Source organism: Triticum aestivum, chromosome 1B (assembly GCF_018294505.1).
Source record: "Triticum aestivum cultivar Chinese Spring chromosome 1B, IWGSC CS RefSeq v2.1, whole genome shotgun sequence".
Classification (NCBI taxonomy): Eukaryota; Viridiplantae; Streptophyta; class Magnoliopsida; order Poales; family Poaceae; genus Triticum; species Triticum aestivum.
Genome location: NC_057795.1, coordinates 60,403,845 through 60,548,023, shown reverse-complemented (window position 1 = coordinate 60,548,023; position 144,179 = coordinate 60,403,845). Strand labels below are relative to the sequence as shown.

General features: G+C 46.0%; 7 protein-coding genes, 3 long non-coding RNA genes and 1 other non-coding gene across 11 annotated transcripts; 8 read left to right on the top strand and 3 right to left on the bottom strand.

Moving 5' to 3' along the window:
* Positions 1-32,805: 32,805 nt before the first annotated feature.
* On the top strand, positions 32,806-33,769 carry LOC123086675 (putative germin-like protein 2-1). The gene is made up of 2 exons (XM_044508455.1): positions 32,806-33,021; positions 33,121-33,769. The coding sequence occupies exons 1-2, from the start codon at positions 32,913-32,915 to the stop codon at positions 33,654-33,656; spliced, it is 645 nt and encodes a 214-aa protein (XP_044364390.1). The 5' UTR covers positions 32,806-32,912; the 3' UTR covers positions 33,657-33,769.
* A 3,870-nt stretch (positions 33,770-37,639) lies between these two features.
* On the top strand, positions 37,640-38,624 carry LOC123086668 (putative germin-like protein 2-1). Its single transcript, XM_044508447.1, has 2 exons — positions 37,640-37,824; positions 37,939-38,624. Exons 1-2 carry the CDS (start codon positions 37,713-37,715, stop codon positions 38,472-38,474), a joined length of 648 nt encoding a protein of 215 aa, XP_044364382.1. The 5' UTR covers positions 37,640-37,712; the 3' UTR covers positions 38,475-38,624.
* Positions 38,625-42,018: 3,394 nt separating this feature from the next.
* Positions 42,019-42,773, bottom strand: LOC123077103 (CASP-like protein 4D1). Its single transcript, XM_044499316.1, has 3 exons — positions 42,622-42,773; positions 42,379-42,514; positions 42,019-42,267 (listed from the first exon to the last, which is right to left on the bottom strand). Exons 1-3 carry the CDS (start codon positions 42,771-42,773, stop codon positions 42,019-42,021), a joined length of 537 nt encoding a protein of 178 aa, XP_044355251.1.
* A 3,279-nt stretch (positions 42,774-46,052) lies between these two features.
* On the top strand, positions 46,053-48,850 carry LOC123106741 (uncharacterized). Its single transcript, XR_006451457.1, has 2 exons — positions 46,053-47,585; positions 47,673-48,850. It is a non-coding gene; the product is annotated as an uncharacterized lncRNA (long non-coding RNA).
* A 1,934-nt stretch (positions 48,851-50,784) lies between these two features.
* LOC123154133 (5S ribosomal RNA) lies at positions 50,785-50,903 on the top strand. Its single transcript, XR_006476693.1, has one exon. It is a non-coding gene; the product is annotated as a 5S ribosomal RNA (ribosomal RNA).
* A 20,201-nt stretch (positions 50,904-71,104) lies between these two features.
* Positions 71,105-72,060, top strand: LOC123106728 (putative germin-like protein 2-1). The gene is made up of 2 exons (XM_044528816.1): positions 71,105-71,320; positions 71,420-72,060. Exons 1-2 carry the CDS (start codon positions 71,212-71,214, stop codon positions 71,953-71,955), a joined length of 645 nt encoding a protein of 214 aa, XP_044384751.1. The 5' UTR covers positions 71,105-71,211; the 3' UTR covers positions 71,956-72,060.
* A 3,881-nt stretch (positions 72,061-75,941) lies between these two features.
* On the top strand, positions 75,942-76,804 carry LOC123106717 (putative germin-like protein 2-1). The gene is made up of 2 exons (XM_044528810.1): positions 75,942-76,126; positions 76,241-76,804. The coding sequence occupies exons 1-2, from the start codon at positions 76,015-76,017 to the stop codon at positions 76,774-76,776; spliced, it is 648 nt and encodes a 215-aa protein (XP_044384745.1). The 5' UTR covers positions 75,942-76,014; the 3' UTR covers positions 76,777-76,804.
* Positions 76,805-85,076: 8,272 nt separating this feature from the next.
* LOC123077095 (CASP-like protein 4D1) lies at positions 85,077-85,831 on the bottom strand. Its single transcript, XM_044499312.1, has 3 exons — positions 85,680-85,831; positions 85,437-85,572; positions 85,077-85,325 (listed from the first exon to the last, which is right to left on the bottom strand). Exons 1-3 carry the CDS (start codon positions 85,829-85,831, stop codon positions 85,077-85,079), a joined length of 537 nt encoding a protein of 178 aa, XP_044355247.1.
* Positions 85,832-88,727: 2,896 nt separating this feature from the next.
* LOC123077088 (GDSL esterase/lipase LIP-4-like) lies at positions 88,728-98,464 on the top strand. Its single transcript, XM_044499304.1, has 2 exons — positions 88,728-89,081; positions 98,253-98,464. Exons 1-2 carry the CDS (start codon positions 88,814-88,816, stop codon positions 98,462-98,464), a joined length of 480 nt encoding a protein of 159 aa, XP_044355239.1. The 5' UTR covers positions 88,728-88,813.
* Positions 89,100-91,313, top strand: LOC123106750 (uncharacterized). The gene is made up of 3 exons (XR_006451464.1): positions 89,100-90,629; positions 90,718-90,793; positions 90,970-91,313. It is a non-coding gene; the product is annotated as an uncharacterized lncRNA (long non-coding RNA).
* Positions 98,465-135,769: 37,305 nt separating the features above from the next.
* On the bottom strand, positions 135,770-136,196 carry LOC123086663 (uncharacterized). The gene is made up of 3 exons (XR_006441040.1): positions 136,102-136,196; positions 135,938-136,030; positions 135,770-135,848 (listed from the first exon to the last, which is right to left on the bottom strand). It is a non-coding gene; the product is annotated as an uncharacterized lncRNA (long non-coding RNA).
* Between the last annotated feature and the right edge of the window lie 7,983 nt (positions 136,197-144,179).

Genomic DNA, 144,179 nt, shown 5'->3' with positions numbered 1-144,179 from the left:
TATTTTATATAATTGCATGTGATGTTTATTATGTTTTATGCATCTTGTTTACTTAGATCGACGGTAGTAAATAAGGTGATCCCTAATAAATTTCAAGAAAGTGTTCCCCCTAACTGTGCACCGTTGCTAAAGTTCGTCGTTTCGAAGCACCACGTGATGATCGGGTGTGATAGATCCTTACGTTCACATACAACGGGTGTAAGACAGTTTTACATATGCAAAAACACTTAGGGTTAACTTGACGAGCCTAGCATGTACAGACATGGCCTCGGAACACGGAGACCGAAAGGTCGAACACGAGTCGTATGGAAGATACGATCAACATGAGAATGTTCACCGACGATGACTAGTCCGTCTCACGTGATGATCGGCACGGCCTAGTCGACTCGGATCGTGTAACACTTAGATGACTAGAGGGATGTCTAATCTGAGTGGAAGTTCATTCAATAATTTGATTAGATGAACTTAATTATCATGAACTTAGTCTAAAACCTTTTGCAAATATGTCCTGTAGATCAAATGGCCAACGCTCATGTCAACATGAACTTCAACGCGTTCCTAGAGAAAACCAAGCTGAAAGATGATGGCAGCAACTATACGGACTGGGTCCGGAACTTGAGGATCATCCTCATAGCTGCCAGGAAATAATATGTCCTAGAAGGACCGCTAGGTGACGCTCCCGTCCCAGAGAACCAAGACATTATGAATGCTTGGCAGTCTCGTGCTGATGATTACTCCCTCTTTCAGTGCGGCATGCTTTACAGCTTAGAATCGGGGCTCCAAAAGCGTTTTGAGCATCACGGAGCATATGAGATGTTCGAGGAGCTGAAACTAGTTTTCCAAGCTCACGCCCGGGTCGAGAGATATGACATCTCCGACAAGTTCTATAGTTGTAAGATGGAGGAAAATAGTTCTGTCAGTGAGCACATACTCAAGATGTCTGGGTTGCACAACCGTATGACCCAGCTGAATATTAACCTCCCTGATGAGGCGGTCATTGACAGAATTCTCCAGTCGCTCCCACCAAGCTACAAGAGCTTTGTGATGAACTACAATATGCAGGGGATGGTAAAGACCATTCCTGAAGTATTTTCTATGCTGAAGTCAGCAGAGGTTGAAATCAAGAAAGAACATCAAGTGTTGATGGTCAATAAGACCACTAAGTTCAAGAAGGGCAAGGGTAAGAAGAACTTCAATAAGGACGGCAAGGAGGTTGCCGCGCCCGGTAAGCCAGTTGCCGGGAAGAAGTCAAAGAATGGACCCAAGCCTGAGACTGAGTATTTTTATTGCAAGGGGAAGGGTCACTGGAAGCGGAACTGCCCCAAATAGTTAGCGGATAAGAAGGCCCGCAACACTAAAGGTATATTTGATATACATGTAATTGATGTGTACCTTACCAGTACTCGTAGTAACTCCTGGGTATTTGATACCGGTGCCGTTGCTCATATTTGTAACTCACAGCAGGAGCTGCGGAATAAGCGGAGACTGGCGAAGGACGAGGTGACGATGCGCGTCGGGAATGGTTCCAGAGTCGATGTGATCGCCGTCGGCACGCTACCTCTACATTTACCTACGGGATTAGTTTTGAACCTTAATAATTGATATTTGGTGCCAAGTTTGAGCATGAACATTGTATCTGGATCTCGTTTAATACGAGATGGCTACTCATTTAAGTCCGAGAATAATGGTTGTTCCATTTATAAGAGAGATATGTTCTATGGTCATGCTCCGATGGTCAATGGTTTATTATTAATGAATCTCGAACGTAGTGTTACACATATTCATAGCGTGAATACCAAAATATGTAAAGTTGATAACGATAGTCCCACATACTTGTGGCACTCCCGCCTTAGTCACATTGTTGTCAAGCGCATGAAGAAGCTCCATCCTGATGGACTTTTAGAGTCTCTCGATTATGAATCATTTGACACATGCGAACCATGCCTCATGGGAAAGATGACCAAGACTCCGTTCTCCGGAACAATGGAGCGAGCAACCAACTTATTGGAAATCATACATACCGATGTGTGCGGTCCAATGAGTGTTGAGGCTCGCGGAGGATATCGTTATGTTCTCACTCTCACTGATGACTTGAGTAGATATGGGTATGTCTACTTAATGAAACACAAGTCTGAGACCTTTGAAAAGTTCAAGGAATTTCAGAATGAAGTAGAGAATCAACGTGACCGAAAGATAAAATTCTTACGATCAGATCGTGGAGGAGAATACTTAAGTCACGAATTTGGTACACACTTAAGGAAATGTGGAATCATTTCACAACTCACGCCGCCTGGAACACCTCAGCGTAACGGTGTGTTCGAATGTCGTAATCGCACTCTATTAGATATGGTGCGGTCTATGATGTCTCTTACCGATTTACCACTATCATTTTGGGGATACGCTCTAGAGACAGCTACATTCACTTTAAATAGGGCACCGTCTAAATCCGTTGAGACGACACCGTATGAATTATGGTTTGGTAAGAAACCTAAGCTGTCGTTTCTAAAAGTTTGGGGATGCGATGCTTATGTCAAGAAACTTCAACCTGAAAAGCTCGAACCCAAGTCGGAAAAATGCGTCTTCATAGGATACCCTAAGGAAACCATTGGGTATACCTTCTACTTAAGATCCGAGGGCAAGATCTTTGTTGCCAAGAACGGATCCTTTCTGGAAAGGGAGTTTCTCTCGAAAGGAGTAAGTGGGAGGAAAGTAGAACTCGATGAAGTACTACCTCTTGAACTGGAAAGTAGTGCAGCTCAGGAAAATGTTCCTGTGATGCCTACACCAACTGAAGAGGAAAATAATGATGATGATCAAGGTACTTCGGATCAAGTTGCTACTGAACTTCGTAGGTCCACAAGGACACGTTCCGCACCAGAGTGGTACGGCAACCCTGTCCTGGAAATCATGTTGTTAGACAACGGTGAACCTTCGAACTATGAAGAAGCTATGGCGGGTCCAGATTCCAACAAATGGCTAGAAGCCATGAAATCCGAGATAGAATCCATGTATGAAAACAAAGTATGGACTTTGACTGACTTGCCCGATGATCGGCGAGCGATAGAAAACAAATGGATCTTTAAGAAGAAGACGGACGCGGATGGTAATGTCACCATCTATAAAGCTCGACTTGTCGCTAAGGGTTACCGGCAAGTTCAAGGGATTGACTACGATGAGAATTTCTCTCCTGTAGCGAAGCTTAAGTCCGTCCGAATCATGTTAGCAATTGCCGCATACTATGATTATGAGATATGGCAGATGGACGTCAAAACGGCATTCCTTAACGGGCATCTTAAGGAAGAACTGTATATGATGCAGCCGGAAGGTTTTGTCGATCCTAAGAACGCTAACAAAGTATGCAAGCTCCAGCGATCCATTTATGGGCTGGTGCAAGCATCTCGGAGTTGGAACATTCGCTTTGATGAGATGATCAAAGTGTTTGGGTTTATGCAGACTTATGGAGAAGCCTGCGTTTACAAGAAAGTGAGTGGGAACTCTATAGCATTTCTCATATTATATGTAGATGACATACTTTTGATGGGAAATGATATAGAATTCTTGGACAGCATTAAGGCCTACTTGAATAAGTGTTTTTCAATGAAGGACCTTGGAGAAGCTGCTTACATATTAGGCATCAAGATCTATAGAAATAGATCGAGACGGCTCATAGGTCTTTCACAAAGCACATACCTTGATAAAATTTTGAAGAAGTTCAAAATGGATCAGTCCAAGAAGGGGTTCTTGCCTGTACTGCAAGGTGTAAGATTGAGCTCGGCTCAATTCCCGACCACGGCAAAAGATATAGAAGAGATGAGTGTCATCCCCTATGCTTCAGCCATAGGATCTATTATGTATGCCATGCTGTGTACCAGACCTGATGTAAACCTTGCCGTAAGTTTGGTAGGAAGGTACCAAAGTAATCCCGGCAAGGAACACTGGACAGCGGTCAAGAATATCCTGAAGTACCTGAAAAGGACAAAGGACATGTTTCTCGTTTATGGAGGTGATGAAGAGCTCGTCGTAAAGGGTTACGTCGACGCTAGCTTCGACACAGATCTGGATGACTCTAAGTCACAAACCGGATACGTGTATATGTTGAATGGTGGAGCAGTAAGCTGGTGCAGCTCCAAGCAAAGCGTGGTGGCGGGATCTACTTGTGTAGCGGAGTACATGGCAGCCTCGGAGGCAGCGCATGAAGCTATTTGGGTGAAGGAGTTCATCACCGACCTATGAGTCATACCCAATGCGTCGGGGCCGATCAAACTCTTCTGTGACAACACTGGAGCTATTGCCCTTGCCAAGGAGCCCAGGTTTCACAAGAAGACCAGGCACATCAAGCGTCGTTTCAACTCCATCCGTGAAAATGTTCAAGATGGAGACATAGTAATTTGCAAAGTACATACGGATCTGAATGTTGCAGATCCGTTGACTAAACCTCTCTCGCGAGCAAAACATGATCAGCACCAGAACTCTATGGGTGTTTGATTCATCACAATGTAACTAGATTATTGACTCTAGTGCAAGTGGGAGACTGTTGGAAATATGCCCTAGAGGCAATAATAAAAGGATTATTATTATATTTCTTTGTTCATGATAGTTGTCTTTTATTCATGCTATAACTGTATTATCCGGAAATTGTAATACACGTGTGAATACATAGACCACAATATGTCCCTAGTGAGCCTCTAGTTGACTAGCTCGTTGTGATCAACAGATAGTCATGGTTTCCTGGCTATGGACATTGGATGTCGTTGATAACGGGATCACATCATTAGGAGAATGATGTGATGGACAAGACCCAATCCTAAGCATAGCACAAAGGTCGGTTAGTTCGTTTGCTAGAGCTTTTCCAATGTCAAGTATCTCTTCCTTAGACCATGAGATCGTGTAACTCCCGGATAACGTAGGAGTGCTTTGGGTGTACCAAACGTCACAACATAACTGGGTGACTATAAAGGTGCATTACAGGTATCTCCGAAAGTGTCTGTTGGGTTGACACGGATCGAGACTGGGATTTGTCACTCCGTGTTACGGAGAGGTATCACTGGGCCCACTCGGTAGTGCATCATCATAATGAGCTCAAGGTGGCCAAGTGTCTGGTCACGGGATCATGCATTACGGTACGAGTAAAGTGACTTGCCGGTAATGAGACTGAACGAGGTATTGGGATACCGACGATCGAGTCTCGGGCAAGTAACATACCGTCTGATAAAGGGAATAGAATACGGGGTAGCTTGAACCCTTGACATCGTGATTCATCCGATGACAACATCGAGGAGCATGTGGGAGCCAACATGGGTATCCAGATCCCGCTGTTGGTTATTGACCTGAAAGCATCTCGGTCATGTCTGCATGTCTCCCGAACCCGAAGGGTCTACACACTTAAGGTTCGGTGACGCTAGGGTTATTAGGAAGACTTGTATGTGATTACCGAATGTTGTTCGGAGTCCCAGATGAGATCCCGGACGACATGAGGAGTTCCGGAATGGTCCGGAGGTAAAGATTTATATAAGGAAAGTGGTTAAACGGACACCGGAAAGTTTCGGTGGCATACCGGTATTGTACCGGGGCCGCCGGAAGGGTTCCGGGGGTCCACCGGGTGGGGCCACCCCTCCCGGGGGGCCACATGGGCTGTGTGGGAGAGGGTGAAGGATATATGCCCTAGAGGCAATAATAAAGTTATTATTTATTTCCTTATAATCATGATAAATGTTTATTATTCATGCTAGAATTGTATTTACCGGAAACATAATACATGTGTGAATACATAGACAAACAAAGTGTCACTAGTATGCCTCTACTTGACTAGCTCGTTAATCAAAGATGGTTATGTTTCCTAACCATGAACAATGAGTTGTTATTTGATTAACGAGGTCACATCATTAGTAGAATGATCTGATTGACATGACCCATTCCATTAGCTTAGCACCCGATCGTTTAGTATGTTGCTATTGCTTTCTTCATGACTTATACATGTTCCTATGACTATGAGATTATGCAACTCCCGTTTACCGGAGGAACACTTTAAGTACTACCAAACGTCACAACGTAACTGGGTGATTATAAAGGAGTACTACAGGTGTCTCCAATGGTCGATGTTGGGTTGGCGTATTTCGAGATTAGGATTTGTCACTCCGATTGTCGGAGAGGTATCTCTGGGCCCTCTCGGTAATACACATCACATAAGCCTTGCAAGCATTACAACTAATATGTTAGTTGTGAGATGATGTATTACGGAACGAGTAAAGAGACTTGCCGGTAACGAGATTGAACTAGGTATTGGATACCGACGATCGAATCTCGGGCAAGTAACATACCGATGACAAAGGGAACAACGTATGTTGTTATGCGGTCTGACCGATAAAGATCTTCGTAGAATATGTAGGAGCCAATATGGGCATCCAGGTCCCGCTATTGGTTATTGACCGGAGACGTGTCTCGGTCATGTCTACATTGTTCTCGAACCCGTAGGGTCCGCACGCTTAAGGTTACGATGACAGTTATATTATGAGTTTACATGTTTTGATGTACCGAAGGAGTTCGGAGTCCCGGATGAGATCGGGGACATGACGAGGAGTCTCGAAATGGTCGAGACGTAAAGATTCATATATTGGATGATATGGTTAGGCCAAGGGGTCAAGCCCATGAGGCTTTAGGTCGGTGCAAAAGGAGTTTTGCGGAGGCCAGGGGGCCAAACGCCGGAGACCCTGGCGTCTGGCCCTGGGCCAGACGCCGAGGCCCATGGCGTCTGGGCCAGACGCCAAGGATTGTGGCGTTTGGTCCTGGAGTCCGAGTGGGACTCTTGCCTTTCGGGCAAAACCGACTTTGAGGAGGCTTTTGCTCCAAGTTTCGACCCCGGGGCTCAACATATAAATAGAGGGGCAGGGCTAGCACCAAAGGTACAACAAGTTGATCCACGTGATCTATTCCTTAGCCGTGTGCGGCGCCCCCAGCCACCATATTCCTCGATAATACTGTAGCGGAGTTTAGGCGAAGCCCTGCTGCTGTAGTTCATCAAGATCGTCACCACGCCGTCGTGCTGACGGAACTCTTCCCCGACACTTTGCTGGATCGGAGTCCGGGGATCGTCATCGAGCTGAACGTGTGCTCGAACTCGGAGGTGCCGTAGTTTCGGTGCTTGATCGGTTGGATCGGGAAGACGTACGACTACTTCCTCTACGTTGCGTCAACGCTTCCGCAGTCGGTCTGCGTGGGTACGTAGACAACACTCTCTCCTCTCGTTGCTATGCATCACATGATCTTGCGTGTGCGTAGGAAATTTTTTGAAATTACTACGAAACCCAACAGTGGCATCCGAGCCAGGTTATTTATGTTGATGTTATATGCACGAGTAGAACACAAGTGAGTTGTGGACGATACAAGTCATACTGCCTACCAGCATGTCATACTTTGGTTCGGCGGTATTGTTGGACGAGACGACCCGGACCAACCTTACGCGTACGCTTACGCGAGACCGGTTCCCTCGACGTGCTTTGCACAGAGATGGCTTGCGGGCGACTGCCTCTCCAACTTTAGTTGAACCAAGTATGGCTACGCCCGGTCCTTGCGAAGGTTAAAACGGAGTCTATTTGACAAACTATCGTTGTGGTTTTGATGCGTAGGTGAGATTGGTTCTTACTTAAGCCCGTAGCAGCCACGTAAAACATGCAACAACAAAGTAGAGGACGTCTAACTTGTTTTTGCAGGGCATGTTGTGATGTGATATGGTCAAGGCATGATGCTGAATTTTATTGTATGAGATGATCATGTTTTGTAACCGAGTTATCGGCAACTGGCAGGAGCCATATGGTTGTCGCTTTATTGTATGCAATGCAATCGCGATGTAATGCTTTACTTTATTACTAAACGGTAGTGATAGTCGTGAAAGCATAAGATTGGCGAGACGACAACGATGCTACGATGGAGATCAAGGTGTCGCGCCGGTGACGATGGTGATCATGACGGTGCTTCGGAGATGGAGATCACAAGCACAAGATGATGATGGCCATATCATATCACTTATATTGATTGCATGTGATGTTTATCTTTTTATGCATCTTATCTTGCTTTGATTGACGGTAGCATTATAAGATGATCTCTCACTAAATTATCAAGAAGTGTTCTCCCTGAGTATGCACCGTTGCGAAAGTTCTTCGTGCTGAGACACCACGTGATGATCGGGTGTGATAGGCTCTACGTTCAAATACAACGGGTGCAAAACAGTTGCACACGCGGAATACTCAGGTTATACTTGACGAGCCTAGCATATACAGATATGGCCTCGGAACACGGAGACCGAAAGGTCGAGCGTGAATCATATAGTAGATATGATCAACATAGTGATGTTCACCATTGAAACTACTCCATCTCACGTGATGATCGGACATGGTTTAGTTGATTTGGATCACGTGATCACTTAGAGGATTAGAGGGATGTCTGTCTAAGTGGGAGTTCTTAAGTAATATGATTAATTGAACTTAAATTTATCATGAACTTAGTCCTGGTAGTATTTTGCAAATTATAGATCAATAGCTCGCGTTGTTGCTTCCCTGTGTTTATTTTGATATGTTCCTAGAGAAAATTGTGTTGAAAGATGTTAGTAGCAATGATGCGGATTGGATCCGTGATCTGAGGATTATCCTCATTGCTGCACAGAAGAATTATGTCCTTGATGCACCGCTAGGTGACAGACCTATTGCAGGAGCAGATGCAAACGTTATGAACATTTAGCTAGCTCAATATGATGACTACTTGATAGTTTAAGTGCACCATGCTTAACGGCTTAGAATCGGGACTTCAAAGACGTTTTGAACGTCATGGACCATATGAGATGTTCCAGGAGTTGAAGTTAATATTTCAAGCAAATACCCGAGTTGTGAGATATAAAGTCTCCAACAAGTTCTATAGCTAAAAGATGGAGGAGAATCGCTCAACTAGTGAGCATGTGCTCAGATTGTCTGGGTACTACAATCGCTTGAATCAAGTGGGAGTTAATCTTCCAGATAAGATAGTGATTGACAGAATTCTCTAGTCACCATCACCAAGTTAGTAGAACTTCGTGATGAACTATAATATGCAAGGGATAACGGAAACAACTCCCAAGCTCTTCGTGATGATGAAATCAATGAAGGTAGAAATCAAGAAAAACATCAAGTGTTGATGGTTGATAAGACCACTAGTTTCAAGAAAAGGGCAAAGGGAAGAAGGGGAACTTCAAGAAGAACGGCAAGCAAGTTGCTGCTCAAGTGAAGAAGCCCAAGTCTGGTCCTAAGCCTGAGACTAAGTGCTTCTACTGCAAAGGGACTGGTCACCGGAAACGGAATCACCCCAAGTGATTGGCGGATAAGAAGGATGGCAAAGTGAACATAAGTATATTTGATATACATGTTATTGATGTGTACTTTACTAGTGTTTATAGCAAATCCTAAGTATTTGATACTAGTTCAGTTGCTAAGATTAGTAACTCGAAACGGGAGTTGCAGAATAAACAGAGACTAGTTAAGGGTGAAGTGACGATGTGTGTTGGAAGTGGTTCCAAGATTGATATGATCATCATCGCACACTCCCTATAATTTCGGGATTAGTGTTGAAACTAAATAAGTGTTATTTGGTGTTTGCGTTGAGCATGAATATGATTTGATCATGTTTATTGTAATACGGTTATTCATTTAAGTAAAAGAATAAATTGTTGTTCTGTTTACATGAATAAAACTTTATATGGTTACACACCCAATGAAAATAGTTCATTGGATCTCGATCTTAGTGATACACATATTCATAATATTGAAACCAAAAGATGTAAAGTTAATAATGATAGTGCAACTTATTTATGGCACTGCCGTTTAGGTCATATTGGTGTAAAGCGCATGAAGAAACTCCATGCTGATGGGATTTTGGAATCACTTGATTATGAATCACTTGATGCTTGCGAACCATGCCTTATGGGCAAGATGACTAAAACGCCGTTCTCCGGAACAATGAAGCAAGCAACAGATTTGTTGGAAATCATACATACCGATGTATGTGGTCCGATGAAAGGCTTACAGCAGGTATCATTATTTTCTGACCTTCACAAGATGATTTGAGCAGATATGGGGATATCTACTTGATGAAACATAAGTCTGAAATAATTGAAAGGTTCAAAGAATTTCAGAGTGAAGTGGAAAAATCATCGTAACAAGAAAAATAAAGTTTCTGCGATCTGATCACGGAGACGAATATTTGAGTTACGAGTTTGGTCTTCAATTAAAACAATGTGGAATAGTTTCATAGCTCACGCCACCTGGAACACCACAATGTTATGGTGTGTCCGAACGTCGTAACCGCGCTTTATTGGATATGGTGCGATCTATGATGTCTCTTATTGATTTACCATTGTCGTTTTGGGGTTATGCATTAGAGACAGCTGCATTCACGTTAAAAAGGCACCATCTAAATCCGTTGAGACGACACTATATGAACTGTGGTTTAGCAAGAAACCCAAGTTGTCGTTTCTTAAAGTTTGGGGCTGCGATGCTTATGTGGAAAAGTTTCATCCTGATAAGCTCGAACCCAAATCGGAGAAGTGCGTCTTCATAGAATACCCAAAGGAAATTGTTGGGTACACCTTCTATCACAGATCCGGAGGCAAGATATTCGTTGCTAAAAATGGATCCTTTCTGGAGAAGGAGTTTCTCTCGAAAGAAGTGAGTGGGAGGAAAGTAGAACTTGATGAGGTAACTGTACCTGCTCCCTTATTGGAAAGTAGTTCATCACAGAAATCAGTTCCTGTGACAAATACACCAATTAGTGAGGAAGCTAATGATATTGATCATAAAACTTCAGATCAGGTTACTACAGAACCTCGTAGGTCTTCCAGAGTAAGATCTGCACCAGAGTGGTGTAGTAATCATGTTCTGGAAGTCATGTTACTAGACCATGATGAACCTACGAACTATGAGGAAGCGATGATGAGCCCAGATTCCGCGAGATGGCTTGAGGCCATAAAATCTGAGATATGATCCATGTATGACAACAAAGTATGGACTTTGATTGACTTGCTCGATGATCAGCAAAGCCATGTTAAATAAATGGATCTTCAAGAGGAAGACGGACACTGATAGTAGTGTTACTATCTACCAAGCTCGACTTGTTGCAAAAGTTTTTCAACAAGTTCAAGGTGTTGAATACGATGAGGTTTTCTCACTCGTATCGATGCTTAAGTCTATCTGAATCATGTTAGCAATTGCCACATTTTATGAAATCTGGCAAATGGATGTCAAAACTGCATTCCTTAATGGATTTATTAAAGAAGAGTTGTATATGATGCAACCAGAAGGTTTTGTCAATCCTAAAGGTGCTAACAAAATGTGCAAGCTCCAGCGATCCATCTATGGACTGGTGCAAGCATCTCGGAGTTGGAATATACGCTTTGATAAGTTGATCAAAGCATATAGTTTTATATGGACTTACGATGAAGCCTGTATTTACAATAAAGTGAGTGGGAGCACTACAGCCTTTCTGATTAGTATATGTGAGTGACATATTGTTGATCAGAAATGATGTAGAATTTTTCTGCAAAGCATAAAGGAGTGTTTTAAAGGAGTTCTTTAAAAAGAAAAGACCTCAGTAAAAAGCTACTTATATATTGAGCATCAAGATCTATTGAGATAGATCAAGACGCTTGATAAGATTTTCAATGAGTACATACCTTGGCAAGATTTTGAAATAGTTCAAAATGGAACAGTTAAAGAAAGAGTTCTTGCCTGTGTTGCAAAGGTATGAAATTGAGTAAGACTCAAATCCCGACCACAGCAGAAAATAGAAAGAGAATGAAAAGTCATTCCCTATGCCTCAGTCATAGGTTCTATAAAGTATGCTATGCTTTGTACCAGACCTATTGTATACCTTGCTCTGTATTTGGCAAGGGAGTACAATAGTGATCTAGGAGTAGATCACTGGACATTGGTCAAGAATATCCTTAGTAAGGACTAAGGAGATGTTTCTCGATTATGGAGGTGATAAAAGAGTTTGTTGTAAAAGTTACATCAGTGCAAACTTTTACACTAATCCAGATGACTCTAAGACTCAATCTGGATACATATTGAAAGTGGGAGCGATTAGCTAGAGTAGCTCCGTACAGAGCATTGTAGACATAGAATATTTGCAAAATACATACGGCTCTGAATGTGACAGACCCGTTGACTAAGCTTCTCTCACGAGCAAAACATGATCACACCTTAGTACTCTTTGGATGTTAATCACATAGCGATGTGAACTAGATTATTGACTCTAGTAAACCCTTTGGGTGTTGGTCACATGATGATGTGAACTATGGGTGTTAATCATATACAGATATGAATATTGGTGTTAAATCACATGACGATGTGAACTAGATTATTGACTCTAGTGCAAGTGGGAGACTGAAGGAAATATGCCCTAGAGGCAATAATAAAGTTATTATTTATTTCCTTATAATCATGATAAATGTTTATTATTCATGCTAGAATTGTATTTACCGGAAACATAATACATGTGTGAATACATAGACAAACAAAGTGTCACTAGTATGCCTCTACTTGACTAGCTCGTTAATCAAAGATGGTTATGTTTCCTAACCATGAACAATGAGTTGTTATTTGATTAACGAGGTCACATCATTAGTAGAATGATCTGATTGACATGACCCATTCCATTAGCTTAGCACCCGATCGTTTAGTATGTTGCTATTGCTTTCTTCATGACTTATACATGTTCCTATGACTATGAGATTATGCAACTCCCGTTTACCGGAGGAACACTTTGGGTACTACCAAACGTCACAACGTAACTGGGTGATTATAAAGGAGTACTACAGGTGTCTCCAATGGTCGATGTTGGGTTGGCGTATTTCGAGATTAGGATTTGTCACTCCGATTGTCGGAGAGGTATCTCTGGGCCCTCTCGGTAATACACATCACATAAGCCTTGCAAGCATTACAACTAATATGTTAGTTGTGAGATGATGTATTACGGAACGAGTAAAGAGACTTGCCGGTAACGAGATTGAACTAGGTATTGGATACCGACGATCGAATCTCGGGCAAGTAACATACCGATGACAAAGGGAACAACGTATGTTGTTATGCGGTCTGACCGATAAAGATCTTCGTAGAATATGTAGGAGCCAATATGGGCATCCAGGTCCCGCTATTGGTTATTGACCGGAGACGTGTCTCGGTCATGTCTACATTGTTCTCGAACCCGTAGGGTCCGCACGCTTAAGGTTACGATGACAGTTATATTATGAGTTTACATGTTTTGATGTACCGAAGGAGTTCGGAGTCCCGGATGAGATCGGGGACATGACGAGGAGTCTCGAAATGGTCGAGACGTAAAGATTCATATATTGGATGATATGGTTAGGCCAAGGGGTCAAGCCCATGAGGCTTTAGGTCGGTGCAAAAGGAGTTTTGCGGAGGCCAGGGGGCCAAACGCCGGAGACCCTGGCGTCTGGCCCTGGGCCAGACGCCGAGGCCCATGGCGTCTGGGCCAGACGCCAAGGATTGTGGCGTTTGGTCCTGGAGTCCGAGTGGGACTCTTGCCTTTCGGGCAAAACCGACTTTGAGGAGGCTTTTGCTCCAAGTTTCGACCCCGGGGCTCAACATATAAATAGAGGGGCAGGGCTAGCACCAAAGGTACAACAAGTTGATCCACGTGATCTATTCCTTAGCCGTGTGCGGCGCCCCAGCCACCATATTCCTCGATAATACTGTAGCGGAGTTTAGGCGAAGCCCTGCTGCTGTAGTTCATCAAGATCGTCACCACGCCGTCGTGCTGACGGAACTCTTCCCCGACACTTTGCTGGATCGGAGTCCGGGGATCGTCATCGAGCTGAACGTGTGCTCGAACTCGGAGGTGCCGTAGTTTCGGTGCTTGATCGGTTGGATCGGGAAGACGTACGACTACTTCCTCTATGTTGCGTCAACGCTTCCGCAGTCGGTCTGCGTGGGTACGTAGACAACACTCTCTCCTCTCGTTGCTATGCATCACATGATCTTGCGTGTGCGTAGGAAATTTTTTGAAATTACTACGAAACCCAACAGAGGGAGCCAGCCCCTAGTGGGCTGGGCGCGCCTCCCCACCTAGGCCCATGCGGCTAGGGCAAGGGGAGGGGAAACCCTAAAGGGGGCGCCCCCTAGCTTGGGGGGCAAGCCACCCTTTTTCCCTCTCCCTTTGGCCGCCGCCCCCCTCTAGGGTTTCCCCTAGAGGGCCGGCCCCCTTGCCCCTCTCCTCCTATATATAGAGGGGTGAGGGGAGGGCTGCTGTACACAAGCCAAGGCGCAGCCCCTCCCCTCCCCAACACCTCTCCTCTTCCGCACGAGTTTGGCGAAGCTCTGTCGGAGTACTGCTGCACCAATTGCACCACGCCGTCGTGCTGCCATTGGAGCTGCCTTCCTCAACCTCTCCTTCCTCCTTGCTGGATCAAGACGGAGGAGACGTCGATCGTCCCGTACGTGTGTTGAACGTGGAGGTGCTGTCCGTTCAGCACTTGGTCGTCGGTGATCCGAATCACGGCGAGTACGACTCCCTCATCACCATCCCCTTGAACGCTTCCGCACTCGATCTACAAGTGGTATGTAGATGCAAACTCACTCCCTTGACTCGTTGCTTAGATGAACTCATAGATGGATCTTGGTGAAACCGTAGGAAAAATTTTAATTTTCTGCAACGTTCCCCAACAAACATGTACCTTTGAAGACACCTGTAGAGCTCCTTTATAATCACCCTATTACGTTGTGACGTTTGGTAGCACACAAAGTGTTCCTCCAGTAAACGGGAGTTGCATAATCTCATAGTTGTAGGAACTTGTATAAGTCATGAAGAAAGCAATAGCAACATACTAAATGATCAAGTGCTAAGCTAACGGAATGGGTCAAGTCAATCACATCATTCTCCTAATGATGTGATCTCGTTAATCAAATGACAACACATGTCTATGGTTAGGAAACATAACCATCTTTGATTAATGAGCTAGTCAAGTAGAGGCATACTAGTGACATTAAGTTTGTCTATGTATTCACACATGTAGCATGTTTCCGTTTAATACAATTCTAGCATGAATAATAAACATTTATCATGATATGAGGAAATAAATAATAACTTTGTTATTGCCTCTAGGGCATATTTCCTTCAGTCTCCCACTTGCACTAGAGTCAATAACCTAGATTACATAGTAATGATTCTAACACCAATGGAGTCTTGGTGCTGATCATGTTTTGCTCGTGGAAGAGGCTTAGTCAACGGGTCTGCAACATTCAGATTCGTATGTATCTTGCAAATCTCTATGTCTCCCACCTGGACTTGGTCCCGGATGGAATTGAAGCGTCTCTTGATGTGCTTGGTCCTCTTGTGAAATCTGGATTCCTTTGCCAAGGCAATTGCACTAGTACTGTCACAGAAGATCTTCATTGGTCCCGATGCACTAGGTATGACACCTAGATCGGAAATGAACTCCTTCATCCAGACTCCTTCATTTGCTGCTTTCGAAGCAGCTATGTACTCCGCTTTGCATGTAGATCCTGCCACGACGCTTTGTTTAGAACTGCACCAATTGACAGCTCCACCGTTTAATATAAACACATATCCGGTTTGCGATTTAGAATCGTCCGTATCAGTGTCAAAGCTTGCATCGACGTAACCATTTACGACTAGTTCTTTGTCACCTCCATAAACGAGAAACATATCCTTAGTCCTTTTTAGAGATTTTAGGATATTCTTGACCGCTGTCCAGTGATCCACTCCTGGTTTACTTTGGTACCTACCTGCCAAGCTTATTGCTAAGCACACGTCAGGTCTGGTACACAGCATTGCATACATGATAGAGCCTATGGCTGAAGCATAGGGAACATCTTTCATTTTCTCTCTATCTTCTGATGTGGTCGGGCATTGAGTCTGACTCAACTTCACACCTTGTAATACAGGCAAGAATCCTTTCTTTGCCTGATCCATTTTGAATTTTTTCAAAACTTTATCAAGGTATGTGCTTTGTGAAAGTCCAATCAAGCGTCTTGATCTATCTCTATAGATCTTGATGCCCAATATGGAAGCAGCTTCACCGAGGTCTTTCATCAAAAAACTTTTATTCAAGTATCCCTTTATGCTATCCAGAAATTCTATATCATTTCCAATTAACAATATGTCATCTACATATAATATCATAAATGCTACAGAGCTCCCACTCACTTTCTTGTAAATACAGGCTTCTCCAAAAGTCTGTATAAAACCATATGCTTTGATCACACTATCAAAGCGTTTATTCCAACTCCGAGAGGCTTGCACCAGTCCATAAATGGATCGCTAGAGCTTGCACACTTTATTAGCACCTTTTGGATCACCAAAACCTTCCGGTTGCATCATATACAACTCTTCTTCCAGAAATACATTCAGGAATGCAGTTTTGACATCCATTTGCCAAATTTCATAATCATAAAATGCGGCAATTGCTAACATGATTCGGACAGACTTAAGCATCGCTAGGGTGAGAAAGTCTCATCGTAGTCAACCCCTTGAACTTGTCGAAAACCTTTCGCAACAAGTCGAGCTTTGTAGACAGTTACATTACCATCAGCGTCAGTCTTCTTCTTGAAGATCCATTTATTCTCGATGGCTTGCCGATCATCGGGAAAGTCAACCAAAGTCCAAACTTTGTTCTCATACATGGATCCCATCTCAGATTTCATGGCCTCAAGACATTTTGCGGAATCTGGGCTCATCATCGCTTCCTCATAGTTCGTAGGTTCGCCATGGTCAAGTAACATGACTTCCGGAATAGGATTTACGTATCACTCTGGTGCGAATCTTACTCTAGTAGACCTACGAGGTTCGATAGTAACTTGATCTGAAGTTTCATGATCAATATCATTAGCTTCCTCACTGATTGGTGTAGTTGTCACAGGAACTAGTTCTTGTGATGAACTACTTTCCAATAAGGGAGCTGGTACAGTTACCTCATCAAGTTCTACTTTCCTCCTACTCACTTCTTTCGAGAGAAACTCCTTCTCTAGAAAGGATCCGAATTTAGCAACAAAAATCTTGCCCTCAGATCTATGATAGAAGGTGTACCCAATAGTCTCTTTTGGGTATCCTATGAAGACACATTTCTCCGATTTGGGTTCGAGCTTATATGGTTGAAGTTTCTTCACATAAGCATCGCAGCTCCAAACTTTAAGAAACGACAACTTTGGTTTCTTGCCAAACCACAGTTCATAAGGCGTCGTCTCAACGGATTTTGATGGTGCCCTATTTAACGTGAATGCGGCCGTCTCTGAAGCATAACCCCAAAATGATAGCGGTAAATCAATAAGAGACATCATAGATTGCACCATATCTAGTAAAGTACGATTACGACGTTCGGACACACCATTTCGTTGTGGTGTTCCGGGTGGCATGAGTTGCGAAACTATTCCACATTGCTTCAAATGTAAACCAAACTCGTAACTCAAATATTCTCCTCCACGATCAGATCGTAGAAATATTATTTTCTTGTTACGATGATTTTCCACTTCACTCTGAAATTCTTTGAACTTTTCAAATGTTTCAGACTTGTGTGTCATTAAGTAGATATACCCATATCCGCTCAAATCATATGTGAAGGTGAGAAAATAACGATACCTGCCGCGAGCCTCAATATTCATTGGACCACATACATCACTATGTATGATTTCAAATAAATCAGTTGTTTGCTCCATAGTTCCGGAGAACGGCGTTTTAGTCATCTTGCCCATGAGGCACGATTCGCAAGTACCAAGTGATTCATAATCAAGTGATTCCAGAAGTCCATCAGTATGGAGTTTCTTCATGCGCTTTACACCAATATGACCCAAACGGCAGTGCCACAAATAAGTTGCACTATCATTATCAACTCTGCATCTTTTGGCTTCAACATTATGAATGTGTGTATCACTACTATCGAGATTTAACAAAAATAGACCACTCTTCAAGGGTGCATGACCATAAATGATATTACTCATATAAATAGAACAACCATTATTCTCTGATTTAAATGAATAATCGTCTCACATCAAACAAGATCCAGATATAATGTTCATGCTTAACGCTGGCACCAAATAACAATTATTCAGGTCTAAAACTAATCCCGATGGTAGATGTATAGGTAGCGTGCCGACCGCGATCACATCGACATTGGAACCATTTCCCACGCGCATCGTCCCCTCGTCCTTAGCCAATCTTCGCTTAATCCATAGTCCCTATTTCGAGTTGCAAATATTAGCAACAGAACCAGTATCAAATACCTAGGTGCTACTGCGAGCATTAGTAAGGTACACATCAATAACATGTATATCACATATACCTTTGTTCACTTTGCCATCCTTCTTATCCGCCAAATACTTGGGGCAGTTCTGCTTCAAGTGTCTAGTCTGCTTGCAGTAGAAGCACTCAGTCTCAGGCTTAGGTCCAGACTTAGGTTTCTTCTCTTGAGCAGCAAGTTGTTTGCTGTTCTTCTTGAAGTTCCCCTTCTTCTTCCCTTTGCCCTTTTTCTTGAAACTCGTGGTCTTATTGACCATCAACACTTGATGCTCCTTCTTGATTTCTACCTCCGCAGCTTTTAGCATTGCGAAGAGCTCGGGAATAGTCTTGTCCATCCCTTGCATATTATAGTTCATCACGAAGCTCTTGTAGCTTGGTGGCAGTGATTGAAGAATTCTGTCAATGACTCTATCATCAGGAAGATTAACTCCCAGTTGAATCAAGTGATTATTATACCCAGACATTTTGAGTATGTGTTCACTGACAGAACTATTCTCCTCCATCTTATAGCTATAGAACTTATTGGAGACTTCATATCTCTCAATCCGGGCATTTGCTTGAAATATTAACTTCAACTCCTGGAACATCTCATATGCTCCATGACATTCAAAACATCGTTGAAGACCCGGTTCCAAGCCGTAAAGCATGGCACACTGAACTATCGAGTAGTCATCAGCTTTGCTCTGCCAGACGTTCTTAACGTTGTCAGTTGCATCTGCAGCAGGCCTGGCACCCAGCGGTGCTTCCAGTATGTAATTCTTCTGTGCAGCAATGAGAATAATCCTCAAGTTACGGACCCAGTCCGTGTAGTTGCTACCATCATCTTTCAACTTAGCTTTCTCAAGGAACGCATTAAAATTCAACGGAACAATAGCACGAGCCATCTATCTACAAAAAACATAGACAAGCAAGATACTATTAGGTACTAAGTTCATGATAAATTTAAGTTCAATTAATCATATTACTAAAGAACTCCCACTTAGACAGACATCTCTCTAGTCATCTAAGTGATCACATGATCCAAATCAACTAAACCATGTCCGATCATCACGTCAGATGGAGTAGTTTCAATGGTGAACATCACTATGTTTATCATATCTACTATATGATTCACGTTCGACCTTTCGGTCTCCGTGTTCCGAGGCCATATATGTATATGCTAGGCTCGTGAAGTTTAACTTGAGTATTACGCGTGTGCAACTGTTTTGCACCCGTTGTATTTGAACGTAGAGCCTATCACACCCGATCATCACGTGGTGTCTCAGCACGAAGAACTTTCGCTATGGTGCATACCCAGGGAGAACACATCTTGATAATTAGTGAGAGATCATCTTAAAATGCTACCGTCAATCAAAGCAAGATAAGATGCATGAAGGATAAACATCACATGCAATCAATATAAGTGATATGATATGGCCATCATCATCTTGTGCTTGTGATCTCCATCTCCGAAGCACTGTCGTGATCACCATCGTCACCGGCGCGACACCTTGATCTCCATCATAGCATCGTTGTCGTTATGCCATCTATTGCTTCTACGACTATCGCTACCGCTTAGTGATAAAGTAAAGCAATTACAAGGTCTTTGCATTTCATACAATAAAGCAACAACCATATGGCTCCTGCCAGTTGCCGATAACTTCGGTTACAAAACATGATCATCTCATACAATAAAATATAGCATCACGTCTTGACCATATCACATCACAACATGCCCTGCAAAAACAAGTTAGACATCCTCTACTTTGTTGTTGCAAATTTTACGTGGCTGCTACGGGCTGAACAAGAACCGTTCTTACTTACGCATCAAAACCACAACGATAGTTCGTCAAGTTTGTGTTGTTTTAACCTTCGCAAGGACCGGGCGTAGCCACACTTGGTTCAACTAAAGTTGGAGAAACAGACCCCGCCAGCCACCTGTCTGCAAAGCACGTCGGTAGAACCAGTCTCGCGTAAGCGTACGCGTAATGTCAGTCCGGGCCGCTTCATCCAACAATACCGCCGAACCAAAGTATGACATACTGGTAAGCAATATGACTTGTATCGCCCACAACTCACTTGTGTTCTACTCGTGCATATAACATCTACGCATAAAACCAGGCTCGGATGCCACTGTTGGGGAACGTAGTAATTTCAAAAAAAATCCTACGCACACGCAATATCATGGTGATGCATAGAAACGAGAGGGGAGAGTGTTGTCCACGTACCCTCGTAGACCGAAAGAGGAAGCGTTAGAACAACGCGGTTGATGTAGTCGTACGTCTTCACGGCCCGACCGATCAAGCACCGAAACTACGACACCTCCGAGTTCTAGCACACGTTCAGCTCGATGACGATCCCCGGACTCCGATCCAGCAGAATGTCGGGGAAGAGTTCCGTGAGCATGACGGCATGGTGACGATCTTGATGTTCTACTGTCGCAGGGCTTCGCCTAAGCACCGCTACAATATTATCGAGGACTATGGTGGAAGGGGGCACCGCACACGGCTAAGAGATCAAGAGATCAATTGTTGTGTCTATGGGGTGCCCCCCTCCCTCGTATATAAAGGAGCGGAGGAGAGGGGGCCGGCCAAGGGGGTGGCGCGCCCTAGGGGGGAGTCCAACCCCAACCAGGAGTAGGACTCCCCCCTTTCCTATTAGGAGTAGGAGAGGGAAGGAAGAGGGGGGAGGGAAGAAGGAAAGGGGGTGCCGGCCCCCCTCCCAATTCGGATTGGGCTTGGGGGGTGATGGAAATATGCCCTAGAGGCAATAATAAAAGGGTTATTATTATATTTCCTTATTCATGATAATTGTCTTTTATTCATGATATAACTGTATTATCCGGAAATCGTAATACACGTGTGAATACATAGACCATAACATGTCCCTAGTGAGCCTCTAGTTGACTAGCTCGTTGGTCAACAGATAGTCATGGTTTCCTGACTATGGACATTAGATGTCATTGACAACGGGATCACATCATTAGGAGAATGATGTGATGGACAAGACCCAATACTAAGCATAGCACAGGATCGTGTAGTTCGTTTTGCTAGAGCTTTTTCAATGTCAAGTATCTCTTCCTTAGACCATGAGATCGTGTAACTCCCGGATACCGTAAGAGTGCTTTGGGTCTACCAAACGTCACAACGTAACTGGGTGACTATAAAGGTGCACTACAGGTATCTCCAAAAGTGTCTATTGGGTTGACACAGATCGAGACTGGGATTTGTCACTCCGTATGGCAGAGAGGTATCTCTGGGCCCACTCGGTAATGCATCATCATAATGAGCTCAAAGTGACCAAGTGTTTGGTTATGGGATCATGCATTACGGTATGAGTAAAGTGACTTGCCGGTAACGAGACTGAACGAGGTATTGGGATACCGACGATCGAGTCTCGGGCATGTAACGTACCGATTGACAAAGGGAATTGTATACGGGGTTGTTCGAATCCTCGACATCATGGTTCATCCGATGAGATCATCGATGAGAATGTGGGAACCAACATGGGTATCCAGATCCCGCTGTTGGTTATTGCCCGAGAGCCGTCTCGGTCATGTCTACGTGTCTCCCGAACCCGTAGGGTCTACACACTTAAGGTTCGGTGATGCTAGGGTTGTATGAATATGAGTATGCAGTATACCGAATGTTGTTCGGAGTCCCGGATGAGATCCCGGACGTCACGAGGTGTTCCGGAATGGTCCAGAGGTGAAGAATTATATATAGGAAGTGATATTTCGGCCATCGGGAAAGTTTCGGGGTCACCCGGTATTGTACCGGGACCACCGAAAGGATCCCGGGGGTCCACCGGGTGGGCCACCCATCCCGGAGGGCCCCAAGGGCTGAAGTGGGGAGGGGAGCCAGCCCATAGTGGGCTGGTGCACCCCCCTTGGCCCACCCCCTGCGCCTAGGGTTGAAACCCTAGGGTGGGGGGGGCGCCCCACTTGCCTTGGGGGGTACTCCACCCCCCTTGGCCGCCGCCCCCCTTGGGAGATTGGATCTCCCAGGGCCGGCGCCCCCCTGGGGGCCTATATAAAGGGAAGGGGGAGGGGCAGCCGCACCCTGAAGTTCTGGCGCCTCCCTCCCCTGCTACACCTCTTCCTCCTCCGTCACGTGCTTGGCGAAGCCCTGCCGGAGTGTTGCTGTTCCACCACCACCACGCCGTTGTGCTGCTGCTGGATCCATCATCATCAACCTCTCCTTCCCCCTTGTTGGATCAAGAAGGAGGAGACGTCATCCGCTCCGTACGTGTGTTGAACGCGGAGGTTCCGTCCGTTCGGCGCTAGGATCTCCGGTGATAGGATCACGACGAGAACGACTACTTCAACCCGTTCTTTTGAACGCTTCCGCTCGCGATCTACAAAGTGGTATGTAGATGCATCTCCCTTGACTCGTTGCTTAGATGAACTCATAGATGGATCTTGGTGAAACCGTAGGAAAAATTTTAATTTTCTGCAACGTTCCCCAACAGTGGTATCAGAGCTAGGTCTATGCGTAGTTCTCTATTGCACGAGTAGAACACAATTTTTTTGTGGGCGTAGATCTTGTCAACTTGCTTGCCGCTACTATTCTTATCTTGCTTCAGCGGTATTGTGGGATGAAGCGACCCGGACCAACCTTACACGTACGCTTACGTGAGACCGGTTCCACCGACTGACATGCACTAGTTGCATAAGGTGGCTGGCGGGTGTCTGTCTCTCCCACTTTAGTTGGAGCGGATTCGATGAAAGGGGTCCTTATGAAGGGTAAATAGAAGTTGACAAAATTACGTTGTGGTTATTCGTAGGTAAGAAAACGTTCTTGCTAGAACCCGATTGCAGCCACGTAAAAGATGCAACAACAATTAGAGGACGTCTAACTTGTTTTTGCAGCAATTGTGATGTGATGTGATATGGCCAGAAGTTGTGATGAATGATGAATGATATATTGTGATGTATGAGATCATGTTCTTGTAATAGGAATCACGACTTGCATGTCGATGAGTATGACAACCGGCAGGAGCCATAGGAGTTGTCTTTATTTTTTGTATGACCTGCGTGTCATTGAAGAACGCCATGTAAATTACTTTACTTTATTGCTAAACGCGTTAGCCATAGAAGTAGAAGTAGTCATTGGCGTGACAACTTCATGAAGACACAATGATGGAGATCATGATGATGGAGATCATGGTGTCATGCCGGTGACGAAGATGATCATGGAGCCCCGAAGATGGAGATCAAAGGAGCTATATGATATTGGCCATATCATGTCACTACTATATAATTGCATGTGATGTTTATTATGTTTTATGCATCTTGTTTACTTAGAACGGCGGTAGTAAATAAGATGATCCCTTATAATAATTTCAAGAAAGTGTTCCCCCTAACTGTGCACCGTTGCTAAAGTTCGTCGTTTCGAAGCACCACATGATGATCGGGTGTGATAGATCCTTACGTTCACATACAACGGGTGTAAGACAGATTTACACATGCAGAACACTTAGGGTTAACTTGACGAGCCTAGCATGTACAGACATGGCCTCAGAACACAAAGACCGAAAGGTCGAACACGAGTCGTATGGAAGATACGATCAACATGGAGATGTTCACCGACGATGACTAGTCCGTCTCACGTGATGATCGGACATGGCCTAGTCGACTCGGATCATGTAACACTTAGATGACTAGAGGGATGTCTAATCTGAGTGGGAGTTCATTATAATAATTTGATAAGATGAACTTAATTATCATGAACTTAGTCTAAAACCTTTGCAAATATGTCTTGTAGATCAAATGGCCGCCGCTCATGTCAACATGAACTTCAATGCGTTCCTAGAGAAAACCAAGCTGAAAGATGATGGCAGCAACTATACGGACTGGGTCCGGAACCTAAGGATCATCCTCATAGCTGCCAGGAAACAATATGTCCTAGAAGGACTGCTAGGTGATGCACCCGTCCCAGAGAACCAAGACATTATGAATGCTTGGCAGTCTCGCGCTGATGATTACTCCCCGACATGCTTTACAGCTTAGAACTGGGGCTCCAAAAGTGTTTTGAGCAACACGGAGCATATGAGATGTTCGAGGAGCTGAAACTAGTTTTCCAAGCTCATGCCCGGGTCGAGAGATATGAAGTCTCCGACAAGTTCTATAGTTGTAAGATGGAGGAAAATAGTTCTGTCAGTGAGCATATACTCAAAATGTCTGGGTTGCACAACCGCCTGTCCCAGCTAGACATTAACCTCCTGGATGAGGCGGTCATTGACAGAATCCTTCAGTCGCTCCCACCAAGCTACAAGAGCTTTGTGATGAACTACAATATGCAGGGGATGGTGAAGACCATTCCTGAAGTATTTTCAATGTTGAAGTCAGCAGAGGTTGAAATCAAGAAAGAACATCAAGTGTTGATGGTCAATAAGACCACTAAGTTCAAGAAGGGCAAGGGTAAGAAGAACTTCAAGAAGGACGGCAAAGATGTTGCCGCGCCCGGTAAGCCAGTTGCCGGGAAGAAGTCAAAGAATGGACCCAAGCCTGAAACTGAGTGCTTTTATTGCAAGGGGAAGGGTCACTGGAAGCGGAACTGCCCCAAATACTTAGCAGAAAAGAAGGCCGGCAACACTAAAGGTATATTTGATATACATGTAATTGATGTGTACCTTACCAGTACTCGTAGTAACTCCTGGGTATTTGATACCGGTGCCATTGCTCACATTTGTAACTCACAACAGGAGCTGCGGAATAAGCGGAGACTGGCGAAGGATGAAGTGACGATGCGCGTCGGGAATGGTTCCAAGGTCGATGTGATTGCCGTCGGCACGCTATCTCTACATTTACCTACGGGATTAGTTTTAAACCTCAATAATTGTTATTTAGTGCCAAGTTTGAGCATGAACATTGTATCTGGATCTCGTTTAATACGAGATGGCTACTCATTTAAATCCGAGAATAATGGTTGTTCTATTTATATGAGAGATATGTTTTATGGTCATGCCCCGATGGTCAATGGTTTATTCTTAATGAATCTCGAACGTAATGTTACACATATTCATAGCGTGAATACCAAAAGATGTAAAGTTGATAACGATAGTCCCACATACTTGTGGCACTGCCGCCTTGGTCACATTGGTGTCAAGCGCATGAAGAAGCTCCATGCTGATGGACTTTTAGAGTCTCTTGATTATTAATCATTTGACACATGCGAACCATGCCTCATGGGCAAAATGACCAAGACCCCGTTCTCCGGAACAATGGAGTGAGCAACCAACTTGTTGGAAATCATACATACCGATGTGTGCGGTCCAATGAGCGTTGAGGCTCGCGGAGGATATCGTTATGTTCTCACTCTCACTGATGACTTGAGTAGATATGGGTATGTCTACTTGATGAAACACAAGTCTGAGACCTTTGAAAAGTTCAAGGAATTTCAGAATGAAGTAGAGAATCAACGTGACCAAAAGATAAAATTCTTACGATCGGATCATGGAGGAGAATATTTAAGTCACGAATTTGGTACACACTTAAGAAAATGTGGAATCGTTTCAGAACTCACGCCGGCTGGAACACCTCAGCGTAATGGTGTGTCCGAACATCGTAATCGCACTCTATTGGATATGGTGCGATCAATGATGTCTCTTACCGATTTACCGCTATCATTTTGGGGATACTCTCTAGAGACATCTACATTCACTTTAAATAGGGCACCGTCTAAATCCGTTGAGACGACACCGTATGAATTATGGTTTGGGAAGAAACCTAAGCTGTCGTTTCTAAAAGTTTGGGGATGTGATGCTTATGTCAAGAAACTTCAACCTGAAAAGCTCGAACCCAAGTCGGAAAAATGTGTCTTCATAGGATACCCTAAATAAACCATTGGGTATACCTTCTACTTAAGATCCGAGGGCAAGATCTTTGTTGCCAAGAATGGATCCTTTCTGGAAAAAGAGTTTCTCTCGAAAGAAGTAAGTGGGAGGAAAGTAGAACTCGATGAAGTACTACCTCTTGAACGGGATAGTAGTGCAACTCAGGAAAATGTTCCTGTGATGCCTACACCAACTGAAGAGGAAAATAATGATGATGATCAAGGTACTTCGGATCAAGTTGCTACTGAACTTTGTAGGTCCACAAGGACACGTTCCGCACCAGAGTGGTACGGCAACCCTGTCTTGGAAATCATGTTGTTGAACAACGGTGAACCTTCGAACTATGAAGAAGCAATGGCGGGCCCAGATTCCAACAAATGGCTAGAAGCCATGAAATCCGAGATAGAATCCATGTATGAAATCAAAGTATGGACTTTGACTGACTTGCCCGATGATCGGCGAGCGATAGAAAACAAATGGATCTTTAAGAAGAAGACGGACGCGGATGGAAATGTCACCATCTATAAAGCTCGACTTGTCGCTAAGGGTTATCGGCAAGTTCAAGGGATTGACTACGATGAGACTTTCTCTCCCGTAGCGAAGCTTAAGTCCGTCCGAATCATGTTAGCAATTGCCGCATAGTATGATTATGAGATATGGCAGATGGACGTCAAAACGGCATTCCTTAACGGGCATCTTAAGGAAGAATTGTATATGATGCAGCCTGAGGGTTTTGTCAATCCTAAGAATGCTAACAAAGTGTGCAAGCTCCAGCGATCCATTTATGGGCCGGTGCAAGCATCTCGGAGTTGGAACATTCGTTTTGATGAGATGATCAAAGCGTTTGGGTTTATGCAGACTTACGGAGAAGCCTGCGTTTACAAGAAAGTGAGTGGGAGCTCTGTAGCATTTCTCATATTATATGTAGATGACATACTTTTGATGGGAAATGATATAGAACTTTTGGACAACATTAAGGCCTACTTGAATAAGTGTTTTTCAATGAAGTGCCTTGGAGAAGCTGCTTATATATTAGGCATCAAGATCTATAGAGATAGATCGAGACGCCTCATAGGTCTTTCACAAAGCACATACCTTGATAAGATTTTGAGGAAGTTCAAAATGGATCAGTCCAAGAAGGGGTTCTTGCCTGTATTGCAAGGTGTGAGATTGAGCTCGGCTCAATGCCCAACCACGGCAAAAGATAAAAAAGAGATGAGTGTCATCCCCTATGCTTCAGCCATAGGATCTATTATGTATGCCATGTTGTGTACCAGACCCGATGTAAACCTTGCCGTAAGTTTGGTAGGAAGGTACCAAAGTAATCCCGGCAAGGAACACTGGACAGCGGTCAAGAATATCCTAAAGTACCTGAAAAGGACGAAGGACATGTTTCTTGTTTATGGAGGTGACAAAGAGCTCGTCGTAAAGGGTTACGTCGACGCTAGCTTCAACACAGACCTGGATGACTCTAAGTCACAAACCGGATACGTGTATATGTTGAATGGTGGAGCAGTAAGCTGGTGCAGCTGCAGACAGAGCATCGTGGCGGGATCTACATGTGAAGCGGAGTACATGGCAGCCTCGGAGGCAGCGCATGAAGCAATTTGGGTGAAGGAGTTCATCACCGACCTAGGAGTCATACCCAATGCGTCGGGGCCGATCAAACTCTTCTCTGACAACACTGGAGCTATTGCCCTTGCCAAGGAGCCCAGGTTTCACAAGAAGACCAGGCACATCAAGCGTCGTTTAAACTCCATCCGTGAAAATGTTCAAGATGGAGACATAGATATTTGCAAAGTACATACGGATCTGAATGTCGCAGATCCGTTGACTAAACCTCTCTCGTGAGCAAAACATGATCAACACCAGAACTCTATGGGTGTTAGATTCATCACAATGTAACTATATTATTGACTCTAGTGCAAGTGGGAGACTGTTGGAAATATGCCCTAGAGGCAATAATAAAAGGGTTATTATTATATTTCATTATTCATGATAATTGTCTTTTATTCATGCTATAAATGTATTATCCGGAAATCGTAATACACGTGTGAATACATAGACCATAACATGTCCCTAGTGAGCCTCTAGTTGACTAGCTCGTTGGTCAACAGATAGTCATGGTTTCCTGACTATGGACATTAGATGTCATTGACAACGGGATCACATCATTAGGAGAATGATGTGATGGACAAGACCCAATCCTAAGCATAGCACAAGATCGTGTAGTTCGTTTTGCTAGAGCTTTTTCAATGTCAAGTATCTCTTCCTTAGACCATGAGATCGTGTAACTCCCGGATACCGTAAGAGTGCTTTGGGTACACCAAACGTGACAACGTAACTGGGTGACTATAAAGGTGCACTACAGGTATCTCCAAAAGTGTCTGTTGGGTTGACATGGATCAAGACTGGGATTTGTCACTCCGTATGACGGAGAGGTATCTCTGGGCCCACTCGGTAATTTATCTTCATAATGAGCTCAAAGTGACCAAGTGTTTGGTTACGGGATCATGCATTATGGTACAAGTAAAGTGACTTGCCGGTAACGAGACTGAACGAGGTATTGGGATACCGACGATCGAGTCTCGGGCATGTAACGTACCGATTGATAAAGGGAATTGTATATGGGGTTGTTCGAATCCTCGACATCGTGGTTCATCCGATGAGATCATCGAGGAGCATGTGGGAACCAACATGGGTATCCAGATCCCGCTGTTGGTTATTGCCCGAGAGCCGTCTCGGTCATGTCTACGTGTCTCCCAAACCCGTAGGGTCTACACACTTAAGGTTCGGTGACGCTAGGGTTGTATGAATATGAGTATGCAGTATACCAAATGTTGTTCGGAGTCCCGGATGAGATCCCGGACGTCACGAGGAGTTCCGGAATGGTCCGGAGGTGAAGAATTATATATAGGAAGTGATATTTCGGCCATCGGGAAAGTTTCGGGGTCACCCGGTATTGTACCGGGACCACCGAAAGGATCCCGGGGGTCCACCGGGTGGGCCACCCATCCCGGAGGGCCCCAAGGGCTGAAGTGGGGAGGGGAACCAGCCCATAGTGGGCTGGTGTGCCCCCCTTGGCCCACCCCCTGCGCCTAGGGTTGAAACCCTAGGGTGGGGGGGGGCGCCCCACTTGCCTTGGGGGGTACTCCACCCCCCTTGGCCGCCGCCCCCCTTGGGAGATTGGATCTCCCAGGGCCGGCGCCCCACTGGGGGCCTATATAAAGGGAGGGGGAGGGGGCAGCCGCACCCTGAAGTTCTGGCGCCTCCCTCCCCTGCTACACCTCTTCCTCCTCCGTCACGTGCTTGGCGAAGCCCTGCCGGAGTGCTGCTGTTCCACCACCACCACGCCGTTGTGCTGCTGCTGGATCCATCATCATCAACCTCTCCTTCCCCCTTGCTGGATCAAGGAGGAGGAGACGTCATCCGCTCCGTACGTGTGTTGAACGCGGAGGTGCCGTCCGTTCGGCGCTAGGATCTCCGGTGATAGGATCACGACGAGAACGACTACTTCAACCTGTTCTTTTGGACGCTTCCGCTCGCGATCTACAAAGTGGTATGTAGATGCATCTCCCTTGACTCGTTGCTTAGATGAACTCATAGATGGATCTTGGTGAAACCGTAGGAAAAAATTTAATTTTCTGCAATGTTCCCCAACAGGGGGGCGCCCCCTCCTTTGCTCCTTCTCCCTCCTTTCCACTAAGGGCCCAATAAGGCCCATATACCTCCCGTGGGGTTCCGATAACCTCCCGGAGATCTGGTATTGTCCCAATCTCACCCGGAACCTTTCCTGTGTCCAAATATAGTCGTCCAATATATCGATCTTTATGTCTCGGCCATTTCGAGACTCCTCGTCATGTCCGTGATCACATCCGGGACTCCGAACAACCTTCGGTACATCAAAACTCATAAACTCATAATAAAACTGACAACGAAACCTTAAGCGTGCGGACCCTACGGGTTCGAGAACTATGTAGACATGAACTAGATCTGTTTCCGGTCAATAACCAATAGCGGAACCTGGATGCTCATATTGGCTCCTACATATTCTACGAAGATCTTTATCGGTCAAACCGCATAACAACATACATTGTTCCCTTTGTCATCGGTATGTTACTTGCCCGAGATTCGATCGTCGGTATCTCAATACCTAGTTCAATCTCGTTACCGGCAAGTCTCTTTACTCGTAATGTAATGCATCATTCCATAACTAACTCTTTAGCTATATTGCTTGTAAGGCTTATAGTGATGTGCATTACCGAGAGGGCCCAGAGATACCTCTCCGACAATCAGAGTGACAAAACTTAATCTCGAAATACGCCAACTCAACATATACCTTTGGAGACACCTGTAGAGCTCCTTTATAATCACCCAGTTAAGTTGTGACGTATGGTAGCACACAAAGTGTTCCTCTGGTAGACGGGAGTTGCATAATCTCATAGTTGTAGGAACTTGTATAAGTCATGAAGAAAGCAATAGCAACATACTAAACGATCAAGTGCTAAGCTAACAGAATGGGTCAAGTCAATCACATCATTCTCTAATGATGTGATCTCGTTAATCAAATGACAACACATGTCTATGGTTAGGAAACATAACCATCTTTGATTAATGAGCTAGTCAAGTAGAGGCATACTAGTGACATTAAGTTTGTCTATGTATTCACACATGTATCGTGTTTCCGGTTAATACAATTCTAGCATGAATAATAAACATTTTTCATGATATGAGGAAATAAATAATAACTTTATTATTGCCTCTAGGGCATATTTCCTTCACAAGGGGGGCCCTACTGACGGTGCCCACGCTTGTCGAGCCACCACGTCGTCGTGCACTAATTGAATTGTTCTGGCTAGAGCTGCCATTACGACGACTTGGTTCTGCTCGAGAAGGTGCACCCGCCATCCTAGGTAAATGCCTGCTCAAGCGCACCAATTTGCAGCCTTACATGAAAATTCTCTTTCTCCTTATGCCTAGCAAACATGGTAGCCAGCTCTTCATCATTACTAACTATCACGCATTTCTTTTACCCATCGTAGTATTTGTATTCCACTTCATCAAGCAAACCCCAAGGATATTGGCTACAAATTACCTCCCCAAATTGTCTGAAACTCCAATTACAAGCCATTGGCAATAGATAATCGAAACCTCCTTGAAATTTCTTTTTATTCTTTCCATTCAACATGTACCGATCCCTTATAATGTGCACCAAGAAAGCAAACCGCACCTCCATCCTAACTGACGAAAAACAGAGACGCAATCAGCACACCATTAGCTAAACTAACCGGGCAAACCAACTCGAATCGACTGTTGAAATGCACAACTAAGCTCAATCTAAACAGGAGGCATGACTTACCCCTCGGGAACCCAGTCCTGGACGCGGCGGATCTCCGGCCCGATGCCTGCCTTGCCAAATACTCCGGGGTCGCCGCCGCTCGCCATGACGCCCTAGGGTTCACCCTCGTACTTCCTCTGTGTGCACCAGCCCCCCACCTATCAGCGCTCTGGCCGGGCGCACGGAAGGAGGCTATGCCGCGGGTCGAGCAGGTGGCGGGCGCCCCACCCGTGGCGTCGCAGGAAGGTGGCAGGCAAAGCAGGTAGCAGTGGAGTAGGACGGCCGCGGCCGCGGCAACGCAACTGGTGGCGGCGCAGGTGGTGGCGACAACGCAGGTGGCGGCGGCGACGCAGGACGGCCGGCCGGCGTACGGGACAGAAACAGAGTGGCCCGGTTAGAACCCTAGGATTGCTTTGGGGATGTTGTTGCACGGTCCCACATGTAAGCTCTAGACCCACGTCCACAAGGTCCCACGTGTAAGCTCCGGACCCTCTACCACTAACGGCAATAGACGGAATGGACCCAAAACTGCCCGTTTGGCCTCGTAAAAGTAGTTGCGCACCTGAGGGCAAAACTGAGCACATGAACACCACTAAGGGCAAAAGGATAATTAATCCCATTTGTAATGGTTTGCTTGAGTCATTGATGGAAGGAGAGATACGTACGTTTTTAATTGTTTGCATGTGATGGGAATTCACGTTGAACTATTTGTCGCGACAATAACCAGACAAATTCTATTTATCTTCATAGAATCTCAGAGCACCCTACCCTCGTGACAATTTTTCTTTCGAAACACAGGTTCATTCAAAAAGCTTAGGGACATGGAAATCTAAAGAAAAACAAGAGCATGAACAGATTTAGTGAGCATGTCCGCCGGCCGTGTGGCAGGCCGGCAGCTGTCGTGGCTCTTGCAGCAGGAGATTCAGAAGGAATCGTAGCGGACAAAGATCGGGTCAAAAGTGCAGGTTAGGGCCAAAAGGAAAAGATCAATCAGCCATCTAATTGCGATTAGTCTTAGCTAATCAGCCTATAAGGCGAAAAATACCTTTCAATGGTTTTTCAGGCAGGGGCGGCTGTATGCATGGGGGCAGTCCTCATAATAATATGTTTGATGGCATCATCGCTAGCTCCATCTGTTGAGACAAGAGAGCTAGTACAAGTATGAACATGACTTGTTCAAACCATGAATATACAACTATGATTAGTTGGCCGTTGCAGGCCTGCCACTGCCAGGAACACGGTTTCCTCGTTACTCAGGTGGGAATTGGTGAAGACCATTTCCTTGATATCCACATGCGCCCTAACATAACAGACACATATGCCCTTCCAAGTCCCTTTCCATATATATACTGGTCTCCTTCAACCCTTCGAAGCATCACAAGTTCACAACTCACTAGAACTAGTCTGCACAGCTCTTTTGTCTACTCGACAGAAGACACTTGATCCGGTGAGAATTAACGTTCGCATCCAAATGGCCTCAGGGTTCATCCTCGCCCTTTTGGCTTTGTCAGCTTCTAGTGCTCTTGCCTCCGACCCAGGCCAGCTCCAGGATTTCTGCGTCGCTGACAGGACATCCCAAGGTACATATATGCATTCCTCCGCTGGAACGTTCGAGCTACTTATTTGTGCCTGCCAATATGTAGTTGTTAACTGTTCAAAATCTTGATATGTATGTGCAGTTTTCGTCAATGGATTTGCATGCAAAGACCCAAAGACTGCCTTGGTAGAAGATTTCTTTTTCTCTGGCCTTCACATGGCCGGGAACACGAGCAACAAGCAAGGTTCCGCAGTTACCGCAGTTAATGTGGCGCAAATTGCTGGGTTGAACACTTTGGGCATCTCCCTGGCTCGTGTCGATTATGCACCCTATGGTCAAAACCCACCACATATCCACCCCCGTGCAACCGAGATCCTGACCGTGCTGGAAGGCTCGCTCTATGTTGGTTTCATCACCTCGAACCCTGAAAACAAGTTGTTCTCAAAAGTTCTTAACAAAGGGGATGTGTTTGTGTTTCCACAAGGGATGATTCACTTTCAGCTCAACTACGGAACCAACAAGGCGATAGCCATTGCAGCGCTGAGCAGCAAAAATCCTGGAGTGATCACCATAGCCAGTACAGTGTTTGGATCGAATCCATCCATCTCAGGTGATATACTTGCCAAAGCCTTCCAGGTGGACAAGAAGATGGTCGACCATATTCACGCTCAGTTCTAGGAATACGCCACATGATTTGTTTATTTGATTCATTAATTTTTTATTTGATTGAAGATTGTAATACATGTTTCTTTTCAATGTAATACCATTTTATGGTTACGCTAATTCGGCTTTTATGGAAGAAAAACAATCATGTTCTCAGTTGTTTCAATTATTATTTTCTTTGTCGTCTCCGGTTGCAAAGGTGAACTATTAAACGGTTATTGGTTGACCCCATTGTAATCCTCCAAGTTTCATTATAGTTGCATGTTTCCTCAAGTCACTTTGTAAATTTAAAAGAGAAATGATTGTGGGTTCATTATATGATCAAACATTTTATCTAACCAACTAATAATCATCATAATGAGTTTATGACAAGGCATGGACAATGCCTAGCAGGAGCGGAGCTTCGTTAGGGCAGAACTTGGCCATAGCCCGCCGAGATTTTTTGTGATTTTAATAACTTCGGAGGTCAGTGATCAACTAAGCAAAGCTAATTTCGCTACTCGATTGATCCAACGCGTCCAAGCCAGTCGCAGGAGGCAACGTTGCAGCAAGCAGCGGCCAGCCGGTGACCTAGGCAATTGCTTGATTTTTTTTTCATGCAACTGTTATTTGCATTCTACAAATTGCGCCAGGGAGCCAAGTTTTTGTGTTTTCTTTGAGCTGGCCTTCCCAGTTTTTTCTTCGAATCTCCGCCACCGATTGCCTAGTGTTCACCATGGTTCATTTCAAAACTTATCCATACCATTTCTGATTGTATCATCCCATCCAATAATTGTCTTTAAAACCATTTTTAAAAATCAAACCAAAGATGGCTAATTGTGGCTAATTAATTAAAAAAAGTGTGGCTAATTAACCAAGCCCATCCTTGATCTATATCTACTTGAATAATGTTATAATGGGTAGAGATTGTATACTAAATAGTTGATCTCTTAACATGTTAAAATGTCACCTCAACATGTAACCATTCATGGGAAAAATGTCAACCATTTCTATTATACTATGCTATTTATATTCTTATTTTTTTACAACTATACAATAATCATTTTTAAATAAATTATGTGTTTCATCTAGTTTTAGTTACCATATTATTAATTCAAAAATTCATGTTTCATAAAACAAAATTATATGGAATATACTGCAACCAACTTCTACAGCAATGCATGAGGTATCATCTAGTCCTACACTCTTCCCTCGCCCAACACTAATGCAAAGCCCGTCTGGTGGGAAACTGCCTTCAGCCCTGGGACGCTATGTATAAGAGGCTATCCAGAAATGCATTCCAAAATTATGAGGGGAGCACATGGTCACTTCATTTTTAACGAGGGTCCCTTGAGGTATACCTTGATTTCTGCATAGAGCCAAGTACGGTATCGAGGTGTGCTATTGGGATGTTTCCCTGTCGATACTTGGGGCTGCCACTCAGCTTGCGGAAGCTGACCGCGTCACAACTCGAGGATCTGGTGAGGCAGGTGGCCAACAAACTGCCCTCGTGGAGAGGAGTGGCCCTGCCACAGAGCAGCCGGCTTGTGCTTGTTCGATCGGTACTCTGCGCCATACCAATCTACGCCATGCTCGCTCTCCAGCTCCCTCCGAAAACAATCAAGGTGATCAACAAGATATTTAGGGGCTTCCTTTGGGCAGGCTGGGGAGAGGCCAACGGCAGCCAGTGTAGGGTGGCTTGGAGATCGGTTTGTGCGCCGTGGTGGTCCGGCGGACTTGGGATCCCAGATTTGCATTGGATGAATCTTGCACTGCAAGTTGGGTGGCCATGGCTCCAGAGAACGGATGATTCGAGACCTTGGAAAGGGCTGGATATTAGGGTACCGGCAGAGGCGAAGCGGATATTCCAAGCTGCTATGACAACGTGCCCGGAAACGAAGGAATGGCTATTTCACATGCTTGAAACGCTACCACATGAAGAATTTACGAAGATCATCATTACTTTGTGGGCAATTTGGAGCGCAAGACGGAAAGCAATCCACGAATCGATCTTCCAGAGCCCAGAGGCAATTCATGGTTTCATCATGAGATATCTAGCAGACCTGGACATCATCACCGACGCTTCGCAGAAGCAAGGTACAACTATGCCACGGTCAGTGCAGGTGCCAAAGTGCATCCCACCAATGGAAGGTTAGGTTAAAATTAATGTAGATGGAGGAATAGCCAAGAACAGTTGCAAGGGTGTGGCGGCCGCCGTGTACCGAGACGCCCAAGGAGTTTACCTTGGCTCGTCCACACGCATCGTTGACATTTGTGATTACCCCGGAACGCTTGAAGCAATGGCACGTTTGGAGGCTCTTTCCCTCACAGCCGATCTGAACCTCCGAAGGCTTATTATTGCTTGCGACGCGAAAGAGGTAGTTAAACAGATTAATGGAGGAAGTAAAGCTATCTACAGCCAGATTCTACATGAGATCAACATCCGTCGTCAGGAGTTCGAAGAGGTCCGGATTATCCATGAATGCAGAATGTCCAATATGGAGCCTCACAATTTTGTAAAAAGCATTGTATCATTAGCTCATGGTCGATATAACTGGCTGTTGCAGCCGAATGACACTACAATTGTATTATCAGGCAATAAAGAGACCATGATTTCCCTAAAGAAAAGCTAGTACCGACAACGCGAGACACTATGCTGATATAGCCTAGAAATCCAAGGCCCCCTTGAAATGTTGATTCTTCATTTGTATGGCCGCCCGGAACCTATGTTGGACTTCTGATCGCCTGGCTAGACGAGGCCTCCCACACCAGTCGGCATGCCCCTTCTGTGATCAAGGCGACGAGACGATAAACCACATTCTCCTTACCTGCGTGCTAGCAAGATCAGTATGGTTTGCCGTGCTCTCGGCCTTGGGCAAACCAGAGTGGGCGCCTTCCCCGGATGCCCAGCTTGTCGTGTGGTGCACCTCATGCACGACATCGGATCCACGATGAAGAGACATGAACACACTCCTAGCTTTTTGCTTGTGGGAGCTACGGAAGCACAAGAACGTGGTTGTGTTTGATGGGGCCTACCCCTCGGCTGCTTGAGTTGCATCTTGAATTGAGACCGAGGGTAGAGTGTGGAAGCTAGCAGGAATGTTCAAGGACGATCGCTCGAACTTCCTGGCTATGCTTGGTGGGTGGAATAGGGCGAGTAGTTGACTGTTATGTATGGCCTTTGTTAGCCGAATGGTGGAGTAGTGTTGTAACTACGTGTAAAACTCTTTCGGGCGGACGGGGCTCTTTTCCCCACCTCTCTCTTTAATGCATGATATGCACACTCGTGCATATTCTAGAAAAGAAGTATGGTATCGAGGTACGTAGATCTGCCGGTGTTCTCACAAATTGTAACCTACTCTAATGCAGGCCTCCCTAAACGCATTCCATAAGAAGGTAATAATTTGGTCACTCTTGTTAGGCAAGGTTGCCACGACACTTAAGGTCAGCCTTTAATCGTCCCAGGCGAGAGACTGTGAACAGACTGATCAGGCTTTCTAGGTATCTTTCTAGTGTGTTGCTTCCAAGTGCTAGTTGAAGAAAGAAAGAAAGAAGTTTGGACGAAGATGCAGCAGAGTGGTGCATACAAGATAGAAAGCTTTCCACTGGAACGCGTCCGGCCGTGCTGGCCTGCTCCTGCACGGAGGCATTTTCTATTACAGCTGTGTTTACAAGTTAGCCCTTTAATAATGTGTTTAAGCCTTTACCTTGATGGCAGGAACTCCAAGTTCCATCTGGTTCAAGTGTGGAGCCAAGACACAAGACAAGAGAGCCAGTACAAGTACGAATACGACTTGTTCAAACCATGGATGCAGAGAAATTAAAATACTGATTGGGATCTATTAGTTGGCCGTCACTGGAAGGCCGGTCAGGAACACGCTTTAGACTTGGAATTAGACAGCTAGTGAAGCCCATTTCCTTCTTATCCAAAGGCGCCCCAACAAAACAAACACAAAAGATTTTCCTCCATGTCCCCATATATACCGGTCTCCTTCAACCCTTAGAAGTATCACAGTGCAGCACGAGCACAATCACTTCTTCTCTACCTGATCAAACACACTTGATTTAGCGAGAATATACGTTCGCAAAAAAATGGCTTCAAAGTTCTTCCTCCTTTCCCTTTTGGCTTTGTCAGCTTCTCGTGCTCTTGCCTCTGACCCGGGCCAGCTTCAGGATTTCTGCATCGCTGACAAGACATCTCAAGGTATGTATAATTACACATGCATACGTGCAGTGAAATATGCCTAGTTACTTATTAGTGCCAAACTGCCAATGCATAGCTGTTAACTGTTCGAAATTCATATATGTATACCTGCAGTTTTTGTCAATGGATTCGCATGCAAAGACCCAAAGACCGCGGTGGTAGAGGACTTCTACTTCTCTGGCCTCCACATGGCCGGGAACACGAGCAACAAGCAAGGCTCCATTGTGACTGCAGTTAACGTGGCACAGATTGCTGGGCTGAACACTTTGGGTGTCTCATTGGCTCGTGTTGATTATGCACCCTATGGTCAAAACCCACCGCACCTTCACCCTCGTGCAACCGAGATCCTGACAGTGTTGGAGGGCTCACTCTATGTTGGTTTCGTGACTTCTAACCCCGGGAACAAGTTGTTCTCAAAAGTTTTGAACAAAGGGGACGTTTTTGTGTTTCCGCAAGGGCTGATTCACTTTCAGTTCAACATTGGAAACAACGAAGCGATAGCCATTGCAGCGCTGAGCAGTAAGAACCCTGGTGTGATCACCATAGCCAATGCGGTTTTTGGATCCAAGCAAACCATCTCAGATGATATCCTGGCCAAAGCCTTCCAGGTGGACAAGAACATCGTAGAGCATATCCAAGCTCAATTCTAGATTGACATACATCTGGTGGTTTGATTCAGTTCTTCCTTATCTAAACATTGTTTTGTGTGTTTCTTTACGATTATGTACAACGTGCGGACAAGGCAAAGAGATCTAGTGGTGACTAGACTTCACGTGCATGCACACGGACAATTCAGCTCTCAAGTATATCTGTATATGGTCACACTAATTGCTGAAGTGCTGATCAACAAGAAAAGCAGAGAGACTGATCATTGGTCTCTGCAAAGATGTAAGCTAATAAATAACAAAAACGCTATTGTGCTGTTGTATGCTTGGAGAGTATGACCAATCGAACGTTTTTCATGACAGTTTATGTTGTCACGAAGATAGGAAATTTCTTCAACAAGCACGGCAAATCCTGACAGAAAAATGAATTGGAAAGTTTTTCCACGATTGCTAAAGAAAACTGTCATCCTTGGACAACATAAATTGCCGTGGAAAGCATTCGATTTGTCACATGGTTATCAAAATCCAAGAACGAGTCAATAAATAAAAAGGCAGGAACCAGGCGCTGTTTCTAGTGCCTCGCTCATAATTCATGTTCCGATTAATGTGGAAATTCAACCCATGGACGAAAAGAATATGCATTTCAGACATAGCACCATGCGCAGTGCCTGAATAGCTGGCGTCATGGCGGCATCGATGGCAGAGAGGCCTCGCAAAGTCGGTGTTGGGGTCTAACCCTAGCTAGTTCGAACTAGTTTTCGGGGACGGAGGTAGACGAAACAAGGAAACGCGAAGATGTATTTCTGGCAACGAACCACGGCCCCGAACACCCTCTTTTCTCTTTATATATATAGCTGGACAAACCAGATCGTATCTGGACTCCTAACCACCTACGTATAACAACCTGGACGCACTAGCAAACCAAATCACAGCCGGCTCTTTAGCACACGGGACGCAGCGCCCAAGCTTCAATTTCCTACGCACGCACGTACGAGCGCCCAACGACCCGCTCGCCTACGCCTTTCTCTACTACGCGTTCCGACGCGTCCAGCCGCGACTGCTGCTAAACGACTACGACTCAATCATGAGCACAGACTCGACACGCACCCAACGCACGCACACACGCACGCTTGCCATGGCGTCCGGCACGACCAACACGCATGCGCACACTGGTCACCACCACCGCCGTGTCTTATTCCTAACAATCTCCCCCTAAGACACGACCTACAGTAAGGTCGGCTCGTGGTCAATGTCGGCGAGGAGCACCTTCTCCTTCTTCGGCTGCCGGCAATCGCGAGAGAAGTGGCCACGAACGCCACAGTTGTAGACTTTCCCGCGCCGCCGTCTCGTGCCCGAAGCCACGCTGCTCGCACCGTCGTCGTGGTCGAGGCTGCTGCCGCGCTGACGTTGTCGTGCCTCCCACTGGGCCGTTGTGAACATCAACTGATCACCGCCTCGTCCACCATCGTCCTGCGTGCGCCGACGTAAGCGTTCGTCGAATGCCTTGAGCCTGCTCAACGCCTCCTCGAACGCCATCGTCTCCACATTGCAGAACTGCTCGATCCCGGCCACCGCGGCATACAACCGATCGGGCACCGCGTCGAGCAGTTTTTTTCACCATGGCGGCGTCGCCGCGCGTCGAGCCCAGGCCAGCATACCTTGCTGCCATGCCGCCGATCTTGCCGGCGTACGCGTCCAGCGCCTCCCCCTCCTCCATGCGCAGGTTATCAAACTCGCCACGGAGAGTGGAGAGTCGCGCCGCCTGGACCCGATCGGCGCCGACGAACCTCGTCTTCAAGCTGGCCCACACCTCAGCCGCCGTCTTCTTCGTCGATACCTGCATCAACAGGTCTTCGGAGAGCGCACCGAACAGCACCGTCCTCGCCGTCTTGTTCTTCCCTGCGTCGACCGCCGCGCCGCTCGCCGGCGACACCGCTTCCCAGAGGTTCTGGGCATCGAGGATGGCTTCGGCCTTGATCGCCCACACCGTGTAGTTGTCCAGTGTGAGCATCGGCATCGGCATCGACACCGTGCTACCCCCTGCGCCGTGCGGGACGATCGCCATGGCCACGAGCACAGGAACAAACGAGGCTCCGTATACCAATTGTTGAGGTCTAACCCTAGCTTGCTTGAATTAGTTTTCGGGGACGGAGATAGACGAAGCAAGGAAACGCGAAGATGTATTTCTGGCAACGAACCACGGCCCCTAACGCCCTCTTTTCTCTTTATATATATAGCTGGACAAAATCGTATCTGGACTCCTAACCACCTACGTATAACAACTTGGACACACTAACAACCCAAATCACAGCCGGCACTTTAGCACACGGGATGCAGCGCCCAAGCTTCAGTTTGCTACGCACGCACGTACGAGCGCCCAACGACCCGCTCGCCTACGCCTTTCTCTACTACGCGTTCCGACTCGTCCAACTGCGACCGCTGCTAACTGACTACGACTCAACCATGAGCACAGGCTCGACACGCACCCAACGCACGCACATACGCACGCTCGCCATGGCGTCCGGCACTACCAACACGCACATACACACTGGTCACCACCACCGTCGTGTCTTATTCCTCACAGTCGGTGCATTAATTAGTTACTGCTCTGAAGACGCATTCGTGGAAGATGGTGGCAACGACACATGAGAGTGTGTCGGACTGGTATGTACCCCAAACCCACTATGTGGCTTGATTGGGGTCTCCGGCTTTAGATGTTAGGCTTGGTGCGATGTCGGTGTGGATAGGAGTAGCGACAGTTGTTGCTAAGATGGTGGCTTCAGACTACTTAATGTATTACTTTGTAAGGTCTGCAAATAATTAATAAAATGGTTGCATGCATCATTCAGATGCAGAGGCCGGGGGCAATTCTCATTTTCAAAAAAAAACATGCTAACAAGGCAAAGAGATCTCATGGCGACCAGACTCCACGTGCACGGGCACGGTTAGTTCAGTGATTCATGATATGATCAAGCTGACTGTTGATCAACAAGAAAAGCAGAGAGAATAATCATTGGTCTCTGCAAAGTTGCAAGCTAATAAAGAATCAATAAATAGCAAGACCCGTTTCTAGTGTCTCATAATTCCTTAATGTGGAAATTCAACCATTGGAAGAAAAGATTTTGCATTTCAAACCAAGGTTTTGGTTACATAATGAGGCAATTTTACCCAGGAGGACGGGTAAACGTGGTTACCACGGTTACCGGGAATACCGAGAATATTTCGAACAAATTTTATAGTTGAATTTTGAATTCAATTGAATGAATGAACGAACATTCGAACCAGAGACCTGTCAAAACAGGAACTAGGTTGCTACGTCAGAATCAACTCTCATGGCATTAATTAGATCGTACGCACTTTACTACAAATGGAGCGTTTAAATTCAAAAATTTCAAAAAAATGATATTTTTTGCTCGGTATGAGGATTTATCGATGGCGCGGAAATATGCGGTAACCATGGAAAATCTTGAAATTTCGACCGGTAACCAAAACCTTGTTTCAAACATACCGCCATGCTGGCAGTGCCTGAATATGGCAATTGTAGAAAGGATGAACTGAAGTCGCCTTGTTTTTGTGTGAAACTGACCGATCAGGCTCCACCTTCAGCATCGTTCATTGCCCTGGCGCGGAGCCTGGCGGAGACGGCGGTGGCGCAGATGGAGAGGACCATGCCTACGAGGAGGAACACGACGGGGACGATCGCCCTGTTGTAGTAATTGATGAGAGCCTGCTCCTCTTGCTGCCTGCCTTCCCATTTGCTCGCCCGGACGTAGCGCAGAACGTCGTTGGTCGCACCGAACCCGGCGCCAACGCCGCTTGCCAGGACGATGCTGATCACCTGCGCGTCGTAGCGGCTATCATCATAAGCTTGGTGTGCTTAACCAAAGGGAATCGGGAGCTTTGCACGAGAAATTAAGGTAGCTAGCTAGCCAGAGCAGCAGCAACTTACGATGTCCGCGTGCATGCTGATGTCGAGGATCATGGCGCTGGGTATCGCCCTTTTGCTCTTGCACAGGAGGTACATGGCGACGGGTATCTGCAGCACGCTCCCCGCCGTCCCCACGACGGCCGACGCGACCACATACCTGTACGTGCGCCATGCCATGCCATTGCCACATCAGAAATCTTCCCGTCTCAGAGGTTAGCTACTAGTAGAATATACTGTGTGTATCAGTCGGAAACAGATTCATACGTGTAGCTCTGCAGCTTGTAGGTGCCCTGCGTATAGTCCCAGTGGATGTAGTTGGCGAGAACGAAGCGCACGGACATGAGCAGGACGGCCACCATGAGCAGGCGCGCCACGAGGCCGGCGGCGATCCACCCCGTCCGCCGTGACACAGCCATCTCTACTCTATCCTAACTGCTGTCGATCTAGCTCCTAGCTCGTGCTCTCGGTCAGCGTATACCTACGGTACTTGTAGCTTGGTTTGAGCCCGCCTTTTTAACCGGAAGACAGGCGCGCCAACATAGAGACGGCCGCCGTCGGGGCGTGGTTTGTAGCTTGTCTTTATTTTAGCTCCGGGCATGCAACAACGCTGCCTATCCGCGCCACTTGTCATCGCAACGTCCGCCGACGCAAGCGCGAACCAATTTCACGGTCGAGGTCATCCCCGGTCGGCAGCTGGCGCAGACACCGCAAGGTCTGGCTCTCCACGTAGCTGCCAAAGAAAGGTACATGTATGTTGCTAGGAAGCTCTACAACGCGACCGGTGCTACACGTCCGGCGTTTTCTCCATCCAACACTGCTCAACTAGACTACTACCGGCCCACAGATCAAATCGCCACATCAACAAAAATAATTCGAGGCGCATAGTCGATATCGAGGACCAAACATGAGGCATGGTACCGATATATTTAGTGATAAGGTTTATTAACACGAACTCAAATGTTTAGGTTCCTTGTGGTGGAACCAGCTCATCAGAATTCAAGTCTTAGACGCATGTGGTGACCTCGTCAATCATAGTATTTCGAAGGTGCTTATAGGGATATGTATGTGTGTGTGCGCGTGCATGAGTGTATGTACGTCTATGTGGGCATCTGTGATTCTACTGTATGAAAAATAAATAATAAGGTTCATCAGCATGCTTAAATTCCTGAGTCATGACTACATGCGATCATTCTCATGTATTAAATTGACATAGTATCAGCGACCACAATCCCGTCGAGGCCATGACACAACATCTGCAACCATATGTCATGGTCGGTTCGGCCGTCCCGGTGTTGAACTATCTCGTCATGATCTCTATCTAGCCTGCCAGCTTATGTGTAATCTATTTGGCTACCTCATGGTCCCTTCGTATAATTGCCCTGTGTTGCACTGCGTCCATACTCAAACACTTTACACTTCGCAAATTATAAGTTCAACTATAGCCTGACACACACCTTAGCAGAACATATCTGCGCCATCTTGAAGCCATCATGCGTGACCTCCACGTATCTTGGACCTGAGCCGTTAATCATGAGCTTCGATGTTACTTCCTTGACTTTACATGACTCCACGTGCATCTGCAGTTCATCTGTTTTCGTCATAGTTAGTGTCCTTAGAAAATTCAGTTCGTCTCTACTCTTGTTTTGTGTTCCCAAACTCCTGAAGTATCCACCGTCCAATACAATCACATGTCGATCATAGAGTCACCATATTCGGCAACACCCGTATGTATAATCACCCTGATAGCTTCTTCCTTGATATGCATGAAAGTGAACAACTGACATATTCGATGCCGCATATAAGATTTGTTTTTTACTCACCATCAACGCTATTGTTGAATGTATGTCTAAACTCCAAACAATTTTCAGTTGTTGTTTAGTCGACTTGAGTCAAATTCGCAGTTTGTCTAATCCTTTATTTAGATGGTCTTCTACATGCCCCACAACTATAACGCTCTGCCTCCTTCATTTGTCACCCGTACTATGCCATGTGGACTTAACTCCATAGAATATAGGGTATGTACTCTGCAAGCTTCGGCATTCAGGCTTTTCATCATTTTTGCAGATTCTTCATGATCACCTCCCATTCATTGCCAGTACCGGTGTCCATTGCCCATTATCAACTATGAGTTTTTTTTAAACTCATAAATAGATTTTCAAATGCGCAAAGATTTTTAAATTGCTAAACATTTTATGAACTTGTGCACATATTTTGAAATTTATCATTTTTTCCCATACTCGTTAACATTTATTAAATTCACGACCATTTTTCAAATACGTAATAATTATTTTTTATTTTGTATGATTGTTTAAAAACATGATTATTTTTAAAATGCCGCTCCCGATGGATCTTTCAGCATGGCCCGAGATAGCCTGCTGTACTAGGCTGGAGAATTCACATAACGGGCGGCCCGGCCAGAGATGACATAATTGGCGGGCACGAGCTTGGCCCGTACAAGAAGGGCCCAAATTATGCAGTTGTGCTTGGCCCGTAGGGAGCAACTCACCTTTGACCGACCGGTCAAAATCAGGTCTCAAATTAATCCCCAAGGTAGCTTCAAAAAATATTTTAATTCCCAAGGCAAGGCTGGCGCCGCACAACTGAGCGGCTGGCCTTCACCCTCCCGCCGGCTTTGAGCCTCTCGCCGTCTCCACCACATACTCTCCTTCTCCCTGCCCCCAGCCCCTCTGTTTTCTCTTCTTCTTCGTCACCATGCGCTAACGCCACACTCGCATACTCACCACAGCAAGGGAGAAAGAAGAGGACCGGCGCATCGGAAACATCTGGTGCTAGATGGCTCCTCGCCGGCCGGCGCTGCAAAAGGTTTAATATTGTGTATCTTTAAAATATTCACCATGTATTCGAAAATTTTAATCTTGTATTTGAAAAATGTTAAGAAAGCATTTCAAAAATGTAAAATATGTAAAGCAAAAATGTTGATCAAGTATTAAAAATGTTTAAGAATTTATTATCAAAATATCGTTGACATATACAAAAAATTTAGTATGAAAACCAAAAGAAACAAAGAACACCAAAAAAAAACAAAATAATCCAAACGACGTCCAGCGGCACACGACGTCGATGCGGCACACGACGTCCAGCGCCTTGGCTGTTCGAACGGAAACCACCCGACCAGGACGACAGTCGTGGCTGAGCGGGCCGTCTGGCCCGAGGCCGGCGCGGCCCGAGGCTTGCTGGCCGACCCGGCCCAAGTCTCAGCATGGTCGTGGGCTCGTGGCATCATCGCAGCCCCACCACGATGAGCACATATATACGGCGCATGACCTCACACAATCCGTTACTCGGGGCTCGCGAGAGATAGAAAGAAAAGCGAGAGGGACACGACAGGGCCTCCCCGGCACATGCTGTAGACAGAGACAGAGGTCCAAGGTCGTCAATGTCGGCGGCAGCAGCAGCAGCAGCAGGCGGCAGCGCGCTACGGCCAGCCCTCGCGCTGGCGCTGGCGGTGGCGCTGGCGCTCTGGCCGTCGCCGGCGCGGGCCGGGTTCAGCTGCCGCCCCGGCGCGCGGCCGGTGGTGTTCAACTTCGGCGACTCCAACTCCGACACGGGCGGCCCGGCTGCCAAGGGGTGGCACATCGCGCCGCCGGAGGGCCGCGCCTTCTTCCACCACCCCACCGGCCGCTTCTGCGACGGCCGGCTCGTCATCGACTTCCTCTGTGAGTTCCATTCCCGATCCCCCCGACCCAAACCAGAGTATTATTCTATCCCGAGATTCCGCTTTTTCTGTCGCTTCCCTCGTCGAACAAACAAACCCGTGCTTGTCGACACTGTGCAACGGGTAGATTTGTGCGCGGCGTACGGTAAATAAAAAAGCACCGTGGTAAACTTCTCAAGTGGAAACACAGCGCTCGCCGACACTGACACTGACGGATTGACCGTCAGCTGAATCCCATTAGCGTGAAGCCAGAGCTTGAGTGAAATGTCGAACTCCAGTATGCTGCAATTTTTTCAAGTCAGATTCCGTATAGAACGGTGCACTTGGTCGTATTTCCAGTGAAATATCCTTCATTCCAGAGGGGAACTACGTAGCATTGTACAGTAGCAAAATATTTATTCCGTCTTGCGCACATGATGGTAGGCAGGCATGGCACGGTTCTCAACCTGAAATAACTTATCCACCGGAGCACTACTTACAGTAGCTAACCAACAGTTTTGTTATCTGCTGCATTAGTTGGTCCCTCCCTCCATCTCTTCATTCAATTTCAAACCCCTTGTACTTTTGAACCGGAGGATATCCATGATCAATTCAAAGCCCAGCCGTTCTCCTTAATCTTTGACACGGCCACACGGGAGGCCCGCTGCCCCCTCTGTCTCTGTCTGTCTCCTCCTTCAGTATTTTTTTTTTTTGCGAATATGTCTCCTCCTTGAGTTAATGGCGTGCGTCGGTGCATCGGTGCGTCCAAACTCTGTCTCGGACTTTTCATGTCAGCATTCAATGCTAGAGCACCAACTGGTGGCACTCATGCATTCAGTGAGGTCTACTCCAGTCTTCATTATTGATGGAGATAATATTATTGTTCACAACTTCAGATACTCACAACCTTTATGTGCCAACAAATCATGTGATGGATCAATCTGTCCTGTTATCTGAAATCCAACGGCTGAGGATGTGAGTCTGTTACCAAAGGCATACTTTTTTTTCTAACATAGGGAACTTTTGCACATACTAAGAATACTAGGCCCGTAAGGGTTCGATTTTTCTGGTTTTTTCAAAAAAAATTTACTCCTACTGACTGAGCGACACGTGTGCACGGTGGCTTTCCTAAAGTGGTTGATCACTTGGGTTGTGCCTGTTTCTTCTAGAGGTGCATGGGCTTCTCTTGTCTCATGTGTACCATGTGAAAAGATGGTTTGATAGCATGGGCTGATTTTGTCTCATGTGAGAAAAATATATTAGCTGCATGGGCTGTTGTATGGGCTGGTGTGCGTGTGCTGCTGCATGGCTCATGCATGCATGCATGTGTCCACGTTTGCATGTTTGTAGTTTCACGTTTGCACACATTTGTGTTCTAGGTCCTTCTTTGCTTGCCTATAAGTAGCTTCTTTTTGTGTTCTTCTCTCCTGTGTACTTCTTGTTTGCTTGGTCTCTGTTATGGTTCTTGTTGTTGCACATGGTTCTCAGCGCGTTCCTTCGACGTCCTTGGGCTCTTCTTCTTCCGTTGGTGCTTCTGATGGGAGGTTGGCTGTTGAGGGTGGTTCTAATCTTGGTGAGTATTGTTCTTTCATTTGTAGGGTTTGGTTTGCTGATTTTTTGTAGTGTTTTTGATTGTGTTCATGATGTTGTGTGTTTTTAGGTTCGAGGGTTGATGAGGCGTGGCGGCGACACGAGGAACGACCGCCGTGGGAAATGATTTAGCATGCTTCTTTTTGTTCTTGTTATTTGCCAGGATTCTTTTTTATATACCCCTAGGCTCTAGAATAGTAGATCCTGCTGTTCCTATTTATCTCTTAATCTGGTTTCAGTGTGTTGGTGTTGTTTTGTGATTTCTTGTTTTTATTGTTTGTTGTGGTTATTTGCAGGTCCTCTGATTTCTCCATCTTATTTGGATCCAGACAAAGCTCACTCTTGCCGGCAGGAAGGTGTCCTGTTTACTTCATGATGGTGGACGTGCTATGTATTGTTTATTTAACTTTCTGTTTGGTTTGTCATTTATTCCTTTTTTGTTCTTTTACACTTACGTCGATGGCATGTCTCTTGATTTGCCTCCGATTTTATGATATCCTTGACAAGAAGCTAAATGAAGAGGGCCTAAAGCTAAGGTATATTTTGGTTTCACTTTAGAAGCAAAATAATAATAGTTTTGTAGTCTCCCAAATACTTTGTCCATGAGAATCAGTGATCTTGATTTACATTGTTGTTCTAATGGACTAATTCTATGGGAGAGATAAACAATAAAGACAGGCATCCTGTAGTGCTTCTGCCAAAATGCCATGAAGGTTTTACTTCATCTTTTGGGAGCATAATGAAACAAAAGGTATAACCAGTTGCACTAGCAAGTAGTAATCTGAAAAGATATCTAGATGCTCTCATGGCAAGTCAAACGTACGCTGCCCTGTTATCCTTTTTCAATAATAAAAAATGCATGCAGACGTATTTTGGAAAGCCCATTTTGATCAGGTTTGCTTCTTGTGTTTTTGACTGGTTTACTTGTTTGCATAGAGAGGGACAAGGAATTAAGAGAAAGAGAAGGCTCGGCACCACTATTTGCATGTCAAATCTGAAGTGGGGAGCTGCATCAAGTATCTGGAGAAGAAAGAGGAGCATACCTACAGTAATACAATGCCCAGTCTTCTATATTAGGCAGCAAATGGTTCTGATGCAGAAATACCCACATTTGAACCCTGAGGCTGAGATGATCACTTTGTCATTAGTTAGGATCCAAACCAATTGTTTATACTGTTCATGTTTATCTTTTATATACACAGTTACTTTCTACTAATTTTACTTCAAATTAATTGCAGCTTATTCAAATTAGATGGGCCAATAAATATTAAAAACTAAGTTCAGAACTCTCATTCCAAATGGTGAGTGAGTGAAGGACCAGAAGCTTTCCCAGTCACTAAATGTTCTTCTGTTAACATCTACCAGTATATTGTGCTAAAGGCCAACAAAAGAAACTAAACACACAGTGGTTGTGCGTCACTAGATGGATAGATAGCTGTGGTTTTTTTTTCTTTTTTGCATAATGTTGACAAATAGAATCTCTGTTGGCTGGAATATGTAACGTAATGTGAAAGCTAACAGCGGATGCGATTCCATCGACTCAAATAAATTTTCCAATAAGCATCATGTCTATCAACTCAAATAAATTTTCCATTAAGCATCATGTCTTCTCTGTAGCAATCTGAATTTGTCTTCTTGTGCTTATTTGATTGTAAACACAGTAAATTTGCCATGCTATTTGAAGAAATAAGACTGCCATGGGATGTTAAACAAATTTGACATGGTCTACATGCTAGGGTCATGGCAAGGTCACTACCTAATATGTCATGTTTGAGTAAGCGACTTTTATGAATTTTGCCATGATAATGTGTCAAACATGTGTCATGTGACTTTACAAAAATGTCATGTCCGCAAATGAAAATTTCTCTAAAAAATGTCATTGTTTGAGCAGACAAAAAATTCGGAATTTTTCCATATAATTTTCCAAAAAAATTACCATGTTATTCAGAACATTTCTCTTAATTATTAAATGGCCTACTACTAACATTTTCAGAATTTTTCCATGTGTTATAGACAACATGGCAAACTTGTATAAGAAATCAGAGATACACATGGCAAACTTTAACCAATCATGTCTATCAAAATTTACCATGTACCGGTCAAGCTCCAGATCGGGCATGTATAAATGGAAACACACAGAGTTTACTAGGATTCGCAACGAGGGATGAGTAGACACTGGAGCACATACATAACAAAACGATTGCTACAAAAAAAATTACAATCTGTAGGACGCTGGATGGCAGTTGAAAATGAAAGGAAGCACATTAAGACGTGACGAGGAGGCAAACCTTGTAGTGTGTAGGAGCATCTGGATGTTCCAAGGCCCTTGTGCTTGGGGTGCATCTCAGCTGTAGGTCCAACTGCCCTCCGCGGGCCGCCACCTGAGGACATGGTGCTATTCCCAGTGAGGAGCAGCGGGAGCTCCCGCCACGGCGCCAGCTGACCGACCGGCTGTGCTCGCTCCGGGTGAACTTCCCGAGCACACAGGACAAGTCAAATCCGAGCGAGCTTACACACTTTGTGGTTCTTGTACGGAATAATCAACGAGCACGACAGGGACATTCCTAGAAGCCAACTGATAAGCCAAATTCAGCTGTTTTTACAGGAAACAGGCAACGACGACGGAGATGTTCCAAGGGACTCACCAATGTCCATGAGGTATGGACTGCGTCGAGTGGCTACGGCGGCGAGGAGAACCTCCTTCCGCAGACGCGCGCTGTCGGCCGCTCATACCGAGCGGCTTACACGTGCCTAGCCCTGCCGCTGCGCTTAGAACCGATACCAACTATGGCTACCACTGGTCCTCCGTGCCCGCCGTTGTGCGTGCTTGGGCGAGAGTAGTACTAGGATGGGTGACCTCCTGGGAAGTCCTCGTGTTGCATTCCCTTTTTATTTTATTTTGCCTTGCTTGCAAAACAAAACACACGTGTGCGGCATATATTTACCGTGTTTTATTATTTTGCACGATTGCGGTAAGTTATAGCTGGGTGCTCACTATTCACGCGTCTAATGGCGGCATTGTGGCGCGGCAAGCGTGCACTGGTGCGGTTGAGAGGGAGGGGTGGAAACCGTGGTAAACTCGTCTCCGTAGTTGAGAGGGAGCGGCCAAAGCAATGTACAATCGTCTTCGTAGTGGAGCTGGGAGGGGCAAGGATAAGGGATGGAGACGGGGGTAACATGTTTGATGCAATCATACCAGCATTAAAGCACCGGATCCCATTAGAACTCCGAAGTTAAGCGTGCTTGGGCGAGAGTAGTACTAGGATGGGTGACCTCCTGGAAAGTCCTCGTGTTGCATTTCCTTTTTAATTTTTTTGCGCCGCTTGCAAAACAAAACGCACGTGTGCGGCATATATTTACCGTGTTTAATTATTTTGCACGATTGCGGTAAGTTATAGCTGGGTGCTCACTATTCACGCGTCTAGCGGCGGCGTTGTGGCGCGGATGTCTCTCGAGATCGTTTGTGGATCCATCCAGTCTATGGTCTCACCGCCTTTTCTCCTGTATAAATAAGGAGTCTCCCGTCGCCAACAGAAGACGAGCTCTGGTCCATGGCAAGGAGGCGAGAAAGATGCAAGAAGAGGGGTGTGCGTACAGAGCACGGGACGGTCGCAAGGTGCCGGCGCTACTGGCTGACAAAGCCGCGCGTTGTGGTGCACATGAGGAGGATTGAAGGAACACCCAATCAATCGGAGGGCGGGTGGGCTGAGTAGTCGGACGGCGCTGCCACGGGGGCAAGCGGTGAGCACGTGAGATGCATCTGCCACTGCTGGCGAACGCCCCCGGCGCTGGAGATAGCCATTCTTTTCTTTTCCGCAGGTACGTGAAACCCAGCTGCATACACAACCTATCCCTCCAACCTCGCCGCCCCATCTCTGTTGTGCTTCTTCGGTGGAACTCAGACCGTGGCGCGCCATTCCTATCGCCGTAGTCACACAGATGGCACGAGCGGGATCCGTCACCCCCACAGCGGGGCCTCTCCTCGGCGGGCGCCCCTCCCTCATCGCCGCCAACAACAGCGGAAGGGGCCGTGTCTGCACCGAGTGCCACGACCATTTCCGACGTGGCGGAGCACAGCCACACGGCCGGGGCGCTCGGACTCCGCCAGCTCAACCTGGGTCGGCGGCTCCAGCGCAACGTCCCCCCGTGGAGTCGTCATCGTCTGTGCGCTCGACCACGGCAAGGAGGGCGTCAACCCCGTGGACCACGCGGGAGTAGGATCCGCGATCAGGCCCGTCCTCGTCGGGCGCCCGTTCGTGGCACACGCCGACGTCGCGGCTAGCCACAGCGGACGCCCTCGTCTCTCCAAGGAGTGCCACAACGTCGCCGACGCGGCAGGGCACGGCCTGGACGCTTGGGCTTGGGCTACCCCCGCTCCTCGGCGGCTCCACCTCTGTCGCGACGGGCGGGCGACTCGACCTGGTGCTGAAGGTGGCGAGGGCCACGGCGAGGAGGACGTCAACGCCGAGGGCCTCGCGGGAGGGGAGCAGGATCCACGCTCGGCCGATCGTCCTAGTCCCCATTGAGTTCCCGTCGTCCATGGCGCACTCCCTACTCACGGGTCACGGCCAACCACAACGGACACCGTCGTCTCTCCATGGAGTGCCACGCCGTTGCCGACGCGGTGGGGCACGGCTGCACGGCCGGGGCGCTCGGGCTCCGCCCCCTCCTCGGCCGTTCAATTTCGGGCACGACTGGTCTCCGAGGCAGAGTCGTCGTCGGCGCACTCGACCTGGTAGACGGGGACGGCGAGGGCGAGGAGGACATCACGGACGAGCTTTGGTCTACACTAGCAAGAGGCCCATGCGTTGCACGGAACATCAAGATGCATTTATACGAGCTGTTTATCTTGTGGGAGACGAAGATGAACGAGGGAAGGCCTTATCTGCAAATGTGGAGCGGGGTGCGGATATCTTTTTGCAAAATTGTCATAGTTTGTTTTCTATTCGTCAGATATAGATCGGACGGTCTATATTGCAGGATGGCAGGCACACCATCATCACCAACTCGGTTTTTTATATGAGTAGAGATATATACATATATAAACTAAAACACAAGTATCAACATCTACTCCCTCCGTTCCCAAATATAAGTCATTTTAGAGATTTTAACAAGTGACTACATACGAAACAAAATGAGTGAATCTATACTTTAAAATATGTCTACATACATTCATATGTTGTAGTTCATTTGAAATGTCTAAAAAGACTTATATTTAGGAACAGAGGAAGTAGGTTAAGTGCATGTTTGGATTCAATATTAAGATTGAGATAAATGCAGGTTATAAGCAGCAAGGTGTCTCTTCAGGAGAAATCCCTTCACATTAAGAACTTGATTCAAGGGTTCGCAAAAAAAACACTTGATTCAGGCAATTTGGCGTTTGATTCTGTATTATAAGCTAGCTGGTGCAAAAGATATGAACAATATGCTCCTTTTTTGATATTCTTTAAGATTTTCCCTGGAAGTATGATACTATATCTTTCGAAAGATGTTTTATTCGCAATTGCTGAATCTTTGCTGGGAAAGATACAATATCTGACACGAATTTGTGCATTGCCAATTATGCATATGTATGACTAGCTTCTCTATGAGGTATAAAGGGTATAGATGTTAGATGTTTGCCGTTAAAGGTTCAGCTTATAATTAAGTGTGACATAGATAAACTATGTTTAGCTTATTATATAAAAAACTATGGAAGGTTCACTAAGTGTCCTCCTGACCGAGTGCAATATACTCTGGACAGGGTAATTCTGGACAGAGCTGATCCATTCAGTAAATGCATATGTAGAAACATCTATGACTTGTGCCTCACTAGTGAATGAATTTGCTCTGGAAGCCGTGTGAGGCTAGAGATATACTCTACTAGTGTAAAAAACGCTCTTATATTATGGGATGGAGGGAATAGTTTACTGTCCTATGATTTCAGCAATGTACGACTGGAAGTAGGTTCCTGTGATTGACTGTACAGGGTGATTTCTCACGCGCTTCTGTATGAATGTGAATTCGAGCTGTGATTGTTTGTCGCAGTCTACAGTTTTGCTCCTCTATTTTTATAGCCAAGCGCGGTTTGCTCTTTTAAGCCATTTGTGTTTGCATCACCATTCAGATTTTCTGTGAACTCAATACCCTCCAATTTCTCATTCTTCTACTGTTCTGTTGTGCAATAATCTTTCAATCTATGTATTGCTTTATGAATTAGCAAAAGAAAAACTCTGGCTAGAGAAAGCTGCATGTATAATGATGTATATAATTAGCCATGGCAAAACATATATTTAGTTGCCACTGTATTGTTGCATGTGAACCACAACAAATTCACACCTCTTCTGCTGGTGTTCTATCACATATCAACAGTGAACACTAGGATCGATTGCGTTTATTATATGATATGTAATGTAAGCAGGCTTATAAAATTTGTGTGTTTCTGTTGATGTAGCTTACCTTGACAGGGGAGAAAAGAGCATGGCGGCCGTCTTTGTCAGGCTCATGATGCAGAAGCTCTTGATGAAAGCACAAAACGTCCCATGTCGAACCGCGGGCAGACATGGTGTGAGAATTGCGGTTAGCTGAAAAATGGGGATTAGACACATGGAGATGTAGCACCTGGGTGAGTAGGTACCTGCACGGCTTGTGAATGATCTGAAATCCGAACCGTGAACCTCTCATGGGGACTTGCCGCGCCTAGCTAGCTCTGACGGCCGCCACTCCCCAATGGTGAGCATGTCGGAGATCCCGCCACCACCACGCCCTACCCTGCCACTTCCTATTCTCCTCCAGCTTTGGCGGCCTCGCTTGCAGGCGAGGAGCACTTGATTGCTTCTTCTCCACTGCCTCTCGCGGCCTCGCTTCCTCCTATTCTTCCGAACTCATGACCCTGTCCGCCGACTTCTCCCTCTCTAAGGCCAACTCCACCGCGCGACCCTATCCTGTCCGTCCCCGTTCGTTTGGGGTAAAAGGGACAAACGAGACGGCCCAGCGCGCGGGCGCAAACGGACTTTTATCCGCTTTGTGTCCGCTTTCGACCCATCCGCGGCCCAAGTTTGCGCCGCTTTTGGGGTGAAACGGACACCACGCGGACGCGCGGGTCGTCTGCGCGTGTCCTCCCCTGGCCCGCCCGTCGGTGGCACAAGACGGGCCTTTTTCTATCCGCCCCCCTCCCTCCCTCCGGTCGCATCCACTTCACTCTTCCCCACTCTTCCCCTCTCTCCCCCTTGCCGCCGCCGGCCGCCCGCCCGCTGCCATTGCAGACGTGCAACTCGGACGCGCGCTTGCCCAGCCCCTTCCTCTCGTCGCCGCCGAGCTACCCAAGCACGGCCACCTTGTTTGCGCACCCGCCGGCAGGATTTGGGGCGGATCCGGTCGGACTTGAGCTCGCCCGGCTGTGGGAGGCCGGGCCGCGCCATGGACTGTCCGGGCACCTTGCCGGAAGGCCCTGGCAGGGCCGCAAGGCCACAATTTTTTTTGCGCCGCTTGCAAAACGAAATGCACGTGTGCGGCATATATTTACCGTGTTTTATTATTTTGCACGATTGCGGTAAGTTATAGCTGGGTGCTCACTATTCACGCGTCTAGCGGCAGCGTTGTGGCGCGGCAAGCGTGCACTGATGCGGTTGAGAGGGAGGGGTGGAAACCGTGGTAAATTCATCTCCGTAGTTGAAAGGGAGCGGCCAAAGCAAGCAGCTGCCTCGTGCCGCGAGACCCGCCATGGCCGCCACGAGCAGATCGGTGCTTCTGCCGCATCTGCTTTGCCTCTTTGTTACCGGAATGGATAAGAGTGGGTTGGGGACGAGTGGACGAGGGGAGCTGGATAGAAAACGGGCGTTCGCATGGTTGGTTGTAGGCTACGAACGTTTTTACGGGCTGATGTGTCAACAACCAGCAGCATGAAGATTTGCGTGTAATCAGACGGCCGTAACATTGTACGCTCTCGAGGTCTATAAATCTAACGTCAAATTGATAACTTTTTCGTTCTGTTGTTATTTAAATGACAGTTAGCAGGTAGACATGCTTGACTTAACAACATGCCTATACATTGTTTTCTTTGTTTCAGTTCTATAAAAAAACAAAAGCTTCGAACTTTCTGCTCTATTAGCTACCAATACTAGTATTGTACCGTAGGCTTCCTTTGCATGTATAAGCTACTAAATGTGTTCCTTTTTAGTATGAATAACTATGTAAGCCCCTCAATTCCTACAATGGACTATTAAGAGGGTGCTTGATACGTTTTAGTCCCATGACTAAAAGTAGTGGGACTAAAACTTGCCAGCCTCACCCATGCTTGGATCCAAATACTAAAGAGACTAAAATCAAGTTAACGAGCATTTATTATCTACCAAACCCTCCAATCCAGAACCCGCCTATGTTAAAGGAGAGGAATTAAATGAGGAGAGAGAGGACTAATCCACATTTTAGTAGGGGTACCCCTGACTAAAATGTTTTAGTCTCAAGACTAGTTTTAGCCCCTCTTTAGTCAAAGGTGCTTGGAACTTTAGCCTCTTAAAGAGACTATTTTTAGTCAGACTAAAATAAGTCCCTTGGATCCGAGCACCCTCTAAACCTTGGAAAAGAAAACCTCATCACTCTCTTTTTATGAACCTTTGCCATAAATAAAGTCTTGGGATAACTTACCAAATATTACGAAATTAGCTAAATAGCTTATAGCTCTATGTGGCGCAGCGTGCCGCCGCGCACTACCCGCTAGTGTCCAACTAGTCCTGAAGCCAACTGATCTTCTACCATTATTTTTGGCTATTATAAGAATGCCACTCTTCTAATTGCCTTTATTCTGGACTATGCGACTACGTTGAGGAACACAGAAGTACGCGATTATCGTCATGTAGAATTTATTGAAAAAAATCTACATGATGTCGGGGTTGCGGTGGTGGTTACGGTAGTCGACTCTAGGTGTGTTCGTGGCATTACCTCAGGTTGTTTGTTACGGTGAAGTCGGAGCTGCGGTGGAAGAGTCCGGGTGATGATGATGAGCGGTAGGTGGTCTGTTCGGTAGTCTTTCATGACGCCGGCCTTGTTGTCGTTCGTATCTTTACCTTAGAGTCAGAGCTGCACTATCACCAACACTGGTGGCTGGTTGCCTGGCATGGATCTTCATGTGCCTTCTTGCGGCCTCGGCGGTGTGGGCTTGGTCAGAGGGCGCATACAATGAAGTCGTAGTCGCTTGCTTGGGGAGAAGTGGTGAGGATGACAGAATGTGCTTCCTCGACAAGGTTCGCTTGGGAAGAAGTGGCGAGGATGACAGAATGTGCTTCCTCGACAAGGTTCTCTAGCGGTGGTGTGTGTGTGTCGTATCTTGTGGGTGACTGATCAACAGGTGGTGACGGTTTTCACCCGGTTTTTTGCTAATTAACCAGGCAACTATCTTTTTCTTAATTAATGGATTGAGTCATAAGATTCCCCGTTTTCAAATAAAAAAAGTGGCCCATGTGTGTAATTTTTTTTGATCTTATGTGTGCTTTTAAAATTTAAGAAGAAACCTTAGTTTGGGGCCCTATCTGAAGAGAAGTATACTGCTTAAATTTTTTGCTTTCCTAACTATTAATTTTTTTTCACTTGGGCTCAAATGTGTTATCTTTCTGATAAACACTAGTATAAAAACATCACATTGGTATTACTAGAGTTATCATGAAACATATTCTTATAATGTACTGTATAATTATTTTTATGTGATGCTACATGTCTGTACATAAATTGATGTTCAAAGTTTCACCTTGAATATTATACAAGTTAATGTCTAATAAGACGACAACTTTTATCGGAGTTAATACTTTGCTGCTGGTGTGTTTTGCGCATCTAATCTGACTCGCGTACATGTTCATGAGAAGCACTTTTAATCTCATTATTGAGTATGGTTGTTGGCCTTACTAATAGTGGGTCCGTTAATGACCAAAATATATATCCAGGTGAAAGCTTAAACATAAGCTATCTGAGCCCTTATCTGAAGGCATTGGGTTCTAATTACAGTAACGGAGTGAATTTTGCTATTAGCGGTTCAACAACACTACCACGGGACGCCCTTTTTGTATTGCATGGACAGGTGCAGGAATTCTTCTTCTTTAAAGCCAGATCGTTGGAACTCATCAATCAAGGTCTGTTTGCCGTCCAAATGAAGTAAGACGCGCGGAGAAAACATGAGGCCCTCTGGGGAAGTAGGCGGCTCGTCCCAGCGAGCCAAGAAGTAGGTTTATTCGGAGTTGTCATTGCTAAGTGTAGCTGGCATCAAGAGTTATGCTCGTAGCAGGCATGAATTGGTAAACTCAAGCACCTCTTTTTGAAATTTATGCATCCGATTAGTTGGTGTTCTAATTATTTGGGAAAATAAATTTGTTGCAGGCTGAAGAACTTGGCTATGGCATGCAGAGAGGCGGCGCGAGCGGCTCGGTGGCATGGGCGGCGGTGGTTCGGGTCAGCCGCGTCAATCTTGGGGAGCTCCATGCCTAGATCTGGCTCCCCTTGTGCAGCGACTCGCTCGCTCAGCCGGTGCTCCCAGTGGCCGTGTCCGGAGGATGATGGCGGGGCGGAGATGCTCGATGGTGAGGCATGCCGTGTAGAAGGTGAGATGCGGTGCTTGGTTTGTGAGGCTTCATCGTGTCAAGATCCGGTCTGTGGCAGCAGCTTGTTTGGGCGGCGGTTTTCCATGTGGCCACGGTCGGGGGGTCGGTGGTGGATGCTGCCGGTGGGGCTTGATGTGGCGGTGGTGGAGGTGTGTGGCCGCGGTGGGAGGTCGGGTGCTAGTGGTAGCCAAGGTTGCTCTAACTCCTTTTGTGCGGATGCTCGAGGTGGGCGGCTGTGTCTTCGTAGTTAGTTGCTGGACCTGGCCGGGACGCTCGCCGTGAATGGCATGAGGATGGGGTGGTCTTGTGTTGATGGAATCAAGCGCTGGCATCTGCGGAGACGACCAGGATGGAGATGCTTCAGGCGAAAGCCTTGTGCCAACCTTGTCGGCAACGATGACGGCGACGCCTTTGGGCGCCGCTTCCCTTCTTGAAGGGTCATTGGGGAGCTGCTGCCGCCTGCTCATTCGTGTGCTCTGGGCGAGAGCCTTAGATCCTTTATTGATTCGGACAACGATGGCATCTCGATGTCGTTCTCCCCCTTGGGGGCATCGTTTTTTGGAGCCACGAAATCCACTGTTGGTCGCTTGATATCTAGGTAGTAGAGGTTATTGGGTGGTTGGAATGCTCGGTGGTGGCGGTGGAAGTGATCTGTGGCGGCGACTGGTGCCTTGGTCATCCTGGTGTTGTTGGTTGACCTCTCTTGGGGGCTCGTGGCGACGGTGAGGTCTCGGTGTTCGGTGCCCTTCGACGGCGCGTGAGGTTTTGTTGCTTTGCATAGTGCTCTGGCTCCCTCTATTTGTGACTGTGGTCATGGTGTGGCCCAGAGGAGGTGCAGGGGTTGTCTCGGAGGAGCATTGCCCTTTGGCACGTTCAGTGTCTGTCTCTGTCGTGACGTGGCTAGGCAATGGGATGCCCTTCGATGGTAGCTGCGACTTCATAGCTCTTCAAGGTGTGAGTGATCGCAGGGCAGCGGGTGACTTCTTATCTACGTCTTCTCGGCAACGAATCTCCTTTCAACTGATCCAACAATGCTAGCTCCTGCTCTTCTCGGTTAGCTTAGTGGTGATGGGTGCTAAATTCTTGTTGTTGGCCACTTGTCGTAGCTTGTTTCCTGGTTTCTTCTCTGTTGTTCCTTATCCCTTCTTGTCTGTAGTGTTGGGTGCTACACGTGTGTAGCTATTGTGTTTGTATCTCGGTCTTAATTATGATAATGAAAATGGTTCAGACCGGCGTAAGCCCGCCGTAGCTCCGTCAAAAAAATCGGGGGAGCTGGTTGTGTATGTTTATTGTGTGTGTGTGTGTGTGTGTAGTAGGTGCGCTAGAATCGGGCCCAACTATTGACACACGTTCATCGATGGATCAAACCCCGTGAACTCTAAAATTGATTAAATCACCCCTTAAATTTGTCAAAACTGAACCAATTAGCCCATGGGCGGTTTTGGACAGGATTTGCGATTCGGGGGGAGGAGGAGCAGGGGGTAGAGTCGGTCGACAGAAAAAACTAAACAGACTGAGTCAATCGATTTAGCCCAAACAAAACAGGCCATTCTACCCTCTGTTTCTGTTGTTTCTGCCCAACTCTAAGGGCCTCTTTGATTCGTAGGATTTTGAAAACGTAGGAATAAGAAAAGTATATGGTTGGAGTGTGTTAGGGCATATTTCCCTCTAAGTAGTTTTGGTGATTGATGACAATGCTATTTCGGACTAATCGTTTGCGTTGAGTATTTCAAAGATTCATTCTTTGGCACGAGACGATACTTCCCCCTCGGAGCTTTATGTGAAGACGGTGTAGTCTCCTTCGTTTTCTGTTTGGTGGACTTGAGTCATAGGAGACACCGTACTATCAAGAGGGGGTCCGCATTGGAAAGGCTAGGGTGGAATCAATACATACACATCCCCTTTGCACCCTCAGCTCCTTTCCTCTCCTCGGAGGTTGCTGTTTTAACAAAAGTGGACACTGGGAGGAGAAAGCGGTAGTACCGCCGCCAGAGCGGTAGTACCGCCCATGGTCCTTAAGCGGCAGTACCGCTGTCCTACAGCGGTAGTACCGCTTCGGGGCAACAGCGGCAGTACCGTCCTGGTTCGGCAACGCTACCGCTTTGATTCGAGGATGCATTTTCTCGTGTCGGTTTGTGCGGCAGTAGTAGCGGCAGTAGCAGCGGTAGTACCGCCTATAAGCGGTAGTACCGCGGCTACCACCGCTACTAGTGCCGCCCATACCCCCTCTCTTTGTCTCTTTCTCCCTCTGCTTCTACTACGCCCAGTCTATGCGGTAGTACCGCTGGTGGTCGGGGTACTACCGCTGCGACTGACGGTAGTACCGCTCCGTGCGGGCTGAAGAAGGGGGTAACGGTTGGATTGGTTCCCCACTATATAAGGAGGTCTTCTTCTTCAAGTTGACCTACCTCTTTTCCTCCAAGCTCCATTGTTGCTCCAAAGCTCATTTTCGCCCGATCTCTCTCCCTAGCCAATCAAACTTGTTGATTCTTTAGGGATTGGTTGATAAGGCCCAGATCTATACTTCTACCAAGATAAATTTCATTCCCCCCACTAATCCTTCGCGGATGTTGTTACTCTTGGGTGTTTGAACATCCTAGACAGTTGAGGTCACCTCGGAGCCATATTTCATTGTAGTGAAGCTCTGTGGTATCGTTGGGAACCTCCAATTGAGTTGTGGAGATAGCCCCAACCTTGTTTGTAAAGGTTCGGTCACCGCCTCCAAGGGCACCAATAGTGGAATCACGACATCTCGCATTGTGTGAGGGTGTGAGGAGAATACGGTGGCCCTAGTGGCTTCTTGCGAAGCATTGTGCATCCACACCGCTCCAACGGAGACGTACTTCCTCTCAAAGGGAAGGAACTTCGGTAACACATCCTCGTCTTCACCGGCTCCACTTTTGGTTATCTATTACCTTTACTTGTGCAAGCTTATATTGTGTTGTATCCCTAGCATGCTTGTGTACTTGTTGTTGTTGCATCATATAGGTTGCTCACCTAGTTGCATATACTTTGATGTGAAGTTTAAATTGGTAAAGAAAAGCTAAAAACTGTTAGTTTCCTATTCACCCCCCCCTAGTCAATTTATTGATCCTTTAAATTGGTATCAGAGCCCCGTCTCTTTATTAAGGACTTTACCGTCCGAAGAGTATGGTTGACACCGTAGACGATGGGGAGGAGCACACCTGTGTGATTCCGTCCTCGTCTACGGCCGATGGGGGACCTCGGTCTCACGATAGGAGTTCAATGTGGCTTTGGACACATTGAAAACCTCCATGATGACCGAGGTTGAAAGCATGTTCAACAAGTTTTTAGAAGGCCTTAAATTATCCACCGCACCTATGAAAGTGGGTGAGCCCACTAACAAGGTGACGGATACTAACTCCGACAAGGGGGAAGCTACTAGTGACAAAGTTCCTTTATCTAGTGGAAGAAGTGGAAATGACATCTTTGCCTATGTTGAACATCCACTTATTTATGGAGGACTGGTTCCCTCCACTCACTTGAATCATGTTGGTCCTCCTCCTAAGATTGTGAAAAATGAGGATTTTGATTCTTGGGTCTACCACTTTAAATGTTATTTGAATTATGTTAACACTAATCTTTGGAGAAGTATTGAGCAAGGTTTCTACCCACCCCTTCCTCTTGCCATGGATGTTGGTATTGCCTCCGATCCCTTTCTCTTTGCTTCTAGGTTTCAAATCTAGTCTTTAGGGGCAATAGGCTTTGCATTCATCGATTTTTGGCCAAATCGAAGCTTGAGTAGGATGGTGAAGGCTTCTAGACTATTTGGATTGATATTTGGTAGGCCTATTTTTGAATTCGGCATCCCGGTAGTGCCGGATTTGGCCACGGCAGTAGGGAACCACCGTTTGAAGGAAATATGCCCTAGACGCAATAATAAAGTTATTATTCATTTCCTTATTTCATGATAAATGTTTATTATTCATGCTAGAATTGTATTAATCGGAAACATAATACATGTGTGAATACATAGACAAACATAGTGTCACTAGTATGCCCCTACTTGAATAGCTCGTTAATCAAAGATGGTTAAGTTTCCTAACCATAGACATGAGTTGTCATTTGATTAACGGGATCACATCATTAGGAGAATGATGTGATTGACTTGACCCATTCTGTTAGCTTACACTTGATCGTTTAGTATGTTGCTATTGCTTTCTTCATGACTTATACGTGTTCTTATGACTATGAGATTATGCAACTCCCGTTTATCGGAGGAACACTTTGTGTGCCACCAAACGTCACAACATAACTGGGTGATTATAAAGGGGCTCTACAGGTGTCTCCGAAGGTACTTGTTGGGTTGGCGTATTTCGAGATTAGGATTTGTCAATCCGATTGTCGGAGAGGTATCTATGGGCCCACTCGGTAATGCACATCACTATAAGCCTTGCAAGCATTGTAACTAATGAGTTAGTTGCGGGATGATGTATTACGGAACGAGTAAAGAGACTTGTCGGTAACAAGATTGAACTAGGTATTGAGATATCGATGATCGAATCTCGGGCAAGTAACATACCGATGACAAAGGGAACAATGTATGTTGTTATGCGGTTTGACCGATAAAGATCTTCGTAGAATATGTGGGAGCAAATATGAGCATCCAGGTTCCACTATTGGTTATTGATCAGAGACGTGTCTCGGTCATGTCTACATAGTTCTCGAACCCGTAGGGTCCGCACGCTTAAAGTTCTGTGACGATCTGTATTATGAGTTTATGTATTTTTGATGTACCAAAGGTAGTTCGGAGTCCTAGATGAGATCGGGGACATGACGAGGAGTCTCGAAATGGTCGAGACGTAAAGATCGATATATTGGATGACTATATTCGGATATCGAAAAGGTTCAGAGTGATTCGGGTATTTTCGGAGTACCGGGGAGTTACGGGAATTCACTGGGAGAAGTATCAGGCCTTATTGGGCCATACGGGAATAGAGGAGAGAGGCCAAAAGGAAGGAGGCGCGCACCCCCCTCTAGTCCGAATTGGACAAGGGGTGCAGCCCCCTTTTCCTTCTCCCCCTCCCCCTCTTTCCTTCTCTCCTACTCCGGGAAGAAAAGGGAATCCTACTAGGACTTGGGAGTCCTAGTAGGACTCCCCACACTTGGCGCGCCCCCTCTAGGGCCGGCCTATTCCTCCCTCCTTTATATACGGGAGCAGGGGGCACCTCTAGACACAACAATTGATCATTGATCTCTTAGCCGTGTGCGGTGCCCCCTCCGCCATATTCCACCTCGGTAATATTATAGCGGTGCTTAGGCGAAGCCCTGCGTCGGTAGCATCATCAACACTGTCATCACGCCGTCGTGCTGACGGAACTCTACCGCAAAGCTCTGCTGGATCGGAGTTCGTGGGACGTAATCGAGCTGAACGTGTGTTGAACTCGGAGGTGCCGTACGTTTGGTACTTGGATCGGTCGGATCGTGAAGACGTACGACTACATCAACCGCGTTGTCATAATGCTTCGGCTTTCGGTCTACGAGGGTACGTGGACACACTCTCCCCTCTCGTTGCTATGCATCACCATGATCCTGTGTGTGCGTAGGAATTTTTTGAAATTACTACGTTCCCCAACACCGTTCCCCCGCCTGGAGCGGTACTACCACTCCCTTGGAGCGGTACTACCGCCTGCTCAGGCAGTACTACCGCTTCCAGATCACGGTACTACCGCTGGATGCCAACTTCCACCGTACTCGTACCAAATATCGGTTCGTGTTGATTTTTCTTGTGGCTTATGCTCGTCCTCTGCTGTTTCTTCTGCCCGTGTATTTGGTTTCAGGTGATGGCCCTTCCAAGCAACATGTCCGCTGTGTCAACCCTGGGCGTTCTACTTCAAAGCGCTATCACACCTCTAAGGCAGCGGCTGCTTCTTCAAGTGTTCCACCAACTTCGTCTCAGCAGGCTACCAAGAGTATTGCAAAGAAGCCCAAGCCGAAGCCCAAGTCCGTGACTGAGATGACTGCCAAGGAATTCTGGGAGAAGCGTCGGCGCAATCCCTATGAGCAAGATCAAGAGTCCAATCTTGTCAACCGTCCTCTGGAACCGCTTTCAGTGGGCAATCTACTTTGATGTGATCAAAGCAAAGAAGAATCTCTATGTTGATGTTCGCACCATCGACACTGGCTATATGGAGAAGGACCCTGCCTATTTTGGCGAAGCTCTACAGATGTGTACTCAGCTGAACATTCTCAGGGTCATGTAGTTCAACAAGGACTTTGATGCAGATTTGGTGGCTCAGTTCTATGCCACGGTCCATCTTGGAACGGATGAGGAAAGAACTCTGACTTGGATGACCAATGGCAAGCTTCTCTTTGTCAAATGGAAGGCATTCATGGAGTTACTTGGGATTGAAGATCAAGGGCTTGAGAACCCAGTTGGCTTTCTCCCTCACCGCAATCCAACTTCCACTCACAAGCAATCTATCTGGCAATACTATACTTTGAAGATTCACCCCGAGACCCAGAAGGAGACCTATGAGTTGCCTGCCTTTCTGGACATACTTCATCGCATCTTCATAGAGACTCTCTTCCCTCGCATTGGGAACTTGGTTCACTCCTTTCTCGTGGACATGCTTCTTTTCTGCCAGCGTGAGAAGGAAGAAAACACTGGAGAATCCTTTGATATTTCTCATGTAATATGGTCTGAGCTTGTCATAGCTATCTCTGAGCGCTGCCCCATCTATATGCCTTTTCTCATGTTTCTTATTGAGAAGGCTTGGATGCACACTTATCCTAATGTTGTGCTGGAGACTGGCGAGTTGATTCCTCATGAGATCAAGCGTCTGAGGAAGAAGGAGAACTGGGGCACATTGGTTCTGAGGTCTGGGATTCCATCTGGAGCTGCTGACGATGAGACAGAGGCTGATGCTGCTGCTGATGATGATTATGAGCCCTCTGGAGTGGATCCCTCATGGGCAAAGAAGCTCAAGCGCAAAATGAAGAAACTTTTCTGCATGGAGTCTCATGGACAGTACATGGCTCATGTGTCTGAGAAGAAGGCCAGGAGCCGTCACAAGGAGCTCATGCGTCAGTTAGGTTCAACAGTTGCCAGCGGTTCTAAGGACAAGATCACAAATGAGGAGGAGTGGGTTCAGCAGCACTGCCCATGGACAGACTCAGACACTGAGCAGCCCCCTCCCGATGACGGAGGAGCAGATGATCTCACGGGGATGTGATGCTGGAGATCTTCAGTTATGCAACGTGTGGCCGTAGCAGCACTCTTTCCCTTTTTGGTGTCTCGATGCCAAAGGGGGAGAGAGTTTAGGGATTTGTCGTTGTCGAGTTGCGAGTGTCTTATTTGTCTGCTCTTCTCTCTCGCAAACTCTCTTATTTTCTTTGGTTTGGTTTGTGTTCGTGAGACCTGGTACCCTATCATATGGTGTGAGACATATGCTACCCTATCTTATTATTATCTTATATGTCAAGCACTTTAGTAGTTTGTGAGATCATGCTTATCTCTTATGTCTAATTTGCTCACTTGCCTCTCTATTGCATCCTAGCTCATATGTCTTATCTTTGATGCAATTGTTGTCGGACTATAAAATATAGGGGGAGTGTTAATCCTAATGTGTGCACTTTGCAATCCAAAGGCACCTCTAATTAAGTGCACACATCTAGGGGGGGGGGGGGCGTCTATATTTTTTAGTTTTGGGATTCGCTTTATCTCTTGTCATTACCTTGTGCAAATCCCGTGTTTGTCATCAATCCACCAAAAAGGGGGAGATTGTTAGGGCATATTTCCCTCTAAGTAGTTTTGGTGATTGATGACAATGTTTTGGCGGACTAATCGTGTACGTTCAGTATTTCAGAGATTCATTCTTTGGCACGAGACGATACTTCCCCCTCGGAGCTTTATGTGAAGACGGTGTAGTCTCCTTCATTTTTGGTTTGGTGGACTTGAGTCATAGGGGACACTATGCTATCAAGAGAGGGTCCGCATTGGAAAGGCTAGGGTGGAATCAACACGTACACGTCCTTTTTGCACCCCCCCAGTTCCTTTCCTCTCCTTGGAGGTTGTTGTTTTAACAAAAGTGGACACTGGGAGGAGAAAGCGGTAGTACCGCCGCCAGAGCAGTAGTACCGCCCATGGTCCTTAAGCGGTAGTACCGCTATCCTACAACGGTTGTACCGCTTCTGGGCATCGGCGACAGTACGGTCCTGGTTCAGCAATGCCACCGCTTCGATTCGAGGATGCATTTTCTCGTGTCGGGTTGTGCAGCAGTAGTAGCGGCAGTAGCAGCGGTAGTACCGCGGCTACCACCGCTACTAGTGCCGCCCATACCCCCTCTCTTTCTCTCGTTCTCCCTCTGATTCTACTACGCCCAGTCTATGCGGTAGTACCGTTGGTGGTCGCGGTAGTACCGCTGCGACCAACGGTAGTACCGCTCTACTGAGCAGTAGTACCGCTCCGTGCAGGCTGAAGAAGGGGGTAACGGTTGGATTGGTTCCCCCAGGAGGTCTTCTTCTTCAAGTTGATCTACCTCTTTTTCCCCCAAGCTCCATTGTTCCTTCAAAGCTCATTTTCGCCCGATCTCTCTCCCTAGCCAATCAAACTTGTTGATTCTTTAGGGATTGGTTGAGAAGGCCCAGATCTACACTTCCACCAAGAGAAATTTGATTCCCCCCAGTAATCCTTCACGGATCTTGTTACTCTTGGGCGTTTGAGCACCCTAGACGGTTGAGGTCACCTCGGAGTCATATTCCATTGTGGTGAAGCTCCGTGGCATCGTTGGGAGCCTCCAATTGAGTTGTGGAGATAGCCCCAACCTTGTTTGTAAAGGTTCGGTCACCGCCTCCAAGGGCACCAATAGTGGAATCATGACATCTCGCATTGTGTGAGGACGTGAGGAGAATACGGTGGTCCTAGTGGCTTCTTGGGGAGCATTGTGCCTCCACACTGCTCCAACGGAGACGTACTTCCTCTCAAAGGAAAGGAACTTCGGTAACATATCCTCGTTTTCACCGGCTCCACTTTTGGTTATCTCTTACCTTTACTTGTGCAAGCTTATATTGTGTTGTATCCCTAGCGTGCTTGTGTACTTGTTGTTGTTGCATCATATAGGTTGCTCACCTAGTTGCATATCTAGACAACCTACTTTGATGCGAAGTTTAAATTGGTAAAGAAAAGGTAAAAATTGTTAGTTGCCTATTCACCCCCCCCCCCCTCTAGTCAACTATATCGATCCTTTCAGAGTGGCATGCCCACTTGAATCCTATAGGATTAGCAATGAATGTTTGATGCCAAGAAAAAACAAAGGAATTGTAAAAAAGAGGTTGGAGTGGATGTTAAATTTCCTATGAAATATAATACAAAAGATTTCATAGGGAAAGTTCCTATGAAATCCAATCCTATGAATCAAAGGACCAACATAGAAAAAAAATCCTATGGAGCGCAAGCTGGTGCATCCGTCGTACAAATATTTGTGGGACGTACTCGGGTAAATTTACCATATTATGTTTTCATTACCCCGTGCTAAAATGTAGATGTTATGCTGACCAATGACCATAAACTATACAAGATTGGGCAAAGAATCACTCTGGTGACCCAGAGATAGATGAAGCTTTAAAGAAGGGTGAAGATGCTGGGCTTGTCTTAGTTAGCATCAATTACCATATAATTTTTGTGTTTATCAGCATAAGTCAATATCTGGAAGCAGGGCTTCTTTACTCTGTAGTCCTACAATTTTTAATGTTCCCGGTGTCACTTTCCCCAGTAGCTATGTTTTGTGCTAAAAAGTGAAAAAATCAAACATTTTGCAGTCACTACCAGCAAGTAATAGCATTGACTATTATTTTTAAAATCCATTTGATTCGCATCATCTCTTGAAAGCCAAATTGCAATCATGTGCTCAGTGGCAGCACACCTCATTCAAGACGACATTAGCCTCCTTGTAGAGGGGGCTGGCCCATGAACAGGGCTCCCTGTACAGCGAAAATGTGCTGACCATTTCCAATCCTTTGGTACTTTGCCCATTTTGGACTGTTTTCTTTACTTAATGCAAACTTTAAGGCTTGGTGTGAACTATGGTGTCGACATGATATGAATGGCCGGACAATGCGGCATTTTTCTTTCGCACCAAAGAATTTCAGACCATCATGCTGTTCTTTTCAGTTTGAATCTTCTTCGGAAGTTGCAATGTAAGTAGGAAGATAACAATACACAGTTCATTTTTTTATGTCCATGTAATAGTGGTTTTGTGATTGACATTTAGGGATGATGATATCAATAACTAAAGCAATGGTAAGAATATGTATGTTCCATTTTCATCTTATTAGTGGGCTAAATCCATGGAGCTTTGATATGTTATGATTGATTGATAGACAGCTATATATGGATTTTTTTAGCCTTTTGTTTCTCCTCATGCTGCTACTTTATCAGTTCAATTTGAGAAGCACATTGTTTATGTGCCTATATATGGTATACTAATATGCACTGATGGAAGTCTGTTGCTATAGATAAATGGATCAATAATGAAATACACATTACTGCTACCAGAGTACATTCCATCACAATGCATGGGCACCTATAGTCAAGAGTAGGCCGTTGTAGATAAAAGTGATATTGTAGGAGGTAGCAAGTATGAGCATGATCTAACAATGGGCCAATGGTATTTTTTCTGTGAGGGAGAAACACTTGTGAGAATAATGCATAGTATATTTTTTCTCCCGTTGCAACGCATGGGCATATTTACTTCAGACGGTGATTATAAAGATGCAACTCCCGGATACCGGAGGAATGTCTTGTGTGCTATGGTCAAAAGTGGGTCCCAATGAAGACGGTGAGCGGACGAGCGAGCGTCCGTTTCGTGTCCGTGTGGATGCAAACCAGACACAAAATTGAGCCTGAAATGCGTCCATACGGACACTAAGTGGACAGACTTTGCAAATGTGAGCGTGCGTTAGGCCGTTGCATCTGCTTGTTTCGGTCGAAATGGTCAGAAGAGGATCATTTGGGGTCTTTCTTGGAGTTAATCTTAGCCACTCAGAGAAAAAAGGAAGAGAAATCTAAAGATTTTTCTCATTAGCCATCCGCTTTTTTTAGTTGAGCCATCTTCTTATCAAACCCGTTCGATTGTTCCTATTTCTGTGGACTAGACAGAATAAAACGCGACTATAACAAGTTCGGTTGTTGTGATGAGATCTGACAGTTCTTATCTCTAGCTAAGAGCATCTCCGATAAATGGTCCAAATTTTGGTGGTCCAAATCGATGACGGTGCAAATTTGGAGCACCAAAATGTGCTTTTTACATCTCCAAAAAAGGCTCAACTTCAACTGATGGTCCAAAACAGAGATGTAAAAAGAAAGAGCAACTCCAACAGACGGTCCAAAACGAAGATTAAAACGGTCAACTACTACTTCATCTCAACATAGTTCAGACATGAAATTCAACATAGTTTCATACACAAATTCAACTACTACTTATTCGAACTACTAGATGAAACTACTCCTCGTCGTCGGAGCTGCGGAACTGCTCCCAGAACTCGTCCTTGGTTAGGTCATCGCACCCCTCGTCCTCCTCCTCGGTGTCATCCCAGTCCTCATCCGATGATTCGATAGGGATCACAATCGAGGGGCCGGCCTCGTCCTCCTTCTTCACTCCCTTCTTTTTTGCCTCGACGTCGCGCTTTCAGTAGTGCTCCAGCTTGGCCTAGACGTACTGCGGATGCTCTCGTGCAAACCAAGCCATTGCTGCCTCGTCGCTCTCGCCGGGAGCGACAACAACCGCCGATCTCTTCTTCGCCTTCTTAGCCGGCATCTCCTCCATCCGGATGCCTTGCGGCACGAGCCACTTCGCCACCGCCTAAGACTCGACCTCGGGAATTTTAGGTCCGTCTTCGGCGGTCCGGCATGCCACATCACCACGTCATAGGCACGCGCGGCCTCATCAGCGGTGGGATACGTGCCGAGCCACCAACGCTGCCCGACATCGGAGAACTCCCGTCCGAAGTTCCCGGAGGGCTTCGCCCTCATGCCGAAGAAACCGGACTTGCCCTTCGGCGTCTTCTTCGGCGCCATCGGGGAGCGGGGCGGCGACGTGCGGCGCGGGGCAGAGGCGGACGGAGCGGGGCGGCGGACGGACCGGAGAGGAGGCGGATGGAGCGGGGCCAGAGAGGAGGCGGGCAGGGTCGGGGCGGAGCGTAGGCGAACGCGATGGGGCGGCACGACGGCAGGCGGCGTCCCAGGCAGGGTGGAATCAGTGGTGGGGGTCTGGATCTACAGCGGGGCGAGACTTTAGAAAGTTAACATGTAACTCTTGCAAACTATTTCAAAAGCCCGTGGCAACGCACGGGCACTCTACTAGTCTTCATAGAATCTCAGAGCACCCTACCCTCGTGACAATTCTTCTTTCGAAACACAGGTTCATTCAAAAAGCTTAGGGACATGGAAATCTAAAGAAAAACAAGAGCATGAACAAATTTAGTGAGCATGTCCGCCGGCCGTGTGGCAGGCCGGCAGCTGTCGTGGCTCTTGCAGCAGGAGAATCAGAAGGAATCGTAGCGGACAAAGATCGGGTCGAAAGTGCAGGTTAGGGCCAAAAGGAAAAGATCAATCAGCTATCTGATTGCGATTAGTTTAGCTAATCAGCCTATAAGACGAAAAGTACTTTTCAATGGTTTTTCAGGCAGGGGCGGCTGTATGCATGGGGGCAGTCCTCATAATAATATGTTTGATGGCATCATCGCTAGCTCCATCTAATTGCGAATGTACAAGTATGAACATGACTTGTTCAAACCATGAATATACAACTATGATTAGTTGGCCGTTGCAGGCCTGCCACTGCCAGGAACACGGTTTCCTCGTTACTGAGGCGGGAATTGGTGAAGACTATTTCCTTGATATCCACATGCGCCCCAACATAACAGACACATATGCCCTTCCAAGTCCCTTTCCATATATATACTGGTCTCCTTCAACCCTTCGAAGCATCACAAGTTCACAACTCACTAGAACTAGTCTGCACAGCTCTTTTGTCTACTCGACAGAAGACACTTGATCCGGTGAGAATTAACGTTCGCATCCAAATGGCCTCAGGGTTCATCCTCGCCCTTTTGGCTTTGTCAGCTTCTAGTGCTCTTGCCTCCGACCCAGGCCAGCTCCAGGATTTCTGCGTCGCTGACAGGACATCCCAAGGTACATATATGCATTCCTCCGCTGGAACGTTCGAGCTACTTATTTGTGCCTGCCAATATGTAGTTGTTAACTGTTCAAAATCTTGATATGTATGTGCAGTTTTCGTCAATGGATTTGCATGCAAAGACCCAAAGACTGCCTTGGTAGAAGATTTCTTTTTCTCTGGCCTTCACATGGCCGGGAACACGAGCAACAAGCAAGGTTCCGCAGTTACCGCAGTTAATGTGGCGCAAATTGCTGGGTTGAACACTTTGGGCATCTCCCTGGCTCGTGTCGATTATGCACCCTATGGTCAAAACCCACCACATATCCACCCCCGTGCAACCGAGATCCTGACCGTGCTGGAAGGCTCGCTCTATGTTGGTTTCATCACCTCGAACCCTGAAAACAAGTTGTTCTCAAAAGTTCTTAACAAAGGGGATGTGTTTGTGTTTCCACAAGGGATGATTCACTTTCAGCTCAACTACGGAACCAACAAGGCGATAACCATTGCAGCGCTGAGCAGCAAAAATCCTGGAGTGATCACCATAGCCAGTACAGTGTTTGGATCGAATCCATCCATCTCAGGTGATATACTTGCCAAAGCCTTCCAGGTGGACAAGAAGATGGTCGACCATATTCAAGCTCAGTTCTAGGAATACGCCACATGATTTGTTTATTTGATTCATTAATTTTTTATTTGATTGAAGATTGTAATACATGTTTCTTTTCAATGTAATACCATTTTATGGTTACGCTAATTCGGCTTTTATGGAAGAAAAACAATCATGTTCTCAGTTGTTTCAATTATTATTTTCTTTGTCGTCTCCGGTTGCAAAGGTGAACTATTACATGGTTATTGGTTGACCCCATTGCAATCCTCCAAGTTTCATTATAGTTGCATGTTTCCTCAAGTCACTTTGTAAATTTAAAAGAGAAATGATTGTGGGTTCATTATATGATCAAACATTTTATCTAACCAACTAATAATCATCATAATGAGTTTATAACAAGGCATGGACAATGCCTAGCAGGAGCGGAGCTTCGTTAGGGCAGAACTTGGCCATAGCCCGCCGAGATTTTTTGTGATTTTAATAAAACTTATGCTTCGGAGGTCAGTTAACTAAGCAAAGCTAATTTCGCTACTCGATTGATCCAACGCGTCCAAGCCAGTCGCAGGAGGCAACGTTGCAGCAAGCAGCGGCCAGCCGGTGACCTAGGCAATTGCTTGATTTTTTTTCATGCAACTGTTATTTACATTCTACAAATTGCGCCAGGGAGCCAAGTTTTTGTGTTTTCTTTGAGCTGGCCTTCCCAGTTTTTTCTTCGAATCTCCGCCACCGATTGCCTAGTGTTCACCATGGTTCATTTCAAAACTTATCCATACCATTTCTGATTGTATCATCCCATCCAATAATTGTCTTTAAAACCATTTTTAAAAATCAAACCAAAGATGGCTAATTGTGGCTAATTAATTAAAAAAAGTGTGGCTAATTAACCAAGCCCATCCTTGATCTATATCTACTTGAATAATGTTATAATGGGTAGAGATTGTATACTAAATAGTTGATCTCTTAACATGTTAAAATGTCACCTCAACATGTAACCATTCATGGGAAAAATGTCAACCATTTCTATTATACTATGCTATTTATATTCTTATTTTTTTACAACTATACAATAATCATTTTTAAATAAATTATGTGTTTCATCTAGTTTTAGTTACCATATTATTAATTCAAAAATTCATGTTTCATAAAACAAAATTATATGGAATATACTGCAACCAACTTCTACAGCAATGCATGAGGTATCATCTAGTCCTACACTCTTCCCTCGCCCAACACTAACGCAAAGCCCGTCTGGTGGGAAACTGCCTTCAGCCCTGGGACGCTATGTATAAGAGGCTATCCAGAAATGCATTCCAAAATTATGAGGGGAGCACATGGTCACTTCATTTTTAACGAGGGTCCCTTGAGGTATACCTTGATTTCTGCATAGAGCGAAGTACGGTATCGAGGTGTGCTATTGGGATGTTTCCCTGTCGATACTTGGGGCTGCCACTCAGCTTGCGGAAGCTGACCGCGTCACAACTCGAGGATCTGGTGAGGCATGTGGCCAACAAACTGCCCTCGTGGAGAGGAGTGGCCCTGCCACGGAGCAGCCGGCTTGTGCTTGTTCGATCGGTACTCTGCGCCATACCAATCTACGCCATGCTCGCTCTCCAGCTCCCTCCGAAAACAATCAAGGTGATCAACAAGATATTTAGGGGCTTCCTTTGGGTAGGCTGGGGAGAGGCCAACGGCAGCCAGTGTAGGGTGGCTTGGAGATCGGTTTGTGCGCCGTGGTGGTCCGGCGGACTTGGGATCCCAGATTTGCATTGGATGAATCTTGCACTGCAAGCTGGGTGGCCATGGCTCCAGAGAACGGATGATTCGAGACCTTGGAAAGGGCTGGATATTAGGGTACCGGCAGAGGCGAAGCGGATATTCCAAGCTGCTATGACAATGTGCCCGGAAACGAAGGAATGGCTATTTCACATGCTTGAAACGCTACCACATGAAGAATTTACGAAGATCATCATTACTTTGTGGGCAATTTGGAGCGCAAGACGGAAAGCAATCCACGAATTGATCTTCCAGAGCCCGGAGGCAATTCATGGTTTCATCATGAGATATCTAGCAGACCTGGACATCATCACCGACGCTTCGCAGAAGCAAGGTACAACTATGCCACGGTCAGTGCAGGTGCCAAAGTGGATCCCACCAATGGAAGGTTTGGTTAAAATTAATGTAGATGGAGGAATAGCCAAGAACAGTTGCAAGGGTGCGGCGGCCGCCGTGTATCGAGACGCCCAAGGAGTTTACCTTGGCTCGTCCACACGCATCGTTGACATTTGTGATTACCCCGGAACGCTTGAAGCAATGGCACGTTTGGAGGCTCTTTCCCTACAGCCGATCTGAACCTCCGAAGGCTTATTATTGCTTGCGACGCGAAAGAGGTAGTTAAACAGATTAATGGAGGAAGTAAAGCTATCTACAGCCAGATTCTACATGAGATCAACATCCGTCGTCAGGAGTTCGAAGAGGTCTGGATTATCCATGAATGCAGAATGTCCAATATGGAGCCTCACAATTTTGTAAAAAGCATTGTATCATTAGCTCATGGTCGATATAACTGGCTGTTGCAGCCGAATGACACTACAATTGTATTATCAGGCAATAAAGAGACCATGATTTCCCTAAAAAAAAGCTAGTACCGACAACGCGAGACACTATGCTGATATAGCCTAGAAATCCAAGGCCCCCTTGAAATGTTGATTCTTCATTTGTATGGCCGCCCGGAACCTATGTTGGACTTCTGATCTCCTGGCTAGACGAGGCCTCCCACACCAGTCGGCATGCCCCTTCTGTGATCAAGGCGACGAGACGATAAACCACATTCTCCTTACCTGCGTGCTAGTAAGATCAGTATGGTTTGCCGTGCTCTCGGCCTTGGGCAAACCAGAGTGGGCGCCTTCCCCGGATGCCCAGCTTGTCGTGTGGTGCACCTCATGCACGACATCGAATCCACGACGAAGAGACATGAACACACTCCTAGCTTTTTGCTTGTGGGAGCTAAGGAAGCACAGGAACGTGGTTGTGTTTGATGGGGCCTACCCCTCGGCTGCTTCAGTTGTATCTTGAATTGAGACCGAGGGTAGAGTGTGGAAGCTAGCAGGAATGTTCAAGGACGATCGCTCGAACTTCCTGGCTATGCTTGGTGGGTGGAATAGGGCGAGTAGTTGACTGTTATGTATGGCCTTTGTTGGCCGAATGGTGGAGTAGTGTTGTAACTACGTGTAAAACTCTTTCGGGCGGACGGGGCTCTTTTCCCCACCTCTCTCTTTAATGCATGATATGCACACTCGTGCATATTCTAGAAAAGAAGTATGGTATCGAGGTACGTAGATCTGCCGGTGTTCTCACACATTGTAACCTACTCTAATGCAGGCCTCCCTAAACGCATTCCATAAGAAGGTAATAATTTGGTCACTCTTGTTAGGCAAGGTTGCCACGACACTTAAGGTCAGCCTTTAATCGTCCCAGGCGAGAGACTGTGAACAGACTGATCAGGCTTTCTAGGTATCTTTCTAGTGTGTTGCTTCCAAGTGCTAGTTGAAGAAAGAAAGAAAGAAGTTTGGACGAAGATGCAGCAGAGTGGTGCATACAAGATAGAAAGCTTTCCACTGGAACGCGTCCGGCCGTGCTGGCCTGCTCCTGCACGGAGGCATTTTCTATTACAGCTGTGTTTACAAGTTAGCCCTTTAATAATGTGTTTAAGCCTTTACCTTGATGGCAGGAACTCCAAGTTCCATCTGGTTCAAGTGTGGAGCCAAGACACAAGACAAGAGAGCCAGTACAAGTACGAATACGACTTGTTCAAACCATGGATGCAGAGAAATTAAAATACTGATTGGGATCTATTAGTTGGCCGTCACTGGAAGGCCGGTCAGGAACACGCTTTAGACTTGGAATTAGACAGCTAGTGAAGCCCATTTCCTTCTTATCCAAAGGCGCCCCAACAAAACAAACACAAAAGATTTTCCTCCATGTCCCCATATATACCGGTCTCCTTCAACCCTTAGAAGTATCACAGTGCAGCACGAGCACAATCACTTCTTCTCTACCTGATCAAACACACTTGATTTAGCGAGAATATACGTTCGCAAAAAAATGGCTTCAAAGTTCTTCCTCCTTTCCCTTTTGGCTTTGTCAGCTTCTCGTGCTCTTGCCTCTGACCCGGGCCAGCTTCAGGATTTCTGCATCGCTGACAAGACATCTCAAGGTATGTATAATTACACATGCATACGTGCAGTGAAATATGCCTAGTTACTTATTAGTGCCAAACTGCCAATGCATAGCTGTTAACTGTTCGAAATTCATATATGTATACCTGCAGTTTTTGTCAATGGATTCGCATGCAAAGACCCAAAGACCGCGGTGGTAGAGGACTTCTACTTCTCTGGCCTCCACATGGCCGGGAACACGAGCAACAAGCAAGGCTCCATTGTGACTGCAGTTAACGTGGCACAGATTGCTGGGCTGAACACTTTGGGTGTCTCATTGGCTCGTGTTGATTATGCACCCTATGGTCAAAACCCACCGCACCTTCACCCTCGTGCAACCGAGATCCTGACAGTGTTGGAGGGCTCACTCTATGTTGGTTTCGTGACTTCTAACCCCGGGAACAAGTTGTTCTCAAAAGTTTTGAACAAAGGGGACGTTTTTGTGTTTCCGCAAGGGCTGATTCACTTTCAGTTCAACATTGGAAACAACGAAGCGATAGCCATTGCAGCGCTGAGCAGTAAGAACCCTGGTGTGATCACCATAGCCAATGCGGTTTTTGGATCCAAGCAAACCATCTCAGATGATATCCTGGCCAAAGCCTTCCAGGTGGACAAGAACATCGTAGAGCATATCCAAGCTCAATTCTAGATTGACATACATCTGGTGGTTTGATTCAGTTCTTCCTTATCTAAACATTTGTTTTGTGTGTTTCTTTACGATATCTTTCTATTTTGTATGGTTATGTTAATTGAGATTACAGAAGAAAAGGAACAATATTATGTGGAATATGTACAACGTGCGGACAAGGCAAAGAGATCTAGTGGTGACTAGACTTCACGTGCATGCACACGGACAATTCAGCTCTCAAGTATATCTGTATATGGTCACACTAATTGCTGAAGTGCTGATCAACAAGAAAAGCAGAGAGACTGATCATTGGTCTCTGCAAAGATGTAAGCTAATAAATAACAAAAACGCTATTGTGCTGTTGTATGCTTGGAGAGTATGACCAATCGAACGTTTTTCATGACAGTTTATGTTGTCACGAAGATAGGAAATTTCTTCAGCAAGCACGGCAAATCCTGACAGAAAAATAAATTGGAAAGTTTTTCCACGATTGCTAAAGAAAACTGTCATCCTTGGACAACATAAATTGCCGTGGAAAGCATTCGATTTGTCACATGGTTATCAAAATCCAAGAACGAGTCAATAAATAAAAAGGCAGGAACCAGGCGCTGTTTCTAGTGCCTCGCTCATAATTCATGTTCCGATTAATGTGGAAATTCAACCCATGGACAAAAAGAATATGCATTTCAGACATAGCACCATGCGCAGTGCCTGAATAGCTGGCGTCATGGCGGCATCGATGGCAGAGAGGCCTCGCAAAGTCGGTGTTGGGGTCTAACCCTAGCTAGTTCGAACTAGTTTTCGGAGACGGAGGTAGACGAAACAAGGAAACACGAAGATGTATTTCTGGCAACGAACCACGGCCCCGAACACCCTCTTTTCTCTTTATATATATAGCTGGACAAACCAGATCGTATCTAGACTCCTAACCACCTACGTATAACAACCTGGACGCACTAGCAAACCAAATCACAGCCGGCTCTTTAGCACACGGGACGCAGCGCCCAAGCTTCAATTTCCTACGCACGCACGTACGAGCGCCCAACGACCCGCTCGCCTACGCCTTTCTCTACTACGCGTTTCGACGCGTCCAGCCGCGACTGCTGCTAAACGACTACGACTCAATCATGAGCACAGACTTGACACGCACCCAACGCACGCACACACGCACGCTTGCCATGGCGTCCAGCGACCAACACGCATGCGCACACTGGTCACCACCACCGCCGTGTCTTATTCCTAACAATCTCCCCCTAAGACACGACCTACAGTAAGGTCGGCTCGTGGTCAATGTCGGCGAGGAGCACCTTCTCCTTCTTCGGCTGCCGGCAATCGCGAGAGAAGTGGCCACGAACGCCACAGTTGTAGACTTTCCCGCGCCGCCGTCTCGTGCCCGAAGCCACGCTGCTCGCACCGTCGTCGTGCTCGAGGCTGCTGCCGCGTTGACGTTGTCGTGCCTCCCACTGGGCCGTTGTGAACATCAACTGATCACCGCCTCGTCCACCATCGTCCTGCGTGCGCCGGCGTAAGCGTTCGTCGAATGCCTTGAGCCTGCTCAACGCCTCCTCGAACGCCATCGTCTCCACATTGCAGAACTGCTCGATCCCGACCACCGCGGCATACAACCGATCGGGCACCGCGTCGAGCAGTTTTTTTCACCATGGCGGCGTCGCCGAGCGTCGAGCCCAGGCCAGCATACCTTGCTGCCATGCCGCCGATCTTGCCGGCGTACGCGTCTAGCGCCTCCCCCTCCTCCATGCGCAGGTTGTCAAACTCGCCACGGAGAGTGGAGAGTCGCGCCGCCTGGACCCGATCGGCGCCGACGAACCTCGTCTTCAAGCTGGCCCACACCTCAGCCGCCGTCTTCTTCGTCGATACCTGCATCAACAGGTCTTCGGAGAGCGCACCGAACAGCACCGTCCTCGCCGTCTTGTTCTTCCCTGCGTCGATCGCCGCGCCGCTCGCCGGCGACACCGCTTCCCAGAGGTTCTGGGCATCGAGGATGGCTTCGGCCTTGATCGCCCACACCGTGTAGTTGTCCAGTGTGAGCATCGGCATCGGCATCGACACCGTGCTACCCCCTGCGCCGTGCGGGACGATTGCCATGGCCACGAGCACAAGAACAAACGAGGCTCCGTATACCAATTGTTGAGGTCTAACCCTAGCTTGCTTGAACTAGTTTTCGGGGACGGAGGTAGACGAAGCAAGGAAACGCGAAGATGTATTTCTGGCAACGAACCACGGCCCCAAACGCCCTCTTTTCTCTTTATCTCTACTATTAAAGGGGGATCGAACGTCGTGATGGTTCGACCACCTCGTTCGATCCCCCCAAACAGGAAAAATCGCTACGAAAATCCCAGGCCTTCTCCCTCCCGCACGATTGAAAATATCACGCAAAAAACAGAAAAAACAAGCGAATAGATATAAGGAAACTACCATCCACGCATGCAGTCGGCCCCCACCCACGACTCCCACCCGCATCTTGCGACCCGCCGCCGTCTTCCTGGTCGAACTAGGGTTGGGCGCCACTTCCGTCTTCCTGGTCGACGGCATCCTCGTCTTCGACGGTCGCGCCCATCCCCACCTTCCTATCTCTCCAAGGGAGCTCGAGTTCTTCCCTATCTCTCTTGGCGATCGCCATCCTGGTTCGGTGGTGCCCCAGCAGCGTGAGTAGGACACGGGAGATGAGCAGGGCGTTCTCAAGTGGCAGTGCTAGGTCAGCTTCAGGTCTTTGGCAGCGCCATGGTCAACAAGGTGGTCTTCTCATACTCATATGTCTATATGATTCCGCAGTTTATGCCATCAGCACCGAGTTTCTTTCCTGCAGCGTCGATCACCACATGTTGCTTATGTGTGAGGAGTTGCAACGGCCATTTAAGAGTGTATACGAATACATTGATACATTGATTCAGTGGGAATGACCTTCTTCAATCTAGCATCGAAGTAATGAGGTAACTTTTCGGTCATCTAGGTTCATGGGGCTAGGTTGAAAAGCTCACAGAAAGATGTTGTGATTAAAGTCCTAAAGCCAAGAATTGAATATACTTTGGTCACCGGTCTGAATTTTATCTATCTTGCTTCACATGTTTTTGGCTTCGTTACCTCTACGATCCCGATAACTGACCATTCTGCTAGCTGTTGCGATCTGACCGTCAGTTCAGCTACTGACGCTAAGCTCAACGCACCATGCTGATTGGCTGCAGATAGATGTGATTGAACCTGGGAAGAGTTCGGACCATGGGAGACGGCGTCACCCCCAGCACATCGGCGTCCCAGTAAGCGATGGCTGCGCTGGAGGAGAAGGGTAGCAGCGCCTCACGGGAGCTTCAATCTAACAGTCCACTGGCAAAATTAAAAGGCTTTGTTACCTAAAATTAAAATGCACTTCTGAGTGAATAATAGAACAGTACACTTGTAAAAAAATTCTTTGTTTGGATACCAATTAGTAACAATACACCGGCAAATTGAAAATGAAAATGCTTTCCCGCATGTTTGCAAGCAGGAAAACAGTTCACACAGAGAGATTATTTCTGGCAATCCGCACTTAGTCGATCATTTTTCCTATGATGCATTGTATATTTTTGGTTGCTGAATATGATACTCGCACCCCATCAAAAACTTATGATTATCAGTCGACTCGTCATAAAAAGTGTAGTGGATCTTGGAAAGTTTACCTGGTCTTCCATTTCTAAATTTCCAGATGGCAATCCTAGAGATGTTAGTTTTATTTGAATTGCTGTTCATTTAGACATTCCTCTTGCTGCTTACCACAATACGATTAATTATATCACTCAATGAGAAGTGACTCATTTTCCATTGTTATTAGAAGGTAGAAATATGGGAGACTATATACACCTTCATTCTTTGAGTACTCAACGTATTTAGCTTGAGATCTACAATTTTTCCAAAAACCAAAAAGCAACTAGGAATACTGGTTAATGTAATATTGCTCTAATCAGGCTTGTCTATCATTAACTCCACGCAAAAATGGATAGACATTTGGGCTAAAGTTTGTTGGAATTTGTTATGGGGATAGCGAAACAATCTTGGTGTGTGCTTAATTGTCAGGTTGGAGAAAATGGCCGCTGGTGTTGGGAGTTGTTGAGCTGATTAGGAGCATTCTTGATGTGTCTCATTTGCTCATTTCGAACTACTGCATAAGACTGCCCCATCAGTTTTTGATGTATGCAGGGTTGTTGTACTTCTAAACTTTCTTAAAGAATTTTGAGTTGTAGGGAGCAACTACTTCTGAGTTTTGGGGTGGCAGCAGCAAGGCCGAGGTTCATGATCATGAAGATGGGCGACTGCGGGGAATGCATGCACATGGAAGGGTGGACATCGCCGTTACCCCCGCAGGGACGACTATGCCAACAACTGTTTGCACATTAACTAATTTATAGCATAGGTGAGAATGATATAATTTTTCTTTATCAGTAGTCATATTTTGTCAGATTAAGATCTACATGTAAACATTCCTGCACCTTGTATCATATAGAACTAGCCTAAAGGGATTATGCTTGATCTTCTAAGCTAGCTGCTATTAAAAATACATTTCTCACCAAGCAAGGTAATTGTAATAAGCATCAAGGTCAGCATGAGATATTTTTTTTTTTTGAGATGACCCAAATATGCTGAAATATAGTCAGAAGATCCTGATCTTACTAAACACTGTGTTCCTGGCTTATATATCATTTTTAATGTTCTACTCAAGTAGCAGGCAGTAGGTGACTTCGGTTTTCATCATGTTATAGGCAAATCTTGGTTTGCCTAATGTAAGAAGGGGGTCACAGTTTGTTCACTTATATATACAGCACAGGCAGGGCCGGCCCTGGCATTTGTAAGGCCCCTGTGCGAACTTGGTAAAATGGGCCCCTGGCTAAATAAACAAAGAAATCTTTGTTCATCACTATGAATATCTAACTCCTCATGGGCAATGACATTTCTCCAAATGAATAAAGCTACACGTCTTCTTTTTCTACATTTCTCTCAAGGAGAAACATTTTTTGAGCAACATTTTATCAAGAGAAGGAAGAGAAACTTGAACTATTGAGTCCTAATTCAAGCAATGCTTAAAGCAATCAACTAATCCCCTTCCTGGCTGCCCGAAAAACAGAAAAGCCAATCATCACTTCATCAGAATAGAAATAGACAGAGAATTGTCAAGGATTTGGTCAAAAAAATACATGCATGGATGACTTGCAGATGTAGATTAAAAACTCCTAACCTCATTTTAAGGCACACGGCCACGACCGGCGTGTCGCCGGTGCGTGTTATAGGCCTGTCGAGCTCACCGATCCACCTGTTCGGTCGCTGCCCTTACACATCAGAGCTCAGAGGTGTTGTGTTCCTGGTCCTTGCCCATCCGAAATTATAGGATGGAAGAACCCATAGATTATGAAGAGATTAATTCATTAATAATACAATGAAAAAAAATCCATGGATTGGCAACGCTTGGAGTGCTGACCTTTTGGGACTTGGGTCAATGAATCGAGAAAAACATGAAGGAGACTGGGAGAAATACAAGCGGAGGCGACGGCGGCATGCTTTTTTGGGGAAGACAACGAAGCAATTAAGGACTTACAATTCCATCTCGGCGTGATAGGCTGATTGGGCGCGTCTATCCTAATTGGCCAGGCCTGCTTCTAACCTTGGTTTTTTCGCCTATGCTTTACATCGCATATAAGCACATGGTATGGGCCCCTGCTTGGCCTGGGCCCTAGGCGGCCGCACTCTTCGCCATGGCCCAGGGCCGGCCCTGAGCACAGGTTGCCTGCCACCAGGATTGCCTCCCTTTGCTTGATGTATGTTGAGCATTTGTTTGTAACATAATCCAAGGTACATATCTGATGAAGGGGAAATCGTGTGTACACTTTTTATGTACCAGTATATATGTGGTCTCAAACTGTAAAACATGATCAATGATTATTTTGTTATTACACAGTGCTAGAGATGATAAACCAAAGAGCACATGCCCCATTGATAGAGGTGAGTCGAGTTGAGGTATGTGGTGCACTTAGAGGGCGAAGTATAGAGGCTGAAATTTCGTTCAGGCATGAGCTGCTTTGTAGCAAACTTATAGACCCTATTGTTTTACACTGAGGGGAGATACTCTTTGATGCTCTGCTTTGTGGCGCCAGAGGGAGATATCGTGTTACTTCTGTCCTATTCTTGTATATCTAAGCTTAATAACAATTTATTACACTCGTTGTTAATTTTTCTGTGACATAACTTCTTGATGACACATTTCTTGTGTGAACGCCCGTATGTTTTATCAAACAATTGGTTCTAATAAAAATAAAGCATTCATGTGCTATCTGTATTGCTAATTAACTGCATAGTTATGACTTGACTGTGTACCACTCTATTTTGTGCATTGAATCTGGTAAGGCTCTCCTTGTTTTCTTCTTCTTTTGTTCTGCAAATGACATAATAGGTCCAAGCTATTGTCCAGAGAAGCTAAGACTAGGATAGGAAGTGAAAGTACAAATTTAAAGTTGTCACAAATAAACGAAAGAAGACATTCATATGATACATTTTTTCTGAAAATTATCATTATTATGTGTCCTTGCGGTTACAGTGCTGTAGCCAAAGTTTGTTCATTCAGGTCTTACTTCTATGTTGCATAAATGGCTGGAGACACACATTTGTGCAATCTTTCCCATTCATCATATAGAAATGCATACACCTTTTATCTCTATTTCAGAAGCAACATTTTCTGCTAAACCGTAGCCAAAATGCTTTCGCAAACAAATGTAAGTGCAATATTCAAATCCACTTGTGCTTTATCGCTTCAGGAATGGTGCCTCCTTCAGTTTTTTTAAATTTTATTCTTTTCAGAATATTACATGCCTATGTTTTCGGCACTTGTGATTTTCAACATCCATTATGTCTATACTATATGAGATGATGAAAAACTTGAAGGAACCGTGGCAACGCACGGGCAGTCAACTAGTATATATAGCTGGACAAAATCGTATCTGGACTCCTAACCACCTACGTATAACAACTTGGACATACTAACAAACCAAATCACAGCCGGCACTTTAGCACACGGGACGCAGCGCCCAAGCTTCAGTTTGCTACGCACGCATGTACGAGCGCCCAACGACCCGCTCGCCTACGCCTTTCTCTACTACGCGTTCCGACTCGTCCAACTGCGACCGCTGCTAACTGACTACGACTCAACCATGAGCACAGGCTCGACACGCACCCAACGCACGCACATACGCACGCTCGCCATGGCGTCCGGCACTACCAACACGCACATACACACTGGTCACCACCACCGTCGTGTCTTATTTCTAACAGTCGGTGCATTAATTAGTTACTGCTCTGAAGACGGATTCGTGGAAGATGATGGCAACGACACATGAGAGTGTGTCGGACTGGTATGTACCCCAAACCCAGTATGTGGCTTGATTGGGGTCTCCGGCTTTAGATGTTAGGCTTGGTGCGATGTCGGTGTGGATAGGAGTAGCGACAGTTGTTGCTAAGATGGTGGCTTCAGACTACTTAATGTATTACTTTGTAAGGTCTACAAATAATTAATAAAATGGTTGCATGCATCGTTCAGATGCAGAGGCCGGGGGCAATCCTCATTTTCAAAAAAAAAACATGCTAACAAGGCAAAGAGATCTCATGGCGACCAGACTCCACGTGCACGGGCACGGTTAGTTCAGTGATTCATGATATGATCAAGCTGACTGTTGATCAACAAGAAAAGCAGAGAGAATAATCATTGGTCTCTGCAAAGTTGCAAGCTAATAAAGAATCAATAAATAGCAAGACCCGTTTCTAGTGTCTCATAATTCCTTAATGTGGAAATTCAACCATTGGAAGAAAAGATTTTGCATTTCAAACCAAGGTTTTGGTTACAGAATGAGGCAATTTTACCCAGGAGGACGGGTAAACGTGGTTACCACGGTTACCGGGAATACCGAGAATATTTCGAACAAATTTTATAGTTGAATTTTGAATTCAATTGAATGAATGAACGAACATTCGAACCAGAGACCTGTCAAAACAGGAACTAGGTTGCTACGAACACGTCAGAATCAACTCTCATGGCATTAATTAGATCGTACGCACTTTACTACAAATGGAGCGTTTAAATTCAAAAATTTCAAAAAAATGATATTTTTTACTCGGTATGAGGATTTATCGATGGGCGCGGAAATATGCGGTAACCATGGAAAATCTTGAAATTTCGACCGGTAACCAAAACCTTGTTTCAAACATACCGCCATGCTGGCAGTGCCTGAATATGGCAATAGTACAAAGGATGAACTGAAGTCGCCTTGTTTTTGTGTGAAACTGACCGATCAGGCTCCACCTTCAGCATCGTTCATTGCCCTGGCGCGGAGCCTGGCGGAGACGGCGGTGGCGCAGATGGAGAGGACCATGCCTACGAGGAGGAACACGACGGGGACGATCGCCCTGTTGTAGTAATTGATGAGAGCCTGCTCCTCTTGCTGCCTGCCTTCCCATTTGCTCGCCCGGACGTAGCGCAGAACGTCGTTGGTCGCACCGAACCCGGCGCCAACGCCGCTTGCCAGGACGATGCTGATCACCTGCGCGTCGTAGCGGCTATCATCATAAGCTTGGTGTGCTTAACCAAAGGGAATCGGGAGCTTTGCACGAGAAATTAAGGTAGCTAGCTAGCCAGAGCAGCAGCAACTTACGATGTCCGCGTGCATGCTGATGTCGAGGATCATGGCGCTGGGTATCGCCCTTTTGCTCTTGCACAGGAGGTACATGGCGACGGGTATCTGCAGCACGCTCCCCGCCGTCCCCACGACGGCCGACGCGACCACATACCTGTACGTGCGCCATGCCATGCCATTGCCACATCAGAAATCTTCCCGTCTCAGAGGTTAGCTACTAGTAGAATATACTGTGTGTATCAGTCGGAAACAGATTCATACGTGTAGCTCTGCAGCTTGTAGGTGCCCTGCGTATAGTCCCAGTGGATGTAGTTGGCGAGAACGAAGCGCACGGACATGAGCAGGACGGCCACCATGAGCAGGCGCGCCACGAGGCCGGCGGCGATCCACCCCGTCCGCCGTGACACAGCCATCTCTACTCTATCCTAACTGCTGTCGATCTAGCTCCTAGCTCGTGCTCTCGGTCAGCGTATACCTACGGTACTTGTAGCTTGGTTTGAGCCCGCCTTTTTAACCGGAAGACAGACGCGCCAACATAGAGACGGCTGCCGTCGGGGCGTGGTTTGTAGCTTGTCTTTATTTTAGCTCCGGGCATGCAACAACGCTGCCTATCCGCGCCACTTGTCATCGCAACGTCCGCCGACGCAAGCGCGAACCAATTTCACGGTCGAGGTCATCCCCGGTCGGCAGCTGGCGCAGACACCGCAAGGTCTGGCTCTCCACGTAGCTGCCAAAGAAAGGTACATGTATGTTGCTAGGAAGCTCTACAACGCGACCGGTGCTACACGTCCGGCGTTTTCTCCATCCAACACTGCTCAACTAGACTACTACCGGCCCACAGATCAAATCGCCACATCAACAAAAATAATTCGAGGCGCATAGTCGATATCGAGGACCAAACATGAGGCATGGTACCGATATATTTAGTGAGAAGGTTTATTAACACGAACTCAAATGTTTAGGTTCCTTGTGGTGGAACCAGCTCATCAGGATTCAAGTCTTAGACGCATGTGGTGACCTCGTCAATCATAGTATTTCGAAGGTGCTTATAGGGATATGTATGTGTGTGTGCGCGTGCATGAGTGTATGTACGTCTATGTGGGCATCTGTGATTCTACTGTATGAAAAATAAATAATAAGGTTCATCAGCATGCTTAAATTCCTGAGTCATGACTACATGCGATCATTCTCATGTATTAAATTGACATAGTATCAGCGACCACAATCCCGTCGAGGCCATGACACAACATCTGCAACCATATGTCATGGTCGGTCCGGCCGTCCCGGTGTTGAACTATCTCGTCATGATCTCTATCTAGCCTGCCAGCTTATGTGTAATCTATTTGGCTACCTCATGGTCCCTTCATATAATTGCCCTGTGTTGCACTGCGTCCATACTCAAACACTTTACACTTCGCAAATTATAAGTTCAACTATAGCCTGACACACACCTTAGCAGAACATATCTGCGCCATCTTGAAGCCATCATGCGTGACCTCCACGTATCTTGGACCTGAGCCGTTAATCATGAGCTTCGATGTTACTTCCTTGACTTTACATGACTCCACGTGCATCTGCAGTTCATCTGTTTTCGTCATAGTTAGTGTCCTTAGAAAATTCAGTTCGTCTCTACTCTTGTTTTGTGTTCCCAAACTCCTGAAGTATCCACCGTCCAATACAATCACATGTCGATCATAGAGTCACCATATTCGGCAACACCCGTATGTATAATCACCCTGATAGCTTCTTCCTTGATATGCATGAAAGTGAACAACTGACATATTGGATGCCGCATATAAGATTTGTTTTTTACTCACCATCAACGCTATTGTTGAATGTATGTCTAAACTCCAAACAATTTTCAGTTGTTGTTTAGTCGACTTGAGTCAAATTCGCAGTTTGTCTAATCCTTTATTTAGATGGTCTTCTACATGCCCCACAACTATAACGCTCTGCCTCCTTCATTTGTCACCCGTACTATGCCATGTGGACTTAACTCCATAGAATATAGGGTATGTACTCTGCAAGCTTCGGCATTCAAGCTTTTCATCATTTTTGCAAATTCTTCATGATCACCTCCCGTTCATTGCCCAGTACCGGTGTCCATTGCCCATTATCAACTATGAGTTTTTTTAAACTCATAAATAGATTTTCAAATGCGCAAAGATTTTTAAATTGCTAAACATTTTATGAACTTGTGCACATATTTTGAAATTTATGATTTTTTCCATACTCGTTAACATTTATTAAATTCACGACCATTTTTCAAATACGTAATAATTATTTTTTATTTTGTATGATTGTTTAAAAACATGATTATTTTTAAAATGCCGCTCCCGATGGATCTTTCAGCATGGCCCGAGATAGCCTGCTGTACTAGGCTGGAGAATTCACATAACGGGCGGCCCGGCCAGAGATGACATAATTGGCGGGCACGAGCTTGGCCCGTACAAGAAGGGCCCGAATTATGCAGTCGTTCTTGGCCCGTAGGGAGCAACTCACCTTTGACCGACCGGTCAAAATCAGGTCTCAAATTAATCCCCAAGGTAGCTTCAAAAAATATTTTAATCCCCAAGGCAAGGCTGGCGCCGCACAACTGAGCGGCTGGCCTTCACCCTCCCGCCGGCTTTGAGCCTCTCGCCGTCTCCACCACATACTCTCCTTCTCCCTGACCCCAGCCCCTCTGTTTTCTCTTCTTCTTCGTCACCATGCGCTGACGCCACACTCGCATACTCACCACAGCAAGGGAGGAAAAAGAGGACCGGCGCATCGGAAACATCGGGTGCTAGATGGCTCCTCGCCGGCCGGCGCTGCAAAAGGTTTAATATTGTGTATCTTTAAAATATTCACCATGTATTCGAAAATTTTAATCTTGTATTTGAAAAATGTTAAGAAAGCATTTCAAAAATGTAAAATATGTAAAGCAAAAATGTTGATCAAGTATTAAAAATGTTTAAGAATTTATTAACAAAATATCGTTGACATATACAAAAAATTTAGTATGAAAACCAAAAGAAACAAAGAACACCAAAAAAAGAAACAAAATAATCCAAACGACGTCCAGCGGCACACGACGTCGATGCGGCACACGACGTCCAGCGCCTTCGCTGTTCGAACGGAAACCACCCGACCACGGCGACAGTCGTGGCTGAGCGGGCCGTCTGGCCCGAGGCCGGCGCGGCCCGAGGCTTGCTGGCCGACCCGGCCCAAGTCTCAGCATGGTCGTGGGCTCGTGGCATCATCGCAGCCCCACCACGATGAGCACATATATACGGCGCATGACCTCACACAATCCGTTACTCGGGGCTCGCGAGAGATAGAAAGAAAAGCGAGAGGGACACGACAGGGCCTCCCCGGCACATGCTGTAGACAGAGACAGAGGTCCAAGGTCGTCAATGTCGGCGGCAGCAGCAGCAGCAGCAGGCGGCAGCGCGCTACGGCCAGCCCTCGCGCTGGCGCTGGCGCTCTGGCCGTCGCCGGCGCGGGCCGGGTTCAGCTGCCGCCCCGGCGCGCGGCCGGTGGTGTTCAACTTCGGCGACTCCAACTCCGACACGGGCGGCCCGGCTGCCAAGGGGTGGCACATCGCGCCGCCGGAGGGCCGCGCCTTCTTCCACCACCCCACCGGCCGCTTCTGCGACGGCCGGCTCGTCATCGACTTCCTCTGTGAGTTCCATTCCCGATCCCCCCGACCCAAACCAGAGTATTATTCTATCCCGAGATTCCGCTTTTTCTGTCGCTTCCCTCGTCGAACAAACAAACCCGTGCTTGTCGACACTGTGCAACGGGTAGATTTGTGCGCGGCGTACGGTAAATAAAAAAGCACCGTGGTAAACTTCTCAAGTGGAAACACAGCGCTCGCCGACACTGACACTGACGGATTGACCGTCAGCTGAATCCCATTAGCGTGAAGCCAGAGCTTGAGTGAAATGTCGAACTCCAGTATGCTGCAATTTTTCCAAGTCAGATTCCGTATAGAACGGTGCACTTGGTCGTATTTCCAGTGAAATATCCTTCATTCCAGAGGGGAACTGCGTAGCATTGTACAGTAGCAAAATATTTATTCCGTCTTGCGCACATGATGGTAGGCAGGCATGGCACGGTTCTCAACCTGAAATAACTTATCCACCGGAGCACTACTTACAGTAGCTAACCAACAGTTTTGTTATCTGCTGCATTAGTTGGTCCCTCCCTCCATCTCTTCATTCAATTTCAAACCCCTTGTACTTTTGAACCGGAGGATATCCATGATCAATTCAAAGCCCAGCCGTTCTCCTTAATCTTTGACACGGCCACACGGGAGGCCCGCTGCCCCCTCTGTCTCTGTCTGTCTCCTCCTTCAGTATTTTTTTTTTGCGAATATGTCTCCTCCTTCAGTTAATGGCGTGCGTCGGTGCATCGGTGCGTCCAAACTCTGTCTCGGACTTTTCATGTCAGCATTCAATGCTAGAGCACCAACTGGTGGCACTCATGCATTCAGTGAGGTCTACTCCAGTCTTCATTATTGATGGAGATAATATTATTGTTCACAACTTCAGATACTCACAACCTTTATGTGCCGACAAATCATGTGATGGATCAATCTGTCCTGTTATCTGAAATCCAACGGCTGAGGATGTGAGTCTGTTACCAAAGGCATACTTTTTTTTCTAACATAGGGAACTTTTGCACATACTAAGAATACTAGGCCCGTATGGGTTCGATTTTTCTGGTTTTTTCGATTTTTTTTACTCCTACTGACTGAGCGACACGTGTGCACGGTGGCTTTCCTAAAGTGGTTGATCACTTGGGTTGTGCCTGTTTCTTCTAGAGGTGCATGGGCTTCTCTTGTCTCATGTGTACCATGTGAAAAGATGGTTTGATAGCATGGGCTGATTTTGTCTCATGTGAGAAAAATATATTAGCTGCATGGGCTGTTGTATGGGCTGGTGTGCGTGTGCTGCTGCATGGCTCATGCATGCATGCATGTGTCCACGTTTGCATGTTTGTAGTTTCACGTTTGCACACATTTGTGTTCTAGGTCCTTCTTTGCTTGCCTATAAGTAGCTTCTTTTTGTGTTCTTCTCTCCTGTGTACTTCTTGTTTGCTTGGTCTCTGTTATGGTTCTTGTTGTTGCACATGGTTCTCAGCGCGTTCCTTCGACGTCCTTGGGCTCTTCTTCTTCCGTTGGTGCTTCTGATGGGAGGTTGGCTGTTGAGGGTGGTTCTAATCTTGGTGAGTATTGTTCTTTCATTTGTAGGGTTTGGTTTGCTGATTTTTTTGTAGTGTTTTTGATTGTGTTCATGATGTTGTGTGTTTTTAGGTTCGAGGGTTGATGAGGCGTGGCGGCGACACGAGGAACGACCGCCATGGGAAATGACATGTATATTCATCGTTTGGTGGGTATTTAGCATGCTTCTTTTTGTTCTTGTTATTTGCCAGGATTCTTTTTTATATACCCCTAGGCTCTAGAATAGTAGATCCTGATGTTCCTATTTATCTCTTAATCTGGTTTCAGTGTGTTGGTGTTGTTTTGTGATTTCTTGTTTTTATTGTTTGTTGTGGTTATTTGCAGGTCCTCTGATTTCTCCATCTTATTTGGATCCAGACAAAGCTCACTCTTGCCGGCAGGAAGGTGTCCTGTTTACTTCATGATGGTGGACGTGCTATGTATTGTTTATTTAACTTTCTGTTTGGTTTGTCATTTATTCCTTTTTTGTTCTTTTACACTTACGTCGATGGCATGTCTCTTGATTTGCCTCCAATTTTATGATATCCTTGACAAGAAGCTAAATGAAGAGGGCCTAAAGCTAAGGTATATTTTGGTTTCACTTTAGAAGCAAAATAATAATAGTTTTGTAGTCTCCCAAATACTTTGTCCATGAGAATCAGTGATCTTGATTTACATTGTTGTTCTAATGGACTAATTCTATGGGAGAGATAAACAATAAAGACAGGCATCCTGTAGTGCTTCTGCCAAAATGCCATGAAGGTTTTACTTCATCTTTTGGGAGCATAATGAAACAAAAGGTATAACCAGTTGCACTAGCAAGTAGTAATCTGAAAAGATATCTAGATGCTCTCATGGCAAGTCAAACGTACGCCCTGTTATCCTTTTTCAATAATAAAAAATGCATGCAGACGTATTTTGGAAAGCCCATTTTGATCAGGTTTGCTTCTTGTGTTTTCGACTGGTTTACTTGTTTGCATAGAGAGGGACAAGGAATTAAGAGAAAGAGAAGGCTCGCCACCACTATTTGCATGTCAAATCTGAAGTGGGGAGCTGCATCAAGTATCTGGAGAAGAAAGAGGAGCATACCTACAGTAATACAATGCCCAGTCTTCTATATTAGGCAGCAAATGGTTCTGATGCAGAAATACCCACATTTGAACCCTGAGGCTGAGATGATCACTTTGTCATTAGTTAGGATCCAAACCAATTGTTTATATTGTTCATGTTTATCTTTTATATACACAGTTACTTTCTACTAATTTTACTTCAAATTAATTGCAGTTTATTCAAATTAGATGGGCCAATAAATATTAAAAACTAAGTTCATAACTCTCATTCCAAATGGTGAGTGAGTGAAGGACCAGAAGCTTTCCCAGTCACTAAATGTTCTTCTGTTAACTTCTACCAGTATATTGTGCTAAAGGCCAACAAAAGAAACTAAACACACAGTGGTTGTGCGTCACTAGATGGATAGATAGCTGTGGTTTTTTTTTCTTTTTTGCATAATGTTGACAAATAGAATCTCTGTTGGCTGGAATATGTAAGGTAATGTGAAAGCTAACAGCGGATGCGATTCCATCGACTCAAATAAATTTTCCAATAAGCATCATGTCTATCAACTCAAATAAATTTTCCATTAAGCATCATGTCTTCTCTGTAGCAATCTGAATTTGTCTTCTTGTGCTTATTTGATTGTAAACACAGTAAATTTGCCATGCTATTTGAAGAAATAAGACTGCCATGGGATGTTAAACAAATTTGACATGGTCTACATGCTAGGGTCATGGCAAGGTCACTACCTAATATGTCATGTTTGAGTAAGCGACTTTTATGAATTTTGCCATGATAATGTGTCAAACATGTGTCATGTGACTTTACAAAAATGTTATGTCCGCAAATGAAAATTTCTCTAAAAAATGTCATTGTTTGAGCAGACAAAAAATTCTGAATTTTTCCATATGATTTTCCAAAAAAATTACCATGTTATTCAGAACATTTCTCTTAATTATTAAATGGCCTACTACTAACATTTTCAGAATTTTTCCATGTGTTATAGACAACATGGCAAACTTGTATAAGAAATCAGAGATACACATGGCAAACTTTAACCAATCATGTCTATCAAAATTTACCATGTACCGGTCAAGCTCCAGATCGGGCATGTATAAATGGAAACACACAGAGTTTACTAGGATTCGCAACGAGGGAAGAGTAGACACTGGAGCACATACATAACAAAACGATTGCTACAAAAAAAATTACAATCTGTAGGACGCTGGATGGCAGTTGAAAATGAAAGGAAGCACATTAAGACGTGACGAGGAGGCAAACCTTGTAGTGTGTAGGAGCATCTGGATGTTCCAAGGCCTTGTGCTTGGGGTGCATCTCAGCTGTAGGTCCAACTGCCCTCCGCGGGCCGCCACCTGAGGACATGGTGCTATTCCCAGTGAGGAGCAGCAGGAGCTCCCGCCACGGCGCCAGCTGACCGACCGGCTGTGCTCGCTCCGGGTGAACTTCCCGAGCACACAGGACAAGTCAAATCCGAGCGAGCTTACACACTTCGTGGTTCTTGTACGGAATAATCAACGAGCACGACAGGGACATTCCTAGAAGCCAGCTGATAAGCCAAATTCAGCTGTTTTTACAGGAAACAGGCAACGACGACGGAGATGTTCCAAGGGACTCACCAATGTCCATGAGGTATGGACTGCGTCGAGTGGCTACGGCGGCGAGGAGAACCTCCTTCCGCAGACGCGCGCTGTCGGCCGCTCATGCCGAGCGGCTTATACGTGCCTAGCCCTGCCGCTGCGCTTAGAACCGATACCAACTATGGCTACCACTGGTCCTCCGTGCCCGCCGTTGTGCGTGCTTGGGCGAGAGTAGTACTAGGATGGATGACCTCCTGGGAAGTCCTCGTGTTGCATTCCCTTTTTATTTTATTTTGCCCTGCTTGCAAAACAAAACACACGTGTGCGGCATATATTTACCGTGTTTTATTATTTTGCACGATTGCGGTAAGTTATAGCTGGGTGCTCACTATTCACGCGTCTAATGGCGGCGTTGTGGCGCGGCAAGCGTGCACTGGTGCGGTTGAGAGGGAGGGGTGGAAACCGTGGTAAACTCGTCTCCGTAGTTGAGAGGGAGCGGCCAAAGCAATGTACAATCATTGGCATATTTTTACCGTGTTTTATTATTTTGCACGATTGCGGCAAGTTATAGCTGGGTGCTCACGATTCACGCGTCTAGCGGCGGCGTTGTGGCGCGGCAAGCGTGCACTTGTGCGGTTGAGAGGGAGGGGTGGAAATCGTGGTAAACTCGTCTCCATAGTTGAGAGGGAGCGGCCAAAGCAATGTATAATCGTCTTCATAGTGGAGCTGGGAGGGGCAAGGATAAGGGATGGAGACGGGGGTAACATGTTCGATGCGATCATACCAGAAGTCCTCGTGTTGCATTCCCTTTTTAATTTTTTTTGCGCCGCTTGCAAAACAAAACGCACGTGTGCGGCATATATTTACCGTGTTTTATTATTTTGCACGATTGCGGTAAGTTATAGCTGGGTGCTCACTATTCACGCGTCTAGCGGCGGTGTTGTGGCGCGGATGTCTCTCGAGATCGTTCGTGGATCCATCTAGTCTATGGTCTCACCGCCTTTTCTCCTGTATAAATAAGGAGTCTCCTGTCGCCAACAGAAGACGAGCTCTGGTCCATGGCAAGGAGGCGAGAAAGATGCAAGAAGAGGGGTGTGCGTGCAGAGCACGGGACGGTCGTAAGGTGCCGGCGCTACTGGCTGACAAAGCCGCGCGCTGTGGTGCACATGAGGAGGATTGAAGGAACACCCAATCAATCGGAGGGCGGGTGGGCTGAGTAGCCGGACGGCGCTGCCACCGGGGCAAGCGGTGAGCACGTGAGATGCATCTGCCACTGCTGGCGAACGCCCCCGGCGCTGGAGATAGCCATTCTTTTCTTTTCCGCAGGTACGTGAAACCCAGCTGCATACACAACCTATCCCTCCAACCTCGCCGCCCCATCTCTGATGTGCTTCTTCGGTGGAACTCAGACCGTGGCGCGCCATTCCTATCGCCGTAGTCACACAGATGGCACGAGCGGGATCCGCCACCCCCACAGCGGGGCCTCTCCTCGGCGGGCGCCCCTCCCTCATCGCCGCCAACAACAGCGGAAGGGGCGTGTCTGCACCGAGTGCCACGACCATTTCCGACGTGGCGGAGCACAGCCACACGCCCGGGGCGCTCGGACTCCGCCAGCTCAACCTGTGCGGTCGGCGGCTCCAGCGCAACGTCCCCCCGTGGAGTCGTCATCGTCTGTGCGCTCGACCACGGCAAGGAGGGCGTCAACCCCGTGGACCACGCGGGAGTAGGATCCGCGATCAGGCCCGTCCTCGCCGGGCGCCCGTTCGTGGCACACGCCGACGTCGCGGCTAGCCACAGCGGACGCCCTCGTCTCTCCAAGGAGTGCCACAACGTCGCCGACGCGACAGGGCACGGCTTGGACGCTTGGGCTTGGGCTACCCCCGCTCCTCGGCGGCTCCACCTCTGTCGCGACGGGCGGGCGACTCGACCTGGTGCTGAAGGTGGCGAGGGCCACGGCGAGGAGGACGTCAACGCCGAGGGCCTCGCGGGAGGGGAGCAGGATCCACGCTCGGCCGGTCGGCCTAGTCCCCATTGAGTTCCCGTCGTCCATGGCGCACTCCCTACTCACGGGTCACGGCCAACCACAACGGACACCGTCGTCTCTCCATGGAGTGCCACGCCGTTGCCGACGCGGTGGGGCACGGCTGCACGGCCGGGGCGCTCGGGCTCCGCCCCCTCCTCGGCCGTTCAATTTCGGGCGCGACTGGTCTCCGAGGCAGAGTCGTCGTCGGCGCACTCGACCTGGTAGACGGGGACGGCGAGGGCGAGGAGGACATCACGGACGAGCTTTGGTCTACACTAGCAAGAGGCCCATGCGTTGCACGGAACATCAAGATGCATTTATACGAGCTGTTTATCTTGTGGGAGACGAAGATGAACGAGGGAAGGCCTTATCTGCAAATGTGGAGCGGGGTGCGGGTATCTTTTTGCAAAGTTGTCATAGTTTGTTTTCTATTCATCAGATATAGATCGGACGGTCTATATTGCAGGATGGCAGGCACACCATCATCACCAACTCGGTTTTTTATATGAGTAGAGATATATACATATATGAACTAAAACACAAGTATCAACATCTACTCCCTCCGTTCCCAAATATAAGTCCTTTTAGAGATTTTAACAAGTGACTACATACGAAACAAAATGAGTGAATCTATACTTTAAAATATGTCTACATACATTCATATGTTGTAGTTCTAAAAAGACTTATATTTAGGAACAGAGGAAGTAGGTTAAGTGCATGTTTGGATTCAATATTAAGATTGAGATAAATGCAGGTTATAAGCAGCAAGGTGTCTCTTCAGGAGAAATCCCTTCACATTAAGAACTTGATTCAAGGGTTCGCAAAAAAAACACTTGATTCAGGCAATTTGGCGTTTGATTCTGTATTATAAGCTAGCTGGTGCAAAAGATATGAACAATATGCTCCTTTTTTGATATTCTTTAAGATTTTCCCTGGAAGTATGATACTATATCTTTCTAAAGATGTTTTATTCGCAATTGCTGAATCTTTGCTGGGAAAGATACAATATCTGACACGAATTTGTGCATTGCCAATTATGCATATGTATGACTAGCTTCTCTATGAGGTATAAAGGGTATAGATGTTAGATGTTTGCCGTTAAAGGTTCAGCTTATAATTAAGTGTGACATAGATAAACTATGTTTAGCTTATTATATAAAAAACTATGGAAGGTTCACTAAGTGTCCTCCTGACCGAGTGCAATATACTCTGGACAGGGTAATTCTGGACAGAGCTGATCCATTCAGTAAATGCATATGTAGAAACATCTATGACTAAAAGTAGTGGGACTAAAACTTGCCAGCCTCACCCATGCTTGGATTCAAATACTAAAGAGACTAAAATCAAGTTAACGAGCATTTATTATCTTCCAAACCCTCCAACCCAGAACTCGCCTATGTTAAAGGAGAGGAATTAAATGAGGAGAGAGAGGACTAATCCATATTTTAGTAGGGGTACCCCTGACTAAAAAGTTTTAGCCTCAAGACTAGTTTTAGCCCCTCTTTAGTCAAAGGTGCTTGGAACTTTAGCCTCTTAAAGAGACTATTTTTAGTCAGATTAAAATAAGTCCCTTGGATCCAAGCACCCTCTAAACCTTGGAAAAGAAAACCTCATCACTCTCTTTTTATGAACCTTTGCCATAAATAAAGTCTTAGGACAACTTACCAAATATTACGAAATTAGCTAAATAGCTTATCGCTCTATGTGGCGCAACGTGCCGCCGCGCACTACCCGCTAGTGTCCAACTAGTCCTGAAGCCAACTGATCTTCTACCATTATTTTTGGCTATTATAAGAATGCCACTCTTCTAATTGCCTTTATTCTGGACTATGCGACTACGTTGAGGAACACAGAAGTACGCGATTATCGTCATGTAGAATTTATTGAAAAAAATCTACATGATGTCGGGGTTGCGGTGGTGGTTACGGTAGTCGACTCTAGGTGTGTTCGTGGCATTACCTCAGGTTGTTTGTTGCGGTGAAGTCGGAGCTGCGGTGGAAGAGTCCGGGTGATGATGATGAGCGGTAGGTGGTCTGTTCGGTAGTCTTTCATGACGCCGGCCTTGTTGTCGTTCGTATCTTTACCTTAGAGTCAGAGCTGTGCTGTCACCAACACTGGTGGCTGGTTGCCTGGCATGGATCTTCATGTGCCTTCTTGCGGCCTTGGTGGTGTGGGCTTGGTCAGAGGGCGCATACAATGAAGTCGTAGTCGCTTGCTTGGGGAGAAGTGGTGAGGATGACAGAATGTGCTTCCTCGACAAGGTTCGCTTGGGAAGAAGTGGCGAGGATGACAGAATGTGCTTCCTCGACAAGGTTCTCTAGCGGTGGTGTGTGTGTGTCGTATCTTGTGGGTGACTGATCAACAGGTGGTGACGGTTTTCACCCGGTTTTTTGCTAATTAACCGGGCAACTATCTTTTTCTTAGTTAATGGATTGAGTCATAAGATTCCCCGTTTTCAAATAAAAAAAGTGGCCCATGTGTGTAATTTTTTTTGATCTTATGTGTGCTTTTAAAATTTAAGAAGAAACCTTAGTTTGGGGCCCTATCTGAAGAGAAGTATACTGCTTAAATTTTTTGCTTTCCTAACTATTAATTTTTTTTCACTTGGGGCTCAAATGTGTTATCTTTCTGATAAACACTAGTATAAAAACATCACATTGGTATTACTAGAGTTATCATGAAACATATTCTTATAATGTACTGTATAATTATTTTATGTGATGCTACATGTCTGTACATAAATTGATGTTCAAAGTTTCACCTTGAATATTATACAAGTTAATGTCTAATAAGACGACAACTTTTATCGGAGTTAATACTTTGCTGCTGGTGTGTTTTGCGCATCTAATCTGACTCGCGTACATGTTCATGAGAAGCACTTTTAATCTCATTATTGAGTATGGTTGTTGGCCTTACTAATAGTGGGTCCATTAATGACCAAAATATATATCCAGGTGAAAGCTTAAACATAAGCTATCTGAGCCCTTATCTGAAGGCATTGGGTTCTAATTACAGTAACGGAGTGAATTTTGCTATTAGCGGTTCAACAACACTACCACGGGACGCCCTTTTTGTATTGCATGGACAGGTGCAGGAATTCTTCTTCTTTAAAGCCAGATCGTTGGAACTCATCAATCAAGGTCTGTTTGCCGTCCAAATGAAGTAAGACGCGCGGAGAAAACATGAGGCCCTCTGGGGAAGTAGGCGGCTCGTCCCAGCGAGCCAAGAAGTAGGTTTATTCGGAGTTGTCATTGCTAAGTGTAGCTGGCATCAAGAGTTATGCTCGTAGCAGGCATGAATTGGTAAACTCAAGCACCTCTTTTTGAAATTTATGCATCCGATTAGTTGGTGTTCTAATTATTTGGGAAAATAAATTTGTTGCAGGCTGAAGAACTTGGCTATGGCATGCAGAGAGGCGGCGCGAGCGGCTCGGTGGCATGGGCGGCGGTGGTTCGGGTCAGCCGCGTCAATCTTGGGGAGCTCCATGCCTAGATCTGGCTCCCCTTGTGCAGCGACTCGCTCGCTCAGCCGGTGCTCCTAGTGGCCGTGTCCGGAGGATGATGGCGGGGCGGAGATGCTCGACGGTGAGGCGTGCCGTGTAGAAGGTGAGATGCGGTGCTTGGTTTGTGAGGCTTCATCGTGTCAAGATCCGGTCTATGGCAGCAGCTTGTTTGGGCGGCGGTTTTCCATGTGGCCACGGTCGGGGGGTCGGTGGTGGATGCTGCCGGTGGGGCTTGATGTGGCGGTGGTGGAGGTGTGTGGCCGCGGTGGGAGGTCGGGTGCTAGTGGTAGCCAAGGTTGCTCTAACTCCTTTTGTGCGGATGCTCGAGGTGGGCGGCTGTGTCTTCGTAGTTAGTTGCTGGACCCGGCCGGGACGCTCGCCGTGAATGGCATGAGGATGGGGTGGTCTTGTGTTGATGGAATCAAGCGCTGGCATCTGCGGAGACGACCAGGATGGAGATGCTTCAGGCGAAAGCCTTGTGCCAACCTTGTCGGCAACGATGACGGCGACGCCTTTGAGCGCCGCTTCCCTTCTTGAAGGGTCATTGGGGAGCTGCTGCCGCCTGCTCATTCGTGTGCTCTGGGCGAGAGCCTTAGATCCTTTATTGGTTCGGACAACGATGGCATCTCGATGTCGTTCTCCCCCTTGGGGGCATTGTTTTTTGGATCCACGAAATCCACTGTTGGTCGCTTGATATCTAGGTAGTAGAGGTTATTGGGTGGTTGGAATGCTCGGTGGTGGCGGTGGAAGTGATCTGTGGCGGCGACTGGTGCCTTGGTCATCCTGGTGTTGTTGGTTGACCTCTCTTGGGGGCTCGTGGCGACGGTGAGGTCTCGGTGTTCGGTGCCCTTCGACGGCGCGTGAGGTTTTGTTGCTTTGCATAGTGCTCTGGCTCCCTCTATTTGTGAATGTGGTCATGGTGTGGCCCAGAGGAGGTGCAGGGGTTGTCTCGGAGGAGCATTGCCCTTTGGCACGTTCAGTGTCTGTCTCTGTCGTGACGTGGCTAGGCAATGGGATGCCCTTCGATGGTAGCTCCGACTTCATAGCTCTTCAAGGTGCGAGTGATCGCAGGGCAGCGGGTGACTTCTTATCTACGTCTTCTCGGCAACGAATCTCCTTTCAACTGATCCAACAATGCTAGCTCCTGCTCTTCTCGGTTAGCTTAGTGGTGATGGGTGCTAAATTCTTGTTGTTGGCCACTTGTCGTAGCTTGTTTCCTGGTTTCTTCTCTGTTGTTCCTTATCCCTTCTTGTCTGTAGTGTTGGGTGCTACACGTGTGTAGCTATTGTGTTTGTATCTCGGTCTTAATTATGATAATGAAAATGGTTCAGACCGGCGTAAGCCCGCCGTAGCTCCGTCAAAAAAATTGGGGGAGCTGGTTGTGTATGTTTATTGTGTGTGTGTGTGTAGTAGGTGCACTAGAATCGGGCCCAACTATTGACACACGTTCATCGATGGATCAAACCCCGTGAACTCTAAAATTGGTTAAATCACCCCTTAAATTTGTCAAAACTGAACCAATTAGCCCATGGGCGGTTTTGGACAGGATTTGCGATTCGGGGGGAGGAGGAGCAGGGGGTAGAGTCGGTCGACAGAAAAAACTAAACTGACCGAGTCAATCGATTCAGCCCAAACAAAACAGGCCATTCTACCCTCTGTTTCTGTTGTTTCTGCCCAACTCTAAGGGCCTCTTTGATTCGTAGGATTTTGAAAACGTAGGAATAAGAAAAGTATATGGTTGGAGTGTGTTAGGGCATATTTCCCTCTAAGTAGTTTTGGTGATTGATGACAATGTTATTTCGGACTAATCGTTTGCGTTGAGTATTTCAGAGATTCATTCTTTGGCACGAGACGATACTTCCCCCTCGGAGCTTTATGTGAAGACGGTGTAGTCTCCTTCGTTTTCTGTTTGGTGGACTTGAGTCATAGGAGACACTGTACTATCAAGAGGGGGTCCGCATTGGAAAGGCTAGGGTGGAATCAATACATACACGTCCTCTTTGCACCCTCAGCTCCTTTCCTCTCCTCGGAGGTTGCTGTTTTAACAAAAGTGGACACTGGGAGGAGAAAGCGGTAGTACCGCCGCCAGAGCGGTAGTACCGCCCATGGTCCTTAAGCGGCAGTACCGCTGTCCTACAGCGGTAGTACCGCTTCGGGGCAATGGCGGCAGTACCGTCCTAGTTCGGCAACGCTACCGCTTTGATTCGAGGATGCATTTTCTCGTGTCGGTTTGTGCGGAAGTAGTAGCGGCAGTAGCAGCGGTAGTACCGCCTATAAGCGGTAGTACCGCGGCTACCACCGCTACTAGTGCCGCCCATACCCCCTCTCTTTCTCTCGTTCTCCCTCTGCTTCTACTACGCCCAGTCTATGCGGTAGTACCGCTGGTGGTCGCGGTACTACCGCTGCGACTGACGGTAGTACCGCTCCGTGCGGGCTGAAGAAGGGGGTAACGGTTGGATTGGTTCCCCCACTATATAAGGAGGTCTTCTTCTTCAAGTTGACCTACCTCTTTTCCTCCAAGCTCCATTGTTGCTCCAAAGCTCATTTTCGCCCGATCTCTCTCCCTAGCCAATCAAACTTGTTGATTCTTTAGGGATTGGTTGATAAGGCCCAGATCTATACTTCTACCAAGATAAATTTGATTCCCCCCACTAATCCTTCGCGGATGTTGTTACTCTTGGGTGTTTGAACATCCTAGACAGTTGAGATCACCTCGGAGCCATATTCCATTGTAGTGAAGCTCTGTGGTATCTTTGGGAACCTCCAATTGAGTTGTGGAGATAGCCCCAACCTTGTTTGTAAAGGTTCGGTCGCCGCCTCCAAGGGCACCAATAGTGGAATCACGACATCTCGCATTGTGTGAGGGTGTGAGGAGAATACGGTGGCCCTAGTGGCTTCTTGTGAAGCATTGTGCATCCACACCGCTCCAACGGAGACGTACTTCCTCTGAAAGGGAAGGAACTTCGGTAACACATCCTCGTCTTCACCGGCTCCACTTTTGGTTATCTATTACCTTTACTTGTGCAAGCTTATATTGTGTTGTATCCCTAGCATGCTTGTGTACTTGTTGTTGTTGCATCATATAGGTTGCTCACCTAGTTGCATATACTTTGATGTGAAGTTTAAATTGGTAAAGAAAAGCTAAAAACTGTTAGTTTCCTATTCACCCCCCCTAGTCAACTTATTGATCCTTTAAATTGGTATCAGAGCCTCGTCTCTTTATTAAGGACTTTACCGTCCGAAGAGTATGGTTGACACCGTAGACGATGGGGACGAGCACACCTGTGTGATTCCGTCCTCGTCTACGGCCGATGGGGGACCTCAGTCTCACGATAGGAGTTCAATGTGGCTTTGGACACATTGAAAACCTCCATGATGACCGAGGTTGAAAGCATGTTCAATAAGTTTTTAGAAGGCCTTAAATTATCCACCGCACCTATGAAAGTGGGTGAGCCCACTAACAAGGTGACAGATGCTAACTCCGACAAGGGGGAAGCTACTAGTGACAAAGTTCCTTTATCTAGTGGAAGAAGTGGAAATGGCATCTTTGCCTATGTTGAACCTCCACTTATTTATGGAGGACCGGTTCCCTCCACTCACTTGAATCATGTTGGTCCTCCTCCTAAGATTGTGAAAAATAAGGATTTTGATTCTTGGGTCTACCACTTTAAACGTTATTTGAATCATGTTAACACTAATCTTTGGAGAAGTATTGAGCAAGGTTTCTACCCACCCCTTCCTCTTGCCATGGATGTTGGTATTGCCTCCGATCCCTTTCTCTTTGCTTCTAGGTTTCAAATCTAGTCTTTAGGGGCAATAGGCTTTGCATTCATCAATTTTTGGCCAAATCGAAGCTTGAGTAGGATGGTGAAGGCTTCTAGACTATTTGGATTGATATTTGGTAGGCCTATTTTTGAATTCGGCATCCCGGTAGTGCCGGATTTGGCCACGGCAGTAGGGAACCACCGTTTGAAGGAAATATGCCCTAGACGCAATAATAAAGTTATTATTTATTTCTTTATTTCATGATAAATGTTTATTATTCATGCTAGAATTGTATTAACCGGAAACATAATACATGTGTGAATACATAGGCAAACATAGTGTCACTAGTATGCCCCTACTTGAATAGCTCATTAATCAAAGATGGTTAAGTTTCCTAACCATAGACATGAGTTGTCATTTGATTAACGGGATCACATCATTAGGAGAATGATGTGATTGACTTGACCCATTCTGTTAGCTTAGCACTTGATCGTTTAGTATGTTGCTATTGCTTTCTTCATGAGTTATACGTGTTCTTATGACTATGAGATTATGCAACTCTTGTTTATCGGAGGAACACTTTGTGTGCTACCAAACGTCACAACGTAACTGGGTGATTATAAAGGGGCTCTACAGGTGTCTCCGAAGGTACTTGTTGGGTTGGCGTATTTCGAGATTAGGATTTGTCAATCCGATTGTCGGAGAGGTATCTATGGGCCCACTCGGTAATGCACATCACTATAAGCCTTGCAAGCATTGTAACTAATGAGTTAGTTGCGGGATGATGTATTACGGAACGAGTAAAGAGACTTGTCGGTAACAAGATTGAACTAGGTATTGAGATATCGACGATCGAATCTCGGGCAAGTAACATACCGATGACAAAGGGAACGACGTATGTTGTTATGCGGTTTGACCGATAAAGATCTTCGTAGAATATGTGGGAGCAAATATGAGCATCCAGGTTCCACTATTGGTTATTGATCGGAGACGTGTCTCGGTCATGTCTACATAGTTCTCGAACCCGTAGGGTCCGCACGCTTAAAGTTCTGTGACGATTTGTATTATGAGTTTATGTATTTTTGATGTACCAAAGGTAGTTCGGAGTCCCAGATGAGATCGGGTACATGACGAGGAGTCTCGAAATGGTCGAGACGTAAAGATCGATATATTGGATGACTATATTCGGATATCGAAAAGGTTCCGAGTGATTCAGGTATTTTCGGAGTACCGGGGAGTTACGGGAATTCACCGGGAGAAGTATCAGGCCTTATTGGGCCATACGGGAATAGAGGAGAGAGGCCAAAAGGAAGGAGGCGCGCGCCCCCCTCTAGTCCGAATTGGACAAGGGGTGCAGCCCCCTTTTCCTTCTCCCCCTCCCCCTCTTTCCTTCTCTCCTACTCCGGGAAGGAAAAGGGAGTCCTACTAGGACTTGGGAGTCCTAGTAGGACTCCCCACACTTGGCGCGCCCCCTCTAGGGCCGGCCTATTCCTCCCTCCTTTATATACGGGAGCAGGGGGCACCTCTAGACACAACAATTGATCATTGATCTCTTAGCCGTGTGCGGTGCCCCCTCCGCCATATTCCACCTCGGTAATATTGTAGCGGTGCTTAGGCGAAGCCCTGCGTCGGTAGCATCATCAACACTGTCATCACGCCGTCGTGCTGACGGAACTCTACCGCAAAGCTCTGCTGGATCGGAGTTCGTGGGACGTCATCGAGCTGAACGTGTGCTGAACTCGGAGGTGCCGTACGTTTGGTACTTGGATCGGTCGGATCGTGAAGACGTACGACTACATCAACCGCGTTGTCATAACGCTTCCGCTTTCGGTCTACGAGGGTACGTGGACACACTCTCCCCTCTCGTTTCTATGCATCACCATGATCCTGTGTGTGCGTAGGAATTTTTTGAAATTACTATGTTCCCCAACACCGTTCCCCCGCCTGGAGCGGTACTACCACTCCCTTGGAGCGGTACTACCGCTGCTCGTGTAGTACTACCGTTGGATGCCAACTTCCACCGTACTCGTACCAAATATCGGTTCATGTTGATTTTTCTTGTGGCTTATGCTCGTCCTCTGCTGTTTCTTGTGTCCGTGTATTTGGTTTCAGGTGATGGCCCTTCCGAGCAACATGTCCGCTGTGTCAACCCCGGGCGTTCTACTTCAAAGCGCTATCACACCTCTAAGGCAGCGGCTGCTTCTTCAAGTGTTCCACCAACTTCGTCTCAACAGGCTACCAAGAGTATTGCAAAGAAGCCCAAGCCGAAGCCCAAGTCCGTGACTGAGATGACTGCCAAGGAATTCTGGGAGAAGCGTCGGCGCAATCCCTATGAGCAAGATCAAGAGTCCAATCTTGTCAACCGTCCTCTGGAACCGTTTTCAGTGGGCAATCTACTTTGATGTGATCAAAGCAAAGAAGAATCTCTATGTTGATGTTCGCACCATCGACACTGGCTATATGGAGAAGGACCCTGCCTATTTTGGTGAAGCTCTATAGATGTGTACTCAGCTGAACATTCTCAGGGTCATGTAGTTCAACAAGGACTTTGATGCAGATTTGGTGGCTCAGTTCTATGCCACGGTCCATCTTGGAATGGATGAGGAAAGAACTCTGACTTGGATGACCAATGGCAAGCTTCTCTTTGTCAAATGGAAGGCATTCATGGAGTTACTTGGGATTGAAGATCAAGGGCTTGAGAACCCAGTTGGCTTTCTCCCTCACCGCAATCCAACTTCCACTCACAAGCAATCTATCTGGCAATACTATACTTTGAAGATTCACCCCGAGACCCAGAAGGAGACCTATGAGTTGTCTGCCTTTCTGGACATACTTCATCGCATCTTCAGAGAGACTCTCTTCCCTCGCATTGGGAACTTGGATATGGTTCACTCCTTTCTCGTGGACATGCTTCTTTTCTGCCAGCGTGAGAAGGAAGAAAACACTGGAGAATCCTTTGATATTTCTCATGTAATATGGTCTGAGCTTGTCATAGCTATCTCTCAGCGCTGCCCCATCTATACGCCTTTTCTCATGTTTCTTATTGAGAAGGCTTGGATGCACACTTATCCTAATGTTGTGCTAGAGACTAGCGAGTTGATTCCTCATGAGATCAAGCGTCTGAGGAAGAAGGAGAACTGGGGCACATTGGTTCCGAGGTCTGGGATTCCATCTGGAGCTGGTGACGATGAGACAGAGGCTGATGCTGCTGCTGCTGATGATTATGAGCCCTCTGGAGTGGATCCCTCATGGGCAAAGAAGCTCAAGCGCAAAATGAAGAAACTTTTCTGCATGGAGTCTCATGGACAGTACATGGCTCATGTGTCTGAGAAGAAGGCCAGGAGCCGTCACAAGGAGCTCATGCGTCAGTTAGGTTCAACAGTTGCCAGCGGTTCTAATGACAAGATCACAAATGAGGAGGAGTGGGTTCAGCAGCACTGCCCATGGACAGACTCAGACACTGAGCAGCCCCCTCCCGATGACGGAGGAGCAGATGATCTCACGGGGATGTGATGCTGGAGATCTTCAGTTATGCAACGTGTGGCCGTAGCAGCACTCTTTCCCTTTTTGGTGTCTCGATGCCAAAGGGGGAGAGAGTTTAGGGATTTGTCGTTGTCGAGTTGCGAGTGACTTATTTGTCTGCTCTTCTCTCTCGCAAACTCTCTTATTTTCTTTGGTTTGGTTTGTGTTCGTGAGACCTGGTACCCTATCATATGGTGTGAGACATATGCTACCCTATCTTATTATTATCTTATATGTCAAGCACTTTAGTAGTTTGTGAGATCATGCTTATCTCTTATGTCTAATTTGCTCACTTGCCTCTCTATTGCATCCTAGCTCATATGTCTTATCTTTGATGCAATTGTTGTCGGACTATAAAATATAGGGGGAGTGTTAATCCTAATGTGTGCACTTTGCAATCCAAAGGCACCTCTAATTAAGTGCACACATCTAGGGGGGGCGTCTATATTTTTTAGTTTTGGGATTCGCTTTATCTCTTGTCATTACCTTGTGCAAATCCCGTGTTTGTCATCAATCCACCAAAAAGGGGGAGATTGTTAGGGCATATTTCCCTCTAAGTAGTTTTGGTGATTGATGACAATGTTTTGGCGGACTAATCGTGTACGTTCAGTATTTCAGAGATTCATTCTTTGGCATGAGACGATACTTCCCCCTCGGAGCTTTATGTGAAGACGGTGTAGTCTCCTTCATTTTTGGTTTGGTGGACTTGAGTCGTAGGGGACACTATGCTATCAAGAGAGGGTCCGCATTGGAAAGGCTAGGGTGGAATCAACACGTACACGTCCTCTTTGCACCCCCCCCCCCCCAGTTCCTTTCCTCTCCTTGGAGGTTGTTGTTTTAACAAAAGTGGACACTGGGAGGAGAAAGCGGTAGTACCGCCGCCAGAGCAGTAGTACCGCCCATGGTCCTTAAGCGGCAGTACCGCTATCCTACAACGGTTGTACCGCTTCTGGGCATCGGCGGCAGTACGGTCCTGGTTCAGCAATGCCACCGCTTCGATTCGAGGATGCATTTTCTCGTGTCGGGTTGTGCAGCAGTAGTAGCGGCAGTAGCAGCGGTAGTACCGCGGCTACCACCGCTACTAGTGCCGCCCATACCCCCTCTCTTTCTCTCGTTCTCCCTCTGATTCTACTACGCCCAGTCTATGCGGTAGTACTATTGGTGGTCGCGGTAGTACCGCTGCGACCAACGGTAGTACCGCTCTACTGAGCAGTAGTACCGCTCCGTGCAGGCTGAAGAAGGGGGTAACGGTTGGATTGGTTCCCCCAGGAGGTCTTCTTCTTCAAGTTGATCTACCTCTTTTCCCCCCAAGCTCCATTGTTCCTTCAAAGCTCATTTTCGCCCGATCTCTCTCCCTAGCCAATCAAACTTGTTGATTCTTTAGGGATTGGTTGAGAAGGCCCAGATCTACACCTCCACCAAGAGAAATTTGATTCCCCCCACTAATCCTTCACGGATCTTGTTACTCTTGGGCGTTTGAGCACCCTAGACGGTTGAGGTCACCTCGGAGTCATATTCCATTATGGTGAAGCTCCGTGGCATCGTTGGGAGCCTCCAATTGAGTTGTGGAGATAGCCCCAACCTTGTTTGTAAAGGTTCAGTCACCGCCTCCAAGGGCACCAATAGTGGAATCACGACATCTCGCATTGTGTGAGGACGTGAGGAGAATACGGCCGTCCTAGTGGCTTCTTGGGGAGCATTGTGCCTCCACACTGCTCCAACGGAGACGTACTTCCTCTCAAAGGGAAGGAACTTCGGTAACATATCCTCGTTTTCACCGGCTCCACTTTTGGTTATCTCTTACCTTTACTTGTGCAAGCTTATATTGTGTTGTATCCCTAGCGTGCTTGTGTACTTGTTGTTGTTGCATCATATAGGTTGCTCACCTAGTTGCATATCTAGACAACCTACTTTGATGCGAAGTTTAAATTGGTAAAGAAAAGGTAAAAATTGTTAGTTGCCTATTCACCCCCCCCCCCCTCCTCTAGTCAACTATATCGATCCTTTCAGAGTGGCATGCCCACTTGAATCCTATAGGATTAGCAATGAATGTTTGATGCCAAGAAAAAACAAAGGAATTGTAAAAAAGAGGTTGGAGTGGATGTTAAATTTCCTATGAAATATAATACAAAAGATTTCATAGGGAAAGTTCGTATGAAATCCAATCCTATGAATCAAAGGACCAACATAGAAAAAAAATCCTAAGGATTTCAATCCTCCAGAAATTCTAAAAAAATCCTTTGAATCAAAGGAGCCCTAAACGGGGTAAAACCCGCTAAGGGAAAACCCAACAGCTGGACCCAAGTGAGCGCACAGATCGTCTTCTTCCTCATCTTACTTCCTCGTTCTAGAGCAGAACAGAAACCCCACAGCCGCCACCATGGATGTAGCACAAGGTCAGATTTGCCTAATGTCCCAGAGGACCCCCTATGGTTTCTTCGTGTTCAACGCAGCGCTGGGCAGCCTCTGCAGCAAGCTGAATGCGCAGCTGAAAGATGCGACCCTTCACCCTTGTGTACACCGATCTTTTTTCTACCAAGTATGACCTTGTGGCCAACCACATCAAATACGGTGAGCTAATCGAAGTCTCTGATTCCCATGATATCTAGTGAGGTTGCTTTTCTTCAGGTTTTGACAGTTCGTTGATGACGTGTTGCGGGTACTCGGAGGGCCACCATACAACTATGATTTGAGCAGGAGCTGCCAGTCCCCGAATGTGACGGTCTGCGTTGATGGATCAAAGTTCATCAGCTGGGACGGCGTGAACCTCACCGAGGCCGCCAACGCTATCGTGGCTGCAACCGTACGTACAGAGCTCCAAATATTCCAGACCAAAGCTCAAGTTTGAGCAGTTCTGTAAAGCCTGATAGTTCATACTTCATACTATACTAGAAGCAAAGGCGCGCACATTGCCGCACCATTTTTGTCCTTTCTCATTGTATATAAAGTTCATTTTTCTTACTATATCTATTGCAGTATATCTCTTCTAAGAAATTCGATAGGTTGATGGCATAACAAAAATAGAGTAAATTGCAAAAAAAAAAAACACTACAAGGAGACCCTAATTCATAAAACCGTCACCATTCGTTTCCTTCTTTCAAAAAACCACCAACATTGGGGTGACAGTTTTCGAAAAACGTTGATGCAGTGATTTACATCGTTTGAGTGGATTTCTGATCGGTGGGGGCCGTTGTTAGGAGCCACGTGGCCGGGGCGAGACGGCGCTCGTGATGTGCCTTTAGACGGTGTCAGTCAAAACCGAAGCAGTCCGAACCCTAGCACCAACTACCCCAAAATCGTGTCTCTTCCCCCTCTGGCTACCCGCTCGAGCTCGCATCTCCCCCATGGCCACCGGCGGCGGCGGCGGCTCTGCCGGCGCCGACAAGGACGACCGCGACCTCACTGTCGTTGAATGCGTTGCCCGCTCCGCCCTTCCTCACTCTCCCCCCGGTCCCCCTGCTAGGTACTTGGACAGTGCTATTATACTGGAAGCAAATGCGTGCGCTTTAAAAAGAAAGGAGGATGACCCCCGGCCTCTGCATCTGGGAGATGCATGCGGCCATTTTATTGATTATTCTCGAGGATCTTACAAAGTATAACAACAAAATGCCTAAATCCGCCATCTTGGCAACATCTGCCGCTACTCCTATCCAAATGATGAAGGGGTGCAAGCTGGGCCACATACCCAGACCTCTCACTAAGCCTAACATCTAAAGCCGAAGGCCCCGACCGAGCCATCTGCCGGGTCCGGGGCTCAAACTGGTCAGACGCACTCACATGCGTCGTCGCCACCATCTTCCACTGGTCCATCTTCCGAGCAGATTGAGGTGAAAACCTTGGCAGGTCCTCCGCCATCAACGCCACCACGACGCCAAACGGCGACCTCCACCTACGCGAGCCTTGGCAGGTCCTCTGCCATTGATACCACCATGACGCCAGCCGATGACCTCCACCTATGCGAGTCCATCTCCAAGCAACGGACGGAAATCCATGACAGGATAGGGCCGCACCACCGCCGTCGCCCACCAACCACAAGCGCCACCCAACCCCGAGGTTCCCAAAGCGGCGCCTTCAAGAAGGGAACGACGCCGTGAGCACCGCCGCCGCCCAACAAAGTAAGGGATTTCGCCTGGGAGACCTATGGGAAGGTGAAGTGAGGAGATCAGTCCGTGCCGATGCCTCCAAGGAGGGGAACGGCGCCCTCAGGCGTCGCCTTCGGCGCGGTCGGTCATGGCCGGCCAGGGATTTTTGCCCGAACTAGATTTCTGCCACCAGCAGCATCTCCTGTACAGAACCAACGACCAAGAGGAAGCGCGGCCCGACCAGGCTGGCACGCACGCCGAACAGGGGAGGAGGGGAGGTGCCAGATCGCACGCACCGACCGCCACCGACGGCCGCCAATGGCCACCGGATCCCACCGCCCCCGCGGCCGGGACACCGGATCCACCGCTCGCACGGCTGCTAGCCGGCCGTGCCTTGCCAATGGAGCCACCGCTCCAGATCCGGGGTTCCCCACGCAGAAGCAGGGCAACTGAGGCCCCGCCGTCACCATCCTTGGTGCCCCGGGCTTGTCCGGCGGCTGCCTCAGGTGGCGGCGAGGAAGGGAGGAGGAGGGTGAGGAGGAGGGGCGGCTAGGGTTGGGAGGAGGAAGGGCGGCCAGGGTGAGGAGGAGGTCAGATAGGGTGAGGAGGAGAAGGGGTGGCTAGGGTTGGAGGAGGAGTGCCTTAAAATTGGGAGAGAATTTCACTTCCCCGGCCTCTACCCTCAAAGGCGTGCGCGTTGCCACACCTTTTTTTTCTTTTCTCATTGTATATAAAGTTCCTTTTCCTTGCTATATCTATTGCAGTATATCTCTTCTAAGGAATTCGATAGGTCAATAACATAAAAATATGTACATTGCAGAGAGTACCAATAACTTTGTTTTTAAGAAAGAATGCAGTTTGACTGTTAATTTGTTTTATTTTCATCTAAAACATTACAGGTAGCGAAGTAACTTATAGAACTTCAAGAGCGTAGCTAATTAGCTATACATGATAAGAATGAGAGGAAGATGCCCCCATAGTTTTACAGCTAAGAAACTCGCAACAACACATGTACAACAGGAGCATCATCAACGATGAGCGTCACAAACACTCGACCTCTTAAATGAACAGGTTTCATTCCTTTGCTTATCAATCATATTTCATTTGGGCACGACAAACTAATGGGCCGAATGCTAAATCATTCGAAGTGCAAAATCATTCTAAATCATTTTTTTGGGGGGAGGGGGGGTTATTTTTTTTCTTTTCGCATAGGCAGTGGTGTGCCGGCCCAAATTTGGGCCGGTCACACGCGAGCTGTGCGATTCTGCCCCTGTGAGCCATCAGATCGCTCCACCCCACTTCGTCCGCCTTCCGCATAGGAGAAATGAAAGGCCGCAACGAGCGCCACCGCACCCCCTGTCAAAATGTGAGCGATGGAGAGCTTGAAGCACTCCTAGGATTCACCGCTGCCGCTCGCCGTCGCTGCTCGCCGGTTACAACACCGGGGCCGCTCGCCTTCGCCGCTCACCGGTTGCAACATGGCGCCACTGGTCCGAACCCTCCCTATGCAGCAGTGGCGAGGGCGCCGGTTCTAGCATCCACCACAGCGCCATTGATGCATAGAAAACAGCGTGTGCATCAACGGCTCGCCGCTGCAGCTTTTTTCTCGTCGGTCACTAGTTGAAACTTTTCACATATATGGTTGAAACTTCTGTGTCAACGATTGCAGCTTTTTGCGTTTCGCTGTCGCCGGTTGAAGCCTTTTATATCACCGGTCGAAGCTTTTTTTAGCCGGTTGAAGTTTTTTTTTCATCATTGGTTGCAGCTTTCGAGGTTGCTTGGTAGCCGGCCTTCGATCACCGTCATCTCTGGTTGAAGCTTTCAACAATGCTGGTGGTAACATTATCGATAGTCGATTGCAGCTTTTAGTGTTGCGCTGCGGCCGACCCAACTTTGTCATTACTGGTCGTGGCCTTTCTCATCGCCGGTTGCAACATCGTCGTCTCTGTTCATAGCTGTTCTCGTTGCCGGTTGCAACATCGTCGTCTCTGGTAGTAGCTTTGTTGGGGAACGTAGTAATTTCAAAAAAATTCCTATGCACACACAGGATCATGGTGATGCATAGCAACGAGAGGGGAGAGTGTGTCCACGTACCCTCGTAGACCGAAAGCGGAAGCGTTAGCACAACGCGGTTGATGTAGTCGTACGTCTTCACGATCCGACCGATCCGAGTACCAAACGTACGGCACCTCCGAGTTCAGCACGACGGCGTGGTGACGGTGATGATGATTCTACTAACGTAGGGCTTCGCCTAAGCACCACTACGATATTATCGAGGTGGAATATGGTGGAGGGGGGCACCGCACACGGCTAAGAGATCAAGAGATCAATTGTTGTGTCTCCAAGGGGTGCCCCCCTCCCCGTATATAAAGGAGTGGAGGAGGGGGAGGGGGTCGGCCACCCTAGGCGCGCCCCATGAGGAGTCCTACTCCCACCGGGAGTAGGACTCCCCCCTTCCAAGTGGGAGTAGGAGAGGAGAGGGAAGGAGAGAGAGGGGGAAAGGAAAGGGGGGCGCCCCCCCTCCTTGTCCAATTCGGACTGGGGGGAAGGGGGCACGCGGCTGCCCTTGGCCGCCCCTCCTCTTCTCCACTAGGGCCCAATAGACCCATTAGTCTCCCCGGGGGGTTCTGGTAAGCCCCCGGTACTCCGGTATGTGTCCGAAACTCCTCGAAACCATTCCGGTGTCCCAACATAGTCGTCCAATATATCGATCTTTATGTCTCGACCATTTCGAGACTCCTCGTCATGTCCGTGATCGTATCCGGGACTCCGAACTACATTCGGTACATCAAAACACAAAACTCACAATACCGATCGTCATCTAACTTTAAGTGTGCGAACCCTACGGGTTCGAGAACTATGTAGATATGACTGAGACACGTCTCTGATCAATAACCAATAGCGGAACCTAGATGCTCATATTGGCTCCTACATATTCTACGAAGATCTTTATCGGTCAAACCGCATAACAACATACGTTGTTCCCTTTGTCATCGGTATGTTACTTGCCCGAGATTTGATCATCGGTATCTTAATACCTAGTTCAATATTGTTACCAGTAAGTTGAAGGAAATATGCCCTATAGGCAATAATAAAGTTATTATTTATTTTCTTATTTCATGATAAATGTTTATTATTCATGCTAGAATTGTATTAACCGGAAACATGATACATGTGTGAATACATAGACAAACATATAGTCACTAGTATGCCTCTACTTGACTAGCTCATTAATCAAGGATGGTTATGTTTCCTAACCATAGACATGTGTTGTCATTTGATTAATGGGATCACATCATTAGGAGAATAATGTGATTGACATGACCCATTCCGTTAGCCTAGCACTTGATCGTTTAGTATGTTGCTATTGCTTTCTTCATGACTTATACATGTTCCTGTAACTATGAGATTATGCAACTCCCGTTTACCGGAGGAACACTTTGGGTACTACCAAACGTCACAACGTAACTGGGTGATTATAAAGGAGTACTACAGGTGTCTCCGAAGGTACATGTTGAGTTGGCGTATTTCGAGATTAGGTTTTGTCACTCCGATTGTCGGAGAGGTATCTCTGGGCCCTCTCGGTAATGCACATCACTATAAGCCTTGCAAGCAATGTGACCAATGAGTTGGTTACGGGATGATGCATTACATAACGAGTAAAGAGACTTGCCGGTAACGAGATTGAACTAGGTATTGGATACGGACGATCAAATCTCGGGCAAGTAACATACCGATGACAAAGGGAACAACGTATGTTGTTATGCGGTTTGACCGATAAAGATCTTCGTAGAATATGTAGGAACCAATATGGGCATCCAGGTTACGCTATTGGTTATTGACTGAGAATAGTTCTAGGTTATGTCTACATAGTTCTCGAACCCGTAGGGTCCGCACGCTTAACGTTACGATGACAGTTATATTATGAGTTTATGAGTTTTGATGTACCGAAGGAGTTCGAAGTCCCGGATGAGATCAGGGACATGACGAGGAGTCTCGAAATGGTCGAGACGTAAAGATCGATATATTGGACGACTATATTCGGAGTTTGGAAAGGTTCCGAGTGATTCGGGTATTTTTCGGAGTACCGGAGAATTACGGGAATTCGCCGGGGAGTATATGGGCCTTATTGGGCTATACGGGAATAGAGGAGAGAGGCCAAAAGGAAAGAGGCCTGCACCCCCCCTCTGGTCCGAATTGGATAAGGGGGGCAGCCCCCTTTTCCTTTTCCCTCTCCCCCTCTTTCCACTTCTCCTACTCCAACAAGGAAGGAGGGAGTCCTACTCCCGGTGGGAGTAGGACTCCCCTTGGCGCGCCCCCTCCTAGGCCGGCCGCACCTCCCCCTCCCTCTTTTATATACGGGGGCAGTGGGGCACCCCATGACACACAAGTTGATCTACGGATCGTTCCTTAACCGTGTGCGGTGCCCCCATCCACCATATTCCACCTCGGTCATATCGTCGCGGAGTTTAGGCGAAGCCCTATGCTGGTAGAATATCATCATCGTCACCACGCCGTCGTGCTGATGGAACTCATCCCCGAAGCTTTGCTGGATCGGAGCCCGGGGATCGTCATCGAGCTGAACGTGTGCTGAACTCGGAGGTGCCGTACGTTTGGTGCTTGGATCGGTCGGATCGTGAAGACGTACGACTACATCAACCGCGTTGTCATAACACTTCCACTTACGGTCTACGAGGGTACGTGGACGAACACTCTCCCCTCTCGTTGCTATGCCATCACCATGATCTTGCGTGCGCGTAGGAATTTTTTTGAAATTACTACGTTCCCCAACAGTGGCATCCGAGCCTGGTTTTATGCGTAAATATCATATGCACGAGTAGAACACAAGTGAGTTGTGGGCGATACAAGTCATACTGCTTACCAGCATGTCATACTTTGGTTCGGCGGTATTGTGAGATGAAGCGGCCCGGACCGACATTACGCGTACGCTTACGCGAGACTGGTTTCACCGTTACGAGCACTAATGCTTAAAGGTGGCTGGCGGGTGTCTGTCTCTCTCACTTTAGCTGAATCGAGTGTGGCTACGCCCGGTCCTTGCGAAGGTTAAAACATCACTAACTTGACAAACTATCGTTGTGGTTTTGATGCGTAGGTAAGAACGGTTCTTACTAAGCCCGTAGCAGCCACGTAAAATTTGCAACAACAAAGTAGAGGACGTCTAACTTGTTTTTGCAGGGCATGTTGTGATGTGATATGGTCAAGACGTGATGCTATATTTTATTGTATGAGATGATCATGTTTTGTAACCGAAGTTATCGGCAACTGGCAGGAGCCATATGGTTGTCGCTTTATTGTATGAAATACAAACGCCCTGTAATTACTTTACTTTATCACTAAGCGGTAGCAATAGTCGTAGAAGCAATAGATGGCGTAACGACAACGATGCTACGATGGAGATCAAGGTGTCGCGCCGGTGACGATGGTGATCACGACGGTGCTTCGAAGATGGAGATCACAAGCACAAGATGATGATGGCCATATCATATCACTTATATTGATTGCATGTGATGTTTATCCTTTATGCATCTTATCTTGCTTTGATTGAGGGTAGCATTTTAAGATGATCTCTGGATAATTATCAAGAAGTGTTCTCCCTGAGTATGCACCGTTGCGAAAGTTCTTCGTGCTGAGACACCACGTGATGATCGGGTGTGATAGGCTCTACGTTCAAATACAACGGGTGCAAAACAGTTGCACATGCGGAATACTCGGGATAAACTTGACGAGCCTAGCATATACAGATATGGCCTCAGAACACGGAGACCGAAAGGTCGAGCGTGAATCATATAGTAGATATGATCAACATAATGATGTTCACTATTGAAACTACTCCATCTCACGTAATGATCGCACATGGTTTAGTTGATTTGGATCACGTGATCACTTAGATGACTAGAGAGATGTCTGTCCAAGTGGGAGTTCTTAAATAATATGATTAATTGAACTTAAATTTATCATGAACTTAGTCCTGGTAGTATTTTGCAAATTATGTTGTAGATCAATAGCTTGCATTGTTGATTTCATATGTTTATTTCGATATGTTCATAGAGAAAATTGTGTTGAAAGATGTTAGTAGCAATGATGCGGATTGGATCCGTGATCTGAGGTTTATCCTCATTGCTGCATAGAAGAATTATGTCCTTAATGCACCGCTAGGTGACAGACCTATTGCAGGAGCAGATGCAGACGTTATGCACGTTTGGCTAGCTAAATATGATGACTACTTGATAGTTTAGTGCACCATGCTTAACGGCTTAGAATCGGGACTTCAAAGACGTTTTGAATGTCATGGACCATATGAGATGTTCCAAGAGTTGAAGTTAATATTTTCAGCAAATACCCGAGTTGAGAGATATGAAGTCTCCAACAAGTTCTATAGCTAAAAGATGGAGGAGAATCGCTCAACTAGTGAGCATGTGCTCAGATTGTCTGGGTACTTCAATCGCTTGAATCAAGTGGGAGTTAATCTTCCAGATAAGATAGTGATTGACAGAATTCTGTAGTCACATCACCAAGTTAGTAGAACTTTGTGATGAACTATAGTATGCAAGGGATGACGAAAACGATTCCCGAGCGCTTCGTGATGTTGAAATCAACGAAGTTAGAAATCAAGAAAGAGCATCAAGTGTTGATGGTTGACAAGATCACAAGTTTCAAGAAAAAGGGCAAAGGGAAAGAAAGGGGAACTTCAAGTAGAATGACAAGCAAGTTGTCACTCCCATGAAGAAGCCCAAAGCTGAACCAAAGCCTGAAACTAAGTGCTTACACTGCAAAGGAAATGGTCACTAGAAGCGGAAATGCCTTGAATATTTGGTGGATAAGAAGGATGGCAAAGTGAACAAGGGTATATTTGACATACATGTTATTGATGTGTACCTTACTAGTGTTTATAGTAACCCCTGAGTATTTGATACTTGTTCGGTTGCTAAGATTAGTAACTCAAAACAGGAGTTACAGAATAAACAGAAACTAGTTGAGGGTGAAGTGACGATGTATGCTGGAAGTGGTTCCAAGATTGATATGATCATTATCGCACACTCCCTATACTTTTGAGATTAGTGTTGAACCTAAATAAATGTTATTTGGTGTTTGCGTTGAGCATGAATATGATTTGATCATGTTTATTGCAATATGGTTATTCATTTAAAATCAGAGAATAATTGTTGTTCTGTTTAAATGAATAAAACCTTTGATGGTCATACACCCAATGAAAATAGTTTGTTGGATCTCGGTCATAGTGATACACATATTCATAATATTGATGCCAAAAGATGCAAAGTTGATAATGATAGTGCAACTTATTTGTGCCACTGCCGTTTGGGTCATATCGGTGTAAAGCGCATGAAGAAACTCCATAAATATGGATTTTCGGAATCACTTGGTTATGAATCATTTGATGCTTGCGAACCGTGCTATTTGGGCAAGATGACTAAAAACTCCGTTCTTCGGAACAATGGAACAAGCTACTGACTTATTGGAAATAATACATACCGATGTATGCGATCCAATGAGTGTTGATGCTCGTGGCAAGTATCGTTATTTTTTGACCTTCACAAAATGATTTGAGTAGATATGGGTATATCTACTTGATGAAACATAAGTCTGAAATAATTGAAAGGTTCAAAGAATTTCAGAGTGCAGTGGAAAAATAAATCGTAACAAGAAAATAAAGTTTCTACGATCTGATCGCGGAGATGAATATTTGAGTTACGAGTTTGGTCTTCAGTTAAAACAATATGGAATAGTTTCACAGCTCACGCTACCTAGAACACCACAACGTTATGGTGTGTCCGAACGTCGTAACCGCACTTTATTGGATATGGTGCGATCTATGATGTCTCTTATCGGTTTTACCACTATCGTTTTGGGTAGGGGTGGAAACGGATCGGATAGTGCTCTTCCCACTTCCATTTTCATATTGTTAAAAACGAATACGGATGCGAATACAGATGTTGTCGGATACGAATGCGGATCGGATGCTACTCGAATACGAATGCGGATCGGATTATTTTGAAATTCGGCACGGATACGAATATCCTACAATTGTAGCAACATACTATTATGAAAAACATAACCTTGGGTTGCTACACGTACATGCACGTGATGTACATAATAACATAAAATAAATTCCAATGGTATATAATGACTAAACGATAGATTGATATGACGACATTATTATGTTCCACGTTGATAAGTACTGATAGGAAAGTCGTTCCAATGATATAAAATACTGAAACAAAATAAATAAAATGTCTACAGGAAGCAACCATTTGTTTCCCGTAACACAAATAGATATATAGAGCAGCAGTAGCCATAATAGAAAATTTAATGTGACATCCATAAGAGAATAGATGGCATGAATATTTTTCCAGCCTGCATCAAACTATCTCCAAGGCGTTGTGATCATCTGTAGGGATAGAGGCACCTGCAACATAGAAAGAACAATATCAATATAAAATATATGTGCCTTGTATAATTTATATGAAGAATAATATTCACTTCATTCGTGTATACCATCATCTTCATTGTTCTCGCCTTGCTCGCCTTCTCCAGCAATATCAATGATAGCTAAATCTTGTATTATTGAAGCTACATCACATTTATTATCTGTAATAAATAAAAAGTAAATTATTAGTGCTTCAAAATTAGTAAAATACGTTAAAAAATTATTTGTGTACCTTTTCTAGAGGCTCTTATCCAATCTTTGGTACAGATCAAAGCCTCAACAACTTCAGGGTCCAAACGACTACGATACTTGTCAACCACTCGTCCTGCTCCGTTAAAAGCAGATTCAGATGCAACTGTGGAGGCAGGAATAGCCAAAACATCTCTTGCAACCATAGCAAGGATAGGATACTATGAACCATGAGTCTTCCACCAAGATAGAATGTCAAAATATTCACCTTCAGGCCACCTTACCAAGGGTGCGCTACAATATTTCTCCAAGTCAGACTTATCTTGGTCTACTTCACTTATATCATTTAGAAAAGCACTTAGCTTTTTCTTTCGTGGCTCAGTATTTACATTCATGTGGAGGTGAGAAGCTTCAGATGAAGGTTCTCCTGTGCCAATTGTAGGATTATAAAGAGAAGCATACGAATCATATAACTCTTGAACAACTTCTCTAAATGCAACTATCTCTTCAACCCCAGAGTTGTCTGACATTTCTTTGTAGTAAAACTCAACCACTTTCATCTTGTAGCGAGGATCTAACATGCATGCAACTGCTAGAGCAACATTACTCATCTCCCAGTACTTGTCAAATATTTCCTTCATAGCTTTTGCCATGGTAGCAATGAAGTTATTATTCTTGCCCTTGGCATTAAACCACTCAATGAGCTGAATGTTAATCTCAGAGAATTCAACAAAGAACAGGTTAGCAGTCGGGTAGTAAGATCCAGACAGAAGCTTAGTAACATTATAAAATATCTTCAAGCACGAGCATACCACACTTGCCTTATCCCAATCATCTTTACTAGGAGCACATTTGCGATACTTAGCTGGTTGCAAAATAGCAAGCCTTTGGAAAACCTGTTTATAGTGCATGGCAGCTACTAGCATTAAGTAGGTTGAGTTCCATCTAGTAGACACATCTTGAGAAAGACCCTTTTTTGTGCATAATCCCATATCGGTAGCATGCTTCATAAATATCTCTAGTTGTTGAGGTGAGCTCTTGACAATAAGAACTGATGCACGAACATTATCTATAATAGATGCAATTGTGCTCACACCATCCCTAGCAACGAGGTTAATTATATGAGTAGCACAGCGCACATGAAAGAACTTGCCTTGACATAATAGAGAATCATGATTTTTAAGGGTAGAGATGATGGTGTCAACACAAACATCATTTGAAGGAGCATTGTCCAAGGTCAAAGCAAACAACTTATTCTCAATATTCCATCCAGCCATTTCCCCCATGTATGCAGTACTCAGATTTGCTCCTATATGCCTTCCTTGAAGATGCATGAAATTAATGATATGCTTTTGAATTTTCCAATCATTGTCAATGAAATGACAAGTGACACATAGATAACCCTTATGTTGATTAGAAGTCCATAAATCCATTGTGCAGCTAAATCAACAATTCAAAGCGGACAAATTATCAAAAATCTTGAGCTTCTCTTTACGAAAAATGTCCATTATCCTTGACCTAGTAGTCTTGCAACACTTTATAGGAAATGAGGGGCACAATGATCTGATGAAGTCATTTGTGTATTCATGCTCAGAGAAGTTGAATGGATATTCATGCATAATAATTGCAATATGATACTTCTCAACACTCGCATCCTCATCGTACTTCCAAGTGTTTAAATTAACATCTCCTCCTAATGTGGTCGGATTAAGTTGTGCCTGATTCTTGCTCACTACATGTTTTGCCTTAAAATGATTCCATAAACGTGACGTACCATGCTTACTGCCAGCTTCAAGAACCTTTTTACAGATCTTGCACTCAGCAGTAACATTCTTGACAACCTTATCACCCACCTTTCCCTCTATTATAATCTCAGTGAAGTGCATCCAAACTTTTGAGGTTTTCTTCTTCCCCCCGGCTTTGGCCTTCAGATTTTCTTTGTTGCAGCTTTCTCTACTATGGCAGAAGTAGTACCACTTCTACTTTCATCCTGATCGACACCACTGCTACCATTTGGTCCACTTGCAATTTCAACTGGAGATGCTCCTGCAATCTACACGAACATAAATTTATCATACAGAGTTACAGACTAAAATCAGCAGCTGTACAAAAAAATGAATGCTACCTGTGTATTTTGGAGGTTCTTTGAAGAATTAGCAACCATGACCGATCTGCTTAAACTGATTTACGCAGAACTGAAAGATGGGTTGAAATAGAACAAATCACATATAGCTTTTGATCAATGAACTAGAGTACTGGACTATCAAGTACTGATCGACTCATACTTTACTTCCATCAGATCAATGTCAGATAGTGTAGAGCAACGGCTAACTTACCTTGGCCAGAGCAAACGAGCGGAGAGCGCCGGTGTGGAGAAGGCTGCGCACGAGTCGCGCGGAGGGCGGCGCCGCCGGCTTGAAGAGATCGCCGCTCAGATGTGTCCACCTTTCTTGAACAAGGCGGCATGCAGACGTACACGTATAAGAATCCTTCGGTCTTCCCTAGTCTTCTAAGGCATTGTTTAAGGAAAAAGGCTTAAATTCAACGGTGATTGTACCTGGCTTATTATGCCTAATTGCTAGAATGGTGGGTAGTTTCCTAGTTGGGCTAATCAATGGGCTAGGAATAAGGGGACGTCTGGACGTGGGCACGTGGCCACATGAAAAGGCCAGGTACACTGACACAAGTCTATAACGCATCGTCGGATACGGATGTTATCCGAATTCGAATTCGTATCCGAGGCTATTTCCTATGCCACATCCGCGTCCGCATCCGCCTAGTGACGTCGGATATTATCCGTATCCGGATTTGTTTGCACTCGGATGCGGATTTTTTTTCTGTCGTATCAACATTTTATCGGATACGAATATCGGATAATTCGGATTATCCACTGCCAATTTCCACCCCTAGTTTTGGGGTTGTGCATTAGAGACAGCTGCATTCACGTTTAAAAAGGCACCATTTAAATCCGTTGAGACGACACCGTATGAACTAAGGTTTAGCAGTAAATCTAAGCTGTCGTTTCTTAAAGTTTGGAGTTGCGATGCTTATATGAAAAAAGTTTCAACCTGATAAGTTCAAACCCAAATCGGAGAAGTGCGTCTTCATAGAATACCCAAAGTTAATTATTGGGTACACCTTCTATCACAGATCGGAAGGCAAGTTATTCATTGCTAAGAATGGATCCTTTCTACAGAAGGAGTTTCTCTCGAAAGAAGTGAGTGGGAGGAAAGTAGAACTTGATGAGGTAACTGTACCTGTTCCCTTATTGAAAAGTAGTTCATCACAAAAATATGTTCCTGTGACTACTACACCAATTAGTGAGGAAGTTAATGATGATGATCATGATACTTCAGATTAAGTTACTACAGAATCTCGTAGGTCTTCCAGAGTAAGATCCGCACCAGAGTGGTACGGTAATCTTGTTCTGGAAGTCATGTTACTAGACCATGATGAACCTACGAACTATGAGGAAGCGATGATGAGCCCAGATTCCACGAAATGGCTTGAGGCCATAAAATCTGAGATATGATCCATGTATGAGAACAAAGTATGGACTTTGATTGACTTGCTCGATGATCAGCAAGCCATGTTAAAAAAATGGATCTTCAAGAGGAAGACGGACATTGATAGTAGTGTTACTATCTACTAAGCTCGACTTGTTGCGAAATGTTTTCAACAAGTTCAAGGTGTTGAATACGATGAGATTTTCTCACTCGTATCGAAGCTTAAGTCTGTCTGAATCATGTTAGCAATTGCCACATTTTATGAAATCTGGCAAATAGATGTCAAAACTGCATTCCTTAATGGATTTATTAAAGAAGAGTTGTATATGATGCAACCAGAAAGTTTTTGTCAATCCTAAAGATGCTAACAAAGTGTGCAAGCTCCAGCAATCCATCAATGGACTGGTGCAAGCATCTCGGAGTTGGAATATACGCTTTGTTGAGTTGATCAAAGCATATGGTTTTATACAGACTTTTGAAGAAGCCTGTATTTACAAGAAAGTGAGTGGGAGCTCTATAGCATTTCTAATATTATATGTGGATGACATATTGTTAATTGGAAATGATATGGAAATTCTAGATAGCATGAAAGGATACTTGAATAAGAGTTTTTCAAAGCAAGACCTCGGTGAAGCTGCTTACACATTGAGCATCAAGATCTATATAGATAGATCAAGACGCTTGATAAGATTTTTCAATGAGTACATATGTTGATAAATTTATGAAATAGTTCAAAATGGAACAGTCAAAGAAGGAGTTCTTGCTTGTGTTACAAGGTGTGAAGTTGAGTAAGACTCAAGACCCGACCATTGCAGAAAATAGAAAGAGAATGAAAAGTCATTCCCTATGCCTCAGTCATAGGTTCTATAAAGTATGTTATGCTGTGAACCAGACCTATTGTATACCTTGCTCTGTGTTTGGCAAAGGAATACAATTTTGATCTAATAAGTAGATCACTGGACATGGGTCAAGAATATCCTTAGTGAGGACTAAGGAGATGTTTCTCGATAATGGAGGTGATAAAAGAGCCCATCGTAAAAGTTACAACGATGCAAGCTTTTACACCAATCCAGATGACTCTAAGTCTCAATCTGGATACATATTGAAAGTGGGAGCAATTAGCTAGAGTAGCTCCGTGCAGAGCATTTTGGACATAGAATATTTGCGAAATACATACGGCTCTGAATATAACAGACCCGTTGACTAAGCTTCTCTCACGAGCAAAACATGATCATACCTTAGTACTATTTTGGGTGTTAATCACATAGCGATGTGAACAAGATTATTGACTCTAGTAAACCCTTTGCACCCCCCCCCCCCCCCCCAGTTCCTTTCCTCTCCTTGGAGGTTGTTGTTTTAACAAAAGTGGACACTGGGAGGAGAAAGCGGTAGTACCGCCGCCAGAGCAGTAGTACCGCCCATGGTCCTTAAGCGGCAGTACCGCTATCCTACAACGGTTGTACCACTTCTGGGCATCGGCGGCAGTACGGTCCTGGTTCAGCAATGCCACCGCTTCGATTCGAGGATGCATTTTCTCGTGTCGGGTTGTGCAGCAGTAGTAGTGGCAGTAGCAGCGGTAGTACCGCGGCTACCACCGCTACTAGTGCCGCCCATACCCCCTCTCTTTCTCTCGTTCTCCCTCTGATTCTACTACGCCCAGTCTATGCGGTAGTACTGTTGGTGGTCGCGGTAGTACCGCTGCGACCAACGGTAGTACCGCTCTACTGAGCAGTAGTACCGCTCCGTGCAGGCTGAAGAAGGGGGTAACGGTTGGATTGGTTCCCCCAGGAGGTCTTCTTCTTCAAGTTGATCTACCTCTTTTCCCCCCAAGCTCCATTGTTCCTGCAAAGCTCATTTTCGCCCGATCTCTCTCCCTAGCCAATCAAACTTGTTGATTCTTTAGGGATTGGTTGAGAAGGCCCAGATCTACACTTCCACCAAGAGAAATTTGATTCCCCCCACTAATCCTTCACGGATCTTGTTACTCTTGGGCGTTTGAGCACCCTAGACGGTTGAGGTCACCTCGGAGTCATATTCCATTGTGGTGAAGCTCCGTGGCATCGTTAGGAGCCTCCAATTGAGTTGTGGAGATAGCCCCAACCTTGTTTGTAAAGGTTCGGTCACCGCCCCCAAGGGCACCAATAGTGGAATCACGACATCTCGCATTGTGTGAGGACGTGAGGAGAATACGGCGGTCCTAGTGGCTTCTTGGGGAGCATTGTGCCTCCACACTGCTCCAACGGAGACGTACTTCCTCTCAAAGGGAAGGAACTTCGGTAACATATCCTCGTTTTCACCGGCTCCACTTTTGGTTATCTCTTACCTTTACTTGTGCAAGCTTATATTGTGTTGTATCCCTAGCGTGCTTGTGTACTTGTTGTTGTTGCATCATATAGGTTGCTCACCTAGTTGCATATCTAGACAACCTACTTTGATGCGAAGTTTAAATTGGTAAAGAAAAAGTAAAAATTGTTAGTTGCCTATTCACTCCCCCCCCTCTAGTCAACTATATCGATCCTTTCAGAGTGGCATGCCCACTTGAATCCTATAGGATTAGCAATGAATGTTTGATGCCAAGAAAAAACAAAAGAATTATAAAAAAGAGGTTGGAGTGGATGTTAAATTTCCTATGAAATATAATACAAAAAATTTCATAGGGAAAGTTCCTATGAAATCCAATCCTATGAATCAAAGGACCAACATAGAAAAAAAATCCTAAGGATTTCAATCCTCCAGAAATTCTAAAAAAATCCTTTGAATCAAAGGAGCCCTAAACGGGGTAAAACCCGCTAAGGGAAAACCCAACAGCTGGACCCAAGTGAGCGCACAGATCGTCTTCTTCCTCATCTTACTTCCTCGTTCTAGAGCAGAACAGAAACCCCACAGCCGCCACCATGGATGTAGCACAAGGTCAGATTTGCCTAATGTCCCAGAGGACCCCCTATGGTTTCTTCGTGTTCAACGCAGCGCTGGGCAGCCTCTGCAGCAAGCTGAATGCGCAGCTGAAAGATGCGACCCTTCACCCTTGTGTACACCGATCTTTTTTCTACCAAGTATGACCTTGTGGCCAACCACATCAAATACGGTGAGCTAATCGAAGTCTCTGATTCCCATGATATCTAGTGAGGTTGCTTTTCTTCAGGTTTTGACAGTTCGTTGATGACGTGTTGCGGGTACTCGGAGGGCCACCATACAACTATGATTTGAGCAGGAGCTGCCAGTCCCCGAATGTGACGGTCTGCGTTGATGGATCAAAGTTCATCAGCTGGGACGGCGTAAACCTCACCGAGGCCGCCAACGCTATCGTGGCTGCAACCGTACGTACAGAGCTCCAAATATTCCAGACCAAAGCTCAAGTTTGATCAGTTCTGTAAAGCCTGATAGTTCATACTTCATACTATACTAGAAGCAAAGGCGCGCACATTGCCGCACCATTTTTGTCCTTTCTCATTGTATATAAAGTTCATTTTTCTTACTATATCTATTGCAGTATATCTCTTCTAAGAAATTCGATAGGTTGATGGCATAACAAAAATAGAGTAAATTGCAAAAAAAAAACACTACAAGGAGACCCTAATTCATAAAACCGTCACCATTCGTTTCTTTCTTTCAAAAAACCACCAACATTGGGGTGACAGTTTTCGAAAAACGTTGATGCAGTGATTTACAGCGTTTGAGTGGATTTCTGATCGGTGGGGGCCGTTGTTAGGCGCCACGTGGCCGGGGCGAGACGGCGCTCGTGATGTGCCTTTAGATGGTGTCAGTCAAAACCGAAGCAGTCCGAACCCTAGCACCAACTACCCTAAAATCGTGTCTCTTCCCCCTCTGGCTACCCGCTCGAGCTCGCATCTCCCCCATGGCCACCGGCGGCGGCGGCGACTCTGCCGGCGCCGACAAGGATGACCGCGACCTCACTGTCGTTGAATGCGTTGCCCGCTCCGCCCTTCCTCACTCTCCCCCCGGTCCCCCTGCTAGGTACTTGGACAATGCTATTATACTGGAAGCAAATGCGTGCGCTTTTAAAAAAAAGGAGGATGACCCCCGGCCTCTGCATCTGGGAGATGCATGCGGCCATTTTATTGATTATTCTCGAGGATCTTACAAAGTATAACAACAAAATGCCTGAATCCGCCATCTTGGCAACATCTGCCGCTACTCCTATCCAAATGATAAGGGGTGCAAGCTGGGCCACATACCCAGACCTCTCACCTAAGCCTAACATCTAAAGCTGGAGGCCCCGACCGAGCCATCTGCCCGGTCCGGGGCTTAAACTGGTCCGACGCACTCACATGCGTCGTCGCCACCATCTTCCACTGGTCCATCTTTCGAGCAGATTGAGGTGAAAACCTTGGCAGGTCCTCCGCCATCAACGCCACCACGACGCCAGACGGCGACCTCCACCTACGCGAGCCTTGGCAGGTCCTCTGCCATTGATACCACCATGACGCCAGCCGATGACCTCCACCTATGCGAGTCCATCTCCAAGCAACGGACGGAAATCCATGACAGGATAGCGCCGCACCACCGCCGTCGCCCACCAACCACAAGCGCCACCCAACCCCGAGGTTCCCAAAGCGGCGCCTTCAAGAAGGGAACGACGCCGTGAGCACCGCCGCCGCCCAACAAAGTAAGGGATTTCGCCTGGGAGACCTATGGGAAGGTGAAGTGAGGAGATCAGTCCGTGCCGATGCCTCCAAGGAGGGGAACGGCGCCCTCAGGCGTCGCCTTCGGCGCGGTCGGTCATGGCCGGCCAGGGATTTTTGCCCGAACTAGATTTCTGCCACCAGCAGCGTCTCCTGTACAGAACCAACGACCAAGAGGAAGCGCGGCCCGACCAGGCTGGCACGCACGCCGAATAGGGGAGGAGGGGAGGTGCCAGATCGCACGCACCGACCGCCACCGACGGCCGCCAACGGCCACCGGATCCGACCGCCACCGACGGCCGCCAACGGCCACCGGATCCCACCGCCCCCGCGGCCGGGACACCGGATCCACCGCTCGCACGGCTGCTAGCCGGCCGTGCCTTGCCAATGGAGCCACCGCTCCAGATCCGGGGTTCCCCACGCAGAAGCAGGGCAACTGAGGCCCCGCCGTCACCATCCTTGGTGCCCCGGGCTTGTCCGGCGGCTGCCTCAGGTGGCGGCGAGGAAGGGAGGAGGAGGGTGAGGTGGAGGGGCGGCTAGGGTTGGGAGGAGGAAGGGCGGCTAGGGTGAGGAGGAGGTCAGATAGGGTGAGGAGGAGAAGGGGTGGCTAGGGTTGGAGGAGGAGTGCCTTAAAATTGGGAGAGAATTTCACTTCCCCGGCCTCTACCCTCAAAGGCGTGCGCGTTGCCACACCTTTTTTTTCTTTTCTCATTGTATATAAAGTTCCTTTTCCTTGCTATATCTATTGCAGTATATCTCTTCTAAGGAATTCGATAGGTCAATAACATAAAAATATGTACATTGCAGAGAGTACCAATAACTTTGTTTTTAAGAAAGAATGCAGTTTGACTGTTAATTTGTTTTATTTTCATCTAAAACATTACAGGTAGCGAAGTAACTTATAGAACTTCAAGAGCGTAGCTAATTAGCTATACATGATAAGAATGAGAGGAAGATGCCCCCATAGTTTTACAGCTAAGAAACTCGCAACAACACATGTACAACAGGAGCATCATCAACGATGAGCGTCACAAACACTCGACCTCTTAAATGAACAGGTTTCATTCCTTTGCTTATCAATCATATTTCATTTGGGCACGACAAACTAATGGGCCGAATGCTAAATCATTCGAAGTGCAAAATCATTCTAAATCATTTTTTTGGGGGGAGGGGGGGTTATTTTTTTTCTTTTCGCATAGGCAGTGGTGTGCCGGCCCAAATTTGGGCCGGTCACACGCGAGCTGTGCGATTTTGCCCCTGTGAGCCATCAGATCGCTCCACCTCGCTTCGTCCGCCTTCCGCATAGGAGAAATGAAAGGCCGCAACGAGCGCCACCGCACCCCCTGTCAAAATGTGAGCGATGGAGAGCTTGAAGCACTCCTAGGATTCACCGCTGCCGCTCGCCGTCGCTGCTCGCCGGTTACAACACCGGGGCCGCTCGCCTTCGCCGCTCACCGGTTGCAACATGGCGCCACTGGTCCGAACCCTCCCTATGCAGCAGTGGCGAGGGCGCCGGTTCTAGCATCCACCACAGCGCCATTGATGCATAGAAAACAGCGTGTGCATCAAAGGCTCGCCGCTGCAGCTTTTTTCTCGTCGGTCACTAGTTGAAGCTTTTCACATATATGGTTGAAACTTCTGTGTCAACGATTGCAGCTTTTTGCGTTTCGCTGTCGCCGGTTGAAGCCTTTTATATCACCGGTCGAAGCTTTTTTTAGCCGGTTGAAGTTTTTTTTTCATCATTGGTTGCAGCTTTCGAGGTTGCTTGGTGGCCCGCCTTCGATCACCGTCATCTCTGGTTGAAGCTTTCGACAATGCTGGTGGTAACATTATCGATAGTCGATTGCAGCTTTTAGTGTTGCGCTGCGGCCGACCCAACTTTCTCATTACTGGTCATGGCTTTTCTCAACGCCGGTTGCAACATCGTCGTCTCTGGTCATAGCTGTTCTCGTTGCCGGTTGCAACATCGTCATCTATGGTAGTAGCTTTGTTGGGGAACATAGTAATTTCAAAAAAATTCCTATGCACACACAGGATCATGGTGATGCATAGCAACGAGAGGGGAGAGTGTGTCCACGTACCCTCGTAGACCGAAAGCGGAAGCGTTAGCACAACGCGGTTGATGTAGTCGTACGTCTTCACGATCCGACCGATCCGAGTATCAAACATACGGCACCTCCGAGTTCAGCACGATGGCGTGGTGACGGTGATGATGATTCTACTAACGTAGGGCTTCGCCTAAGCACCACTACGATATTATCAAGGTGGAATATGGTGGAGGGGGCACCGCACACGGCTAAGAGATCAAGAGATCAATTGTTGTGTCTCCAAGGGGTGCCCCCCTCCCCATATATAAAGGAGTGGAGGAGGGGGAGGGGGTCGGCCACCCTAGGCGCGCCCCATGAGGAGTCCTACTCCCACCGGGAGTAGGACTCCCCCCTTCCAAGTGGGAGTAGGAGAGGAGAGGGAAGGATAGAGAGGGGGAAAGGAAAGGGGGGCGCCCCCCCCCCCCCCCCGCCTTGTCCAATTCGGACTGGGGGGAAGGGGGCACGCGGCTGCCCTTGGCCGCCCCTCCTCTTCTCCACTAGGGCCCAATAGACCCATTAGTCTCCCCGGGGGGTTCTGGTAAGCCCCCGGTACTCCGGTATGTGTCCGAAACTCCTCGAAACCATTCCGGTGTCCCAACATAGTCGTCCAATATATCGATCTTTATGTCTCGACCATTTCGAGACTCCTCGTCATGTCCATGATCATATCCGGGACTCCGAACTACATTCGGTACATCAAAACACAAAACTCACAATACCGATCGTCATCTAACTTTAAGTGTGCGAACCCTACGGGTTCGAGAACTATGTAGACATGACCGAGACACGTCTCTGATCAATAACCAATAGCGGAACATGGATGCTCATATTGGCTCCTACATATTCTACGAAGATCTTTATCGGTTAAACCGCATAACAACATACGTTGTTCCCTTTGTCATCGGTATGTTACTTGCCCGAGATTCGATCATCGGTATCTTAATACCTAGTTCAATATTGTTACCAGTAAGTTGAAGGAAATATGCCCTAGAGGCAATAATAAAGTTATTATTTATTTCCTTATTTCATGATAAATGTTTATTATTCATGCTAGAATTGTATTAACCGGAAACATGATACATGTGTGAATACATAGACAAACATATAGTCACTAGTATGCCTCTACTTGACTAGCTCATTAATCAAAGATGGTTATGTTTCCTAACCATAGACATGTGTTGTCATTTGATTAATGGGATCACATCATTAGGAGAATAATGTGATTGACATGACCCATTCCGTTAGCCTAGCACTTGATCGTTTAGTATGTTGCTATTGCTTTCTTCATGACTTATACATGTTCCTGTAACTATGAGATTATGCAACTCCCATTTACCGGAGGAACACTTTGGGTACTACCAAACGTCACAACGTAACTGGGTGATTATAAAGGAGTACTACAGGTGTCTCCGAAGGTACATGTTGAGTTGGCGTATTTCGAGATTAGGTTTTGTCACTCCGATTGTCGGAGAGGTATCTCTGGGCCCTCTCGGTAATGCACATCACTATAAGCCTTGCAAGCAATGTGACCAATGAGTTGGTTACGGGATGATGCATTACGTAACGAGTAAAGAGACTTGCCGGTAACGAGATTAAACTAGGTATTGGATACCGACGATCAAATCTCGGGCAAGTAACATACCGATGACAAAGGGAACAACGTATGTTGTTATGCGGTTTGACCGATAAAGATCTTCGTAGAATATGTAGGAACCAATATGGGCATCCAGGTTCCGCTATTGGTTATTGACTGAGAATAGTTCTAGGTTATGTCTACATAGTTCTCGAACCCGTAGGGTCCGCACGCTTAACGTTACGATGACAGTTATATTATGAGTTTATGAGTTTTGATGTACCGAAGGAGTTCGGAGTCCCAGATGAGATCAGGGACATGACGAGGAGTCTCGAAATGGTCGAGACGTAAAGATCGATATATTGGACGACTATATTCGGAGTTCGGAAAGGTTCCCAGTTATTCGGGTATTTTTCGGAGTACCGGAGAGTTACGGGAATTCGCCGGGGAGTATATGGGCCTTATTGGGCTATACGGGAATAGAGGAGAGAGGCCAAAAGGAAAGAGGCCTGCGCCCCCCCTCTGGTCCGAATTGGACAAGGGGGGCAGCCCCCTTTTCCTTTTCCCTCTCCCCCTCTTTCCACTTCTCCTACTCCAACAAGGAAGGAGGGAGTCCTACTCCCGGTGGGAGTAGGACTCCCCTTGGCGCGCCCCCTCCTAGGCCGGCCGCACCTCTCCCTCCCTCCTTTATATACGGGGGCAGTGGGGCACCCCATGACACACAAGTTGATCTACAGATCGTTTCTTAGTCGTGTGCGGTGCCCCCCTCCACCATATTCCACCTCGGTCATTCGTCACGGAGTTTAGGCGAAGCCCTGTGCCGGTAGAACATCATCATCGTCACCACGCCGTCGTGCTGACGGAACTCATCCCCGAAGCTTTGCTGGATCGGAGCCCGGGGATCGTCATCGAGCTGAACGTGTGCTGAACTCGGAGGTGCCGTACGTTCGGTTCTTGGATCGGTCGGATCGTGAAGACGTACGACTACATCAACCGCGTTGTCATAACGCTTCCGCTTACGGTCTACGAGGGTACGTGGACGAACACTCTCCCCTCTCGTTGCTATGCCATCACCATGATCTTGCGTGTGCGTAGGAATTTTTTGAAATTACTACGTTCCCCAACAGTGACATCCGAGCCTAGTTTTATGCGTAGATGTCATATGCACAAGTAGAACACAAGTGAGTTGTGGGCGATACAAGTCATACTGCTTACCAGCATGTCATACTTTTGTTCGGCGGTATTGTGAGATGAAGCGGCCCGGACCGACATTACGCGTACGCTTACGCGAGACTGGTTTCACCGTTACGAGCACTCATGCTTAAAGGTGGCTGGCGGGTGTCTGTCTCTCTCACTTTAGCTGAATCGAGTGTGGCTACGCCCGGTCCTTGCGAAGGTTAAAACAGCACTAACTTGACAAACTATCGTTGTGGTTTTGATGCGTAGGTAAGAACGGTTCTTGCTAAGCCCGTAGCAGCCACGTAAAATTTGCAACAACAAAGTAGAGGACGTCTAACTTGTTTTTGCAGGGCATGTTGTGATGTGATATGGTCAAGACGTGATGCTATATTTTATTGTATGAGATGATCATGTTTTGTAACCGAAGTTATCGGCAACTGGCAGGAGCCATATGGTTGTCGCTTTATTGTATGAAATACAAACGCCCTGTAATTATTTTACTTTATCACTAAGCGGTAGCAATAGTCGTAGAAGCAATAGATGGCGTAACGACAACGATGCTACGATGCAGATCAAGGTGTCGCGCCGGTGACGATGGTGATCGCGACGGTGCTTAGAAGATGGAGATCACAAGCACAAGATGATGATGGCCATATCATATCACTTATATTGATTGCATGTGATGTTTATCCTTTATGCATCTTATCTTGCTTTCATTGACGGTAGCATTTTAAGATGATCTCTGGCTAATTATCAAGAAGTGTTCTCCCTGAGTATGCACCGTTGCGAAAGTTCTTCGTGCTGAGACACCACGTGATGATCGGGTGTGATAGGCTCTACGTTCAAATACAACGGGTGCAAAACAGTTGCACACGCGGAATACTCGGGATAAACTTGACGAGCCTAGCATATACAGATATGGCCTCGGAACACGGAGACCGAAAGGTCGAGCGTGAATCATATAGTAGATATGATCAACATAATGATGTTCACCATTGAAACTACTCCATCTCACGTGATGATCGGACATGGTTTAGTTGATTTGGATCACGTGATCACTTAGATGACTAGAGAGATGTCTGTCTAAGTGGGAGTTCTTAAGTAATATGATTAATTGAACTTAAATTTATCATGAACTTAGTCCTGGTAGTATTTTGCAAATTATGTTGTAGATCAATAGCTTGCATTGTTGCTTTCATATGTTTATTTTGATATGTTCATAGAGAAAATTGTGTTGAAAGATGTTAGTAGCAATGATGCGGATTGGATCCGTGATCTGAGGTTTATCCTCATTGTCGCACAGAAGAATTATGTCCTTAATGCACCGCTAGGTGACAGACCTATTGCAGGAGCAGATGCAGACGTTATGAACGTTTGGCTAGCTCAATATGATGACTACTTGATAGTTTAGTGCACCATGCTTAACGGCTTAGAATCGGGACTTCAAAGACATTTTGAATGTCATGGACCATATGAGATGTTCCAAGAGTTGAAGTTAATATTTCCAGCAAATACCCGAGTTGAGAGATATGAAGTCTCCAACAAGTTCTATAGCTAAAAGATGGAGGAGAATCGCTCAACTAGTGAGCATGTGCTCAGATTGTCTGGGTACTTCAATCGCTTGAATCAAGTGGGAGTTAATCTTCCAGATAAGGCAGTGATTGACAGAATTCTCTAGTCACCATCACCAAGTTAGTAGAACTTTGTGATGAACTATAGTATGCAAGGGATGACGAAAACGATTCCCGAGCGCTTCGTGATGTTGAAATCAACGAAGTTAGAAATCAAGAAAGAGCATCAAGTGTTGATGGTTGACAAGATCACTAGTTTCAAGAAAAAGGGCAAAGGGAAAGAAAGGGGAACTTCAAGTAGAATGACAAGCAAGTTGTCACTCCCATGAAGAAGCCCAAAGCTGAACCAAAGCCTGAAACTGAGTGCTTACACTGCAAAGGAAATGGTCACTAGAAGCGGAAATGCCTTGAATATTTGGTGGATAAGAAGGATGGCAAAGTGAACAAGGGTATATTTGATATACATGTTATTGATGTGTACCTTACTAGTGTTTATAGTAACCCCTGAGTATTTGATACTTGTTCGGTTGCTAAGATTAGTAACTCGAAACATGAGTTACAGAATAAACAAAAACTAGTTGAGGGTGAAGTGACGATGTATGCTGGAAGTGGTTCCAAGATTGATATGATCATTATCGCACACTCCCTATACTTTTGAGATTAGTGTTGAACCTAAATAAATGTTATTTGGTGTTTGCGTTGAGCATGAATATGATTTGATCATGTTTATTGCAATATGGTTATTCATTTAAAATCAGAGAATAATTGTTGTTCTGTTTAAATGAATAAAACCTTTGATGGTCATACACCCAATGAAAATAGTTTGTTGGATCTCGGTCGTAGTGATACACATATTCATAATATTGATGCCAAAAGATGCAAAGTTGATAATGATAGTGCAACTTATTTGTGCCACTGCCGTTTGGGTCATATCGGTGTAAAGCGCATGAAGAAACTCCATAAATATGGATTTTCGGAATCACTTGGTTATGAATCATTTGATGCTTGCGAACCGTGCTATTTGGGCAAGATGACTAAAAACTCCGTTCTCCGGAACAATGGAACAAGCTACTGACTTATTGGAAATAATACATACCGATGTATGCGATCCAATGAGTGTTGATGCTCGTGGCAAGTATCGTTATTTTCTGACCTTCACAAAATGATTTGAGCAGATATGGGTATATCTACTTGATGAAACATAAGTCTAAAATAATTGAAAGGTTCAAAGAATTTCAGAGTGAAGTGGAAAAATAAATCGTAACAAGAAAATAAAGTTTCTACGATCTGATCGCGGAGACGAATATTTGAGTTACGAGTTTGGTCTTCAGTTAAAACAATATGAAATAGTTTCACAGCTCACGCTACCTGGAACACCACAACGTTATGGTGTGTCCGAACGTCGTAACCGCACTTTATTGGATATGGTGCGATCTATGATGTCTCTTATCGATTTTACCACTATCGTTTTGGGTAGGGGTGGAAACGAATCGGATACGGATCGGATAGTGCTCTTCCCACTTCCATTTTCATATTGTTAAAAACAAATACGGATGCGAATACGGATGTTGTCGGATACGAATGCGGATCGGATGCTACTCGAATACGAATGCGGATCGGATTATTTTGAAATTCGGCACGGATACGAATATCCTACAATTGTAGCAACATACTATTATGAAAAACATAACCTTGGGTTGCTACACGTACATGCACGTGATGTGCATAATAACATATAATAAACTCCAATGGTATATAATGACTGAACGATAGATTGATATGACGACATCATTATGTTCCACGTTGATAAGTACTGATAAGAAAGTCGTTCCAATGATATAAAATACTGAAACAAAATAAATAAAATGTCTACAGGAAGCAATCATTTGTTTGGAAAACTCAAAACGGTGCCCAGGCTCATCTGCTCCCTCTCAGCAAAAAATTCAAAAAAACTACTAGAAAAATTCAAAAAATACCAAATTTTTTTGTGGTGGTAGATAATTTGACGCGTGAGGTGCGCCCCAAAATTCAACTCATTTGGACATTTGAGCAGCTCTCGGCAAAAAAGACAAATCGGGTCAAAACAGTGAGTCAACAGTATACATTTTTACAGACCCTGATTTTGTCTTTTTTGCCGAGAGCTGCTCAGATGCTCAAATGAGTTGAATTTTTGGGCGCACCTCACGCGTCAAATTATCTACCACCACAAAAAAAATTTGGAATTATTTGAATTTTTCTAGTATTTTTTTTGAATTTTTTTCTAAGCGTGGGTGCAGATGAGCCCGGGTGCAGATTAGCCGCACTCCCATTTGTTTCCCGTAACACAAATAGATAGATAGAGAAGCAGTAGCCATAATAGAAAATTTAATGTGAAATCCATAAGATAATAGATGGCATGAATATTTCTCCAGCCTGCATCAAACTATCTCCAAGGCGTTGTGATCATCTGTAGGGATAGAAGCACCTGCAACATAGAAAGAACAATATCAATATAAAATATATGAGCCTTGTATAATTTATATGAAGAATAATATTCACTTCGTTCGTGTAAACCATCATCTTCATTGTTCTCGCCTTGCTCGCCTTCTCCAGCAATATCAATGATAGCTAAATCTTGTATTATTGAAGCTACATCACATTTATTATCTGTAATAAATAAAAAGTAAATTATTAGTGCTTCAAAATTAGTAAAATACGTTAAAAAATTATTTGTGTACCTTTTCTAGAGGCTCTTATCCAATCTTTGGTACAGATCAAAGCCTCAACAACTTCAGGGTCCAAACGACTACGATACTTGTCAACCACTCGTCCTGCTCCGCTAAAAGCATATTCAGATGCAACTGTGGAGGCAGGAATAGCCAAAACATCTCTTGCAACCATAGCAAGGATAGGATACTGTGAACCATGGGTCTTCCATCAAGATAGAATGTCAAAATATTCACCTTCAGGCCACCTTACCAAGGGTGCGCTACAATATTTCTCCAAGTCAGACTTATCTTGGTCTACTTCACTTATATCATTTAGAAAAGCACTTAGCTTTTTCTTTCGTGGCTCAGTATTTACATTCATGTGGAGGTGAGAAGCTTTAGATGAAGGTTCTCCTGTGCCAATTGTAGGATTATAAAGAGAAGCATATGAATCATATAACTCTTGAACAACTTCTCTAAATGCAACTATCTCTTCAACCCCAGAGTTGTCTGACATTTCTTTGTAGTAAAAATCAACCACTTTCATCTTGTAGCGAGGATCTAACATGCATCCAACTGCTAGAGCAACATTACTCATCTCCCAGTACTTGTCAAATTTTTCCTTCATAGCTTTTGCCATGGCAGCAATGAAGTTATTATTCTTGCCCTTGGCATTCATCCACTCAATGAGTTGAATGTTAATCTCAGAGAATTCAACAAAGAACAGGTTAGCAGTCGGGTAGTAAGATCCAGACAGAAGCTTAGTAACATTATAAAATATCTTCAAGCACGAGCATACCACACTTGCCTTATCCCAATCATCTTTACTAGGAGCACATTTGCGATACTTAGATGGTTGCAAAATAGCAAGCCTTTGGAAAACCTGTTTATAGTGCATGGCAGCTACTAGCATTAAGTAGGTTGAGTTCCATCTAGTAGACACATCTTGAGAAAGACCCTTTTTTGTGCATAATCCCATATCGGTAGCATGCTTCATAAATATCTCTAGTTGTTGAGGTGAGCTCTTGACAATAAGAACTGATGCACGAACATTATCTATAATAGATGCAATGGTGCTCACACCATCCCTAGCAACGAGGTTAATTATATGAGTAGCACAGCGCACATGAAAGAACTTGCCTTGACATAATAGAGAATCATGATTTTTAAGGGTAGAGATGATGGTGTCAACACAAACATCATTTGAAGCAGCATTGTCCAAGGTCAAAGCAAACAACTTATTCTCAATATTCCATCCAGCCATTTCCCCCATGTATGCAGTACTCAGATTTGCTCCTGTATGCCTTCCTTGAAGATGCATGAAATTAATGATATGCTTTTGAATTTTCCAATCATTGTCAATGAAATGACAAGTGACACATAGATAACCCTTATGTTGATTAGAAGTCCATAAATCCATTGTGCAGCTAAAGCGACAGTTCAAAGCAGACAAATTATCAAAAATCTAGAGCTTCTCTTTACGAAAAATGTCCATTATCCTTGACCTAGTAGTCTTGCAACACTTTATAGGAAATGAGGGGCACAATGATCTGATGAAGTCATTTGTGTATTCATGCTCAGAGAAGTTGAATGGATATTCATGCATAATAATTGCAATATGATACTTCTCAACACTCGCATCCTCATCGTACTTCCAAGTGTTTAAATTAACATCTCCTCCTAATGTGGTCGGATTAAGTTGTGCCTGATTCTTGCTCACTACATGTTTTGCCTTAAAATGATTCCATAAACGTGACGTACCATGCTTACTGCCAGCTTCAAGAACCTTTTTACAGATCTTGCACTCAGCAGTAACATTCTTGACAACCTTATCACCCACCTTTCCCTCTGTTATAATCTCAGTGAAGTGCGTCCAAACTTTTGAGGTTTTCTTCTTTCCCCCGGCTTTGGCCTTGAGATTTTTCTTTGTTGCAGCTTTCTCTACTATGGCAGAAGTAGTACCACTTCTACTTTCATCCTGATCGACACGACTGCTACCATTTGGTCCACTTGCAATTTCAACTGGAGATGCTCCTGCAATCTACACGAACATAAATTTATCATACAGAGTTACAGACTAAAATCAGCAGCTGTACAAAAAAATGAATACTACCTGTGTATTTTGGAGGTTCTTTGAAGAATTAGCAACCATGACCGATCTGCTTAAACTGATTTACGCAGAACTGAAAGATGGGTTGAAATAGAACAAATCACATATAGCTTTTGATCAATGAACTAGAGTACTGGAATATCAAGTACTGATCGACTCATACTTTACTTCCATCAGATCAATGTCAGATAGTGCAGAGCAGCGGCTAACTTACCTTGGCCAGAGCAAACGAGCGGGGAGCGTCGGTGTGGAGAAGGCTGCGCACGAGTCGCGCGGAGGGCGGCGCCGCCGGCGTGAAGAGATCGCCGCTCAGATGTGTCCACCTTTCTTGAACAAGGCGGCATGCAGACGTACACGTATAAGACTCCTTCCGTCTTCCCTAATCTTCTAAGGCATTGTTTAAGGAAAAAGGCTTAAATTCAGCGGTGATTGTACCTGGCTTATTATGCCTAATTGCTAGAACGGTGGGTAGTTTCCTAGTTGGGCTAATCAATGGGCTAGGAATAAGGGGACGTCTGGACGTGGGCACGTGGCCACATGAAAAGGCCAAGTACACTGACACAAGTCTATAACGCATCATCGATACGGATGTTATCCAAATTCGAATTCGTATCCGAGGCTATTTCCTATGCCACATCCGCGTCCGCATCCGCCTAGTGACGTCGGATATTATCCGTATCCGGATTTGTTTGCACTCGGATGCGGATTTTTTTCTATCGTATCAACATTTTATCGGATACGAATATCGGATAATTCGGATTATCCACTGCCAATTTCCACCCCTAGTTTTGGGGTTGTGCATTAGAGACAGCTGCATTCACGTTTAAAAAGGCACCATTTAAATCCGTTGAGATGACACCGTATGAACTATGGTTTAGCAGTAAACCTAAGCCGTCGTTTCTTAAAGTTTGGAGTTGCGATGCTTATATGAAAAAAGTTTCAACCTGATAAGCTCAAACCCAAATCGGAGAAGTGCGTCTTCATAGAATACCCAAAGTTAATTATTGGGTACACCTTCTATCACAGATCGGAAGACAAGTTATTCATTGCTAAGAATGGATCCATTCTAGAGAAGGAGTTTCTCTCGAAAGAAGTGAGTGGGAGGAAAGTAGAACTTGATGAGGTAACTGTACCTGCTCCCTTATTGAAAAGTAGTTCATCACAAAAATATGTTCCTGTGACTACTACACCAATTAGTGAGGAAGTTAATGATGATGATCATGATACTTCAGATTAAGTTACTACAGAATCTCGTAGGTCTTCCAGAGTAAGATCCGCACCAGAGTGGTACGGTAATCCTGTTCTGGAAGTCATGTTACTAGACCATGATGAACCTACGAACTATGAGGAAGCGATGATGAGCCCAGATTCCACGAAATGGCTTGAGGCCATAAAATCTGAGATATGATCCATGTATGAGAACAAAGTATGGACTTTGATTGACTTGCTCGATGATCAGCAAGCCATGTTAAAAAATGGATCTTCAAGAGGAAGACGGACATTGATAGTAGTGTTACTATCTACTAAGCTCGACTTGTTGCGAAATGTTTTCAACAAGTTCAAGGTGTTGAATACGATGAGATTTTCTCACTCGTATCGAAGCTTAAGTCTGTCTGAATCATGTTAGCAATTGCCACATTTTATGAAATCTGGCAAATAGATGTCAAAACTGCATTCCTTAATGGATTTATTAAAGAAGAGTTGTATATGATGCAACCAGAAAGTTTTTGTCAATCCTAAAGATGCTAACAAAGTGTGCAAGCTCCAGCAATCCATCAATGGACTGGTGCAAGCATCTCGGAGTTGGAATATACGCTTTGTTGAGTTGATCAAAGCATATGGTTTTATACAGACTTTTGAAGAAGCCTGTATTTACAAGAAAGTGAGTGGGAGCTCTATAGCATTTCTAATATTATATGTGGATGACATATTGTTAATTGGAAATGATATGGAAATTCTAGATAGCATGAAAGGATACTTGAATAAGAGTTTTTCAAAGCAAGACCTCGGTGAAGCTGCTTACACATTGAGCATCAAGATCTATATAGATAGATCAAGACGCTTGATAAGATTTTTCAATGAGTACATATGTTGATAAATTTATGAAATAGTTCAAAATGGAACAGTCAAAGAAGGAGTTCTTGCTTGTGTTACAAGGTGTGAAGTTGAGTAAGACTCAAGACCCGACCATTGCAGAAAATAGAAAGAGAATGAAAAGTCATTCCCTATGCCTCAGTCATAGGTTCTATAAAGTATGTTATGCTGTGAACCAGACCTATTGTATACCTTGCTCTGTGTTTGGCAAAGGAATACAATTTTGATCTAATAAGTAGATCACTGGACATGGGTCAAGAATATCCTTAGTGAGGACTAAGGAGATGTTTCTCGATAATGGAGGTGATAAAAGAGCCCGTCGTAAAAGTTACAACGATGCAAGCTTTTACACCAATCCAGATGACTCTAAGTGTCAATCTGGATACATATTGAAAGTGGGAGCAATTAGCTAGAGTAGCTCCATGCAGAGCATTGTGGACATAGAATATTTGCAAAATACATACGGCTCTGAATATAACAGACCCGTTGACTAAGTTTCTCTCACGAGCAAAACATGATCATACCTTAGTACTCTTTTGGGTGTTAATCACATAGCGATGTGAACTAGATTATTGACTCTAGTTAACCCTTTGGGTGTTGATCACATGATGATGTGAACTATGGGTATTAATCACATGCAGATGTGAATATTGGTGTTAAATCACATAGCGATGTGAACTAGATTATTGACTCTAGTGCAAGTGGGAGACTGAAGTAAATATGCCCTAGAGGCAATAATAAAGTTATTATTTATTTCCTTATTTCATGATAAATGTTTATTATTCATGCTAGAATTGTATTAACCGGAAACATGATACATGTGTGAATACATAGACAAACATATAGTCACTAGTATGCCTCTACTTGACTAGCTCATTAATCAAAGATGGTTATGTTTCCTAACCATAGACATGTGTTGTCATTTGATTAATGGGATCACATCATTAGGAGAATAATGTGATTGACATGACCCATTCCGTTAGCCTAGCACTTGATCATTTAGTATGTTGTTATTGCTTTCTTCATGACTTATACATGTTCCTGTAACTATGAGATTATGCAACTCCCGTTTACCGGAGGAACACTTTGGGTACTACCAAACGTCACAACGTAACTGGGTGATTATAAAGGAGTACTACAGGTGTCTCCGAAGGTACATGTTGAGTTGGCGTATTTCGAGATTAGGTTTTGTCACTCCGATTATCGGAGAGGTATCTCTGGGCCCTCTCGATAATGCACATCACTATAAGCCTTGCAAGCAATGTGATCAATGAGTTGGTTACGGGATGATGCATTACGTAACGAGTAAAGAGACTTTCCGGTAACGAGATTGAACTAGGTATTGGATACCGACGATCAAATCTCGGGCAAGTAACATACCGATGACAAAGGGAACAACGTATGTTGTTATGCGATTTGACCGATAAAGATCTTCGTAGAATATGTAGGAACCAATATGGGCATCCAGGTTCCGCTATTGGTTATTGACCAAGAATAGTTCTAGGTCATGTCTACATAGTTCTCGAACCCGTAGGGTCCGCACGCTTAATGTTACGATGACAATTATATTATGAGTTTATGAGTTTTGATGTACCGAAGGAGTTCGGAGTCCCGAATAAGATCAGGGACATGACGAGGAGTCTCGAAATAGTCGAGACATAAAGATCAATATATTGGACGACTATATTCGGAGTTCGGAAAGGTTCCGAGTGATTCGGGTATTTTTCGGAGTACCGGAGAGTTACGGGAATTCGCCGGGGAGTATATGGGCCTTATTGGGCTATACGGGAATAGAGGAGAGAGGCCAAAAGGAAAGAGGCCTGCGCCCCCCCTCTGGTCCGAATTGGACAAGGGGGGCAGCCCCCTTTTCCTTTTCCCTCTCCCCCTCTTTCCACTTCTCCTACTCCAACAAGGAAGGATGGAGTCCTACTCCCGGCGGGAGTAGGACTCCCCTTGGCGCACCCCCTCCTAGGCCGGCCGCACCTCCCCCTCCCTCCTTTATATACGGGGGAAGGGGGGCACCCCATGACACACAAGTTGATCTACGGATCGTTCCTTAGCCCTGTGCGGTGCCCCCCTCCACCATATTCCACCTCGATCATATCGTCGCGGAGTTTAGGCGAAGCCCTGCGCCGGTAGAACATCATCATCGTCACCACGCCGTCGTGCTGACGGAACTCATCCCCGAAGCTTTGCTGGATCGGAGCCCGGGGATCGTCATCGAGCTGAACGTGTGCTGAACTCGGAGGTGTCGTACGTTCGGTGCTTGGATCGGTCGGATCGTGAAGACGTACGACTACATCAACCGCGTTGTCATAACGCTTCCGCTTACGGTCTACGAGGGTAGGTGGACGAACACTCTCCCCTCTCGTTGCTATGCCATCACCATGATCTTGCGTGTGCGTAGGAAATTTTTTGAAATTACTACGTTCCCCAACAGTGGCATCCGAGCCTGGTTTATGCGTAGATGTCATATGCACGAGTAGAACACAAGTGAGTTGTGGGCGATACAAGTCATACTGCTTACCAGCATGTCATACTTTGGTTCGGCGGTATTGTGAGATGAAGCGGCCCGGACCGACATTACGCGTACGCTTACGCGAGACTGGTTTCACCGTTACGAGCACTCATGCTTAAAGGTGGTTGGCGGGTGTCTGTCTCTCTCACTTTAGCTGAATCGAGTGTGGCTACGCCCGGTCCTTGCGAAGGTTAAAACAACACTAACTTGACAAACTATCGTTGTGGTTTTGATGCGTAGGTAAGAACGGTTCTTGCTAAGCCCGTAGCAGCCACATAAAATTTGCAACAACAAAGTAGAGGACGTCTAACTTGTTTTTGCAGGGCATGTTGTGATGTGATATGGTCAAGACGTGATGCTATATTTTATTGTATGAGATGATCATGTTTTGTAACCGAAGTTATCGGCAATGGCAGGAGCCATATGGTTGTCGCTTTATTGTATGAAATACAAACGCCCTGTAATTATTTTACTTTATCACTAAGCGGTAGCAATAGTCGTAGAAGCAATAGATGGCGTAACGACAACGATGCTACGATGGAGATCAAGGTGTCGCGCCGGTGACGATGGTGATCGCGACGGTGCTTCGAAGATGGAGATCACAAGCACAAGATGATGATGGCCATATCATATCACTTATATTGATTGAATGTGATGTTTATCCTTTATACATCTTATCTTGCTTTGATTGACGGTAGCATTTTAAGATGATCTCTCACTAATTATCAAGAAGTGTTCTTCCTGAGTATGCACCGTTGCGACAGTTCTTCGTGCTGAGACACCACGTGATGATCGGGTGTGATAGGCTCTACGTTCAAATACAACGGGTGCAAAACAGTTGCACACGCGGAATACTCGGGTTAAACTTGACGAGCCTAGCATATACAGATATGGCCTCGGAACACGGAGACCGAAAGGTCGAGCGTGAATCATATAGTAGATATGATCAACATAATGATGTTCACCATTGAAACTACTCCATCTCACGTGATGATCGGACATGGTTTAGTTGATTTGGATCACGTGATCACTTAGATGACTAGAGAGATGTCTGTCTAAGTGGGAGTTCTTAAGTAATATGATTCATTGAACTTAAATTTATCATGAACTTAGTCCTGGTAGTATTTTGCAAATTATGTTGTAGATCAATAGCTTGCGTTGTTGCTTTCATATGTTTATTTCGATATGTTCATAGAGAAAATTGTCTTGAAAGATGTTAGTAGCAATGATGCGGATTGGATCCGTCATCTGAGGTTTATCCTCATTGCCGCACAGAAGAATTATGTCCTTAATGCACCGCTAGGTGACAGACCTATTGCAGGAGCAGATGCAGACGTTATGAACGTTTGGCTAGCTCAATATGATGACTACTTGATAATTTAGTGC

Coding starts and splice junctions, on each gene's coding strand:
- LOC123086675 (XM_044508455.1), top strand. CDS start 32,913: ATGGCCTCAGGGTTCATCCTCGCCCTTTTGGCTTTGTCAGCTTCTAGT. Junction 33,022..33,120: donor CGCTGACAGGACATCCCAAG/GTACATATATGC, acceptor ATGTATGTGCAG/TTTTCGTCAATGGATTTGCA.
- LOC123086668 (XM_044508447.1), top strand. CDS start 37,713: ATGGCTTCAAAGTTCTTCCTCCTTTCCCTTTTGGCTTTGTCAGCTTCT. Junction 37,825..37,938: donor CGCTGACAAGACATCTCAAG/GTATGTATAATT, acceptor GTATACCTGCAG/TTTTTGTCAATGGATTCGCA.
- LOC123077103 (XM_044499316.1), bottom strand. CDS start 42,773: ATGGCTGTGTCACGGCGGACGGGGTGGATCGCCGCCGGCCTCGTGGCG. Junction 42,515..42,621: donor TACAAGCTGCAGAGCTACAC/GTATGAATCTGT, acceptor GCGCACGTACAG/GTATGTGGTCGCGTCGGCCG. Junction 42,268..42,378: donor TCAGCATGCACGCGGACATC/GTAAGTTGCTGC, acceptor TACGACGCGCAG/GTGATCAGCATCGTCCTGGC.
- LOC123106728 (XM_044528816.1), top strand. CDS start 71,212: ATGGCCTCAGGGTTCATCCTCGCCCTTTTGGCTTTGTCAGCTTCTAGT. Junction 71,321..71,419: donor CGCTGACAGGACATCCCAAG/GTACATATATGC, acceptor ATGTATGTGCAG/TTTTCGTCAATGGATTTGCA.
- LOC123106717 (XM_044528810.1), top strand. CDS start 76,015: ATGGCTTCAAAGTTCTTCCTCCTTTCCCTTTTGGCTTTGTCAGCTTCT. Junction 76,127..76,240: donor CGCTGACAAGACATCTCAAG/GTATGTATAATT, acceptor GTATACCTGCAG/TTTTTGTCAATGGATTCGCA.
- LOC123077095 (XM_044499312.1), bottom strand. CDS start 85,831: ATGGCTGTGTCACGGCGGACGGGGTGGATCGCCGCCGGCCTCGTGGCG. Junction 85,573..85,679: donor TACAAGCTGCAGAGCTACAC/GTATGAATCTGT, acceptor GCGCACGTACAG/GTATGTGGTCGCGTCGGCCG. Junction 85,326..85,436: donor TCAGCATGCACGCGGACATC/GTAAGTTGCTGC, acceptor TACGACGCGCAG/GTGATCAGCATCGTCCTGGC.
- LOC123077088 (XM_044499304.1), top strand. CDS start 88,814: ATGTCGGCGGCAGCAGCAGCAGCAGCAGGCGGCAGCGCGCTACGGCCA. Junction 89,082..98,252: donor GCTCGTCATCGACTTCCTCT/GTGAGTTCCATT, acceptor ATATATATCCAG/GTGAAAGCTTAAACATAAGC.